Raw genomic sequence first — 144,179 nt, forward strand, 5'->3', positions numbered from 1 at the left:
ACAGGTCAGCTATTCGGACAAGTCGGACAAATTAGCTAACTAAGCCTACCCTAGTTATACTATTTTCCAGGTCAGTGTACCACCCCCCAATGTTGCAAGTGTAAGGAGAGAGGAGAGGTCATCACACCATACCAAAAATGAAACTTTTCTTGATGATATTAAAATTAACGTTTCCGCCCATAACTTTATTTTTCCATGCACTTTTATTCCACCGGGTAATGAATTTATCAATCAGTAACAGTAGCATTCAGTATTGTACAGTTAAGCTTCCTCTCCTGGGGTTGAAAGTTCACGCTCCCAGGCACATCTTCTCGCAGGTTTGGACATGGCTTCCATTCAATGCCAATGACTCTTGAGCTTTCGGAGTCTTGTGCACATGTTCAAAATGGGTGCAGTGGGGTTTCATCAGGCCCAAAATGTTACATGTGAAAAATAAAAGACAAACAGTTTTAGAACAAAGAATAAATGAATGTTCTGTATACCACTTATCACTACTCTATTCCCATTATTTTATTTTAACTATTGCATTAGAAATTAGGCAGAACAAACAGCTTAGCAAAAGCAGCTATGCAAGCTTCTTGCACATTAATAACACATAGCAGCTATCTTGGTTCTAGTGCGCAGAAGCAAAAGTTTCCCTCTAAGCGAAAGATACGTCATGTCACGTGAGTGTGACAGACGCATGCGCAGTAAGAAAACCCGCCTAGCAGCAGCCATTTTAGTGCAAGCGGATTATGGTAAGTAAAAGCACATAGACAAGCTTCCTCTAGATACCTAATATGTTGTGTAATGCAATATTAATACGACAAAACATGTTAGTTAGTACATTATGAGTTATTAGAGAGGGTTGAATACAAGCAAGTTGCTTTACATGCGCAACCTTGCTCCATCAATCCTCTCTTTGATGATATTTTATATCATCACTAATTAATGAAACAGATGCCAACTTTCACATTTCTCCCAGCTCAATTTCTTTAAACTTTCTGTTTTGTTTCTTTTCATTATTCATGTGAAAGTTTTTCATTTTCTTGTATATGTTTCCATTCAGTTCTTCTAACTCAAGTTCATCAATATTTATCTTTTCCCTCTCTCATTTACTGTGTATGTCTTTTTGTGCTTATGACATTTGCAACAAATCATTATCCCTAAGATCAGTAGGGCTATTCCCACCATTGGCATCAGTATTTTACCCACAAAACAAACTTTTCCCTATATTAGAAAGCCAACTACCTATAGAAGAGAGACCATCGGTAGGTCTCTTCCATTCACTATCAACCTCCAGTGGTTTAAGCTCTTTTTCCAAATTAGCAATATTTCTTACATACCTCTTAATTTCAACACTTTGTCAGGTATGTAAGTGCAACAATGTTGCGCTTCCAACATTCTACAGACTCCGCCCTCTTTAGCTAATAATGTATCAAGAGCAAATCGATTTTGTAAAACCATTGATCTGATCACAACCAATTCGGTATTGACCATTAAGAACCCTCAAGCAGTTTCAGTTGATAAGCGATTCACTACTATTGACAATTTGCAAATTCTTTGCGTATTCAGAGCCACTCCCACTGTAGGTATCAATGCACTAAATATATCACCTACTATTTCTCCAAAACTAGCTCTTTTGCTACATATTAATCCATTAGTTTCTTCATTGTTTCCAGTGATTTTGTTTACATGATATATCTCTGGGAATACTATTCCAAAATAACAGCTCCCATACCAATGATCCGGCAGTTTGTAATAAGCCTTGTTTCCGCATATAAAATACATTCCAGGAAACACAGGTTCAGTTCCATCTTTGAAACCCCAACCCCCAATTACCTTATAATTGTGTTCACATTCACTGAAACCAATGAATATATTGTTATAATAATTAGTTCTTTCCCTGTGGAGACAGAGTTTCCCTTTCTTTTTGAAATCCAGCAACATAGCAGCATGAGTCTTGCCATTTGGGGTGACCCCTATATTTTCAACCCTTTTAGGAATTGTATGGTTCTTATCATTTGCCTTTCTTTGGAAATTCTCTCTCCTTTTCTCAACCATATTAAAAAATATTTTCTCTTTTTCACATATTAAGCATGTTAAATTATTCTTGTGTGCCTCAGCTATATCTATTGTACCTATAGTTAGAAAGCATTCACCCATATAACGTGTTACATCACTCTTCGCATGTACAGGATTCAGGTTACTACGTGTAGGAAGTTCAGAAAATATCACATCTGAATTAGAATAGTAATACTGCAAAGGTCCTTTCTTATAGAATAAACTAGCTAAAATACTACATGAAATACCATATGTTAGGGGTAAATGATGATACGCAACCCCCTCAGGAACTGATGTAGGTAATTTCATACACACATAGGAATCTTCTGAGTGTCGTACATTTCAAACATTTTCCAAAACGCGGCAGGAGCCGCGAGGGCGCCTCTGTAAGGTGGAGCCGCGATCACTTCCAGACGCGGCAGGAGCCGCAAGGGTGCTCTTGCAACACAGCAGGAGCCGCGATCACTTCCAGACGTGGCAGGAGCCGCAAGGGTGCTCTTGCGACGCGGCAGGCAACGCGCGGCTGCTTGTGCAACGCGGCGGGCGCCGCAATTATTTCCAGACACGGCAGAAGCCGTGAGGGTGCTCTTGCGACGCGGCAGGAGCTGCGAACATCTCTAAAACGCAGCTGAAAGTACCTTTTCCCTCTCCCCCGCTCTTGTCCTCGGTGGGAGCCTGCCTGCTGCCTGCTGGCCGGTGTGGCTGGATGCTGCAAGAGCTCCCCAGAGCAGGAGACACCTGCGGAGGTGGGGTGCAGCAAGAGGTTTTTTTTGCAGTCATTTGCTAACGCCGAAAGACTCCCCCTCGGGGATGCACAGGGCCACTTACTTCCGGGAAAGCCGTGAGGTGGCACTACTGCAGACAAAAAACACTCACGGGCAGAAATATCTGACACCAGTCAATTTTCAGTGCAGCAGGAGCTGCTAAACTTTTTTCTGGTGCAATAAAAAATTCACAGGGGCAGTAGGAGCTGCGAGTTCTTTCTTCTGGTGCAGCAGGAGCTAGAGCTGGAAAAGCCTTGCATTTGGTGCTTTAAAAAAAGCTGTGGATTTTTTCTCCTGAAGCAGCGGGAGCAGTAGGAATAGTGCAGGAGTATTGCAGAGCAGTGTGATGAAGCTGCAGTGCAGTGCTAAGCAAATAAATGCCAAGTGAAGTAATTCTCCGGTGAGTCTAACTCAGCCACTCTCCAATTTAACCTTTATTCAAACTTAGTATATTGTATCGTTGGGAAGGTGGAATTCTCCATAGCCTTCCAGGTTGAGCTGGGTCGAGCCGGGTCTGAGCATTAGAACCAGGAACTGGGAACTGGGAGTCATCGCATAAACAAAAACACAAACACAAACATAAAAAATAACAAAATGGGGGTTTGAGCGCACCGCAAGATCTCCACGAAGTCAACTGCAAGTCAGTGCAAGCTTCAAATAACAAAACGATATAACGGAAAAAAAATCAAACAACAGCAGCACAGTATCATAAAGTATGAGGCCAGGATGTGTGCGAAGAGGAGTTACATCTACAAATAGTTCCAGCAAGTGGAAAAAGAAGCTGAAAGCACCTGCTGGCACCGTGGGCGAACCACGGGCAAAAACCAGACCAGCTACACAAATACCTGACGCCATATTTGAATTAACCCCAAACACTGATAAGTTAAACAACACAAACAAAAAAAACTGGGAAAAATGTTTAAAGTATCATCTTTTTCAGCCCAAAATAGATACGAAATTCTGATTTAAAAAAAATGCTGGTGACACTCTTCTTTGAGGTCCTACTCCCACAATGGGCCTTTTGACTCCCCTTCAGCCCCTTTACCAAATGGGAAGTAGAGAGGGTGAAGGAAATATATTTCAAAGCAGTGAGGCAGAAGCTACTGGCCTAAACAGTCCACTCATCTTATCAACAATTCAACGAAAAAACGAACTAATAACTGTACAGGTTCTAGGTAATTCAGCCCCCAGGAGATCTGAGACCATGGGAAATAAATGTAAAGAAGAAGCTACGGAACCAACAAGGGAGATGTACACAAAGATAAAGATTGGAGACAAATGGAAAGTAACTACTGAAAAAGGGCTTCAGAACCTCGAAGAAAAAGTCATTTCAATTACTCCTTCTCCTAAGAGCAAAGCGCAATACAAGGCCAAAGGGGGTAACTGTGTTATAACAGAGGTTCTAAATATTTATGAGTTAGACAGCTATGAAGAAAACCAACAGGCAATGGAAAGAACACATACGCCCACCAAGGAAAAAGAAGATACAAAAAAGATAGCAGGTGCACCCGAAACTCAAAATGAAAACGAGGACTTTAAATACAAAAAACTGTCTGCTGCATCACTAACTCAATACAATCTTGTGACACTCCACCTCAGCGAACGGAGAAAACTGGACGCGAGTGATAATCTGGATAATCTTTCAGACCTTGATAAGGAAGAATGGGAGGCACTCCTTGAAACCTACTCTCATGACAACGGTAGGAACAACACCATAACTGACACAAAGGCAGAGGAGCTAGTGGGCACATGCCCCAGGGTAGAGAAGAGGGGCCGCAAGCAAAAACAAATGCTCCTGGATGTCTAAAGAGTGTGCCCGAGAAACAATCTGAAAACACCCATCAGTCAGATAATGGGAATGCCTGGGCAAGTTTGCTAAAAACAGTGCACCTCCTGGTAGAGGCCCTGCAAAATGGACACCCAACTAACTTTAATGAACACCTTGGCAGTGCTTGTGGTTGCAATTGACAGCACGCTAGGTACACTGAACACCTCTCTGTAGAACATTCAGGATTATGATTTAGCCAACAGCCAAAGCTGCAGATACGGCGTGATTGTAGACAAACTAGCCACAGTCTCGACAATGTTGAACGATCTCTGCGTACAAGTAAAACAATGTTCAGTTAATAGTCGCTCTAACACGATAGTGGAACAGACCTCAATTAGAAACTATAAAGACATGACAACTTACCAACTTGCATCTATTAAGGGCGAGAATCAACCCACTATGACTAAACCAACACAAATCAATAGTAACAAAACGATCAGCAATAAAAACACATATGGAAACTAAAGTGCCAGAGACTTCAGGAGAGGAGAAAGGGGAAAACAAATTGAATGCAAAACAAATATGAGCACAAAAGCGTAAAGGTCGGAAACAAAAACAAATCTGTGCCAAAAATGGTTTAATACATCTCTTTGGGAAAACAACAACCGAGAGAGAGCTTGACCAAGAAAATCCATTGACACCAGAGACAACTAAAACTCAAGGATTTAATATGAAGGCGGTATTAAGTCACAATCCTACATTCAGGACCACAGAAGCTAGAGTGATGGGACAACTAGGAGAGGCAGTGGAGACAGACTCTACACAGCCACCCTCAGAAAGGAACAGCATCATAAAATGCAGCAAAAGCACTAAAACAGAAACTATGAGGAGAAGTCAGCCGCAAGACTAAAATCAGGTTGTCATGCCATCTGGGATTTCACAAAATCCAAATACTAATGGCCGTGTCTCTGGGGGGAGCAAAGCAAATTTGGGCAATCAACATATTATATGTACGGACTTAGCGATCATAAAGAGGGCCCACCACTTTAACCAGGTCATGGTCCACAGGGAAATGGAGAATACTAGTACTTGTCAACCTCGAAGTGAGGTCATGACAGACATACCAACTTCTACCTCTACAAACACACAGCACTGTCGGGGACAGCATCTTGTGGTACTCTCAGAGCCCAACAACATCAGCACGGAACTACATCAGAGAGAGCCAGCGAGTTGACTGATGGAAGCTAGAAAACAGGAACAATTAACAATAACAGTCGGGATTCCGAGAAAAACAGGAGAATGTCAGAATTACGCTGCCGCACAAACAATTAAGCAAGAAACTGACTCCAACGGCATAGACTGGGAGGAAACTAGTGCCCTTTTGTTTATACCAGAATACATCTCTAAGGGCAGGTATGACATCATGAACTGAGGCAACATACTCTGTCTACTATCCCACATACCATCCTTGACTGAAATCACGACAACTGACTTAGACTCGATCGAATTTATTAAATGCAAGGACTCCACGGCAGGGGAAAAAACGCGAGCTACATGGAGTTCATCTACTATCGCACAAAGAAAGAATATATCAAGAAAGGGACACTTTCAAGAGCTGGGGGATAAACATTACTCCACACATTAAGCCAGAATATCCTGAGGCTAAAATATACAGTGGAAAATGTGGTATCCGCTAATAGGTCCATCACATCGGTACTGAAAGGAGCCATGGGGCAAAGCAAAACAAATGGAGAAGTGTTCTTGGCAGAATCTGAAAGCCATCAAGACTCCACTACATCGCTGAAATGGGACTCTGGTATAAGATTGATCTCAAGAACAATAAACAACAAGAAAAAAGATTGACGATTTTCTGGAACAAAAAAAAGGCCAGACACTAAGGGGTCTTTACGGATATGCTCATGGAACGTGAACGGCCTAGCAAACAAACTATTGGATGCGGACTTCATAAACTATATCAGGGCTTTCGATATTGTGGCTCTACAAGAGACTTGGCTGAGCAAACCCCCACATATGCAAGGATTTCTGCGCGTCTACACAGGTGCACTAGCTGAGACAAAATATGGTCATCTTCAGGGGGGTCTGGCCATATATGTTGCTTTTCGGAATCAATCTTACTGTCCGCGAACTAGGTCCCACTTCATCAGCAGCTCTTGCTGTAAATATACTTTCTTCAGACTCAACACAAGAACGGATCTCAACATTACAATAATTAACGTTTATATTCAACCAAAACGTAAAAGCAAATTAATAAAAGAAATGTGCAACTTGGCGGAAACATATATTACAGAAGGACCAACAGCGGATCCTATTGTTATGGGCGATCTAAACTTAAATTTAATGGGATCCTCCGTGGGCGACGAAATGTCCATACAAAATACAATCTGGAATATCCCAATGCAAGGGAAGCCTCTTTCAAGTAAGCAATCAAAGGTGGGACAGTCAGCCCTGGAGGAATTGGAACGTCTAAACTTAAGAGCACTAAATGGCAGCTCAAGAGGAGATAATCCCCCCGTAGCAACACACTGCTCATCCAGAATGAACACTATACTAGATTACACTTTTGTCTCCCTTGAGTTGTTCACCAAATTACCCTATTTTATTTAGGTGACAAAGGAGACAGGGATCACCGGCCACAAGAAATCGAGCTCAGAACAACTGTTTACTTGTTCGAGCAGTGCCAGACCCTCATGGAGCAGACTATACTATTAACCTTAAGGGAATCAAATTTGGAACTGCCACACATTGCAGAATGCTGGGAATTGCTAAAGAAACCTTTGACCTGAGGGCCGGACCAGACGAGGTCAAGAAGTGGGAATGTTTCACGGACACCACGGCAGTCTATGCAACCAATATCAAGCCAAAAACCCAACAGAGACTCGGCGGTGTGAAATTGATATCGCAATCGGCTCTGAAAGCAATCAAGCATACCAAGAGAGCTATCTATCGCTCATTGAGACAGCTACAGTGTAACCCTCAAGATACAACACAACTAAATTCATTGTGAATGAAAAAGGCTCTGTTGAAAAAACTAAAAAGGGATGCTAACGAACATAGAGAACATTCTGTGGGCAAAACTACATGCTGATATTAAACAGAAAAACATCAAATATTTCGGAGGTAGTCTAGAAGAAATATCTTTGGTCTCACTTCCATGAAGACACAGAGTTAAGCACAAAGGGGGAAAACTCCTCGGGCGCATCTGATGGTCTTAACATCAGCACGGCGTATGCAGGAAACAATCAGATCACACCACGCAAAGCCAAAGATGACATCTTAATTGACGACTCACCAATAAATTGAACCAAGATCATTAAAAGGCAAATAGGCAAGGGAAGGAGGGAAGGGGCACCTGGCCCAAACGGAATACCACCGGTGCTCTACAAGCAAGAGTCAACGTTTTGGGCTGAAGCACTAGAACCACTGTTCAGGGAAATAAGGATGACAAACATCCTGCCAGAGTCCTGGAGAGGATCTATCATTGCACCAATTCACAAGACAGGGGATAGGTCAAAGCCTCAGAAGTATTGACTAGTGGCACTAATGGACAATGAGGCAAAATTCTTCGCTGGTATGCTACTGGAAGAGATCCAGGCTTGGGCAGAAGAAAATTCCGCCATCCCTATAAACCAGACCGGTTTTGCGAAAAATGTAGGGACAACCACAAATATAATAACGATGGCAATACTCTTTTGATAAGGCTGAAACGACAAGGAGCGCCCTGCATTTGTGCTTTATTGATTATAAAGCAGCCTTTGATTACGTAAATCGAAACCGACTGTGGTCCAAACTGCATAGCTGGGGGCTCCCCCAATCCCTTCTAAACCTGCTGATAAACCTGCATACCAACACCTTGGTCCAGATTAAGCTTGGTGATGGAACACACCTGTCGATACGCATTCCAATGGACAAAGGGCTTCAACAAGGTTGCGTTCTGGCACCTACACTCTTCAACCAGTTCATAGCTGACCTTGTACCGATATTAAATGCCTGTAACTCACATGCTCCAAAACTGGGAGCCATCTTATTGCCATGTCTCCTATACGCAGACGACATAGTCCTGATTAGTCAAACAAGAGTAGGCCTTCAACATCTTATAAACACTACACAGGACTATTCAAAAGCAAATGGTCTATCGATAAATCTTGACAAAACAAAAACCATTACAGTCAGTAAAAAAAGGGAAAAACCTACAGCATGGTTCTGAGGTAACACCTGAATAGAGAGCGTCATGGAATATAAATACCTGGGTGTAAAGATAGACAAAGGCGGTCAATTCCTTGCACAGAGAAACAGCATTAGGCATAAAGGCATTGCCCTGGCAATCTCCCTAAAAACTCTGAATTCCAAACTAACCGGTCCGTCGATTCTGCCCATAGTTGAGGTGACCCGTGCAAAGTTACTGCCAACAATCACTTACAGAAGTGAAGCCAGGAAAGGAAGAGACGCCAAACTACTGGACTCCACAGTAACAGCTACGTATAGGTTTATATTTGGGTTGCCTAAATACACCTCCCCCTCGCAAATTAGGCTTGAATTCGGCATACAGAAGCAATTCATTGCGAGACAAGCAGCATACATTATAGCGTGGGAAAAAATACGAAAAGTCGCTTCAGGGTCACTAAATGCGGAGTTATGGAAAGAGATAAACCGATACACTACCTCACCCGCAACGAGATATCTCAAAGATGTATTACACAAATTGGGACTGAACCAACTGTGGGAAACACCCACTAGTACCGGTGTACTTGAGAAACTAGTTTGGAAAACAGTCAAACACCTTTCGCGGCTGGAGGACAAAGCCTCATTCGCTGAAAGGTCTCACGGATGGATGACTTTGAATACCTACTGCCTACTGTGAGCAAGCAGCTCAGAAGTACTTTAACATGGGTTGTGCCAAGTATATAAAAATTTGCTTTATGAAGTTTAGACTTGGCCTGCTACCCTGTACTCAGCATTTCTCACCCTGGCTAAAAGAGAAGGTGGACCCTAGGTGCCGCTTATGCGGGTTAGCATCGGAAGATCTGCTGCACCTATTATGCTCCTGCAAACAACTCTCACAAGAACGGAAACAATTGCTGAAAGCTAAATTTAACCAGCGTGGAATTCGAACCAGGAGTCAGGCTGCCCTGGCTTGCTTTGCACCAAGTGATCCTCAACTAAACTGTGCCTTGGTAACATTTTTGACGGCATGTAAAAAGAAAATGCAGGAAATCAAATTTTTGGCAGATAACTAACTCATTAAATTCATTTTTGCATGTATATCCAATTAACATACCAAGGAACTATCGTGGTCAAAACAAATGTGACATGCACTGCTGGTCATAACACACCTAAAAACTGGACTTGCAACATTTGAATAATTATAGTACAGTCTTTTTAACAGAATTTTAACGTTTTTAGAACTAAGGAGTTTTCATAAGTAAAAACTGTTCTGTAATGAAATATTTTTGTATTGCATTGGTTTTAACGAACTATGCAAATAAAATAAACTTGAACTACACACATAGCAATCTTCTATTTCCATAGCTTCTACATTGTGTACTAATAGATTTGCAAATACATTTAAGTGAGTTCTGTTTTTAATTCTAGTATAATGTAATCCTTCCTCATCTGATGCTTCTAAATCTACCTTCTGTTGTTTAATGCTAAGTGCTTTTTCTTGTGTATCTATTCTTCTAGGTGTATCTATCGTTTCAAATCCATTAGTGTTATTCTTCATGTCTCTATCCATTATGTAAGGAATAGCTATTGTCAGTCCTAAACATACTGTGAGTACTATCACTATGCTACGTTTGCATATTCTACAACATGTTTTTAAACAGTTTCTTTTCGGTTTACCATTAACAGTTTGATCAGCCATTTCTGACTAACGAGACTTAACCCCTCTTTGTAGCTTTTACATAGTCTTTTAACCTGTGAAATTTATTAAGTGGGTCTCACTTCTCCGTCAGTCTAATCAGCAATTAATTTGTCATCACTTTCATCACTTATTTCTAAGTTCTTGAAATCTTCAAGAATGACGTAAGTCCATTCAGGTCCTCTGAATTTGTTATTCAGTCTTTTCAGTTGTGGACTTCTCCTTCTTGGTTGTACTGTAGATTGTTCAGCTTGACTTGTTATTTTATTTACTTGTTCTGGTTCTTCATTTATTGTCTTTAGATGAAATCTCAGTCTTTTGACAAACCTAGGCCACTTGTCTACTTTTCTGAGCCTTTTAGCTGGCACTGTGCTCTGGCCTACTTACAGTGCTCTCTTATTTTCATTCAGTTGTGGCACATCTATTTCAATGTTATCCTCTGTATCCCTCTCTGTCTGACTTGGTCCAGGTCTTATTTCAGTTTCTTTTGCCTGGTCACTAATCTGTTCTTGTTCAGGTGTTTGCTAAATTTGACTTTGATTTGATTCACCTTCTTCTTCCTGAACACATTTTTCTACTCCTATCTGGCCCTGCTCAAGCTCTTCGAACCCTTGATTTTCTTCTGCCTGAGCTTCCGCTGGAAGCTCAGGCAGACACTGGAGTTCTTGGTGAAGTTCGTTGTCTGGGTATCTTTATCTTTCCCTATCTGGTCCTCCTCAGAATTACTGTTAGATTGGATTTCTGTAATCTGAGTACGTTCTTCTAGACCTATCTCATCCTCACTATCACTCTGACTATCTATATAAGTCTGACTTCTGGTTCTCACGTATTCTGCAGGTATCTCAAATACTGGAATTCAATCATCTTGACTGGTGCTTGGTTGTTTCTCTTCAGCTACTTCAGGATCAATATCTTGAGACCCCTCAGCTGCACAACCTTCAGCTTCAGTTTCATCAGGTTCAGTCACTCTTTTTGTTCTGACTGGCATGGATCCAGTGTGGAACTCCTTCGCACTTTACAGCTGTGGTGGTAACCAAAATTGCTTGACATGGTTTTCCCCACCTTGGTGCAAGGCAAGATTTTGGAGTGTGTTTCTTTAACACTACCCAATCACCTGGGTTCATGTCATGTGCTGGAGTTGCTTGTCTGGCGACAGCATCTTCTCCAACCTGGTGAGAGATAGAACGCACTTGGTCAGCCAGTTCTTTGCAGTACTCCAGTACTAAATCATCAGATATGTTTATCAGCTTGTGTCCTGGCACCCATGCTTGCCTCATTGCTCTTCCCATTAGTATTTCATGAGGACTCAAGCCTGTGTTCCGGTCTGGAATACTTCTGAGTCCCATCAGAACAAGAGGTAAAGCATCTGGCCACTCTAATCGGGTAGATTCATACATCTTTCCCAATCTTGAGTTGATTGTGCCATTCAGTTGTTCTACCACTCCAGAAGCCTCTGGCCAGTATGCAGTATGCACAGTACAGCTTTTGCTTAACGTTGAATGCTTCACAGATTAGGCCAATTATTTCCTTATTAAAATGACAGCCTCGGTCTGATTCAATTGTTACTGGAAAACCGAACCTAGGTATGAGTTCTCTGAGTAGGAGTTTGGCTACAGTGATGCTATCATTCCTATGTGTGGGGTAAGCTTCCACCCATTTTGAGAACAAACAGACAATGACAAGAATATATTTTAGTCCTCGACAAGGGGGTAACTGGTTGAAATCATTCTGTAGTCTTATAAATGGGCCTTCTGCCTTTCCAATCTTTCCTGGCAACACTACAGTTTTCTTTCCAGGGTTCATTTGCTGGCAAACTAGACACCTCTGGCAAAGACTCTCTGCTACATTCCTGTACCTCGCATTGAACCAACTCTGTCTGAACAACCTGATCATGGCATCCGGCCCTAGGTGGGAATCTCCGTGGACCATCATAGCCATAGGAGCAAGCATACAGTCTGGTAACACAGGCCTACCATCAAGGTAAACAATGACACCATCTTCAACCCTTTTCTGACAACCTATTTTTCTCCACTCTTCCCTTTCTTTCGGTTCTGCTTCATTTTGCAAATCTCTCACTTGCTCCCAAGTTCTCACACCTTCAAGCAACATAAGTTGGCAGCTGTTTCCACATGCATCAATTTTCTTATTTACAGCCATTTTATATTTGGCACAATGTTGGGCCAATTGGTCAGAATATCTGTTATTAGCTGTCACTTTGTCATTTCCGGATTGGTGAGCAGCACACTTGACCACAGCCACTTCTTTTGGCAATTGAATTGCTTCCAGGAAATCTTTTACATAATGACCATTTTTAATAGGAGTACCTGAAGAAGTCAGAAACTCCCTTTGCATCCAGAGTTGGCCAAAGTTGTGCACAACCCTGTAACCATACTGGCTATCAGTGTAAATGGTTACTTTCCAATTTTTCCCAAATTTGCAGGCTTTCGTTAATACGACCAATTCCGCTACTTGTACAGACTTGACTCCAGGTAAATAGGATGCTTCAACTGGACCCCCCAATGTAAACACTGCAAAGGCAGCACTCGAACCTCCTTCCTCATGTCTCATACATGAGCCATCTACAAACAGCTCATATTCAGAATTAATTAATGGCTCTTCTCTTATGTCTGGATGCGGTTTTGTACTGTATTCAGTCAGGTCGATACAATCATGTTCGACTTCTCCCTTCACTTCTGCAAAGTGTGAATCAGGCAGCAGTGTTGCTTGGTTCAGAATATTACACCTGGCAATGGTTGCATTTCCTGCACCCACAATGATTCGCTCATACTTAGTCAGCTGATTAGGAGTTAGGTACTGAGTCTTGGTCCTTGTTAACAAAATCACAACTGCGTGTGGAACATACACTATCACTGGATGTCCCATAATAAAGGACTCACTTTGCTCAAGACTCATGCAGGTAGCAGCTACTGCTTTCAAGCATCCTGGCAATGCAGATGCCACTGGGTCTAGTGTGGAAGAAAAATATGCCACAGGACGTCTCATTAGACCGTGAGTTCGGGTCAGAACTGAAAGTACACAATTATCTTGTGTATCACAGAATAGTGCAAAATCTTTTGAATATTCAGGTATCCCTAATGCTGGAGCTGTACACAGACATTCTCGTAATTTCAAGAAAGCAGTCATGCTTTCGTCATCCCATTCTACCGGGTCTTTTGCTCTTTTCTTTGTCATTTGTATCAATGGTTTTGCTAGGACTGCAAATCCCACAATCCATTGCCTGCAGTAACCTACAACTCCTAGAAACATTCTCATCTCTTTCTGAGTTTGAGGTAGATTCATGTTTTTGATTATTCTGATTCTTTCTGAGGTAACCCTTCTGACACCTCTTTCTATCTTGCGCCCCAGATAGTTCACTGATGTGGTGCAAAATTGCAACTTTTCAGGTGACACTTTATGTCCTCCTTCACCTAAATGATTCAGTAAAGCAATGGTATCAACAACACAGTCATTTTGAGTTTTAGACGTCACCAATACGTCGCCTATATACTGAACCAGGATTGACTGTCCGGGCAGTACCAGAGATTCAAGGCACTTTTTCAATATCTGATTAAAGATCGATGGACTCTCTGTATACCCCTGAGGAACGCAGTTCCAAATGTACACGACTGTCGAATTCAAAAGAAAAAAGACATTTGCTATCTAGGTGTAATGGAATCGAGAAGAAAGTGTGACATAAATCTATTACGGTGAACCATACAGCTTCCCATGGTATCTGATACAGTATCACTGCAGTATTTGGCACAACTGGACAGCATGGGACAACAATCTTATACATTTTGCGGAGGTCCTGCACAACCCTGTACTTTCCACTCGGTTTCTTTATGACAATTATGGGCGAATTACATGGACTGCTCATTATTTCTTGTAAAATACCTGTTTCAACCAAACGCTTTACTTTTGCTGCAACACCTGCTTTTCTTTCTGGGCTCATTTTGTACTGTCGAATATTTGGGTAAACTGCACCTTCTTTTACTGTTAATTTTATCCGATCGACATTTGCCATTAATCCTACATCTTTTCCAGTAAAATCCCACACATTAGGATTTACAGTATGCTGAAATTCTTCTGGTAAGTCTTCTACAGTTAACTTTTTATTCTCTGTTTCTTGTTTTGCTAACATTAATTTATAAATTCTGTCTTCATCTGGGGTTTGAATTTCAACACCATTCGGGGTACAAAAGATGGTGCAATTCATTTTGCACAATAAATCTCTGCCTAACAGATTCACTGGGCTAGAATCGCAAATGACAAATGTGTGCATTTCTTTAAAATTACCTATTCTAACTTCCATTGGTTCTGAGACTGGGGTACTAATTTGTTTATTAGAAACGCCCACTACTTGGATCGCTTCTCCCGAGAGGGGTAGGTTTGGAACGTCTGCTGTTCTCACAGTAGAACGGGTAGCACCAGTGTCTAATAGAAAGGTGACATCATTTCCTTCAACCTTTCATTCAATGTATGGACCTGACTGATCTACTGGCAAGGAGGTGCCAAGTACGCACTCCTCATCCTCCCCTCTTAGGCACCGTCTGTATGTCTCCTTCTCGAAAAATGCGTCGCTCAACAGAAACTGTGATGTCACTGCGTCTCTATTACCACTTCTCTCCCAATTTGTGGTATCCACACTTTGCTGTGCTTTGCTGCTGAAATTTGGCATAGGTGCAAGGGGTAACTGGTTTTGTATTACCTGCTGCTGTTGCTTCCGTGGCACCTCATTCTGCGTCTGTGGATTCAAATCATTCGTTTGAACAGAGTTATTTGGCACAGCCTTACACTAATTTTTCCAGTGCCCCAATTTGCCGCACCTGTGACAAGGGAACTTCTTTTTGGCTTCCTCTCTATTGAATATCCCTGTTGGCATACCCCCATTACCATCACTTTGAGTCTGGGTATTGTTCATTTGACTTAACTGGAGTTCCTGTTGCTCTGCTAATTTTACTTGTGCCCACATTACCGAGCCTCTTCTTTTTTCTTTGCCCATCTAGTTTTCCATTTTTCTAGGTCACTCAATTTCTGCACTAATAACATAAGCTCCTTAATTTGTACTTTTCTACCTGACACATTCATATTTTCCAAGTCTTTGTCTGAAAATTCAGCTCGATATGGTTTCTGTAACACTTTAGATTTTCCAATGTCAATTCCCATATTAGCTGTCATATCCATTCATTTTTCATGAAACACTCTTGTATTTCAAGTAATGCTTTTGCATATAAACAACGACTCATCCTCACTGAATGTATTTAACCTGTCTAATCCCACATTTCCAGCTATCATTTCCTCTAATTGGACTCTTAATTTGAATATGTCCAATACCTTTAGCTGTGACTTTGGTTTCTCTATTTCTCATGACCATCTCTCTATTTCTTCTGGGGTTACTACTGTGGCACTTCTTGTACCTGAGGATGTCTCCATCTTTACCGCTCTAGAACTTATAGGAGGGATTTTCCTGACCGAGTCACTCACTGGTTCTCTTATAGGTAAATCCATCAGGGAAATCACTGACTCACATTCACTTGCTTGATCATCAATTATTAAGGGTTCTTTTCTAGGCTGTACTATAGGTGTAGTTAGTACGGTATTTTTAGGACTAGGTTGTTTATCTCCATACAGAGGAACAACTGGGCAAATAGTTACCGGAATTGTCAGGGCTTCAGGACTCGTATTCAATTGAGAAATTTTGTGAATTAACTCACTTCTTTGTTTATTTAATGCTTCTCATTCTCTTTCCTGAAGTACCTTTTCTATTGAAGTCTCATGTACCACTTGAGGAATCAGAGGTGGTTTCAGGAATGGAGCACTTGGATTAACTGTGCTTGGCTCCTCATTATAAGGTGGTGGATTTTTCATTATAAATCCTCCAAATAATCATCATCCAGTTCACCACTAATCATTAAATGTTTCGTTTTCTCAGTCCTTTTACTTCCTGTAGGATCTTCTAAAGTAAATACAGGATATAATCCTTCCCCTAACATGGAATGTCTCCATTGTTTCATTTTTTTGTCTCTTGTCTCTTTTGGAAATCGGGGATAAAATGTACTCCAATTCCTGTTACTTCTGGGTCTGTCTCCCTCAAAAGCCTCAGTTTCCCATTCCTCTAATGCCTCATATTGCTTTAATCTAGCTCTGGGATCTAATTCATTCATACGAGTTCTCAAATTGTACAAAACTCTGCCATTAAACGTACCATTTTATGGAAATGCTAAAACACCATCATCTTTTGTGTACTCCATCCAATTTTCTAACCACACACAAGTGTGATAGCCCCTTTCAACCATCATGTATGATGCAGGAGTATTTGGTGGTGGAATAATAATTCCTTCTTTTGTTTTAATTGCCTTATCTTTCTTGAAAAAGTTCTTCATTCTTTTAATGAATGACATTTTTCTTTTCTCTCCATACATGATATGAGGTCTTCCTCTTATATACTGTTCTTGTGCAAACCCTAGATATTTTCTATCGGGTCTACCTCCTACAATCGGACCTATATGCCACATATATTTTAAACCAAAAAATCTTTACGAGGACTCTCAATTTGTTTACAAAATTACTTACAATACCAGCGCGTCTTTTATTTTTCAGTGACCAATCAAAATTTTGAAATAGTTGCACGGCTTTTCTCGTGAGACTAGTTCTCACGCTCCTGTACTCACCCCTCCTTTACAATTACTATCTCAGCTACACACCCGCTGTTTCAGCCAATACCAGCGTGACTCTGAGTGACGTCAGCACAGCTCCGCAACTGATTCCATCCTTTGCAAGGTAATACGAAAGGTTAATTTCTTTCACTTTTAATGCAGATTTTATTATTCAACAACGTAAAAACATTCCCCACTGTGCCCGAGTGACTAATTCAAAGAAAAGATAATTTCACTCACTGCGAGTAAATCCCTTCCGCTTACTCTTCACACACTACAAGTAAATCCCGCCCGTCTACCCTTCACGCAAGCATTCGGGAACCTGCTACTCCTTCAGACTTATCCTCTCTAGGATATTTTAAGGCCAAAGTTCTACCAGCGAACCCGTTTGCTATCAATCAAGCTCAGAAGAACCTGCTACTCCTTCAGTGTGACCCTTTCTAGGTGACAACGCACAAAAAGTTTTGCTAGCGAACTCTTTGCTATCAATTATTCACACATTTATACAGAAAATTCCCTAAAATAGTGCTTCCGGTTCTACCTAACCATGCACTTACTTCCTACAGGCAAGTGACCTCACTGCAGTGTGGCTTCCATTTACCACCCGCTATTCTGCCCCCGGGGATTCCAGACAAAACATAAAACAGGTACGAACAAGTCTTGGTTAATACTTAAAATCAATACAAGTCAATATTTCTCAATACAGTTAATAGTCAAACTTAACTAACTACCAATCTTAACTAATCCCTAACCTTTTCTCTGCTACCAAAAGAAATACTGATAGAGCGCGCAGGTCACCCGACTCGGTTTTACCATACTCACCTGGGCCCATAAACAATATATGATGAGTTTTAATCAGGTAACCTGTGCACTTTCCTCTAATCAGTGATTTATATAAATACGTTTTTAGGACCTATACCATTGACTTACCAATCCTTGTCACCGGTACCTAAAAGTCCTAAAGGATTAGGGAGTTAGCAAGAAAATAGGTAGAAAAAAATAACATTTGCACTCATATAATAACCACAAACTCGGGAACGGTTTAAACTCTTTATCTAGAATTCTTTAAAAGTCATAATCCAAACATTTGTAACCAGAAAACTTTCGATCAGGAAAATAATGATTAGAATGAGAATATGCAAAGATTTTATAAAGCAGTCTTTACGCATTTGACATTAGGGTGGGAAGAGAGTAGGAAACAGTACAATGACATACCCACGTAGTACATTTACCTAGAATGGTGTGAAGAACTAACCCTGGCCACGGGTCAGTTAGGAGATAGAACCCCGAAAGTGCAAGTGCCAGCCATACAACAGGTGCCGACCTGAAATCAGGACAGGTACAGCCAAATTGGATCAGGAAAGGACCACCACAGGCTAAGACCGGCACCCACAGTTAAAGTTGCTACGCCGGCGCTACAACCCTCTCTGCAGCTAACAGCCTAACCCCGATTGGGTTATCAAATCTTCAGTCAGAGTGCTCCACCAGCACCCTTGCTCCCGAACCCCGATTGGGTTATCAAATCTTGTGACAGAGTGCTCCGCCAGCACCTCTGCTCTCGATCACCTATTTAGTGCGTTGTGTCAGTAACAGGTCAGCTATTCGGACAAGTTGGACAAATTAGCTAACTATGCCTACCCTAGTTATACTATTTTCCAGGTAAGTGTACCACCCCTCAATGTTGCAAGTGTAAGGATCCCCAATTTTGATTGGACAAGAAGAGAGGAGAGGTCATCACACCATACCAAAAATGAAACTTTTCTTGATGATATTAAAATTAACATTCCCGCCCATAACTTTATTTTCCCATGCACTTTTATTCCACCCGGCAATGAATGTATCAATCAGTAACAATAGCGTTCAGTATTGTACAGTCCAGCTTCCTCTCCTGGGGTTAAAAGTTCACGATCCCAGGCACGGTATACAGTCAAAATATCGAATCTTTAATTTCGACTTACACTTATATCGGTTTGCTAATATCGAAGGGACAGAATATCGATGTCCAGAATATCGATGGCCAGAATATCGACCCTAAGGTAAGTAATATCGAAATTACTTATATCGATAGCATATATATCGATGTAAGTAATATCGACATTACTTATATCGATAGCATATATATCGATGTAAGTAATTTCGATTTACTAATATGTGTTAGAAATTTTAGTTAAGTATTTAAATTAATTGTTATAATATGTGTTTAATATGTTTTTATAAATAAAAAATATATAAAAGTAAATAATATGTTTTACTACCAGAGCGGGTTGTGGGTTTTTAGGGGAATAGGGTGGGAAGTAATTTATTTGTAATTAAATAATTATTTTTTAATGATTAATTTATTTTGCAATTAAATATTAATTGGCAATGAATTATTTTAATTGATTAATTGATTAATTAATTGATAATTTATGTATATTTTTAAGTAAATTATATGTTTTACTACTGGAGCGGGTTGTGGGTTTATAGGGGAATAGGGTGGGAAGTAATTTATTTGTAATTAAATAATTATTTTTTAATGATTAATTTATTTTGCAATTAAATATTAATTGGCAATGAATTCTTTTAATTGATTAATTAATTGTTAATTTATGTATATTTTTAAGTAAATTATATGTTTTACTACTGGAGTGGGTTGTGGGTTTATAGGGGAATAGGGTGGGAAGTAATTTATTTGTAATTAAATAATTATTTTTTAATGATTAATTTATTTTGCAATTAAATATTAATTGGCAATGAATTATTTAAATTGATTAATTGATTAATTAATTGATAATTTATGTATATTTTTAAGTAAATTATATGTTTTACTACTGGAGCGGGTTGTGGGTTTATAGGGGAATAGGGTGGGAAGTAATTTAATTGTAATATTAATTAATTTTGGGTAAAGGAGTATTTTTAGGGTTCAGGGTCAGTTTTGGGTTTTTGGGTAAAGGGGTATTTTTAGGTTTCAGGGTCAGTTTTGTTTTTTTGGGTAAAGGGGTATTTTTAGGGTTCAGGGTCAGTTTTCAGTTTTTGGGTAAAGGGGTATTTTTAGGGTTCAGGGTCAGTTTTGGTTTTTTGGGTAAAGGGGTATTTTTAGGGTTCAGGGTCAGTTTTCAGTTTTTGGGTAAAGGGGTATTTTTAGGGTTCAGGGTCAGTTTTCAGTTTTTGGGTAAAGGGGTATTTTTAGGGTTCAGGGTCAGTTTTGTTTTTTTGGGTAAAGGGGTATTTTTAGGGTTCAGGGTCAGTTTTGAGTTTTTAGGTAAAGGGGTATTTTTAGGGTTCAGGGTCAGTTTTGTTTTTTGGGTAAAGGGGTATTTTTAGGGTTCAGGGTCAGTTTTCAGTTTTTGGGTAAAGGGGTATTTTTAGGGTTCAGGGTCAGTTTTGGTTTTTTGGGTAAAGGGGTATTTTTAGGGTTCAGGGTCAGTTTTCAGTTTTTGAGTAAAGGGGTATTTTTAGGGTTCAGGGTCAGTTTTCAGTTTTTGGGTAAAGGGGTATTTTTAGGGTTCAGGGTAAGCATGGGCGAATTTTGCGAATCTCGCGTTCGCGAATTTTGCGGATTTGCGAACTCGCAATCCGCAAAATCCGCGAATTCTCGCGAATTTGCGGATTTTTTTTTTTTGTGTTTGCGCGGGTTTCTGCCAGTTCGCGAGGGTTTTGTACACTTTCGCAAATTGCGAACTTACCTGTCGGGTCGCAAGTTTCGCGAACTTGTTGTTTCTACGTGTCCAGCCTGTTTGGGACACTCTTCTTCATCACTGCCACTCTCTGTCACCACTGCCACTCTCTGACTACTCATGCCACCCTCTGGCCCACCCATGCCACCCTCTGTTTCATCACCACACCCTCTGGTTGTCCAGTGTACATTATTTTCGGCAAAGCAAAGCACACCTTCCCTGCCTCAAGTGACCTGAATTAATTTGGGGCTGATTAATGTGTCACAGAATATTTTTTTAGCTGGCAGTGGCACCTGCTTCTTTAGTGCGCCCTGATTAGTGATCTTTTGCACTTGCTAAGTGCTTTCATTGTTGCAAAATTAGTTACAACACCTGCCCTGCCCCAACTGACAATAATGAATTAGGGGCTGATTAATGGATTTTAACTTCCAGCCTGGCTCCTGCTTGTCTCCCTTAGCTGTAATTCAGGACCTTTGTGGCATATGTGTAACTATTCTGAGGTTCAGAGCAGGGTCACATAATAGTTGCAACTGGCAACTGAACTCTGGAGGGGCCCCTCAGGAAGCTCTACAGGAAATGGCTACTAATGATGAGCCTGAACTTTTGAACCTGGTAAGTAGTTTCAGTTTTGCTAAAATCGTATTTCTGCAATTTAGCACTTATTCGCGGGGCGCGAAGTTGTACTGGGAAGCCGCGAACTCACGCGAACAGTGCGAGCAGTGCGAGCAAAATCCGCTGCTCGCGGATTTGCGGATTTTGCGGGAGATTCGCGAATCTCGCGGATTGCGAATTTCCCGAAAATCCGCAAAATCCGCGAGCGAAACGGATTTTCTGCCCATGCTTAGTTCAGGGTCAGTTTTCAGTTTTTGGGTAAAGGGGTATTTTTAGGGTTCAGGGTCAGTTTTCAGTTTTTGGGTAAAGGGGTATTTTTAGGGTTCAGGGTCAGTTTTCAGTTCTTGGGTAAAGGGGTATTTTTTGGGTTCAGGGTCAGTTTTCAGTTTTTGGGTAAAGGGGTATTTTTAGGGTTCAGGGTCAGTTTTCAGTTTTTGGGTAAAGGGGTATTTTTAGGGTTCAGGGTCAGTTTTCAGTTTTTGGGTAAAGGGGTATTTTTAGGGTTCAGGGTCAGTTTTCAGTTCTTGGGTAAAGGGGTATTTTTTGGGTTCAGGGTCAGTTTTCAGTTTTTGGGTAAAGGGGTATTTTTAGGGTTCAGGGTCAGTTTTGGGTTTTTGGGTAAAGGGGTATTTTTAGGGTTCAGGGTCAGTTTTCAGTTCTTGGGTAAAGGGATATTTTTTGGGTTCAGGGTCAGTTTTCCCTACTGTTGCACCCACTGGAGTCGGAATAGTAATTATTGTTAAGTAAGTATATATTATATATGATTTGTAAATATTATTTTTTTTATTAAATATGTGTTATTTTTTTTTACCATTATTAAATATATTTAAATATGTTTAAGTAATTTATAAGTATTATTTACAGTATTTTTTATGTTATTTTAAACCCCAAAAAAAACGATATATTTGACAACGATATTTTTAACATAGATATTATTTTTTCGATATTTTGGTACTTACCATGTTGTACATAGGGCGTCGATATTTTTGCAATCGATATAATTACGCCGATATTTGTGTAGGTCGAAATTCTGTCTGTCGAAATTCTGTCATAGATCCCCCAGGCACATCTTCTCGCAAGTTTGGACTTGGCTTCCATTCAATGCCAATGACTCTTGAGCTTTTGGAGTCTTGTGAGCATGTTCAAAATGGGTGCAGTGGGGTTTCATCAGGCCCGAAATGTTACATGTAAAAAACTAAAAGACAAACAGTTTTAGAACAAAGAATAAATGAATGTTCTGTATACCACTTATCACTATTCTATTCCCATTATTTTATTTTAACTATTGCATTAGAAATTAGGCAGAACGAACAGCTTAGCAAAAGCAGCTATGCAAGCCTCTTGCACGTTAATAACACATAGCAGCCATCTTAGTTCTAGTGCGCAGAAGCAAAAGTTTCCCTCCAAGCGAAAGATAAGTCATGTCACGTGAGTGTGACAGACGCATGCGCAGTAAGAAATCCCGCGTAGCAGCAGCCATTTTAGTGCAAGCGGATTATGGTTAGTAAAAGCACATAGACAAGCTTCCTCTAGATACCTAATATGTTGTGTAATGCAATATTAATAAGACAAAACATGTTAGTTAGTACATTATGAGTTATTAGAGATGGTTGAATACAAGCAAGTCGCTTTACATGTGCAACCTTGCTCCATCACCATCAGAGAAAACACTGTTCAGCCGCATAAACATACCAATTAAGCTTGTTTCATGTACATGTTTCACAGCTAACCGCTTCCTCAATTTCGGCATATCTCCCTGTACTATCAGCTTACATGAAAATAAATGCTAGGGTTTCACTTTTTAAAACAGTGGATATAAACGCATTTTAGGAAGGACTTAAGACATCAACACCTCATCCAGACCACCACCATCCATATGATCTCTAAATACAGTACTTAATAGACTGTCATTGCATTTCGAATCAACATATAAAGGACATTGAAGTATTAAACATGCAAAGCAGTATTTTTAATTGCAGTTACGTCCTTAGGCATGGTAAGATTCTAAGAGAATCAAGCCTGTTCTAAAAATACACCTGGATGAAGTGGTGTTGGGAACTCATCCCACATTTGTCCCTAAAGCTATATCTCAAGTCCCTTTAAAAACTATTACAGTTCAGTGGCCGTTTTTAATTGGTGAGCGTTTAAGACTCTCTGAAGCTTACCGGGAGAAATGGGCACTCATTAAGGGTAGGGCTTGGGTTGGGAATTTTGTCACCGCCGTAAAAAAAGTGCATTTCACTTCCTGTGATTTTATCAGGATTAGAGGCAATGGGATGCCACTTTCCATGATGTCACCTAGTTCCTGGGGCGTGGAGTCTGGCTCTCACCCTCCAAACTGATATAGATGGTTGAAAGGTAGGCATTATGCTCAATAGACAGAATAATGGCAGAAGGTGGGAACATACATTAAAACTTGGTCCAATGAATCCTTCTCAATCATGAAATCCTATGTGTTTCTGCTAGCACTGAGGGTTAGAGGCACAGTTACTGCCAGCCTTGGTTCTCGTAAGCAACGGCTATAAGTACAAAATGAATGCTTAAGCATCGCTTGCAGGTTTTTAAAATGCATAAATAAAAGGCATTGGCATTTATAATACCAATAGCTCAAACTCTCGCAAATGCGAGACCTATTGCATTGCAACTGCTTGTTTATGTAATTAACTGCTTTGTTCCTGCCACATTGACCTCTTCTAGAGTATGATTGAGGGACTTGTCAGTATCCTACAGAGAAGAAGGGTGCTTTTTCAATTATTTTGTTTCTTATGGTCTGGCTTGAGAGCACAAGCAATCACCAGGACAGTGGAATTGTCTCCACCCATATGTTGTGAGCCAAAAGTATGTGTTTGTATTGGGAAGAAATTATATGCTTCCACAAGAAACGTACTTGTCTTCCACACAGCTTTGATCATTTTGTTTAGTTTTCAAGCTGCCTGAGTTTGAATTTTAAGGGGCATGCACATGGTGCTATAATGATATTAAATGACCCTAGATAACTAGATCATTTATGCTACTGTTCTCTGGTAGCAACACATGTGGGAGGAGGGCAGTCATTATTTTACAGGAATATTTATTTCTGGTCTGACAGTGCAACTGTCACCTCACCTTTTAACGTATACCAATATTATTTTACAGTTCTTTGCTTCCACACAAATACATATTGTTTGTATGCTATTTGCTTGCAATGCTTCACATTACCTTACAGCATTCCTTCAAAGCCAGGCTTATTGGCATTGCCAATGCTTAGTTAGATTATAGTTGACAGCACAGCCATCTACAAGATGTATTACTAACAATATACAGCTTGGGCTTTTGGTCAGCTCCCCTAAAAATATGGCAGATTTGTATTGACACTTGGTCAATGTAAGAAATTAGGTTGTTGGCTAAGGAGGGTGTTAGCCCTCCTAAAGCAACAGCAGCAATCCCTGTCAGGGTGAACCACAAAAGTCACTAAATCAACCTGTACTTAACTCTCTGGTAGTTTACCACAAAAAAAGTCAGGCTTAACTTAGAGGCAATTTTTAAGCATTTATGCAGCGCACAAACATTAGTTAACACCCAATTGTTCTCCTTCTTAGAAGAGGCTAATATTCTACATCCAAGTCAATCAGACTTTAGGCATATGCATTCCACAGAAACATCACTTTTACACACCGATGAAACACTTAAATTCGCCTCAGGCCAAGGGAAAAATGCGGTGTTGATTCAATTGGATCTATCGGCTGCATTTGACACAGTCTCCCATGACTTCTTGGGAGACCGGCTAAAATCATATGGCATTTCTTACATGGCCCGTGCTTCGCTGAAATCCTTTCTATCTAATAGAAAACAAATAATCACCCTCGGCCACTATCAATTGGCAGAAAAACCCTTGCTCTCTGGGGTCCCACAGGGCTCTGCCTTAAGCCCAACATTGTTTAACATCTATATGGCTCCCGGTGCACAGACAGAATATCGAGTTTTAAATATCGACATATACAAATATCGAGTTGGAAATATTGGATACAGGAAAATCAACAGCAAGAATATGGTGGTCAAGAATATCGACTTTAAGGTAGGAAATATTGTTTTTGTAAATTTCGAAGTCAGTAATATCGTTTGCAAAAATATTTTTGTTTAAATATCGATGTTTAAATTAGTGTTATGTATTTTAGTATGTATTTTGAAAGTATGTGATCTATTGCTTTTGTTTTTTAATATATGTGTTACATTTTTAGTAGTGATTAATTTTATGTTAATTAAATTGAGCATTTAGTTCTGTAGCGGGTTGTGGGTTTATAGGGGAGTAGGGTGGGAAGTAACTTAATTGTAATAAATTAATTACATTTTATTACTTATTATTATTTATTTAATTTAGATTTTATAGTGTCAATTGTGGGAATACATTTTTTATTAATTAATTATGAATTGGTTGTTAATTTGTATTAATTATTTAATTGGTAATTATGTTACTTGTGTTATTTTTTTTAGGAGTAGGAGCGGGTTGTGGGTTTTTAGGGGAATAGGGTGGGAATTAATTTAATTATAATAAATTAATTACATGTTATTTCTTATATTTTTATTTAATTTAGATTTTATAGTATTAACTGTGGGAATTAATATATTATTAATTAATTATTAAGTGGTTGTTAATTTTTATTAATTAATTAATTGGTAATTATCTTTATTGTGTTAATTTTTTAGGAATGGGTTGTGGGTTTATAGGGGAATAGGGTGGGAAGTAATTTAATTATAATAAATTAATTACATGTTATTTCTTATAATATTTTTATTTAATTTAGATTTTATAGTATTAACTGTGGGAATTAATACATTATTAATTAATTATTAAGTGGTTAATTTTTATTGATTAATTAATTGGTAATTATGTTTATTGTGTTAATTTTTTAGGATTTGGGTTTATAGGGGAATAGGGTGGGAAGTAATATAATTATAATACATTATTTAATATTCCTTATATATTAGTATTGATTTAATTGAGATTTTATAGTATTAATCGTTGGAATTAATTTATTATTAATTAATTATTAATTATTATTAATTCATTGATAAATATGTTAATTGTATCATTTTTGTAGGAGCGGGATGTTTTTGTTTGGGGGAATAGTGTGGGAAGTAATTTAATTTTATTACATGTAATAATTTTTTTTATATATGAATATTTATTTAATTTATAATTTATAGTGTTAATTGTGGGATTAATTTGTTAATAATTTTTTATCAGCTGTTTGTTACTTAAAACAATGAATGAATTGGTAGTTAATTATGTTAATAAGGGGAAGTTACTTTTGATCTGTTTACAGGTAGGGAGGTAGAGGAGGTTATAAAGTGGGTGGCACCACGGAAAGCAGCAGGACCAGATGGGCTTCCTGGTGACCTCCTGCGTGCATATCCATCTGACTGGGGCATAGTAATCGCTGCCCTCCTAAATGACATCTTGAAGGGTGGCCCTGTACCGGATTCATGGAGAGGGGCGGTGGTCGTCCCCATTTATAAAAAGGGTTGTAGAAATAGCCCAGGGAACTATAGGCCAATAAGCCTGATCGATTCCACGCAAAAGGTGGCAGGAAAGGTAATTTTGGGAAGGATCCTCAACTGGGTGGAGGAAAATAGAGTGCTATCTGACTTCCAGGCTGGGTTCCATTCAGGAACGGGGACCATTGAGCAGGTTTTCAGATTAGCACTCTTAAACTGGAAAATCGTGGAACTAGGCAAGGGCAGTCTTTGCCTTTGACCTGGTCCCGAGGGAGGAACTTTGGAGGGTGCTTCAGGGATTGGGGCTGCCCCCATACATTCTATCCCTACTTATTAAACTCCACACCAGTAATTATGCCCAGGTCCGATGGGGAAAAAATGGGGAAACAACGGACAGGATACCGGTCTGTAGGGGAGTCAGACAGGGTTGCGTGCTAGCCCCCACACTCTTTTCATTGTACGTTAATGGTGTGGTTGAGCATCTCCAGCAAGAACCAGCGGACGCACCCTGTCTGGGGGGAGTAAAGATCCCTACTCTGCTGTTCGCAGATGATACTTTGCTTATTTCAAAAACTCCCCAGGGCCTACAGAAGCTATTGACCCGCTTCCAGGACTTTTGTGTATCCAGAGGTCTGGTTATCAACGTGGACAAAACGAAATATTTGATTTTGCACCCCCCAAGGAAATTAGGAAGTCCCCCTGTTTTGAACACCGTCCCCTTGGAGAAAGTCTCCGAATTTGACTACCTAGGGCTTCGCATAACGGACAACATGAACTGGTCCGCCCATATTGATAAGATGGTACTTAACCATAAAAAGGTAGGAGGTGCTCTGCTTAGGGAATTTTGAGCATCACCGAGGCAAGTGGTGAGTCCTGCAATTGAGATCTATAAGGCCAGAGGCATAACATCAGCTTTGTATGGGGCAGAGTTGTGGGGCCACTGCAACCTGGAGTCCCTATCTAAGGCTGAGGATACATTTTTGAAAGATCTCCTAGCCCTTCCATCGAGTACCCCGACAGTCCCGGTGCTCCTGGACGTTGGTTGTAAGAGTATCAAAGACCTGGCTCGCCTTCGACCACTGCTCCTTTGGTCCCGCATATGGAGGGTCCCGGAGCTAAAGTCCTATGCCGACGGCCTGGCAGAGGTAATGAACATGGGAGGCTGGGCCAAGATCAAGTGGCTGAGGGACACTAAAAATCTTTTGGGGGAGTTGGGCCTGGGGGACTGCTGGTCTTCAAAATCTGCTCCACCAAAGGCTGACCTCAAAAAACTTTACTGGGACTGGGTCTCTGGCAAACTCATCAGGAACCAACACCATTGTAATCTGCATCATTTTTGGAATTAAAGGATGTGGCTGTTTTCGAACCCTTTCTGGACTTAATCACCTTGCCAGCCGATAGGGCCTTGTATTTTAAACTCAGGGTAGGCACGCTTCCGATCGGGCCCTTTGTATCAAAATGGAATGGTGCTCATCGATCCCCCTTCTGTGCCTTTTGTCCTTCTAGGCCAGAAACGATAGCACATATATTTTTTGAGTGCCCGGACTATACTAAACCTAGGAGGCATTGGCTTAAACCTCTTTTTAAACGCCTGGGAATACGTAGGCACTTGGTTGCACTACGTATCTTATTGACTGATACCGCCCCTTTAATAGTTTGTGGTGTTTCTAAATTTTTAAAACATTCATGGTTGAATCGCTGCAAGAGACTGTCAGTTTCAATTTAATTCACTTTTAGTTAATTTATTTTGGGTCATTCCCATTTTATCTGTCTTAGTACTTAAATGTTGACATACATATCTCTGTTTTAAAAATGTGTTTTATTTGTATGTATGCTTTCAAGATATCTTGCATATCGAATAAAAGCTTTCAACAACATCAATTATGTTAATTGTGTAATTTTTTAGGAATGGGTGGTGTGGTTTATAGAGGAATAGGGTGAGAAGTAATTTATTTAAAATTAATTAATAATTCATTGTTAAATTATGGTAATTATTTAATTATAAATTAAATATGGCAATTGGGTAATTAATTTGAGATGTGAGTTGTGGGGTTTATGGGGTAAAGTGTGGGAAGTAAATTATTTTTAATTGATGAATACGTTGTTTATTGATAATAATTGAATAATGTAAAATTGGTTATGAAAATTGTGTAATGATTTTTGGGTGTGTGTTGTGGTATTTATTTGGGTAGCGGGTGGAAAGTATTTTAGGTTTTAATAATTAATAATTAGTTGCGCATTATTATTCATTCATTCATTGATAAATATTTATGGTAATCCTTTACTTTTATTTTGTTTGTGGATTTTGTTTTTATAGGGGTAATGTTTGGTGATTAAAATAACTTTTAACTTTTTTTATTTGTTTTTTGATTAATAATTTTTTTTATTTGATAATTAATTATGTTAATTATGGAGGTACACTTTTTTTTTAGAAATGTAGATGTGTGTTCTGAGTTGTGTGGTATTATAGAGTAGGAAATAAAAAATATTAATTTTATGTAACAATTGATGTTGTTGATTATAATTAATTTCTATAAAATATAGTTATTTGTTTGAAAAATATTTTTTAAGTTTTTATAAAATAATGTTTGCAGGTAATGTTTTAGATTTGTTTACCATTATATTATGTTTCTATCTATTGTAATTTTTTTATCATTTTATGTATGTTTTCTTTTTTAGTTTTTACATTTTTTTGTATTGTAGTTGATATTTTGTTTGTATGTAATTTTGTATTTATTTCCTAGGGTAATATTCATTTTTACCCCTATGCTATCCAACACTTTCCCTACTGTTGCACTCACTGGAGTGGGAATAGTAGATTTTACCCCTACGCTATCCAACATTTTACCTACTGTTGCACTCAATGGAGTGCAAAATGAAGTGTAAAATGCAAATTTAAAAATGATTAAATATTTTAATGCTTTAATTTATAATATAATATGTTTTTATTAGATTTTATGGCATAGGTGTATGTAAATACATATATATATATATATATATATATATATATATATATATATATATATATATATATATTTATTTGTAAATTTGTTTATATTTATAGCATTTTAAAATAAATAAAAATTATTAGTTTATTGTTTTGAAGTAAATACACATTTATATATTACTTTTTATATATGTATGTTTACATTTTACAAATTAAATGTATTTATTATATTTGTTAAAATGTGCTTTACATCTAAATATTATTTTTAAGTTAATTTTAATATTTAACTTAATTAACATATTTTTTTATATATATAGTTAAAAATGCGGCAGCTCGCCATGTTTTAAAACTACCTCGAGGGTCTTCAGCCTCAGCAGCCTTAAAATCTTTACTCTGGCTGCCCATACATAAAAAAATTATTTTCAAGATCCTGGCAATCACTTACTTAGCTTTTAGGTCATCAGGACCCTAGGGGCTCATTATGATGGCGGGCGGACATCAGTCTACCCACCATCATAGCGGTGTTGGAACCACCCGCCAGACGTGCGGCAGTCCCACCAGCCCAAGTAGGATGTGCCCGCCAGTATGGTGGGCACATCCTTGCCTTTTAACATTGTGGACAGTGCTGCTGAATGCAGCACTGTTCACAATGTTAAAATGCCACGATTTCCATGCACAATGTGGCAGGAACCACGTGGTGCCTGCCACCTTGTGCATGGAAATGTAGGGAGGTACCAAGGGTACCCCCAGTGCACCTACACCCTTCCCCAACACAGAGGGGGCCGGCAACGGGCCCCCAAACCCAATCCCCGCCATCCTTTCCATGGCGCCATGGAAAGGCCTCAATCAGGACACATACTAATATGGTGGACGGTGCCTGTTAGGCACTGCCACCATATTAGTGGCCCTTTCCTGCCCACCAGGCAATCGGTGCAATTGCCACCAGCGGTAAAGCAGTGGACGGACTTTGCGTCTGCCGCAATACCCACCTCATCCTAATTTGGCGGTGGGTAAATCTCATTGTGATGGCGGGAGTATCACCACCACCAGCCCCTTAGGGCCAGAATCAAACCATATGTGGCACAGCACCTCCTAAGATCCTCATCAGCAAATCTCCTCACGACACCCAGCTTCAATCTCATCTCTAAAGGGGGCACATCAATGGCAGTCCTAGAGACCAAAGCCTGCATCTTTTTACCCATCCATCTCCGGTTCTCCCAGACAGAATTTATTTTCAGGAAATCCCTGGAAAACTTGGATCTTCGGCGCCTTAGACACCTTAGTCATCTCCCTCATCTGAGCTGGTAGAATATCCCACTACTCTGCTCTTTTGTCTTATTTTCTCTTTCAGCACCATGATGCTCCCTGGAGTGATTGCTGCTCTCTATCTATAAATAAAAAATCCTATCCTAAATAGTAATAAAGTGAAAACACAACACAAGAAAAATCTCACACCAATTTAGAAAAATGTAGTAAATTTTAATAAATTATATCAAAATGATGAAAATCAGTCAGTAAAGACTGAGGTAAAAATAGTGCATAAAAGCACAAAGTTCCAACTGTGGTCGATTCGTATGCTGACTAACATCAAGAGAGCCAATAAAGCTAATCCGTGGTTCACTCACGAACTACGTCTAGCCAAATCCGCTTGTAAAAAACTTGAGCGGACATGGCGTATCAATTTTTGCCCAAAAACTAAAACCCTTTACAAAGAAGCGCAAAAAAACTATTATAGAATGATCCGAGCCTCCAAAGCATCCCACTATAACATTCGCATTATAGAAGCAGAGAATTCCTCGAAGGAGCTTTTTAAGATCTTTAAAGAAATCTCTGTAACCGCCTCTAACAATACTTCCCTTAATGATTCAGTTGATACTTGCAATAAGATCGCTAAGTATTTTTCCGGCAAGATCACTGACATCTATGCCAACTTTTCGGGCAACATAAAAACAGGACATGACTTTGCTGAGAGTGATGATGCCGCTCCCACAGATTTATGCCTGCGTAATTTCACGGTCCCTTCCCTGGAAATCTTTGTAAAAATCTGCCAAAGTATTAAATCTGGTTCCCCTCGGGATCCGGCTCCTCCCAAAATAATAGCTGCTAGTCTGGCTGTTTTGGAGCCCCACCTTAGGCACGTGCTACAAATTTCCTTTTCTACAGCCTGTCTGCCTGAAGACTGGAAAAAAGCAATCGTACTTCCAATAAAGAAAAAGCCCAATGTGAGTCAGGATACCCTAGACAATTTAAGACCTATATCTCTGCTACCTTACCTAGCCAAAGTCGCAGAGAAAATAGCAAATATTCAACTCATGGCCTATCTCGAATCCCAAAATGCTTTACACAGCTCTCAGTCTGGTTTTAGATCAGGCTATTCAACAGAGACAGCGCTCCTGAGAGCGACTGAAACTTTACGGGAAGGCGCAGATGAGGGTAAGACCATGGCACTCATTATGCTGGACCTCAGTGCTGCGTTTGACACTGTAGCACACTTCATCTTGCTACAGTGTCTAAACAAAGCTGGGGTCACCGGGAAGGCACTGGGCTGGCTGAAAGCTTTCCTAACCAACCGGAGCTTTCAGGTTCAGAGAGGCAATTTTTTCTCGGACAGCATAGCGTTAGAACAGGGGGTACCTCAGGGCTCTGCCCTGAGTCCCACCCTGTTCAACCTGTATATGGCCCCACTGGCAGGGGTGGTCCAATCGTACGGCGTAGAGCTAGTCTCTTACGCCGACGATACTCAACTGCTGATCTCCCTGTCCCAAGTTCCCTCCTTGGCTGCTGAAAATTTTAAAACCTGCATGAGCAATCTTGCAGATTGGATGACCCAACATTGCCTCAAACTTAACGGCTCGAAGACTGAGGTGTTGATAATTGGAGGCAAGGACACTAGCTGGACCAAGGAGTGGTGGCCATCCTGTCTGGGGCCTCTGCCTACTCCCGGCAGAGAAGCAAAGAATTTAGGTGTCTGGGTGGATACCAAACTCTCCTTTGACAGCCATGTAAATAAAATTGTAGGGAAGTGCTTTGGGGTCATGAAAACTCTCAACCGTACCCTGGACCTTCTCCCTTTGGAGGCCAGGCGTACCTTGACTCAGGCCCTAGTAACCTCTCGCATGGACTATGGCAATGTACTTCTTCTTGGTACTTCGGAAAAGAACATCAGGAGACTGCAGGTACTACAAAACTCGGCAGCACGGCTAGTATTGAGATTACCCAGAAGAGTTGCTTCTAAATCCACCTTGGCAACCCTTCATTGGCTGCCCATCAGGAAGAGAATTCTTTTTAAAGCCCTTCTTTTATGCTTTAGAATTATCTCTCACAGTGCACCGTCCTACTTGTCTGACCTAGCTGTCCCATACGAGCCTAACAGAGCACTTCGCTCGATGGGAAAGGGCCTCCTCATGATCCCCCGTATAAAAAAATTCAGAATGGGAGGTCGGTCTTTTCGTTCCCTGGCAGCAACCAAATGGAACACCCTTCCCATCAATATTAGGTTAGCAAAAAATGAAGCCACCTTCAGGAAACTTCTAAAAACGCACCTATTTGCCCTTTAGGCTCTTCCCCTCCTCTGATCTCTGACTCTATTCCTCAGCGCGGGGATACGCCGGGAGGCGTCACCATGCGCTCTACAAACCCCTTTATTATTATTATTATTATTATTTGGTCAGACTGACAGCAATGAATTACGAGCTGGATACAGGCACAAGGTTAGGGCTGCTCAGAATTGTACTTTACGTCCTTGATGTGGAGCATTGCGCAGAATAATAGTGATTCAAAGGTGCAATGCAGGGTGCTGCATCATGATGCGTTGCGCACCATAGGCTACAATGAGTGATATGCGGTTGTGTGTTACATTGCGTTGCGTCTGTTCCAAAGAGGTGCTGCGAGGCTAAGTCCACATCAAGTTGCATTGCATTGTATCTATGAGGAGGAGCTGCAAGGCTGGGTCAGGTCTGATGGGGACCACAGCAGGGCTGGCAGAGCATCATTATCCCCACTTCTAAATTCCCAGGACTGAAAGGTATCACCTGGGGGGATAGGACTCACAGCAGGAAGAGTCCAGTTGAAGGTGTCAAAATTAATGCATCCTTTTTGGTCCTTGGGGCTGTGATCAGGAGGCCAGACAGCTAGCCCTTGGAGTCACTCTGGTGGTCCTGGGTTCAAGGTGCAGGTCCAGTCCTTCTATCTCAGGCATCAGAGCAGCAGGACAGTAGAGCAATCTTCTTAGTCTTCCACAGGTCTGGAAGTGATCCAATATATATGCCTGGTACCCACTTTGAAGTGGGAGAAGCTTCTGGGGGTTCCCCCCATTATGGAGGTTTCTGGAATTTCCTGGCTCCCTGCCCTGTTCCAGTCTGTTGGAGACACAATAAGCTAGTGTGAAGCCCTTTGTGTGTGAGCTAAATCCAATACTTTTAAAGTGCATGTGTCGTGGGTGCCAGCTCCTTCTCTCTGATCAAGTCAGAGATGTCCCATCCTGCCAGCACTGAGACCTTCTATTGGGATGCTGTCTGGGAGGAATACACAAAGGCCAACTACCACCTACACTTAATCATGTGACCCAGGAACAGACTGCAGGCACCTTAGGGTGACCTATGCATGTAAAAAGAATGCTTAGACCTGGCAAAGGTTTAGTTTGCCAGGTTTAATTGGTAGTTTAAAACTGCACACACAGGCTGCAGTGGCAGGCCTGAGACATGTTTTGAATAGTTACTTAAGTGGGTGGCACGAGAAGAGCTGCAGGCCCACTAATAGCATTCCGTTTCCAGGCACTGGGTATATGGGACATCGCTCTACTAGGGACTTATGAGTTAATTAAATATGTCAGGTGTAAGCCAATTTTACTGGTTAGCAGTGGTAAAGTGCAGAGCCCGAAGGCGGACAAAAAGGAAATAGGGAGGGATGAAGGCAAAAAGTTTGGGGATGACCCTGCAGAGAGTTCCAGGTTTAACAGTCAATCTTATGTTAGATCAGCCCGAAGGAATAGTTATCTTTCATCATTAGATGAGTGGATGTTTGGTGCATTATTCATTACAGGTGTGCTTTGCAATGCACAAGGACTATTTTAGCTCTAAAATGTACACTCCAGCATTACACTTTTGGTCTCATTCAATCCATACGGTAATTCAGGCATGCCATAGATTAAACATTCTTTTACTGCTTCTGACATTTTTGAGTGCTTTTGTCATGAATCAATAGGAAACCTGGCATTAAAATGCCCTCCCAATTGCTTTTTGCATATCACATTTGACTGCCGTATGTGCCCCCAAAACTAAGGCCCAGAGGGGTAAGGGAGGACCGTTATGGGCCCCCAATGCCCCTTTCTGCCTGCATTTTCATGGCGGGTTCACCACCATGAAAGGGCCGGCGGAAAGGAACATCGTAATGCCTAGGGCGGTGCCTGTCAGGCACCATCACCATTGTAAGCAATACTCTGCCTCCGACGGGCTCCTTGAGCCGGTTCTATCCATGGCGGTCGGTCTTTCCGACTGCCACACATCCACCCTGATTGCGATGGTGGCAGTCCCACCATCATCACAATCAGACCCTCAGTTTGTTAATGGAGGCCTTCAAATACTTTTAATATTACAAGTGCTGATCCCCTTGGAGAGCCGGCCATAATGCACTATTTAATGAGAAATCTTGATCTCGGCTGATCTTATACTAGCTGGTTGCTATTATTGCTCTTCCAGCTAAATCGTGCTTCTTCAGATCAAACTCAAGCCGGATTGGAGCAGGTGAGGAGCATTGAGGCAGACTGAACACTGACCTGAAGGTGCTGGTCTTTGCTTTATCCAGTATTGCAGTGTCCAGCCCTCTAAAGGCCACACTGCCATATGCGATTGTTGGAAGCAGCTTGGCAGACATGAATGTTGAGAGAGGTTGAAAAAAACAGTTTTTTTGCCAAGGTTGTAAAGGCATAGATGAGTGCATCAACCGTCTTCACTATGTATTGTTTTTGCTGGCTGAAATTTCCACTGGAATCTAGGTACAACCCTAGGTATTTTTAGTCCATTACAGACTGTAGTTGTGTATAGTTCAGGAAAATCGAAGAATCCTGTCCCTGTTGCTTACCAATAGACATGCTTTTGTCACTTTCACCGCTAGATGGTTCATTCTAGCATTCTGTGCCCAGACATTGATTGATCTTTGTAGGCCCACTTTAGTTGAGCTAAATAGCACAATACCATCTGTGTACGATAGATTGTTGAGGGGAAGAGGTCTCATGTGTTGGGGTGCACGTTTCACAGAGGATCATAGATCAGCCATGAAAAGGTTAAGATTGTGTAGGGCTAGAACACATCCTTTCTTGAGACCTTGGTGAATTTGAGTCTTCCTGGAATTTCTAGTGCTCTCCCCAATTTTTACTTGGATCCAAGTTTCAGTATACAATAGTTAGATAGCTCATAGCAGGTTTCTGGGAGACCCCAGCTATTCAGCTTATTCCAAAGCAGCACTTGGTTTACTTCATGGAAAGCTGCTTTTTAAACAATAAAGCAGTAACTTGTCCCTGGCCCGCTTACATTGTTAAATCAACAAGGCGGTTACGAGAATGTTAGTTGTTGTGCTGATGCCTTTTCTTAAGCCGGTCCGGCTCAGTGGGATCACTCACTTTGTTGTTATTTGGCCAGTCAATTAGATCCACCAGTAAGAAGGATGCATAGGGTTAGGCTTCTGTATGCTGAAGGGCAATAAGCCTACAGTTGGCTGGGTTGCCCTATCACCTCCTTTGAACATTGGGCTTATTATAGACCCTTACCAACTCTGGGGTACAACACTGCTTAGCTGAGCCTCCTTGAACAGCGAGGCTGGGACCACTGACATAAACTCTATGTCTTCTTTGAATATGGCCTGTAGTAGACAACTGGGCCCTGGCGCATCTTCCCGACGGCCATTAAGAAGGACTTTTTTAAACTTCTGATGGTGAGTAAACGTTAAAGTCCTCTGAGGGCAGCAATTGCTTTATTCGTGAATTTGCCAACAACGGAGTGCTGGACTTTTTATCACAGATTAAGGATGCATAAATAATTGATGATTTTGGTGGGGGTTTGAGTCTAGAAAGTGAAAGTTTTATCGCAAAGGTCTTTAGAAAGAAGGCCACCTGTGATTGCTCTGAGATGTTTGAATTTTTTATCATTTTTCTTTTGTGCTGAGTTTGTTGATGGGCAGCTGCGGCCCGTGGAGGGTGTTTCGGTGGGACAGAGAGGCGGGTTGGGGGAGGGGCAGGGTGGGGGGTCCTAAAAACCGGAGTATGGATAATTGAAGGTAAGTAAACAATTTAATTAATGAAACGAATTTCGTAGCGCACCCTGCATCACATTTTGCGATGCAGGGCGCGCTACGAAATTCGTTTTAATAATTAAATTGTTTACTTACCTTCAATTATCCATACTCCAGTGTTTAGCAACCCCTCCCCCGCCCCGCCTCTCTGCCCCACCGAAACTCCCTCCACGGGCCGTGGCTGTTGATGGGTCCCCAAAATTTCCTTTGGTTGCTCTGCCTGGCATTGCATATCATCGCAGTCCAAAAGGCGTCTTTCATAGCATTCTTATTTTCCCACTGCCACTTTTTTAACTCTTTCTTTAGGAATTTAAAATGTTCCCAAAGAGGGCATTTGAAGGAGGCCCAGTTGAGTAAACTAACAACTTTCTTTTGTTCTCTTTGTAACTCAATACAAATAAGCGGGAGGCAGGGTTTTTTTCTTTACATTGGCAGTTGACCAAATGTTGTTCTTATCATGGCTGTTGATGAATAAACTTTCGTTAATAGGGCTGCACTGAAACTTAGCCAAGCCTCTAATAGGTGGACTGTACTGATGATACAGTGACTCATTAGGTCTCTGGCCAAAGATGCCAGGTGTGTTTTGGATTTGTTGGACCATTGTAAGCGCCTTAGGTTAATTGTATTAATCATGTCAATATCTGCTGGGGTCCTTGCATGAGTACATGGAGTTGTTCCTAACTTTAAAAGCTCGCATGAGTGGACACTGTCCGTTGTGTATATTATTTGAAAGCGTTGGACTAGTTGAATCAGAGGCTGAGAGATGATTGTACAATCAATAATTGATCGTGTATGGGACCATGATGGGTGCAATTTTATGTGGTGTCCTCTATAAATCTTCTGTTCAGGACTCTCAAGCCGAGGATTTGCAAGTTTATTACAAATTTTTCCCCAATGTGGTCTTGACGTTTGGAAGCTGAAATTGCTTGAGTGGGGACGTTTAAGAATATGTGTCAAGATTGAGGATGTCATCCTTGCTATGGTGTGAATTAGATTTAGGTTAAAATCTCCTGTCAGTATTATGTCTCACATTGGGTTGCTTTGCTTGTAGCTGATTATTGTAGATTATATTTTTTCTATAAGCGCTTTTTTCTTGACTGGGTTTAGGTGTGCATAAATGTCAAAAAGCAGGACCAGAGGTCACTTGTCTTGGTTCCAACTACTAAGTTTAATAGTTTGAAGGCCAGGGTCTATGGACCAGATGTACGACCATTGGCAATTGCGAGTCGCAAATTGCGCCAAATTGCGAGTTGCAGTTTGCGAGTCGCAATTGCCAATGTACAACAGTGTCTGATAGGCTGTTTGCAATTCTGAATGGGTTCACAAATTGCATGCCTCATGCATAATAATGAGGCTATCACAATTTGTGACAGCATTGGGAATGACTGGTACTCCCCGGGATGGTGGCCTGCTGGGGTCAGCAGATCTCATGTCTGAGACTGCTCTTGAAAAAAACAAAAAAACTTTTTTGTTTCATTTTTGAAGGGCAGGTAGTGGTTCCTGGGACCATGTGAACCCATTCCCATTCGTGAGGTGGTAAACAAGTGTTTTGCAAACGCAATTGCGGTCGCAAAACATTCTTACATAGGGTTCAGACTTGCTTCTAGGAATTGATGCCCTCGGAACACCTCTTCCTAATTGTGAGTCGCTAACCCTATTTTGAGAGTTGCTATTTAATGAGAGACTCGCCAAATAGGGTTAGTACATGTGCCACAGGTTTTTTGCATGCGCAAACGGGTCTGAAGCCCATTTGCGCATATAAAAATCCGTTGTACATCTGGCCCGAAATGTGGTATTTGTTCCGTATGGATACTTAGACAAAGTGGTATGTAGACAGTTGATACCCCCTTTGGGTCTCCTGTAACACTTGGATTTTGTGGCCATGAATTGGTGATGTATAAATCCTTCTACTAGGAGGTTTACCACTGACCATGTTGCTTGCAGCGCGATTATATCAATATTTGCCCAAATCTGTGGAGGCAGATAGTCTTTTTTAATTTTTTTTTAATTATTAGTCCTCATTTATATGATCTTTGTGCAATTGGCAACAGGGTCAGCTCTGAGTTGTGCACGGGGGAATACCCAGAGAGGCAAAAACTAGCCATGTCATAAATACCAGCAAGTTCCGACTAATTTATGTGAGCCAGGGGCTACCATAGAAAGAACTTGCTCGATCGTGTTTGTTTAAATCATTGGACTTCCCTCCCTGCCCTACCACCTAACCTTGTCCCATAATTCCCAATAGTTTGTACATTTACCATTCCCTCTCATTTCATCCAGCTTTCTGAATTTGTTCATTGTACTAACCCAATCGTCTACTTGAGGAAGTGATGGAAGAATCCAGTTTTTACACACCTCTCTTCTAGCCAATAACATAGACATAAATAGCAAGTGGTTCTGTTTTTTACTTAAATTAATATTAAATTCTGCGCTGTCTAAAAGGCCAAAAATGATAGTGAAAGAGCTTACATTGACGTTGAAATCTCAAGCTTTATCAACAATCTTACCAACTGCATGCCAGTAAACGTCAAGGTGAATGCATGTAAAAAATATGTGTATATCATTGGCCTTCATTTCTCCGCATTTGGAAAAAATTTTCATGATCTGTGTGTTCATTTTGGACAATTTTTCGGGTGTCCAAAACAACCTGTGCAAAGTAAAAAGATGGTTTTTCCTGAGAGGTGCAGAAACAATAATGTGCCATAAAAAGATACGTGCCAAAAATGTTGCACGTCTTTATCCGGAAAGATTTTCTTCCAAATGTCTTCCAGTGTATCAAAATCGGCCTCGTTTCCCTTGATCAAGTGCCAGTACCAGAGTGAAACTTCCTTTTGAATTGTTCTTTTTTGTAAGTTCTCCTCTAGCATGCTGCCCGAGTCCGGTATTATGTCTTGTCCTCTGGTCCAACAGGCCATTTGGTAATATTTTAATCTTGATAGTTCATTATTGTTTTTTTCCGCTAAGACGTCCCAGTCTCTAACCCCAGCGCCAACACCAACGACATCCGCCCCCCGCAAGACCTGTGCGACTTACTGGCTGCCTACTTCCATCGCAAGATCGCCGACATCCACAACAGCTTCAACACCTCAACCACCCCAACTATGGCAGAACCCACCCGAACACCACCTGCACCAACCAGCTGACCTCCTGATCCTGCGTCAACGACGACGAGAAACGCAAGATCATGAACTCCTTCCACTCAGGATCACCGTCCGACCCCTGCCCACACCACGTATTCAACAAAGCAGATGCAACCATCACACCCCAACTACGGAAGGTCATCAACATTTACTTCGACACAGCGACTTTCCCTGATAGCTGAAAGCACGCCGAAATCAACGTCCTACTCAAGAAGCCCAAGGCGGACCCCAAAGACCTCAAGAACTTCCGGACCATCTCCCTGCTCCCCTTCCCGGCGAAGGTCATCGAGAAAATCGCCAACATACAACTGACCCGCCACCTCAAGGACAACAATATCCTAGACCCATCCCAGTCCGGAATCAGACGAAACCACAGCACTGAGACAGCCCTCATCTCGCTACAGATGACATCAGACGCCAACTTGACAAAGGCGACACTTCTGCCCTCATTCTCCTGGACCTGTCAGCTGCCTTCGACATGGTCTGCCACCGCACACTAAGAACACGCCTCCAAGAATCCGGAGTCCAGAAGAAGGCCCTGGACTGAACCACGTCCTTCCTCTCCAGCAGAACCCACTGAGTCTGCCTCCCACCCTTCCACTCTGAAGCCACTGACATCATCTGCGGCGTACCCCAGGACTCATCCCTCAGCCTGACTCTGTTCAACATCTACATGGCCCCCCTCGCACAAGTGGCCCTCCAGCACAACCTGAACATCATCTCATACGCCGACGATACCCAGCACATCCTTTCCCTCACCAAGGACCCACACACCGCCAAAACCAACCTCCACGAGGGAATGAAGGCCATCGCCGAGTGGATGAGAAACAGCTGCCTGAAGATGAACTCAAACAAAATGGAGGTCCTCATTCTCCGCCCCACCCCCTCTGCGTGGGACGACTCCAGGTGGTCGTCCACCCTGGGAACAGCTCCAAAACCCACGGACCACGCACGCAACCTAGGATTCATCCTCAACTCCTCCATCTCCATGTCAAAACAGGTTACGCCATCTCCTCCACCTGCTACAACACCCTCCGGATGCTTCGCAGGATCTACAAGTGTATCCCGACCGAAGCAAGAAGAACAGTGACCCAAGCCCTCGTCAGCAGCAGGCTGGACTATGACAACGCACTCTACGCAGGAATCCCGGCCTAACACCTACGACTACAACGCATCCAAAAGCCTCCGCCCAGCTGATCTTCAACATCCCCCGCCGCAACCACACCTCCTCCCACCTGAGAGACCTGCACTGGCTCCCCGTCAACAAGAAGATCACCTTCAAGCTCCTCACCCACGCACACAAGGCTCTCCACAACACCGGACCGCCCTACCTGAACAATAGACTCAACTTCTACACCGCCACCCGCCAGCTCCGCTCTGCCAGCCTCTCCCTTGCCGCCATCCCGCACATCCAACGAACGACCTCCGGCGGCAGATCCTTCTCCTTCCTCGCCGCCAAGACCTAGAACACCCTCCCCACCCATCTACAGCAAACCCAACACCTGTTCACCTTCAGGAGGCTCCTCAAGACCTGGCTCTTCGAGCAGTAGCAGCATCCCCCCTCAGCGCCTTGAGACTCTCACAGGTAAGTAGTGCGCTTTATAAGTTCTTTGATTGATTGATTGATTGATTTAAGGATCCAGTTTTCCAGAAGATCCCCCCACCTTTCTATTCCTGCTTTTTTCAAAGGACATGCTAGGGCATCTTTCAGGCATTCTGGCGTACCCGGCGAGTTCCATATTGGGGCCAGAGGACTATAATACGAAAACCTCCACATTTTCCTTATCTCTGACCACATTTTATATGCTGATCTTTTTAAAGTATTTGGGATGGCCAAATTTATAAAGACAATGATCTTGATCGGTTACGGCTTTCCAGTAGGATGGATAGAATTCTCGGGCAAGAAGTAAAATCCTAATGTTTTTAAAATGAAAAGCTTTATAATACATGGCTAAGTCTGGACTGGCGATCCCCCCTACTTTTCTTTTGGCAAAGCTTTCTCCAGGCTATTCTTACCCCTTTAGATGCCCAAATAAAGGAGTTAATTTCACTCTGTATCTTTTGTATCCCCACAGAATTAAACTCCAAGGGGATTGCATTGAATAGGAATGAGAACTTTGGTCGGATAGCTAATCTGATAATGTTTGATCTCCCCAAGAATGTGAGTTGTAAACAACTCCATGATTTTAACAGTTTCCTCATTTCTTTGGTTTTAAAATCAAGATTGACTTGTGCCACCTCTTCAATGCTTCTTGGAACTTCAATCCCCAAATATTTGATTCTGTTTTTAGACTCAGTCAGGGGTAGCGTTATATTCCAATGCATAATTTCAGTTTTTTGGTGGTTAATTTGAAAGCCAGATAACCTCCCAAAGTCGGATAATAAGCAATTTATGCTTGCGTGCGAATCGTTTAAATTACTCGTGTAGATCATTAAATCATCAGTGTATAACGCCACTTTCAGAACCCAGTCCTTAAAACTAAAAGGAACAATTTCTTCAGTAAATCTTATCGTATTAGCTAAGGGTTCGATGTAAAGGTTAAACAGATGTGGCGAAAGTGGACAACCCTGCCTTGTACCTCTTCTGATCTGAAAGGCTTTTGAGACTCTTCCATTTACAAGTATTTTCCCTATCGGGGCTGAATATATGTTTGTAATTACCCTTGAAAAATTCCCCCCTAGGTCAAAATGGTGGATAACCTTCTGGAGGTATGACCAATCTACACGATCGAAGGCTTTTGCTGCGTCAAATGTAGAAAACGCAAGAGGGACTTTTTCCTGAACTGCAATATCTGTGGCACAAATCAGTTGGTGAGTCAGATTACTTAGCTGTCTCCCCCTCATAAAACCCTTCTGGCCTTGATGGATTAAGTTATTGGAAATAGACCCAAGTCTTTGTGCCAGAATTTGGGTGAATATTTTATAATCATTATTGAGGAGTGAGATGGGACTGTATGACTCACATTTATAGGGTTCTTTCCTGGGTTTTAATATAAAGCAAATAGTTGCTTCATTCCAAGTATTGGGGATCTGTGAACCATCAAGATAAATTGAGCTAAAGAGGTCTACTAATTTTGGGGCCAACTGTTCTTTCAATACTGAGTATATCTCAAAGGGAAATGCGTTGGTCCGGCCGCCTTCCTCTTTTCGAGCTCTTGATTACTTGCAAGACCTCTTCAGCTGTAATAGCTGCATTTACGAATTCTCTAGAATCAGCATCCAGTTTTGAAAGTTGTGATTTATTCAAATATGTGTCAATCAGGGAGGGTGGAGGGGAGAGATCTTCATATAAAAGCTTTAAAAAGTCAACAAAAGCCTCTTCTATATCCATCTTTTCTTTTACCTTTTGGTTCCCATTGGGCTTATAAACTACCAAGATCTTATTTCTATCGAACTCTGTTTTCAACTTCCATGCCAACAGTTTACCGCTATTTTCTCGAAATTCGTAGTTTGATAGAGAGCGGACCTGCCATCTCTTCCACACCCTGTCTTCCAAATATGAAGCTAAATCTTGTTTCCTTTTTAATATGTCTTCCCTTATTTTGTTTTGCTCATCTTCTTCAAAAACTATCCCCAGCCGCCCTTGCTTCTTTAGTATGTCAGTTTCTACCTGTGCTAATTTGTTTTTTTTCTCTTTATTCTTAAATGCTGCGAGGCTAATTAAGGCTCCTCTAAGAACTGGTTTAAATGCATCCCAAATTATGATCTTGGCGAGTTCCCCCTCTTTGTTATCTAAAAAGTAATTTAGTGTGGTATTTTTTTAGCTTATCTATTGTTTCTGGGTCCAATAAGAGGGTGCGATCTAAAATCCACCTTTTCTCACTCACTATGTCCTTAATAGTTAATTCAAGATATACTTGAGAATGGTCTGAAAGATGTGCTGGGGTATGAGACACCTTTTTAACATTAAAGCTCAAAGTCTTATCGATTAGGAAAAAATCAATTCTCGATGCATGTCCATACTTGTAGTTCCTATAGGTGAAGTTATTTATCATGTCACCTTTGACTCTCCAAATATCCACTGATCCCAAATCATCTTTAAGTCTATTTAACCATTCCCTCATTTTCAGAAGATTTGGGGCCCTACCAGGGGGATGCCTATCTTTTCTGGGATCCAGTAGAATATTAAAATCCTCACCTAATATGATTGGAAGAGATAAAGTTAACAATGTATCATAAAGAGATTGACGGGGTGCTGGGTCATCTGTGTTGTGACCATAGTACCCAACGATCGATAACGCAATGTCACCCAATCTTATGTTGGCTATGGCCCATCTACCCCCCAGGTCTACACTCTTCCCTGGTAATGTTATATTCGCTAATTTTTTTATAATAATGGCTACTCCTTTAGTATTAAAGGCTTGATTTGTGCAGACACTCTCACCAACCCATTTCTCTCTTTTTATGATTTCAGACCATTCTTCTTTAGTGAGTTTCTTGCAATATAAGAATGTCATACTTTTTTTACTTTAGATATTCAAAAATCTTTTGTCTCCTTGCTCTTAACCTTAACCCATTCACATTCCATGTTATTAGCTTTAAATTACTCATTTAGCCAGAGTTATGTCATACCGCTATTTGCCTTGACCCTGATTGTCATTAATCTATTTATCGGACTACTTTTTTGGGGGGGTTTTCCCTGATGCTCCCCACCCGAAGTCGTGTTTAATGTGCACAAAAATAAAATAAAAAACCCGGATCCCCTCCTACAATCCCAAACTCTATTTTTCCCGTCCTTATTGAGTCTACAGGGGTCTTTATGAACCCGTTGTATATCCTTCGGGAGTTATTCTCTAAAGTCTCAATTTTATCCCTTAGTTCCCTTACAGCTCGTGACAGGTTGCCCACCCCAATCTGAGAGTGATTCACTTCCTCCCTAGTCTCCACCAAGGCGGTCTCAACTGCCACAACTCTAACAACTAAAGCATTAACCTTTGATTCCAGTGCTTCGCAGGTGGCCTGAATTTTCTCCTGATTCCTTTCTGATTTTGCAAAGCTAAGCTTCATCTCCTTAAACAATGAACCCACTAGGTTGCTAACCCCTGCCTCCGATGTGGCCTCAAGAACAAGATGTTCTGTCTCCTTATAGTTTGAGCACTTTAGCTGTAACTTGTTTCCGGGTCTTTCAGGCGTCTCTTTGACTTCAGTGATTCCGATGTAGTTTTCCTCATTGAGTCTTGCATCAAAACCTGTATCTAAACTGGCAAGTGCCTGGTATCTATTAGGTGATTCCATTATTCCCGGTATTGTTCGTTTTGCGGATGTTGGAGATATTTGAGAGGGCCCGCTTACTTGTACAGTTCCTTCAATTGTACCTTCGCTCTCCATAGGCCTTTATGGCTCTCTTTCGGGCGTGGGCGCCTTGTGTCTAGTATCCTATCTAGAGGTTGAATTGTCCTGCACCTTAAAAAAGGAGAGTAGTGAAGGAGTAACTTTCAAGTTAGGCCCTCTCTTTAACTGCTCTTTTTTGGCCGTCTTGGCTGCTCTTGTTGATGTTACCGCTAAAGATGTTCCTTTATTTTTCTGGCCTCTTTATTTCTTATTTCGAAGTCTGCCTCTGCCACCAGCTTCAGCCTCAGTCACAAAATGCTCCCCTTCCAGGTGTACCACCCCTTGTTCCTGCTCTGATAGGATTTCTATTGGGAGCTCAATGCTAGTTAGAATGCCTGATGGAACAGAACCTTTGTTTGATCCCTTATTTGAGCGCTTGCTTCTTAAGTCGTGAACTAATTCCTTAGATTCCGCAGTGCTGGTCTCACATAACTCAGTGTCAGAGTCAATGCAGGCGTGAGGAAATGGGGCAATAGAAAAGTTGGAACTAGCTTAACTTGGGAGGACTCCCCCGGGGTCAGACAGTCTTGGAGCAATAATTTTGGCCCAGCTATATTCCAGTATGGAAAGTTTGGTGTTGTGTGCTCCACTCTTAAACCATTTGGACAGTAGGGTCACGGAAAGTGTGAGACATTTAATGCTGCAGGGATCCAGTCCCATCAGGAGCTCCAGAGGTTTTTTAGGAGATTTCTTTTGTCTTGACTCATCTGTGTGGGGCATGGAGGTCATTCTTGCACCCCATGCGATCAATAGAACTAGGTGCACTGTGGGGGGTGGGGATCTGTTTTGCCATAACAATGGGAATTGATATCTTTTTAGCAAAATGCCCCATCTTTCGAAAACCTTTGGGGAAAGACAAGAGCATTGATGCTATTCCTTCGGAGCTCCATGTTGTTAGTGTGCGTTCCGGTTGTGAAGGATAATTATTTGTTATAAATTCAATGGCTAACCGATAATTTGATATTATATCTTCTCATTCCGGAACTTTTCCAAGTAACCTTATAATGTTTCCTCTGTTGACAATATCCGAATGTCCTTGAGTTATGTATTCTGGTTTGAATATAAGTTTATTGTTCTTAATTTCCTCATTAGAGGAGTATTCCTGCAGGTGAGGGCATCTAATGGTATTTCTCATTTTTGGTGAGCAACTTTGGTTACCTACAACGTCATCTCTTTTCCCCGTTTCAACTTGTCCTATTCTACTTCCAAGGTAGGAAGTGCTGTTGGTGATACTTTGTCCCTTGACTGTACTGTAGCCTTAAATTAGATGAATCAATCTCTCCCATTAATTTCAATGGACATCATGTGGGGGTTCAGTGTATGAAGATTTTGTCCCGAGAGTCAAGTTTCCTTTTGATCGGGGGGGGGGGGGGTTTGGGTGGGAATGATAGATTTAATAAGCGGTTTTATTTGCCTTAGGTCATGGTTAGGTGAACTAGCTTGAGGGTTGACATTCTTTTTGCAGGATTCTCCAGCTATTTTGACCGTACATCCCTCCCCCCTGACCATTAGTTAATTTACCGGGGTATGAGTGGCACATGTTTTTGGAGCTTTTTAATTGTGTTGATTCATCAAAATGATCACAACTGTTTTGCGGTTGAATTCTCATGCATGTTTACTTGGATGTAACTGTTTTTATTCAACTGTGGTGTAATATATAGGCAATCATGTAAATCGAATCTCGAGATTCTTGTGGCATCCAAATGAGACTGCTGCATTAGCTTGGGCACTTTCTGTCTCTTCTGATTTATTTATCCCAGATGTAAACAACATTTTTTGGGTCGCTGCTTCTTTTGTCTGTTGTTTTTTTATTTCTCACCTTCCTTGCTTTTTTCTGCTGCCTTTTAGTTGGTCATAGGGAGGTGTGCACAGGTCAGTCACTGTTCTTACTTGCACTGGATAAGGAGGTGGTGGGTTGAATCCCATTTGGTCTGCGGTACTGACATATTTGGTTGATCAGGCGGGCCCTCAAGTACTTCTGATTCTATTTCCACCATTGTTGGGACCATTTTTGGAGTCCTAATTCAGGGTTGATTGGTCCTTAGAGCTGCTCTTTCCACTGTCAAAATGTTTGATAGGACTTCTGGAAGAGTGGACAATTTGTCTATTATTTCGCCTCATGCTCACTTTGTCGTAATTGACATGTAAACTGCTTGTGCACATTATATGATATTAAGGATGGTAAGGTTTCAGTTTTTTTTTTTATTTTTATTTTATTTATTGTGAAAAAGCACAGCACAATTGAAATGCAATCATTAGCCTACAACCCAGCACGGGCCGGCAGCAGGACTCCACTCCAGAACAAAAGACAAATCCCACGACACATTAATATCTCAGAGTCCAGTGTGAGAGTTCGTTGGAAGGCAGTCGGGAACAGGCCCCCTCCGCAGGCTAGTGTCTTCCGCAAAGTAGAGTGCAATTCAAACAAATCGGCAAAGCAAAACAGTTTTATCTTTTTTTCCCCCCCCTCCCCCCAACCAACCCCAACAGCCTAAACACCCCCCCCCCCTGCAACTGGTCCCTCATACGTGCTCTCCGATCCACCTGTGGGTATCTCTACCTCCTGTAGCAGTTAGTGTAGCCTACCGCCCTCCTCCCGTCCTATATGTGCATCCCCCCTGTTCTCACTACCAGTAGGATGTGGATATCCCTACTGCCTACAGTGCATCTGTTGTGTGGAGGGGCACTCTAGTCATGGGTGTCCGATGGCTCTGGCACGTCACTCCCTCTGTCTTCCCCCTCTCCCTCCCCCGGGACTTCCTCGTCAAGCTTGGAGGACAAGTAGATCTGGTACAGCCCCCAAAAGTTCTTGGGGCGACTCCCGGGCGGTAGGAGCTCACTGTAGGTGTCCGCCTGTGTGTTGCAGTATTTCATGTCGTTAACCCAACGCTTAAGTGTAGGCAAGGGTCCCCTCATCCAGCATAACGCGACCACCCTCTTCGCCAGTAACAGTCCCATGCTCACCAGTTTCCTAACCGCTACGGGGATCGATTTTGTGTACCCCAGTAGAGCCAGGGCTGGGTCCCTCGCAAGATCCAATTCCGCTATGGCGCTCAATTCAGCGAAGACACCGGCCCAGTATTTCTGGACTCCCGGGCATCCCCAGGCCAAGTGCAGGAAGTCCGCATCCCGGGCCCGACACCTCTCGCAGTGTGGGGTGTCGCGGAGACCGTATCTGTGGAGTCTCTCCGGTGTGTGGTACACCCTCTGTAAGAATTTAAAGTGCACCAACCGGTGCCTCCCGTTCAGGGAAACGCGCCTGGTGGCCGCACAGCAGTAGGCCCACATATCGTCATCGATGAGGGTGCCCAGGTCAGTCTGCCAGGCCAGTCGCGCCTTAGTGTAGAGCAGGGCCGTGTGCTCATGCCCTATCCTGTATAATCTCGTAGTCAGCTTCTTTGGGGACACGGTGTCAATGACATACACCAGTTCCGGGACCGCGGGGGGTTCCTCCATGTCTGGGCCCAGCAGCTCCTGCAGGGCGCTACGGACCCGATGGTACTGGAAGCGTTGGAGCAGTGTGGGGCGCTCCCTCCGATGCGAGATCTGTGCCCACGACTTCACCTGTCCATGCTCGAAGAGGTCCCCCAACGTAAGAGCGCCCAATTCGTGAAGGGCCCTATATACACCCGGTTCCGCCAAGGTCGGTAGCCAGAGCGCCCATTGCAGAGGCATGTTGGGAGCGTACATCAGCTCTTTGTTTTGCCTCTGCAGAATAGCATGCCATGCATGGTTGGTGGACTGGAGAGAGTCTAGCACGCCAACTCTGCGGTCACGCGGGCCACAGACGGTAGCCGGGAGCGGGGTAGGATCCGCAAACAGCCGCTCCAGTATCACATGGGGAATGTCACGGTTGCCATGTATCCAGGTGTGGAGGTGGGAGGCCTGCGCAATCCTGTAATATCGCTCCAGGTCGGGGGCAGCTAAGCCCCCCTGCTCATACGGCAACTGCAGTACCTTCCACTGTACCCTAGGTTGTTTTCCGGCCCACGCCAGTCGCACCAGGAGTTTGTTCAGGGTAGTAAAGAAGGCTTTCGAGAGGACAATCGGGAGATTATAGAACAGGAACAGAAACCTCGGGAGAACGACCATTTTCATTAAGGCAATCCTCCCCATAAGCGATAATGGGAGTTTAATCCAGAGCTCCACGTCGTCCGCAAGTTTGCTGTAAGCCACCCCATAGTTTTCACGCAGCATGACTTCCGGGTCCGTGTGGAGCATGATGCCCAGATACCGTATCGGTTCAGTGGACCACTGCAGCGGGTAGTCCATCTCGAAAGGGACCATGATTGGGGTCAGAGGGAAGGCAACTGATTTCGTCCAGTTCACCTTCAATCCGGAGAGCGCGCCGAACCGTACAACTTCCCTCAGCATCGACGCGAGGTTGTTGGCCGGGTCCCTGACATACAACAGGGAGTCGTCCGTGTATGTGGATATGCCTAGTTTGTAGGTGGGGTAGTTGATGGCTTCGTACGAGTGGTACTCCCGGATCGCACACGCCAGTGGCTCCGCCACAAGGGCGTAGAGCAGCGGGGAAAGGGGGCACCCCTGTCTCGTGCCCCTGGTGATGGAGAACGGTTCCGAGACTGCGTCCCCCAATCTGACTCTGGCCGTGGGTTCGTGATAGAGGGCGCCCAGTAGCTGGAGGAAAAGTGCCCCTAGCCCCAGTTTTTGCAGTACCTTGCGCATGAAGGGCCACTCGACAGAGTCAAAGGCCTTCTCCATGTCGAGAAAGACCGCAATGGCCTTGGTATCATGTCTAGTATGCTGCATGGCTCCCATGACCGTGCGGACATTGTAAGTGAGGTTCCTGTCCGGGATAAACCCAGCCTGCTCCGGGGCCACCAGCTCCGGCGCCACAAGCGCCAGCCTGGAAGCCAGCACTTTCGCGTAGAGCCTAGCGTCCACATTAAGAAGGGACAGTGGGCGGTACGAACCTGGCAGGTCGCCGGGCTTCCCAGGTTTGAGTATAGTTACGATCAGCGCCTCCCGCATGGAGAGTGGCATAGCGCCGTTCTCGCAGATTTCGTCAAAGAGAGTGGAGAGGTGGGGTAGCAATTTATCCCTATATGCCTTGTAAAAGGCCACCGTTAGACCATCTATCCCGGGGGCACTGTCCGCCCTCATGGTGGCCAGCGCATCTGATATCTCATCACAGTGTATGGGGGACATCAGGAATTCCCTCTGCCAATTCTCGAGGAACGGCATCTTGATATAATCGAGATAGTTGTCAATTTGGTCCTCCACTCCCGAGACTTTAGTGGAGTAGAGCTCCTCGTAGAAGCTCCTGAATTCCTCCAGAATGTGAGCCTCCTCCGTGAGTGTCTCCCCCCCCGAATCGCGTAGCACCGCAACAGTCTGTTTGCGCCTAGTGCCTTTCATGATCCTGGCAAGCAGAGCACCCGGGCGGTCCCCTTCGCCATACGCTCGCGCTGTCGCGTACTTCCCCAAATGACGCACTTCCCTGTCAGCTTCCTCGTGAAACTCACTCAACAGGTCCTGCAGGGTCCCGTCCCCAGGCAGGTCCGGGTTAAGCAGCTGACGGCGCTCGTAGTCCGCTATCTGCCCCTCCAGAAATTTCAGCCTGCTTCGAATTGCCTTCAGTACCCCTGAGTGTTTCGCCATGACCACCCCCCGCACGTACACCTTAAATGTCTCCCAAACCGTCCCAAAGCTATCCACTGACCCCAGATTGGTGTCGAAAAAGGTATCTATGTCCTCCCCCAGGTCGGCCCTGAAGGCCTCATCCAGCAGCGAGTAGGGTGGGAAGCGCCACGTGAATGGCGGGATTCTCCGTTGGGGAGTGCGCAGCGTCAACAGCACCGGTGAGTGGTCCGACAGCGTGCGGGGAAGCACACTGCAGCCCTTGACCATGTAGAGCAGGGAGTGCGAAGCCAACCAGTAGTCGATCCTGGTATGGATGTTGTGGAATGCTGAATAGTGCGTGTACCCCCCCTTGTCGCTATTCCTTTCCCTCCACACGTCCCCCAGGCCCAGTTTCAACATTTCTGCCTGCATACACTGCGCTGCCGCCGCCGGGCGCCTGGCAGGACCAGCAGACCTGTCCAGCTCAGGGCAGAAGGTGAAGTTGAAGTCCCCACCCCAGAGCATGTTACTAGCGGCCCATGCAGTACAGTGTTCCGCTACAGTAGTGTAAAAATCAGGGGAGTCATAGTTCGGGCCATAGACATTCATGACCAGTAGGTCGTGGCCCTTGCCCGTGCACTTGCTTACCAAAAACCTCCCCTCAGGGTCCGCCTTTACCAGAGCAAGGGATAACTTGGACTTTGGATTGACCCAGGTGAGGACCCCCCTGGCATGGGTGGTAAAGCCTGCGTGAGTGGAGTGACCCTGGAGCCCCCTGTGCATCAGCATCTTACTGGTGTTGGGCAGATGCGTTTCCTGCAGCAGCGCCAAGTCTATGTGGTGTCTCTGCAAGTAGTGTAACACCTTACGGAGTTTCCGGTGATCATTCAATCCCCTCACATTCCAGGTAAGTGCCCTGAGGGACTCTGTATCGTTCAGTGAGTCAGCCTGTGCTGTGTCAGCCATTTACTGTGAAGGAGGAGAACAATTGTAGTGCAGCGGCAAAGACCCCCCCAGCCGGTGGCGGCAGCCGCCCACCCATCCTATGGCACATAACTTCGTAGAGCACATGTCGGACCTTTCCCCAAACATCCCAAACTTCCCAGAACTCAGAACCCCCAGTACCCCCCACCGCCCACAGTCAACCAACCCCAACCTGGTGTGACCGAAATCCCTGCAATCACCTCCCCCTCCCATCATCAAACACCCCCAAGCAGTCTCAAGAAGAGCCGCACGCACTACAAGCGCCAGGGCAGAGGTAGCGCACTCAGTGTCTCACTTGACCAACGTCCGGTCGCTGCTTCTGCGCAATGTCAATTGGCCGCCCCATACGCCAGCGCCCCCCAGTGCTAGTGCGGCATGCAAGGAACATGAACCAAATCACACCCGCCGCCCCACCCCCCCCCCCCCCCCCAGACCTCATCGCCCTCTCCCTGTCGTAGAACATCATCAACACTTCCCCCGGGCAGACTAATAGAGTTACGGAGAGTGCCACCCACCATCCAACCCCGTGTGGTTCGCACAGATCTCACCCGTGATACCATGTCCAGAAGTCAGCACACTGCAGTGGAGAGCCCAGACCGGGCGCTGTCCGGGCCAAGAGGCCTTAAATATGGTAAGGCCTCACGCGGTCAGGACCTCGGGAGAGGCCACAGCGCACCCCCAGCCCGCTAGTCCTGCTCATCCAGATCCTCGGTGCCAGCACCCTCCGCCGCAGGCGCCGTCCGACTCTCCTTATGCTCCTTGGTCCACTGCTTCAGGGATTTTTGCAGCTCCTTTGGGTCGGTGAAAAAGTGCGAGCGGCCCTGCCTGTTGATGCGCAGACGTGCCGGATACAACATGGCATAGTCCAAGCCCAGGTCTCTGAGCTGCTGCTTATAGGGGACGAACCGTCGCCTCTCTTCCTGTACCTTGGAGGTAAAGTCAGGGTACAGTGAGATGAGCATTCCCTCATACTGCAACTCCCCCTTCTCTCGAGCGGCTCGGAGAGCAGCATCCCTGTCCCTGTAGTTGAGGAGTTTCGCTATTATCGGCCTAGGGTTCGCCCCAGGAGGGGGCCTCGGGCCCAGGGTGCGGTGGGCTCGCTCCACTACGAACATGGGAGAGAAGGTATCGTCCCCCAACAGAGTCTTAAGAAGTGTCTCAATAAAGAGCTCCATTTTCCCAGTCTGGGTCGACTCCGCCACGCCCGTGATGCGTATGTTGGACCGCCTGGAGCGAGCCTCTAAGTCCTCCGACTTTTCCTGTATCACCTGTAGCAGCCTCCCAAACTGTTTGCGGTCCGCGTCCCACGTCGTCTGCGCCTCCTCCGCCTCCGTAAGCCTGCGCTCCGCCATGTCCAGCCGCTCCGCATGCTTATCCACCCTCTCCGTCATGCGATCCATTCGATACGCCAAGGCGTCGATCTTGGCGCCTATGGCCGTCATGCCCTCCTGTAGGCCCTTCTCCATCGTGTTGAGCATGCCTCTGATTTCCGTGCACAGCGCGGAGTTCGAGTCCGCAGGTGCTCCCGGGGACTGGGCCGCAGGCGGCTCCGGCGCCTTCTGCCGCCTCTGGTCAAATGAGAGTTTTGTTTGCGTTTTATCGGGCTTACCCATCGCCGCTGCTGGAAGGGAGGCCAGAGTTCACTGATCCTATATAGTTAATGAAGCCTCAACGGGTCCACGCAGGAGCTAACTTCGTGCCCAGGTCAGCACCGGAGGCCGCACGCCCGGGCCGCTGTCGCTTGTGGGCCCGCGAGACCAGTAGCTCCGCAGGCCAGGGTGGGCGCTCGCCTCTTGTCCACCCCCTCCGGGCGCCGCAGTCGCAGAGCACCCCCAACCAGCCCGGGGGCGCGGCACGCTACGCTGTAAATCTCGTGGAGGGTGGCCTCCGGCCCAAAGCCGTTCGCCGCTTTGCAGTGCTCCCACCTCGTGTCCAGGCCGCCAGGCGGGGCCTCTCCGCAGCACGTAATGGCGTCCGTTGAATCGCCTCGTGTGTGGTCTCAGCAGGGCCGCCTCGCCGTCAGATCCACCACGGGCCCTCCGCACCCCCCCGGGGGCGGAGGTGGCACAGCAGGGATCCGCAGTGCCGCCGTGAATCACCGGAAGGGTAGCAGTTCCCGCCGGCCACTCCGCTCGCTCCACAGCGGGGCCTCCTCTCGTCGGGGCCGCACGTCGGGTGACGCAGCACGGCCTCAGTAGCCAGGGCAGAGCGGGGATCCCGGCCTGGTCCGCGGTTTCTCGGCCAGCGCCGATTCCGGGGGAACTCGGGCACACAGCTCCGGCAAAGTCGCACCGGAGGTCCGCTGGGGGCAGGGGAGGCAGTCCCCGTCGGAATCGCACCGATGTCGCCGCAGTGTCAGGATAATGGGCGGATAGTCTTCAGCGCTAGCGCGGAGCTCCGCACTTAAGCGTCCATCGCGAACGCCGGCTAGCTCCGCCCCCTAAGGTTTCAGTTTTTAATTGATGCCAGAGATATGTGTAGTCATCAGGTTCATTATGTCAATCTGTACATCGAAGTTTGTCTGACTGGAAGTTAAGAACTTCAGTTGACATTTGAAGTGTTTTTAATAGGGATTCCTACCACCATGGGTCGTTGTATTTGTTTATTTGTTTGAGATGTAGTTGTTTGAGATGTACTCCCCATTAATGAATACATGATTGAGGGGACACAAATGCTTTTCAGACCCTTTCTGAGAACCCTTTCTTCGCCTTGCAGGCACCCTTTTAGTGTGTTAGAGGATAATCTTGCTTTTGAGTGAGAGTTTAATATACTCTCCAAGAGTAAGCTTAAAACTGTATTTTTGGGCACCATTTTTATTGCATTCTTATACTATCTTTTGGAAGCGGAGAATATTGCAATTTAGTCTCTCTTGCTGTGTGCATAATTGTTTCTTCCATTTCTCCCTGGATCTTAGCTACATCAGTGTCCAAGAAGTGATCAGAGTTGTGGTGCTTCCAGAGCCTGGATCAGGTCCGTGTTGTCGGAGATTAGGCGAGCCCTTGAACTGTTCAAACCGGCATTGTCAGGGTTGTCAGAATTAATGTTTGATATAGCTGTCCCTATCTTGAAGAGGGAGATCAGCTCTGGTGATGCAAGGGGTAGATTGCAATCGATTTGAAGCATGAACTTGCACAGCTACTTGGAAAGTTTTATGATTGCATTTGGACTCAAGCAAAAGAAGGTTTGCAACAGGGGCAAATGCATTGCATTTTGTAGTGAGATTACATGCAGTACCGTCATTAAGGCAGGTTCTTTTGATGGTTGAACTGAATTAATTACCATTCCTTCATCTGGTTTTTGAGGGGTTATAGGGCAGGGAAGGCCAGGTTCTTCTTTCTATATTGCATAAACTGCAGTCATAGGGTCCTTTAAGAATAATAATTTTTGATTTGGCTTTATTTTCCCAAAATTGGACAATGTCGAAAAAGGTTATAGCATCGAATTTCCCACAAGTTTTTGGTGAATTGAATTTAATGATTCTCTTTGTTCTCGGACCTCGAAGATGGACGTTTACAAGATTTTTAAACTGGTTTGGAAGAGATTTTCCTGACTTCCTGTTAAAGCTGGTTGTTCCCCGCATTGTAGCTTTGAGCTTAATTATTTTTCATATGATTGAATTTAGTTATATAGGTTTTGAGTTGCATAGTGGTTTTCCACAGAAGAATTGGGAAATTTGTGGTTTTTGGTGAGTCGTCTACCTCCACCTTCTCAGTGGCCTACTGTATCCACAGAGGACCTGGTAAGTCCGGCTGTGGAAGCAAGAGCATGGTGATTGTGTTCCTGTCTTGGTGAGGATAGGTCACAGGAATGCACAGTTGAACTTATGAACCTATAAGTGTGTTTGACTTAGGTAAAGTGTTGATGTAAATGTGTGAATGTTTGCGTGAAGTTCCTGCGCGTGGGCAAGGATGAGCAGTACTGCTAAGGTGGGCTCCTTCTACAAGGGACAATCTGCTCATTGAGAGACCCCCTACCATAGCATGGCCACGGGCCCTTCTCTAGGTGGCCCTCTTTTATTTTTGGTTTGGTTGTCCTTCCATCAAGTCCGCCCGAACACGGAGCGGGACTAGCGCTGGACACTGAGTGTAATGCGTGGTGCTAGATGAGAGGAGGGAGCTTGCCTGACCGCAAGCCGCACTCCTACCTGTCCGGGCTACTTCTGCAAAGTGGGGCTCAATTGGCTCAGCAGATCCTGAACCCCTGTGATCCTCAAACAAGCGTCCAGTGATACAAACTCATGTTTAAGGTCCTTCTGCTGTATTCAGCAGCCAACTTTTAAAATTATAACAGCAGGTGGGCTGATGACACGAGACAGTCAAGCACTCAAGTAGACACTGGCGCAGGCTGAGGTGACACAAAAACTCATATGTGTTACAACTTACAACTCTGGATCCAATATGATTAAAAAAGTATCAACAAACACTAGCGGATACTCACATCCAAGAAACTTAATTTCGAAAAACCTTTTTTTTCCCTTAGTATACGAGACAGACTGCTACACAGTAATACCTGCTCCACCACTACTAATAGACAAACCACACTATGGGACTGTTGCGTGTTTATCTAGATTCCTGATCGATACTATGACCTTATGCCCCTATTCGGCTATAAATCCATTTATTCCCTATATTGGCATAACCGTTCAAGTGCGATTTTCTGAAAAGTCATCTCTGGCCTCACACGAACAGAGCCACATTCCAGCATAGTTCTCTCTGCCACTTCCTTTGCGACCAATTAGTGCAATGACAGAGCAGTAGTCACTATCTGATATTCCTAGATAACACTCCGAGTTCTTCAACAAGATAAAAACTCAGCAAACCTGGAAATCCCCGCTTGCTATGTTTTGATTAGTAATGGAACTCTAATGAGCAACTGATAACTATCACTTCCAAGTGACATCTTTAATTGACGTCTTATGTCCAGCAAACTTGCGTCAAACCCGGCACCTGTCAGGTATAAATATTACCAACGTTGCCTTAAGCAAAGCGAGCTACTGTTGCTGATGCCAGCTGCCTGCAAGACCCCGTGTTGGTAAATCTAGCACTCTGTCGCTGCAGCCTGCTGTCCCTGTGGTGGTGAAGCTACTGATACCATTATCGCTGCTAAAGCGCGAACTATGGTGCAGTACGCTTAGGAGCTGAACAGCCGTCCTCTGCGAAGACATCCAGCAGATTCCAGCTGCCCGCGGACGCTGTCCCCCCTCCTTCCTCGACGCGCTGAAGAGACCCGCTGCCTTTCTCCTGTAGAGAAATCCAGCTCCGGCGTTTCTGGTCTACCCTCGCGGGTGACTGGGATATCGAGAGAGACCCCTGAAGGAGATACCAATCCTCCATCATTCTATTCAGAGGTATGGTGTTGACTAAACCCTTAGACGAGAATTCTTGAAACAAACCTTGGCAAAACCAACTTAACTTAAAGCTACTTACTTACTCCCCTTCCACGTGTTAGGCTTAGGTCAGGCACACTGGGGTAGGCTTAGTTAGAAGCACCAGTTGAGTATTTTAGCCTAATGTATATATGACTGTATATATGTTTTATTACTTTTAAACCATTGTATGGCTAAGAAACCATATCAATGCTTTTACAGTTCTATTTCGCAATCCTTATCTTACTGTACGTACTTTTTATCATAACAATTCTTGCTATTGTGGCAATACATTTCTCTTGTACGAGAAGAAAGACTGTTCAATAAATGTTAACCTTTTATTGACAAACGCCCGTCTCTCTATTCTCTACATCTCGTGAAAGTAAACTCCATTAGACTGACTGAGTGAAATACATGTCTATTGTTTCACACGACCCTAGAGATTGACTCTTGATCTGAGGAGCAAAGTTGTCATGTTGCACGGTTGTTGGAAAGCTGAATCCCTTCTTGTCTGTGCCAAGGAAGCTGATCACTTCCTATGCAGAGAAGAAAGTTTCCAGTGACCTCTGAGCTAGTTGGTAACACAACCCAATTAAGTTTAGCATAGTCAGTGGAGGCCTGGAATATCCGCAGTTCCACGTCGATACTACTGTTTATGTTATTCCAATGCGCAGGGCCTAGTGGGAAACTAGGAACTACACTACATGGCGCCCAAACGTTTGGTAAGGCGATAAACTAACGCAAGACTTTTAGAGTAACTCAGTCGTGCATATTTCACACCCCTTTCTCCCGTAAATACTCCAATAGACGTCTGGAGTGGGTGAAAGGTTAAAATCCGCCCGAACTCAGTAGGAAGAGATTCCTATGTAAAGCTCTGGTTTATTCAACGTTGAAGGATACAGTGTTATAAAATATTGTGCACCTAATCTTTGTCTCCTTGGAGACCTACTCTGCAAAGCCTGCATTTCTAGAAAATGACAGACAGTGAAGAAGAAAGGGAAGCAGTTAGACTGGCAGCCCAACTAATAGAGGAAGACTCGAGTCTCCTACAGATTGACCCGGATGCTATCGACATCCCGGTCCACTTAAGAAGATCTATAACTTTAAAACTTATAGAAAACGGACTGACACCTCAAGGTGGTACAGTAATTTTCGTGATAGAGGCTCACGAGTATCGGCAGACAGAGGTATTCTATTCATGGATAAACTTTCCAGCGGTAAACGCTAGAACAAAAGAGTTTCACTATTACAAAATAGAGAAACCTCCGGAAGAGTACGCTCCTTTCGAGGAGATTGAAATTCCACTTAAATTTCAAGAGCACCTGCTCTGGTTTAATGGCGCCCTAAAACATACTGATCACATAACTAGGCTCGGTCCACTAGGTAGACCAGGAGCCACGTGGCCGGTTCTAGCCAGCTACACACCACATCCTGACATTGTAAAAATGTCTAGAGAAGAGCTGTTAGTACAGCTAAACACATTAATAAAAATACATAGGCAATTAGTCCAATATGTAATGCGGACTGCAACAGTCCAACCAGCTGTTAATACACCACAGCTGACCCCTCATCAGGGGAACACAAATAAAATTACACCGCAGAACATACAGTCATGTCTTGGTAAAACACCCGTAAAACGGGAACAAATTCCTTTCTGGTTAGCACAGAAAATCACTCAAATAGAGGCAGTATTTCCTGATACTACTCCTATAGAGAAACACAGAATCTTGACAATCTGCCTTCCTATGGAAATCGCACCACACGTGGAGGACTGCGACACTTGGGGTACAGTCTTTGCTTCCATTTACACAAAAACACACGGTGTTCCGTCTATGGCGGTAATACCAGAAGTGCTAAAACAGATTCAAAATGAATTCGGTCCAGAGCCCGCTTTAAATCTAGGTATGAAATTACTGAAAGACTTCAAGCAGGTCACGGCTATATTATTAGCCAACATAAAGGGAGAAGCAGCATCTGTGGCGATTCGCCAGAAGTTGAAGGAAACAGATATAAAGATCCTGTTGAGCTTGCAAAAATCATAGAAAAATGCTATGAAGAATTAGGTAGAGACAGCTTGGGTGGTAAACCGGTAAAGCCCCAACTGCTCGAAAATCCTGAAAAATTATTTATTAAAAATAATTTAAATACTCCTAAAAAGAGCTGGGATGGAAATAAACAATCCACTCCCAAGGAAAAAGTTTTCCAGTCCAGAGGAAGGTCTCCTCGACGGAGGGAAAGAACTCCGACTCGAGAACGCCAGTCTCCCCAGAGGGAGCCCTCTGAGAAAAGATATAACCTTAGAAATAGGGATAATCTGAAAAAACCTGATAGATATCAAAGTATTGATACACGTCCCTCTCGATCTCTTCCACAGAATTCGGAAAGAAGAGGACGGTCAGACCCAGGAGAGCACACAAAGTCCAAAGACAAGGAACCTGCTCAGAGTAAAAAATCTCAATGTCAGAAAAAGAAGGTAGCCAGTATTAGAGTAATCAACCATGCCGAGAATACTGAGGACACAGTTGAAAAACGGGGAGTGGGCATTGACAGTGTTGGACAGTGCAGCAGAAATCAGTATAGCGCGCAAGATCTTGATGAGTCATCTGGAGACAGTGGACACGAATGAATTCATTCAAGTTGAAACTGCCGACGCCAGACTTAGCGAGCCCCATAAAATATACGAAATAACATTGCGTATAGAGGGTGATAAGACTAGGAAAATTAAGGGTCTATTTTGGGATAAGCTCTCAAAAGGCTATGATATTCTGTTAGCTGAAAAAGATTGGCCCCCAGAGTTTGTCAGGGAGTGCCCTCGTGGCGAAGAAGTGATTATGCCTGCCTTCTCGAATCACATTCCGATTCACAAAAAATATACATATGCAAGGAAATGGGCAGTGGCCCAGGCACCTGCATTATATAAAAATCATGTAGGATGGGATGAGGATTCACCTCCTCACAAAATCCAATTGAAAAGTGAACCAACTGCCCAACGGCAGTCTCCCATAAAGCAAGAAGCTAAAAAACAAGTCAGGGAGATCTTAGATCAACTTGAGTACCAGGGGGTGATTGAAACATGCACCTCTCAAATGAACAATCCTTTGTTTCCTGTCTCCAAGCCAGACAATTCATATCGTCTAGTTTTGGACTACAGACACCTTAATACATGTTGCAAAACCTTTGCAGTACAAAACTCGCATAGTGCAGCCCTAATGAATAACATAGTTAGGAAAAAATATAAAACGACATTAGACATTTCTAATGGTTTCTTTTGTCAAAACATTGCTCCAGAAAGCAAATATTTGACCGCTTTCTCCGCATTTGGGTCGCAGAAAAATTCTGTCGACTCCCACAGGGGTTCAAGAACAGCCCAGGACTATTCTCAGCAAGGGTAACAGAGTTACTACAAATCTATGATGATGAAGCATTATCTTACGTAGATGATATTTATCTCACAGACGACGACTTGGATACTCACTTGAAAAGAGTGAACACCATTATACTTGGGTTCGCAGCAGAGGGTTACAAATTCAACTTTAAAAAGTCTCGAATTGCCCATCTGACAGTACTGTTTTTAGGGTACGAATTATCAAGTGAAGGGAAAAGCCTAGCGGACAACTTCTTAGAGAAGTGCGCTGTACTCCAAGCTCCAAAAACGCTGAAGAATTTACAATCCATTCTAGGTTTTCTGAATTTCGGAAGAACTTACATACTAAATTACGCAGAGAGGGTTAAACCTCTCTACGAACTAATTAAACCTGATTTTAAACAAATCAATTGGACTCAAAAACACACAGAAATTTTGAGATCACTGCAAACAGACATGTTAGCAAAAACTAAATTAGATACACGTGACAACACACATGATCTTGTAATCCGAGTCATCCCAGGAAGATGCGGATTCACGTACCTGACCTCTAATGAGGGAGAAAAGGTACCTATTTCAATTAAATCTCACTTGTACACACAAGCAGAAAAAGCATTCAGTCACACAGAAAGAACTGTGAAAGCAGTGCAAATCGCATTAGCAAATGAACGAGAACTAGCACACGGCAAAAGGATTAATATCCTCACAGCGGAATCCGCCTTCGAGGCGCTATTCAGCCCAGTAAACTTGCCTACAGTGTCACTGGATCCGAAATGGATACAGTGTTTAGATTCTCTAGGAGCGGAAGATGTGAAATACTATTTCGCCCCGCAATTCGAAGAACTGAATGATTTAGTATATGAAGAAGAATATCCTCTGCCAATCGAAATTCTGCCTCTCCCACAATACGCCTGTATAATCTATACAGATAGCTTTGTACAGCATTTCAACGTAGAGAGAAAATCCTACGATGCAGCATGTGCGATCATTAAAGGTCGTTGGCTGTGCGGTAAATTCAGACCGAAAGTAACAAAAATTGAATCTGTAAGAAACTGTTCGGTTCAAAGAACTGAAATCAGATCTTTAAAGATGGCGCTAGAAAATGCAGAACGTGAATTCCCGACACTTATAGTGTGCGATTCTCATTTTTGCGTCAACTCTTACAACAATAAACTGCAGAGTTGGATCGAAAACGACTACAAAGATGACACAGGTGCCACAATAAAGCATAAATTGCTCTGGAACGAGGTAGCTCTTTTACACAAAGAACTACAAAAGACTCACGTGATTCACGCACAGAGTCTTCGACGTGATGGCGTTCACGTTGCAGGGAATTCATTGGCTAATACAGCCACAGCGGAAGCAACTAACCCGGCTTCCGTAGCCACAAAAAAGCGTACAGATAAATACATAGACGGGGAAACCATGCTGGCAGTAAAAACGACCGTAAAAGGCGACTGTGCAGCACTACCCGTAAACTATCCACTCAATTATGCATACATAATCGATGCAAACTCCGTTCCTTTTGCTCGAATCCCTGGAGTGGGGGACAGAGTAATTCCAAACAGGAACAGGAGGGGCTTCCTCTTACTGGAAGCACACATGGGGTTGGGTCTGAGACACCAAACAATCAAAGCCTCTCTGAAAGAATTACAATCAGAGTACTGGTGGCCAGGAATGAGTATAGATATTCAATGTTTTGCTCAAAATTGTGAAAACTGCAACCGAGATCGCAGAAATGAACAGGCCAGTGTAGTTTCAGGATCCCTTCTAGACAGCATAAGGTGGTCTATCTGCGCAATCAAAGAAGAGAAGCGCGTCCCAGTGTACACCATTAAGACGAAAAGCACTTAAAAAATGAGGCCTCCAGCGCTCGGCTGACGCTAGAACGGTTATAAAAGATTTGCGAGTCTTTATCGGCACATACGCAATTACCACGTTCCATTCTGATCAGGGTCCTGCTTTTAGCTCTCGAGCTTATAAGGAGGCCATGGCTAGCATGGGAATTGGGTTGCGGTATTCTTGTCCGTCATACCCCGGAAGGGAACAGTGTGGTAGAAAGAAAAAACCGTGACATAAAGCAATCTATAACAGCGAAGGTATTAGGTTCAGGCGCTGGGTGGGTCAAACATTTAATAAGTGTCCAGACTAGTCTTAACAACATGCCAACAAATTCTCTAAAAGGTTTCAGCCCATACGAACTATTGTTCAGAATTAGAATGCGAGTTCAGGACCTCGATAGTCAGATGTCAGTGGTACAAGAAAAAACAACGCACTTTGATGTAAAGGATCGTTTGGCTGTTTTACAGGAACTGAATGAAACAAGAAAATCATTAAGCAACATAAAGTTAAAGCAACAGCCAAGTACCACTGACGAGGCACCGCCCGCAACAGCCCCAGCAAGGCCTGTCTGGATTCCAAAGATTGGGGATCTAGTCAGAGAAAAGATCGCGGTTAAGAAGGAATTTGGGCCTTCTTACAGAAAAGCAGTACCTGTCTTAGCAGTCACCGGAACAAGATCAGTTGTGCTACCGCCCCTTGCTGGTAAAAAGGAGAACAGAGTCGTGTCTATCGATCTGGTAAAACCACAAGCATGTAGCCAATAATCAACAGTAGGCCCAGTGGACTCCCAAGAAACAACAGAATACCCAAACTTGCAACAATCCAAGAGGTTCAAACTGAAAGACTAATCACATTCGATCAGCCTGCAGTGCACAATGAAGGACTATGCAATAATGCCATGGAACTCGTGCCTCTTGAAACACAGATTGAAACAGTTCGTCAAGAAACAACACCAGTCTACAATGATGTGGCATCAGAAAGTGCTACCGAGAGACAGATTGAAAAAACAATCCCATCAATTGACAGAACTGCCTCTGGTTATTTCATCAACTTCGGCAACTTCTCTGAAGATCAAAACGATCCCGAAGTGATGCCAGAAACTAAAAAGACTTTTAAAGAAAAAGAAACGGAACTCTTTCATCAACTGAAGGAAATCTACCTAATTTCCCCTTGGCTAGAGTTCTGGTTCGGTCTAGGTGTATTTTTCCTCCTGCTTTGGCTCATCATGGTACTGTGTTTGGGAAAATTCATTGAAGGAAAATATATTACAATGGACACAGCAAGTCAGAACATCAACCTAGTCCTGAAACCACACAGATCATCCCACGTGAAGAAAAGAGTACTGTCAACAGTAAATGTCACAGCAATTCCAATACCTGGTGGGGTAGTATGGGAGAAAACAGACTATGAGATATATGGTCCGGTCGAAATCCTGAAGTATCCTCATCAACTAAAGGTTTCCTTAAGTGACTTTGTGACACCTAGTACATTCTCTGATGATTGGGACTTTAACAGTATTAATGACATGATGTCTGATTTAGTAATGTCAGCTAGATTCACAGATCATGATTATTTACAAGGTTCATCTAGTTATGAGCAGTTATTCTTTTACACCCACTATGGGGATCATTACTTGCATAAATCTGCACAGCCTAGAAATGTTTTTATGTATAATCAATGGGAACATTGTTCTACACCACCTAAAAGCAGCTCTAAAGCATTTTTTGAGAAATTCAAATACTTCTCAGGGTTTAACACCAGTGATGCAGAAACGTTTTATTATAAACTGTTAGATAAAACAGGAATGAAAACAATGCTGACAAATTCTAAATTGATATATTCAGAAGCATTTTATGACAAAATGATGACATTTGGTTTTGATTATTGGAAAAATAATATTGAAACGAAAACAATTTGGGGTACAAAAGATTGGCAGGTGCAAGGCATTGAAGCACTATTTAGAACCTGCATGATACCAGAACAAATGTTATTTTTAAATGACACAATACACCAAACATCTTGTCTTGGCCTAGCTAAGATCAAAGACCTTAAAACACCGTCTATACCGAAGCCAATACCAGAAAATGCAACCGCTGATATTGAGTTAGACATGTCACAAATTTTACATTTCAACAGAACAAATCCTGATTGGAAAAAAGTGGTTAATCTGGCCTACAGACACAAATAGCTGTCAAGATAGATTCCTGAATAAAACACAGGGGTTAAAAATGACCAGATTAGACTCGAGATATTCCCAGAGACAACATCCAGGGATTATAACAACATACAGTGTAGGGAAACTCTGCCTTGAATGGCTAACTTCGTCCACACTGGCTGAAATTAAGCAACACTTGTCTTTACTAAAAGATGGTGCTGATTTGCGCGATTTCGTTCTTGGACCACGCAAACAGCGTCAAAAGCGTTTCATAGCGACCAGTATCTATGCTGCTTACAACGAGGCTTGGAAAGTAAAGCAAATTGAAACTGCTGAAAAAATACGAGAAATTGATCGTATTAATTTGGAGAAATCACTTTCTGTGGTAGACAATGGGTTAATGACTCTGTCTTCCAGAATATATTCGTTGGACAATATTGTATCCTCTGCCTTTGATGTAATAGACAGAGATTTGCTAATGTTACAACATGGCCAGTCTCAATTACGCTCTATTATAGAATTAGGCTGGACGCTGCAAAATCTTCGTTCAGGCTATGTGCCTTGGCGTTTAATCAACACGACGTCATTATTTTCCAGTTTTAACCTTACTGATAAACAGATCAGTTTGGCACAGAAAGGAGCAGACTATACAATCCTGAGCATCGAAAAACTTGAGAGATTACCATTGACAATGTCAGAGAGTCCTGTCATTGAATGGATAATACACGGAATTATCACAATTCCGATAACAACTTTCCGATTTAAAAAATGCCTTGAGTACATACCTACTGGCCAGTATGAACAATTGGGTAAAGGATATGTAAAATCCGAATGGAAATTACCATACACTCATTCTTGCTATAGTGACAGTGACAAAAATGTATTTCTTAGTGGTGAAAATTGTAAACATTCACTAAGCGGTATACTTTTGTGTCAGGGTATTAATTTACACGGAGCATGTGATGGAAATTCAAACAACCTTTCATGCCACCAGCTAGTCACACTTGCAACTCAGATAGAGCCCTTCTTTATGCAACTTTCGAACGGGAGTTACATTCTTAGAACGGATCACAGATGTTGTGGCCTCGTGCCAGGGAAAAGTTATCTAGTAGAAGTAACATCCATGGTCAAATGCTGTATGCAAGCATTGTTTCCGAGTGGGCCTGCAGACATAGTGACTCCCATCTGGCCTCGTCTGAATCTCTATTCTATACGAATTGATACATTAAGCAAAATGAAATCTGTACTTTTACAGACAACAGTGCCTATAACGTCATCTAAAGAGACGTATGATCTTCTAGTTGCAAGGACAGCTACTGAAGTTCATGACCTTTTATCAACAAATTGCCCCGTGCATTTCGTAGAAATGTTCAGCCAACTCCTTAACATGTCTAGTGCAACAAGCATCCCAGGCATATTTAAGACAGTCTTTACGGGACTGCTAACACCCTTCCAGGCAATTTTGGGAATCTTTCCTAATTTTGTGCACTCCATTTTTGGCGGCATACCATTATTTTTGGGACTCGTCGCAGGGATTCTATTTTTGACCCTCCTGCTTCGTTATGGCAAACCTCGGCTCAGACATAGCTCCCATGGGAATGGAAGAGACAATCCTAGCAATGCGCTACCGGGACAGGATAACTAACGTCCTTGGATTGGCCAGGCTGAGAGATCTAAACATGACCTGGTTCCTTTCATTCAGACCGATATGGCAAAATTGCATTTTACCTGTGCTACGGTGTATGCTTTGCGGCGATGAATGCGTGTTGGACATCTGTCTTTCACTTCCATCAGCAGTACCAATGGACGTCGATACTTTGCTCAGTCCAATAACGGCTCACGCATTGTGTTGTCCCCAGCGGCTACCAATCCTGATGACGGCATTCGTGGAGACTCCTGTACTACAGCCAAGTGGTAACAGTGGAGCGAGTGACAAAAGCAACATCATCCAGGTACAACGTTCTGTGAGCATTGCTGGTCCTGCCTTCGATGACAGCAATCATTCTCACACCTGCCAAGTTACAGCGCTATCTAATTTGGTTGAACTATCACCTGAATTTGTAGACCAATTCTTTGAGAGCCTGTCTGATACGATGTTCTCACCCGTACAGAAACAATAACTTTTAGAAGCTTTCCGACACACAGCGTTCCCATGAACTCTGAATTCGGCCTTCAGTTTTGATCAACAAAAACTGCCAAGAGCTTTGGAAATCTATTTTCTTTGAATTGGACAATTTTTTTTTAATATTGACCCTTTTTTGGCACAAACAATTCTTTGCTTAACGTAAAAACTATTCTTAGAGAACAGAAGCTTCACACTTCTATTTCTAAACACATCTAGAGACATAACAATATTACACCAGCCTCTAGCACACATGTTATTACAATGCATTTTTATGTGATGATTTATCTCGCCTTTCTTCTGTCAGAGATACTTCATGTGTAATTCCTTTTGCATAATCGTTCATTGATTTCATATGCAACAATTTTTTGAATGATTACTATGCTTTAAAAAACGTACAGTACCTAAATTCATGTATTACCAGTACGCCTATTTCGAATACATTTATGTATTTTGGGGTGGGCAATGTTACACATGCATCTAATTGCTTTAGTTTTAGTAATTTTGATGGACATTAACCCGTGGAGTGGGTGTTGCGTGTTTATCTAGATTCCTGATCGAAACTATGACCTTATGCCCCTATTCGGCTATAAATCCATTTATTCCCTATATTGGCATAACCGTTCAAGTGCGATTTTCTGAAAAGTCATCTCTGGCCTCACACGAACAGAGCCACATTCCAGCATAGTTCTCTCTGCCACTTCCTTTGCGACCAATTAGTGCAATGACAGAGCAGTAGTCACTATCTGATATTCCTAGATAACACTCCGAGTTCTTCAACAAGATAAAAACTCAGCAAACCTGGAAATCCCCGCTTGCTATGTTTTGATTAGTAATGGAACTCTAATGAGCAACTGATAACTATCACTTCCTAGTGACATCTTTAATTGACGTCTTATGTCCAGCAAACTTGCGTCAAACCTGGCACCTGTCAGGTATAAATATTACCAACGTTGCCTTAAGCAAAGCGAGCTACTGTTGCTGATGCCAGCTGCCTGCAAGACCCCGTGTTGGTAAATCTAGCACTCTGTCGCTGCAGCCTGCTGTCCCTGTGGTGGTGAAGCTACTGATACCATTATCGCTGCTAAAGCGCGAACTATGGTGCAGTACGCTTAGGAGCTGAACAGCCGTCCTCTGCGAAGACATCCAGCAGATTCCAGCTGCCCGCGGACGCTGTCCCCCCTCCTTCCTCGACGCGCTGAAGAGACCCGCTGCCTTTCTCCTGCAGAGAAATCCAGCTCCGGCGTTTCCGGTCTACCCTCGCGGGTGACTGGGATATCGAGAGAGACCCCTGAAGGAGATACCAATCCTCCATCATTCTATTCAGAGGTATGGTGTTGACTAAACCCTTAGACGAGAATTCTTGAAACAAACCTTGGCAAAACCAACTTAACTTAAAGCTACTTACTTACTCCCCTTCCACGTGTTAGGCTTAGGTCAGGCACACTGGGGTAGGCTTAGTTAGAAGCACCAGTTGAGTATTTTAGCCTAATGTATATATGACTGTATATATGTTTTATTACTTTTAAACCATTGTATGGCTAAGAAACCATATCAATGCTTTTACAATTCTATTTCGCAATCCTTATCTTACTGTACGTACTTTTTATAATAACAATTCTTGCTATTGTGGCAATACATTTCTCTTGTACGAGAAGAAAGACTGTTCAATAAATGTTAACCTTTTATTGACAAACGCCCGTCTCTCTATTCTCTACATCTCGTGAAAGTAAACTGCACTAGACTGACTGAGTGAAATACATGTCTATTGTTTCACACGACCCTAGAGATTGACTCTTGATCTGAGGAGCAAAGTTGTCATGTTGCACGGTTGTTGGAAAGCTGAATCCCTTCTTGTCTGTGCCAAGGAAGCTGATCACTTCCTATGCAGAGAAGAAAGTTTCCAGTGACCTCTGAGCTAGTTGGTAACACAACCCAATTAAGTTTAGCATAGTCAGTGGAGGCCTGGAATATCCGCAGTTCCACGTCGATACTACTGTTTATGTTATTCCAATGCGCAGGGCCTAGTGGGAAACTAGGAACTACACTACAGGACCTCCCACCAGTCACGGGCCATTTCCTGTATGGCAACTGTGCTGTATGCCCATTCACAACACATTCTACCAGCATTGACATAGGGCTTACAACTCTGGGGGAGCAAAGGTCCCACACCAACTGTAACAGCAATAATGTCATATATATGATCACCTGTCCCTGTGGTCTTAGATACATAGGCATGACCACACGAATAATAAAAACCAGGATCAGCGAACACAGAAGCACTATTCGCTGTAAGAAAACAATGAAAAAACTCACAACCCAATTTTTGGAATCAAATCAAACTGAAAATAATCTAAAATGGACATTCGTAGAAAAAACTATGGCACACAACAGAGTCCAAAACACACTTTTACTGAAGGAGCAGCGATGGGTACACCACTCACAACTTACAAAACACGTCTTAACGATGACATACCGTGGCATCATCAAAATAACCTCAACGGGTAGACGACTAATCTCCTTCCACTGATCAGAAATGTGTCTGTACATTTACCCTGACACAGTCAGACTAACCATGACTGTAACACCCCCATTTTTTTTTTGTAAATATCTTTTTATTGCAGCAAAGACAGATAAGCATACAGTACAGTTTATGCCATTCCCCTTGATGCTCAGTGTGTGCTCCGCTCCCACACCCCTGTATCACACAGCCATTCAGCTCGCACCCCGGAGGTCGAGCGGCAATGTCGCAGGTACATAAGAAACTGCGCTGGAGCATTCTGTGCATGGCTACAGCCACCAAGCGGATGGGAAACGGCAGCGCTGCTTTTCGGACCTAACACTCCCTCTCCCCTGTCCCAAGTCCAGTTTAAGCCAAGAGTTTCTGAACAACCTCCTTGAACATACCCCCCTCCCCTTCCCCTTAACCCCCTCAACTTTTCCTACCCTGCCTCCCCCGTCTAGGATTCCCCCCCCCAACTCTTCCTGCCCCTGCCCAGACCCCCCACCCCCCCAGGCGTGCCAGAGTATCACCTAACTGAGCTCTCAACCTTGCCACCAAGATCAGATCCGAAGCATGGCACCAGGATTCATCTGGAATCATCCGTAAATCATCTCGATGGAACGCAAGGGCAGTGTAATAGCAGAGCGGGTCTATGCCGCCCCCCGTCAGGCGGGCGTCCCTCTGGAGCCGGGCTATGCACCGGGGATTCCTCCTCCTCCACGTCCAGGAGCGTGAGATCTAGGACCAGCCCCTCCCACGCCCTGGCTCTCTCCAGTGCCATGTCATTGTCTATCCTGAGCGCAGCCCGCAGGCGAAGTTCACCCTCACATCTAGCCCATTTAAGCAGTTCAGCCTTCCAGCGCTCTACCACGGGGCCCCGGGACGCCTTCCACTGGGACGTAATGGCCCGCTTCGCCAGGAGAAGCCCCAAGTCCAGGAACTTGCTAGTGACCTTATTCTTTGATGTGTGTGGGAACCAGTGTAGTATACAATGTGCCATGGTGAGTTGCAGGTCCCTCTCCGTCACCTCCCTCAGAACCTCCACCACCTCCTCCCAAAAGGGCCCCAGCTCAGGACAGGACCAGAACATGTGTTGGAAGTCTGCGGGATCCGCCGGGCAGCGCGGACAGGACGCTGGGTGTGCCGGGAAGTACTTATGTAATTTATCAGGGGTCAGATACGCCCTATGTAGGACATAAAAGTGCACCAGCTGGAACCTTGCGTTGCGCGTGCCGTTCCGGGCCCCCTCTAGTATACCATTCCAGGCCTCCTCGGGGATCTCAGTCGCCAAGTCGGCCTCCCATTTCGTCTTCAAGGTCAGCAGCGGAGCGGTGGATTCCGAGACCATGCGTCGAGTCAGGCACGTGACCGCTTTGACCGTCCCTGCCATCATCACGACGTACTGACAGCCCAGGGACAATGGTGGCTCCGAAATACCCGCCCCCCAATGTTTGCGGATCGCCGCCGTTAAAGCCGCATGAAGGAGGAAGTCCCCACCCGCCAGCTCGAAGCGGTCCTGCAGGAGGTCGAAGGGCACCATCACCCCGTTTTCGTACAGATCACCCATGGATGACAGCCCCTGCTGGTCCCAGTCGTCTAGCCCGCGCCACGAGCCTCCGTGCGGAAGCGCCCCGCAGAGTCTAAGTGGGATCTCTGGTGCGTATGGAACCGTAACCCCGCATCTCCGGCGATATCAGTTCCAGCATTTCCGGGCCGTCGCAAACTCCTGAGTGAGGTGGAAATCCCCCATCGAAAGTCCCAGGACAATCCGGGACAACACCTGAACCGGACCCGCCGGTTCTCCCGCTCCGTCCTCCCCTCTCCTGGCCCGCGCCACCCATTGTGTCAGCCATTGCAGCTGCGCCGCCAAGTAGTAGAGCTCATAGTCCGGCACCGCTAGACCTCCGTCCGCCCTTGGGCGGAGAAGCGTGGCATGGGCCACCCTGCGCCTGCCCGCCCCCCACAGGAAGCCGATGACCATCGATCGCAGCCGCCGAAAGTAGCTCGCCGGGATCCAGATCGGGAGGGTCCCGAAGAAGTAAAGCAGCCGCGGGAGGGTTACCATCTTGAGCAACGCCACCCTGCCCATGAGTGACAATGGGAGCGTGCCCCAAAAGTCGAAATTCCCTCTAGTGTGCCTTATCGCCGTACCGATATTTCCCTCAAGGATATCGGCTCTGTCATGGAAGATCGAGGTGCCAAGGTATCGCAGGCTCCTCTCTTCCCAGGTCACTCCCTCTGTAGTTTGCGGGCATGCACTCCGTGGGCGGGCCGGGAATAGGTGGGACTTCTCCCAGTTCACTCGGAGGCCCGAGATTCTACCCAGCGATTGCAGGAGGGCCTTAGCTCCACGCAGGGAGTCCGCCGAGTCTGGCAGGAACATCAGCAGATCATCTGCGTATAGTGCGATGTGGTGTTCTTGGCCATAGACGTCCAGGCCCCGATACGCCTGCCCCAGCCGGGCCCGCGTCGCAAGTGGCTCGACGGCCATGGCAAACAGCAGGGGGGAAAGAGGGCAACCCTGACGGGTGCCCCTGCCCACTCCGCACATCTCAGAGATAACCCTCCCCGTCCTGACCCTCGCCGTCGCGTTCGTATAGAGCAGCCTCGTCCAATCTACGAAGCCTTCGCCAAGGCCCAGCGCTCGCAAAACATGGAAGAGATACGGCCATTCCAGGCTGTCGAAGGCCTTCTCCATGTCGACAGCAAACACCACTGCCTCGTCGCCGTCATAAGTGTCGGCCTCTAGTATGTGCAGGAGTCGCCGCACGTTAAGCGCCGTATTGCGGGCCGGGATGAAACCCGATTGGTCCGCATGTACCAGCATGGGCATGTGAGGGAGCAAACGCGTCGCCAAGATCTTGCTCAGAATCTTATAGTCCAGGTTGAGCATGGACAGTGGGCGATACGCTGATCTGTCCCATGGCTGCTTACCCGGCTTCAGTAGGGGGACTATCAGCGCCTCTCTCGTGGTCGCAGGGAGGCAGCCCAGACGCCTCGACTCGTTGTATACCCACGTCAGCCGGGGCGCTAGGAGATCCGCGTAGGTGAGGTAGAATTCCGTCGGGAATCCATCGGTGCCCGGCGTCTTATTTCTTGCCATGCTCTTGATGGCAACCCGCACCTCCCTCTCCTCGATCTTGTCCCCAAGTCGCTTTGCGATCCCCTCCTCCAGCACCGGTAGGTCAAGACCCTCCAGAAAGGCCCGAAACTCCTCCGCCGACGGGAGGACCCTGCTGCGGTAGAGCTCTGTGTAGTAGTCATAAAACAATGCGTTAATTCCCTGTTGATCAAACCTCGCCGCCCCCGCCTGGTCTCTGAGCTCAAGAATGACCGAGCTTCGGCGGGACGGGTTGGCCAGCCAGGCCAGGAGAGCCCCCGATTTGTCGCGTTCCGAGTGCGCTCGCGTGAGGTAGGCCTTGTAGTCAAAGCATCGGAGACGCTCCACTGTCGCCGCCACCGCCTCTCGCGCCCCTAGCAGAGCCTCGTGAGTGTCCGGCCGCTCAGGTCTCGCCCTCTCTAGCCTCCGTAGGGTCTCGTCCTCTTTCTCAATGTCTTCCAGTAGCGTTCTCCGCACTCCCGAAGCCGTTGCGATGCACTGGCCCCGAAGTACCGATTTGAAGGCGTCCCATTCCGTCGCGGCTGACCCCGCCGTGCCCGCGTTCTCCTGGAAATATGCCTCGATGCCCGAGGCAATCGTGGCACGGAAGAGCTGATCGTCCAGTGCCTCAGGGCGGAGTTTCCAAGCCGGGATCCTCGGGCGGATCTGCGACCAGCGCAGCCGCACGAGGAGCGGGTTGTGGTCTGAGATCGAGCGCGTGAGATACTCACTGTGGCACACCTCCACGTGCACGTCTTGCGAGCATAGGAAGGCGTCAATGCGGACATGTAGTTCGTGGAGAGCGGAGAAGAAAGAGTAGTCCCTGTCCGACGGGTGGTTAGCCCTCCAGGAGTCGACCAGTCCCCACCGGCGCTGCCAGGCCGAGCGCGCGAGTGCAAGTTTACCAGCTGGTGCGTTCGGAAGGGGGGGGTGGGATCTATCCAGGGTAACGTCTGCCACACTGTTAAAGTCGCCGCCCAGGAGCAAGGGCTCCACCAGAAACTGAGCTAGTTTGTTGGACAGTAGTGCGAGGAATGCAGGTTGGTCCACATTTGGGGCGTATATGCAACCCAGGTTAAGGTCCCTCCCGTCCAGCTTGCCACGCACCATTATGTATCTCCCCTCTGGGTCAATCACCTGTTGTGTGCATTGGTAGGGTATCCCCGCCCGTACCCAGATGGCCACCCCCCTAGCATAAGCGGAGTAACCGGTGTGAAAGACCTGCGCCGCTGCAGTGCCCTCCCTTCTTTATCCAGCAGATGGGTTTCCTGAAGGAAGGCAATGTGTATGCCCCGCCTGACCAGATAAGAGTGGATCTTATGACGCCTATGCATCGAGTGCTTCCCCCTTACGTTCCATGTGAGACATCTATAGCCTAAGTCGGATCCCATGGCGAAGTCTGCCAAGCCCCATCCACTCCACTCACTCTCCCGGCAACCCCCCCAGCACGCCTAGGTCCCCCCCCGTCCCCCCCCAACTTGCATATTCAAACTACCCCAACTCCCACACCCCCGGACAGACAACCAACGTGGAAACCCCATCCAAACTCAAGTATCAAAGAGCGTATCACTACATAATAGGGCTGGAGTGGCAGCGATGCCGGCTCCAGACAGGTCCGAAGCCCCCCGCCCCCGCCCCACTTCCCCTAACAACAATCAGGAGAGACCCCCCGACTCTCCCCGTCCCCATGGTGTCAGTGCGAAGTCTCGGGGGGCATCCGCATCCCACTGCATAGCGTCCAGAAGCGGTCCCCCCCCCCACCTGCATACACCATTATCTTACTTGCGTGGCCAAGGTCTCACGAACCGTCTCAGCCAAGGATACCTTCCGCTGTCTGGGGAGTCACCACCGGCAGGTCCGTCTCTGAAAGTTCGTGCCCACTGCTGGAGCCAGGGCTGGGAGTGCTGTCCTTCGACTGCTCCGACGCGCTGCTGGAGGGGCTGGCGTCCCCCTGGCTGATGGCCGCCACCGCCTGCACCGCCTTGGCTCGCTCCTGCTGCCAGCCCGCTGGGGAGCCAGATTGTCGCGTCGGTGTCGCTTCCGTGGAGTGTCTCCTGGGGGGGGTCTGCGGCGTGGGGCCTGTGCCCGGCTCCCCCCTCGCGTCCAACCAGCTCCAAGCTTCCTGTGGCGTCAGGAAAAAGTGAGTGCGTTCCCCATCGACCACCCGCAGCCGCGCCGGGAACAGCATAGCGTAGGGCAGTTGCAGCGATCTCAATTTCCGCTTGACCGCCAGGAAGGAGGCCCGCTGCTTCTGCACATCTCTGGTGAAGTCCGGAAAGACCATGACCCTGCTGTTGTCTATTCTCAGGTCCGGGATTTCCCTCACCCTCCGCAGTATATGGTCTCTGTCTCTGAAGTGCAGAAGCCGCAGTACAATCGGGCGCGGAGGCACCCCCGGTTTGGGGGGACGCGCAGGGACCCTGTGTGCGCGTTCAATGGCAAAGAACGGCGAGAGTCCCTCCGGGGCCACCTCGGATCGTAGCCAGCCCTCCAGGTAGGTGACCGCATCCCGCCCCTCTGTGTTCTCAGGGACCCCCACCAGGCGGAGGTTATTGCGCCGAGAGCGCCCTTCACTGTCCTCTGCGCGGAGCTCCAGGACCCGCACCTTCTGCGCCATTTCTGCCAGTGTCGTTTTTAGCTCCGCCACGTCCCCTGGCAAGCTTTTCAGGGCCACCTCTGAGGTCGCCACCCGCTCCTTCAGTTTCCTGTGGTCGTCCTTCAACAGGGTTAGGTCCGACCCAATGGTGTCCATACGCTTCTCAAGAGCCTCCCGTGACGCCACAATCGCCTGCATTATGTCCCCCAGGGAGGGATCCCGCGGGCGGGACGAGCTCCCGGCCCCTTCCCCCGGCGGGACGTCCTCGATGAGGTGTCCCGGGTCGTCCTGTCTCAGGGCCTCGAAGCCTTTCTTCTTGTTGTTGCCCCGTACCATCTTGGCGGGCAGTGATCGTCAAGCGCCCCTGCGGTGGTCGCCAACGTTCCCCCTCTTCGTCCTTGGTCCGCCTCAGGTCCGCCGTTCCCTCCGACCTCTGGGCCTGCGTTTCGTGGGGTCCAGTTCAAGGGCCAGTCTCCGCCGGCGTCGTGTGGCACCAGTGCCCCTGGTCCGGGCACCTAGAAGGCTCAGGCAGGGTATCCACCAATGAGTACCTGGTCCGCTGTGCTCGGGCGCCCCCGGCCAGGTAGGCACCTCTCCTCGCCCGGAACTTCAGTGACTCGTGGGGGTGGGGAGTCAGCACCTCGTCCCCTGTTCCCCCCTTCGTCCCCCTTGTGCGCGTGCTGCCAATCCCCAGTGGCACAGGCTCCCTGGCAAGACCGTCACCGGGATAACGGGACAGGTGCCCCTCGCAGGCCCAGGTCTCCACACGGTCTTCACAGCTCCGTGGACAGCCACCTAGCCCAGGCAGGCGCCTCGTGGGGGGGGGGAGGGTAGCCAGTCCCTCAATCCCCGCTCTCCTTGACGTCCACTGTCCTCGCGCACCCCCCAATGCCACCACTAGGAGGGCGGGTCGTGTGTTGCGCGCTGATCCAGCGGTCCACGCAGCTCCAAGGGCTCCGCTGTCGGCCGCCAATGCGGTCACTCGGTCTCCGCCGGCGCCATTTTAGGGTCAGGCAGGGCCGTCGTCTCCCGTCCTCCAGCTGCTCCCGCGAGTGCGCCAGCCAGTTCCCCTCACCTTTGCCCGGTCTCCGGGGGCCTTCGCCGGCCAGCGGTCAGCCGCCACCGCGTCAGGGGATTCTTCCTCGCCTCCTGAAGTCCGCCACCAGGCGCATCAGGGCAGGACGGCGGCCGCCATTTTGGGCGCTCTCCTCTCCGGGAGCCGCGCTCGAGTTGCAAAGTCCAGCGGGGGTGTACACAGGGGCCCCCAGTCCTCCAAACTCACCCTGCGTGCCCCCGTTGCCCTCCTATGTACTTTTGAGGGGTCGGGGTGCGAGTCGGGGTTCAGGATATGCGGTGGTGCGAGGCGGGCAGGGAGGAGCTCCGGAGTCCCGCTTCCACCTACATCGGCGCCTTAGCCACGCCCCTGACTGTAACACCCCCATGACAGAGACAACACGTAAAGGACACAACTTATTGAAAAATACACGACAATCCCCTTCCCCCCTCTACCGTTGTCACTAGAATTTTATGGTTACTCGCAATTAACCCCCCTCAGCAACTGAGAACAATGCCTACTACTCACAAACATGACCCTTCTCATGGGGAAGAACATTGTGATATAATATTTTATCCACCCCCACCCCTGACTTAGGAGCCAACTAGATGTAGCTTACTTTGTCCTTGGCTATCCTTTATATCATGGACGGTACCCACTCATTTCACAACTGAGTCTCATATATACAGAAGGAAATTATTTCTGAATGATAATCCCTTACTTAAATGTTTTCCAACGGGAACATATAGACACAGCAGCACACATCATATTGTCCGGCGAGCTGTGCAAAACAAAACTTGGTTGGTAACCACTCTTTCTACACACAGGAGGAAATACCTTACCCTAATTAATGAGAGACTATAACTTTAGTTCACCTTCTCCATCAGGAAGAAATAGACATATATGCACACATCAGTTTGCTTGGAGCATTGTAGAAAATAAAACTTTTTTCCTTCAAAACCTTCACTTTCGCGTTTGTGGTAGCAAAAAACAGAATGGTGTCCCCAATACCATCGGATTGGAAGAATGTGCACGTACAACCGACCACGTGGGTGTGTATGCTGTGCCAAGCCCCCTTCCTTAACCAAAGACCTGATGACACGTAGGAACGGTCGACGCAGAACGCATCTGACCACACCCTCTGCTCTCGGCCCCAAACCGAGTATTTCAGGAACACCGACCCACTCTCTCCCGAGGCAAGCAGGGGAATGGAGCATGGTAGGTCACCTAATGGGAACAGGCCTTTGACAAAGTAAGTCTTTTTTCTTTGTAACCGAAGCAATGGCAATTGATCATTACATACGGAGGTTCCCTTCCGCTGGGCTCCGTATTTTTGAACTGTTACAATCACGTACTGTGAGGGCTTCTTTCTTCCCTTTGCCTGCACAGTATGACTATAAGGTCTCCCCCTCCATGCCCCCTGTTGGGAGCTCATGCCCTGTCATACCGGGGTGAGTGCCTTAACTTTACCGCCTCTCACTATTACTCACCTTCCTACTTGCAAATTAAACAAATAACAAATAAGGGTAATGTTCTGCATGTGTGAGGTTGTGTGCGACACATAGTGGTAACATGCATATGCCATGAATGAAATAAATCTGCTGCCTGCATGATTGTCCATAAACTATATGGCAAAACCACAAATCCGTGAATGAATGTCACAGGTATCACCTTTTCTTTTCAGTGATCACCAGATAAACCCTCCTCCTGGTGTTCTAGATTACATGCCAGTCACTCTAACGATATTCACCCAGGGGAACAACAACAATGTAGCTTCATTGCAACTGGCAACTTTGTGGCACTTCTACACATAAGTCACACATTGTTCACTTATGTGCCTGCACGCTTTATTCCTCTTTTCTTTTTTTCAGGAAATACCTCAAAGAAAACAGCAGCAGATATTAGACTTGTCCCTTCAACATATAAAGTATTATAATTGTCACATGTTAATTACATGAAAACTTGGCGCTCACTTCTTTGGGGGAAGTGACCTCTTCGCATCCCACCCTGCCGAAAGCCAGGACCATAAAGAGGCCAGCATTAGGGCTGAAACATGATGGTGTTTAGCTAGAATCATAGGACCATTGCATCCTCCCACCCTACCATAGTATGTTTATCCCTTCCCTCCCCTCCACTAAAAAAGGATACTTTAGGAGTGGGGGAGGAATTTTATCTTAATGTTACACCCCCATTCCAAAATATCTTCATAAGTGCTCCCAGAAACATGGGCAAGCCCACCCTGACCTTTAGGAGCCAGGCTGAGCCCAATGATGAAGCATGTCACTATGAGAGTGAGTGAGTGAGGGCTATAATAACAAAAGGGTCTTCCTCCTTTCTCATTTCTCAACTAAGGAACATCACTGAACGATCCAGTGTAGCCAGATGTAGACTATTTTGGGCGCTCTGTGAGTTTCAGAACCCCCTCCTTATCATTAGTTGTTGTTTGTTTTCCCACCTTCCCCACTCCCCTTTAACGCATAGGGACCTTGATAGTTTTCAGGAAGGATCTCTTTCTACTTCATACAAATGAGGCTGAGGTGAGCCTGGTGTTAATGCTGGGCATTCGGGCGTTTGGAGGAGATGCCTTGTGGGAGGCTGGCTCCACAATCCATTACCTCACCGAAATACTGCTGCTCGCGAGTGTGGGTGGTGGACGGCACAGGACAGATTAGTGGGTGGGGCAGGGAGTGCAAGAGCGCAGGCGAGCAGAAGTGGCAACAGGAACCGGAATAGGTAGAATCAGGAGCAGTTGGGTTGGGTCGAGTCAGGTCGACAGTGACCCCCATCAGTGATGTTGGTGCCACTGTGACCCGGTTTACCGGTTACCACTTTACATGTGTACCGGTAGACACTCAGCTCCACCTCCCTTGGCAGCCTCTAAACACGACTCCACTCTGTTCTGCAGCACGACTGAACAGTCTATAGTCACTCCTAAGTGACATATCCATAGCACAGCAGACCACAAAGCTACAAAACCAATGCTACCAGTGCACCTGCCAGTAGAACCACCATTAATATCACCACCACCATCCCTATCCCAGCCACATATGCCACTACAGATACCACCATCACCATTAATAGCATAATTACATTGGCCAGCAATACCACCTACACCAGTACCAACGCCACCAACAACAGTAACATTAATTCCTTGAATACCGCCATCAATACCACAAATAATATAAGTTATTTTTGAAACTTTCATCATGATGAGTGTGAGCATGACCAAGTGCTTTTTGTACATCAGATCAGGTAGCCATCTCAAGTTTAGGGTGTGTTGTAGGGATCAGCAAATGGCAATTGGAGGTTTCTGGGGACAGGATTCCAATAAAGGGAGGATGTAAAAGAGAAAAATGTATGTCACGCTCTAAGGTGTGCGTAAGTGGGGGATCCCACTCATGGCCAAAGTAGGTAACCGAGCAGGCAGAGGGCCTTGAAGAAAGTGTGACTACAGGCACCGCCTCCCACTGGGATCAATGTTACGCTAAATTATTGTAACAAAATATTGTTGTTGGTGGTGGGAATCGTAAGTTATGAAGTCACCCTCACTTACGCACACCTTAGTGTGTGTGCCTACACAATACATGCTTTGGATCCTTTACAGCCCAGCTAGCACTGGCCCTGAAGAAAGTCTCCTGACACAGATTTGATTGGTTGAAACATATTGACCATTTCACCTTCTTGGAATGTGTGAGATCATTTTTTCTCTTTCATATCCACCCTTGACTTTAATCCTGCCTCAGGAAATCATCTCCATTAAAATTATTGTGATTTGACTAAGTATCTTGGAGGCAGTTTTAAGGTCCACACTCACTTAAATTCACCTATTCACCCTCAAACAAATCTAGCTCCACTGTAATCAGGTGTTGAAGCACACCTAGGAGGCATTCAGCTCCCTAGGTGGCAACCTGATGATGAAGCATGACACCAAGTAGGTTGGTGGGTAAGGGTAATGGATTTTCCTTAAGGGGACCACTTTTTGACCAACAGGATGCTGGTCTTTTGAGGCTGCATTGAGCTTGTTATTTTTGTAAGGTAGAAGTGCTTAGGGGAGACGGACGAGCCCTGTTGTTCCTTCCTCTCTCTCTCAATTTTGTTTAGAATCCCTAATACTATCCTCAAAAACAATAACATTTGCTCCAATAATTCTAACACCAATCGAATCTCTTGGGAAATGAAGTTCTAGCAGAAGACCTCTGACTGCGGGAGGTTCTTGGAGCCCACATCTTGACAGTCCTGGCCTGCCATAGGTAAGGATGACCCCTTCCAATAGCCACAATGCCACTGACAGTTTAGACCACCTAAGCAGATAGCGCCTTCCAGAAGAAGCCCCAATGGAGGACATTGCCAAAAGGAAAATAATTCCAAGGATGGTACTGAGGTTCACAAAGATAGGGGCAGTAGAAGTAAGAAACACTAATGACAGGAAGGCTACTAATTCCAACAAACTGGTCGCACAGGACTAAAGAAAGCTGGACCCCAAGAGCTGACAGGAGCGAGGAATCACACCAACAGGAGAGAGTAAGTATTGTTAGGGAAGGAAGGATGGGGATTTCCCCCGTTTATACCTAAAAAACAGAAAACTACCTCACTTCAATAGTGCTGTCATAATGGATTAGGAATCCTCCATTGAGAGAAGCTGAATGGCCACCATCTTGTTTTGGGCTGCATTTAAGTCAGAATCCTTCCTGGATGAATCTGGAAACAGGAAGGAACAGCATGATAGAGGTGCTGAAGGTGTTTTCTAGCCAGGCCCCCACTAGGAGAAGAGAACAGAAGACTACACTGGTGGCCCAGCCACCATAAGGGAACGCAGCTGTCCGCTGCTGATTGCAGGGCACAACACCATGCCCACCTTTCGAAGCTCCAGGTTTGTCAGGAAATTGCCTAAAAGAGCACTGAACTAGGACTGGGCCATGAGCAGTGGAAGAATCCTCCCAAGACCTTTCACTGGGTAGATTACTCTTCCAATGGATCAAGAACTGCAGTCTGTTTCTAAAGAAGCAGAAGTCAAACTTTCTTGAACCTCAAATTTAAAAATGCGGTGCAAAGGCTCCCTTAGATAAGGATTCAATTGAGGTGAATGAAAAACAGGGTGACATTTCAAGGAAAGGACAGCTGAGCCGTGAAGGCCTCTAGATTAATGAACTAAACAACCTTGAAAGGCCCATAAAACTGATGTTTACATTTATTCAGAGAAATATGAGCTGGCAGAAACTTAGAGGAAAGCAAAACCCTTTCCCCAATCCAATAAACTGGAGACTGAAGCAAATGGGCATCAGTGGATTTTGTCATCCTCTTCTTCGAGTCCTGCAGACTAAGAAAAATCTTACGTTTTACAGTTTGAAGATGAGTAAAGAAACTAACAGCTGTAGGAACAGAAATGAAGCCCTGCGCTCCCAACGAGAAAGATGAAGGGTGAAGGCCATAAAGACAAAAGAATGGCAAGATCTTGGTAGCCCTGTGAACAGCATGTTTGTAAGAGAACTCATCTAGATACATGAAGCTAGACCAGCCACTCTGAGTGAAATCACAAAAACATCTAAGATACTACTCCAGGCCTTAATTTTATTCTGGCTGTTAGTTTGGGGATGGAAGCCAGAGAACAAGGCAACCTCGATCTGAATGGATTTGCAAAAATATTTCCAATAACCGGAAACGTATTGTGGACTGCGATAGGAGACAACAATATGAGGTAGGCTATGAAGATGAAAGATTTCTTACATACAATTTTGTCCCACTGTTTTGTCAGAGGGATGTTTCTTTAGGGGAGTGAAGTAGGCAATTTTGGAAAAAGAATCGACCATTACCTTAATGACTCAGTTCCCTGCTGATGGAGGTAGTGCACCTATGAAGTCAGTAGAGACCGTATGTCAGGGTTCAGGTGAAACAGTTAGAGGATATAGCAAACATGAAGGCTGGGTGTGGGAAATCTTATTTTGAGCACAAATCGGGCAATAAGTGACATAAAGTTCAGTGTCCTTTCGAACAGATGACCACAACAATGATGAAGTATAAGCTCTAGAGTGGATATGGTTCCACTGTGACTTGCAATTGGGGATTCTTAACACATTTTTACAACTTCAAGTTATAAAACCTTGGAAGGAACAGTAAGGCCTTGGCCTTAAACAAGAACCTGTCTTGCTCTTCAATTTAGTCCTTTCATTGATGTCCAATCTTCTTTAGAGTATAACTGGACACCACTCTGTCTAGAAAAGATTGAGTCACTCTAAAAATATTTGTGGAGCCAGGATATTCTGATCAATGGTGGTCGGAGATTCCTAATATCTGCAAGAAGGAGCATCCACCAAAACATTGTTTGCGCCAGGAATATGGGTGATGATAAAATCATCTTGGTTGAAAAAGTAGGCCCAACGTGCCTGGCAGCTATTTCGTCACTGCATGTTTAGAAGATATTCAACATTTTGATGGTCTGTCCTGATTTCACAGGGTTCCATAGCTCCCATCAAAAATGTCTCCATTCAGAGCAATCCATTTTCATGGCTAACAGTTCTCATTCTAAAACTGAGTAATTCCTTTCAGAGTCAGGCAGGATGTGTGAGAGGTAGAAAATGGGCTGCACAAGTCTGTCATTTTCTCACAGTTGTAGCAGGACAGCTCTGACAGCTCGGTTTGAGGTGGCAGTTTCAGAAATGAATTTCTTGGTAGGACCTGAATGGTGCAAAATTGGGGTCCGAGTAAAGCTTGTTTTAGTTTAATAATGGCCTCCTCAACTTGAGTGTCCCACTTAAACCTGTGATAAAGCATTTCCTGTTTAAGGATTCGGGTTATATTACTGGTCAATGAGGAAAGATTTCCAATAAATTGCTGGTAAAAATTTGCATAGCCAAGTAAATACTGTGTTTCTTTGATGTTGGAATGTGTAGGCCACTCTAAAATGGCAGAAACCTTTCGGTGGCCCATAGAAATTCCAGTGTTGTTTAGGCTGAAACCTAAATATTCCTTTTCATGCTAATCAAAATCACATTTTACTAGCTTGCAAAATGACTGATTTTGACGTAGCCTATTGAGTACTTGACTGACATGTTGATAATGCAGAGATGGGTCACTAGAAAAAACTAAAATGTCATCCGGATATCCAACAGCAAATTAAGTATGTCAGCAAAAATATGATCCATGAAGCATTGAAAGATTGCTGGGACATTGCTCAATCTGAGTAAAATAACATGGTATTCAAAGTGTCCCAGAAGGGCTTTAAAAGCTGTCTTCCATTCATCTCCATCCTCGATTAGCAAACGATAATAGACCCAGAAACATCCAATTTGGTTCATATCATAGAGCCCCAAACATATTATAAAATATCTTTGATTGAAGGTAAGGGGGACTTATCATTGATGGTTATTTTGATTAAGCCTCTGAAGTTGATGCAGAGTATCAGTTTGTTAGATTTTTCGGGCACATAGAACATAGATATCCAAGCTGGTGAGGAGAATCAGGTGATGAGACCATTTTGAAGATTTTATTTCCGGTATTGTGTCAGGGCCTCCTTTTCCGATTTAGAGAGGGAGAAGATTCTCCTGAATGGAGTGCTGGCTCTAAAATCGATGGGAATGGCACAATCAAATTCTCTGTGAGGAGGTAACAACGCTTCCTTGGGTTTCTGAAATAGGTCTGCAAGTTCTTGATATTTCAGTGGGAAGGAATTTCTTGAAGGAGGTTGATGGTGCTAGTCTGCTATTAGGGTCTTTGAGGTTTCCTTAGAAGTCCAGTAATGTTCTATTGCATGCAAAATTGGCGACAGAACTTGGAAAACAAAGAGATGGCCCTGGTTTCACAGTTAATGTAAGGATTGTGTCGAACAAGGCAGAGAATTCCTGAAATCATTACATCGTTTGGAGAGGCAATAAGATTGGAGGAAACAGTCTCATGATGTTTTCACAAGGTCAACTTCAAAGGAATGGTTACCTGATTAACCGGTCTCAAGACCAACTGTATTCTATCGACTTTATGAACCTGTCCTGTAGGCTCTTTAGGAAGTTGGAATATATATATAACTCACTGGCTTTGCTTTCCAGAAGTGCCAGGACACTTTCAGGCTTTCTAGTAATTTTGAGTTACATAGGCAAAAGAAAAAGTGAGATTTGCCTCTCTTTTGACAAATACATCAAAGGGCTGAAAGATATTCATGCCCTCTCCTCTTTTACATTGAATACAATCTGGGTTTTCCAAAAGCCTTCTCTGGGTGAATAGCTTAAGCATGGATTAAAGGATCGGGTGACCCACATTACATCCATAACCCATGTTCCCTCAATGTTCTCTCTCCGTTTCTACAAGTGACCACCAGCTTGACCAATTTTCATAGCTTCATCACTAGATGACGTGGAAAATTCTTCTAGGTTTGCTTCAGCCCACTGGACTAACAATCGGGTGTTTCCTAGAGAGGATGAGGTTCAAGTTCTACGTCTCTCAGACTTAGGTTTATATAGACAATGCTTAATTGATAATGCATGACCCATCAATGTAGAGATTGTCCCAGCTCAGACAGACTAAACTAATTAATCCTTTACCTCTTCACTGAGGCCCTTGTGAAAAAGGGTAACAAGGGTCTATTCGACCTATGTGGTCTCAGCTACCAGCTGACCGAAGCAGTTGAATTAAGTCAAGACTTCTCTGTTTGCTTTCTGTATGTCACATGGGGCTTCTTCAGTGGAGAACATCAAGCTCCATGGTCTTTCTATGGTCTTTCGAGTTGTGAGGAAAGTAGAGGAGTTGGACAGGGAAAGATCTTCTGAGCCCAAAAAGCGCTGGACCAGACAGGGCACTAATAAGGTATCCTACTTTAGCTCTATCTTGAGAAAACTGTGCTGGACGAAAGGTGAACAACACCACCAGGGAGTCCAACCAACACTTTACAGCACCTAAGCAGATAATGCCTTCTAGAAGAAGCCCCAACAGAGGAAAAAGCTTGAAAGCAAACAAAACCTCCAGGGATGGTAGCAAGGCTCCACAGAGGTAGGGGCAATGGTTGAGAGAAACACTGATGATGGGAATGGCACCTAATTCTAACAAAGTGGTAGCACAGGACTGAAGAAAGCTAGACCCCAGAAGCTGACAGGAGCAAGGCAATACACCAACAGCAAAGAACAAATGTTTTGACGCAAGAAAGGATGGGAATTCACCCCTTTTATACCTAAAACACAGGAAATTACCTCTCCACAGTGGGGGCGCCATAATGGATTGTGAATCCTCAATAGAGAAAAGCTGAATGACTGCTGTCATGGTTTGGGCTGCCTTTGAACCCATTCTGGGAACAAGATGAAATAGCATGATGGAGGTGCCGAAGGCGTCCACTGGCCAGGCCCCAAATGGGAGAAGAGAACAAAAGGTTGTACCTGCGAGCCAGCCGCCTTAAGATAACACCATGAAGGAAACACTGCGGCATGCCGGTGCTTCTAGAACCCTGTACTCTATCATGCCGCATGTCCTGCCCACCCAAGCATGACTTCTGAGCCATAATCAGGCAAGAAATGGACCACAGTGAGGCGAGTGGCGCAACTACTCAAATGCCACAACCAACACACAAACCACCTCATATATGATCACCAACAGTACCAGACCACAGACACCACCAAATATCACTACCATCAATACCAACAATAACCAAACATACCAATGATACTATTACTACCGCCACTGATCCCTCCACCAATACTGTCATCGCCAATACCACCATCACTAAAACCACTCATGCCTCTACTAACACCAACATCAACATCAATGCCAATATCAGCAGTACCACTATCAATACAACAACAATCATAAACAATACCACCATATCCAATAAAACAGAACAATTACTACCATACTAATACCACCAAACCACATTAACAATACCATACTACCACCAATTTCACACCAATAGCACCAATACAAACCCATTACTTCCACCACCAATACAATACCACCAAATATAGTACCTATACCACCTCCAGTACTACTCACCTCACTGCAAGTAACACAGACTGTACCACTACCATCAAACCCACCATGTGTTTCACCACTATCACCATCAGTACCATCATCAGTAACTCCATACCACCAACACCACTTCCAATACTATCACCACCAAAATCACCACAAACAGACACCACCAATGTCACCATCAATACAACCAACACAACTAACACAACCAGCACCAGAAAAATAATACCATCATCACAATACCAAAACCAGAACAATCAGCATCAGCGAGCCAAGTACATACATGGTTAAGATTCTTCAAAATCCAAAACAATGTATTCCTTTTTAATGGGGACAGTTGCAAAGCATTTCAGGTTGGCATATTAAATTATACCATTGCATTGAATGGCAATTGTTAGACCTGATAGGTTCTAATTATAGACTTAGAATCATTCCTTCCCCCTCTACTGCTGCCCTGACAAAGATTCTATTGGTGAAGCAAGAGGAAAGTCCGTTGCCTTTTGCCCCTATACATGGGTGGGCTAGGACGTTGCTAGAGATGGAGTCACATTACAGTCTTTTGCTTCTGTCAGTGCACATTGGGAACTGACGCATTTCAAGGGGTTCTCACATAATGATGAAAGAAAAGGAGGGTTTGCAAAAAAAAGTAATTTTATAGGACCATGCTTGCAGTAAAGTGGAAGCCAGATTGGCTGCCATGTCTTTCTCTCTGGTTTCACGTTGGGCAATCCAGTCATTACTTGGTTATCTCTTTCTCGCTCCAGTTTTAGTTCAAAGTTTAATGCTTTGTGTTAAATTCTTTGAGATGCAAAGTCAGTGCACTGGTAAATACATCCAGGTCATGCATCTTTCACAAGGATTATTGGTGATAGTGTTTGGAGTAGGTGATATTTGTATGCAGAAGCTAAAATGAAAAACAGAGCAATACAGCATCCACCATTTGTCAGTGCTTTGAGACCCTTTGCTCGATGTAGCTAAAAAAGTCTTTCTTCAGTGCCATCCATACTTGAATTCAATCTCATCTCCCCAGCTAAACTATTCACTCATTGAGTCACGCAGCTCTGTCTCCTGTCTCCATCCCTTCAATGACAAGGCCACGTTCTAAAATGACAAGTGTTGCGAATCTCACCATATTTGCATTTTTTCTACATTTCTTGGGGGGTAAAACTCCTCCAAACTGCGATTGCAGTAGGCAGTCGCTCTCGCTATGTGCAGCATGGGGGCTGTTTCCACAATTTGCCAGGACTGCTTTAAATTCCAGTACTGCCTTGATTGTATCAGAGGACTCCCAAGGTAAGGTAAAATACCCTCCTGTGGGAAAAAACCTATGATTTAGATCTGATTGTGCACCTGATGAGCATTGCGTAAGCAACACAGAAGTCACCGTTCAAAACAACAGAGAATTGTTATGAAACCTTCGCCCTGTGCTACCCAGAAGTAGAAAGAACACATTTCTGGGAAAGAAATCGGATTGTTGGCAGACTAGTCCAGAGAGGTGGCATTCCAGAATGCTTGGCATTTTCTCCAGAGATGCCCAGCGCAGCACGTTTTCAATAACAATGCGTCAGTGTTTGATTGTAAGTGTTGTGGCTGTAAACATTCATAATTAAAATTTAATTAAAAAGGACCGATTTTCAGAGGACTTCCTTTGAAAGACCAATAACTAACTTATACACTGTAGGGTACGAATACATAAACCATGATGAAAAAAGTGAAAGCGCCTTGAATTGTTAATTCGGGCGTGGCATGCTCTCAATCAGTACATTCCAGTAACATTACAGGTTAAACACTAAATATAAAATTATAGGCCCTTTAAATTTAAATTATGCAGGAGTAATTTCCGAAATTGTACCTTTATGCCACGTAACTATGTCACTGTTCATGCAAAATTATAGAGCAGGATTGCAGGAACAACACAAGCAACTAGGACGCGAGATCCTGTTGTTCATGGCACTTTTGTTGTTGCACTATTTTTTAGCACACAATGGGGTATATTCACAAGAACGTGTGATAACTACCGCAAGAGTAGCGTAACACAACTTTCAACATTGCAGCCCATCGTGGGAAAATAACCCTGTGTCAACGTGGATTTCACAAAAATGCGGAAGCATGCAATAGTCATCAGATAACACGTCAAAAATGTGCGAGAAAATCAACACCACGCCGCAAAAATGCGAAGCGCGAACGCAAAATAAAACATGCAATGAGGCCAATTGCGGTACAAAAATCAGAGAATACCAGCCACAGGCCTGCAAACCCACGCGTCTGGTGGGAAAATTCACTATAATAGAAAAAAAGGAAGAAAAAAAACATTTCAAACTGCTTAGCACCATGGATGCACCCGGACCGAGTGCAGAGGACAAGCTGAACCCCACAAGCCCCACGGAGGACCAGCATGGAACCCCGTTTTCGGGGAAGGGCAAGGACAAGATGAAGAGGAAGACGGGGTTCAGTCCACAGGAAGACCGGATCATTGTCACGGAGGTCATAGAACACTACCAACAACTGTCCGCCACCTTCACTGCGGCGCTGGAAACCCAAACAGAAATATGGCAGGCCATCGTCAATAACGTCAATGCAGTCGTAGTGCCAACGAGGTCACTGGAGATGGTCAAGAGGTGCTGGCATGAAGTGCACAGCCAAACCAAGGAGAAGCTCTCCACCCACAGGAAGGCAGTAAGGGCGACTGGAGGTGGGAGTCCTGCGACACAGGAGTGATTGATGAGCTGGAGGAAATGGTGGCCACAGTCAGCAGTGTGGAGACAGTGGCAGGAAATGGGGGCCTGGACACAGCACGATATGACCTGACCCAACAGCAACAGGGTGAGTACCGACTAGGGATGGGGGGACGGGGGGAGATGAGCACAATGGCACACATGCACAATTATGTGTAGCACACTACACACCCACAATGACCCTTGATCATGGCACTGAGAGCCTTGGCACACAGAAATGCCAAGTAGACCCTCCCCCACAATGTGCACAAAGGGGCCCCCCTCCAGATCAATAATAACACAACCGACCCATGCACATGTGCTGAATCCAGCAAAGCACCGGCTCTGTGACCCACACTGACTATGCAAGTAACTCTGCATGCCCGATAGCATGGAGTGTTACCAAACCCATGAGATGGCCCACGAATCCACATGGAGATAGCCCAGTGCGGATCACATCCGTAAAGGAGCAGGTTACACTCCGACATGTCCACGTGCACACACAACCCATGCCATACAATACGCGCAGCAGACTAACAATGCACCAGGCCACAAAATCTGTCGAGAGCACATATGACCCAAATCAAAAACAAAACAGGCCCAGAAAAGCACACAATTCAAAGGCACTCTGCCTCAAAGGGAGAAGGCTACACGAAATCAGAGCTGCAGGGGCAACTCCCCCACAATGCAGCACACACACATAGCAATCACAGAACATCAGAAATGACGGCAATGATGCACAAAGTGCAACACCAGCACCATAGGACATGACTCACAGCGGTCTCGTATGTGCGTAGTAACTGCCCACTCAGATTAGGCATGACACTGTGTGATGACAATGCACGGGTACTACCACACATCCGTCATGTAGTCGAAAAACACACAAACTGCCATCAAATAGCTAGCTACCCCAAAACAGTTGCAATGTACATTGGCATGCAGTCTGAACGTAAATATCTGCAAATCTCCAACATACATGTACAACTCTGTTAAGCTGCTCTCCCCTTTAACAATGCAGAGGGACAAACAACATCTCCTGCACAGCAGACCAGACATATCTTCAGCGACGATGAAGAGGACCACCTGGTCATCTGCACCGACACCCTCCAACAGAACGTAGATAGCCTCCACACCCCATCCCCAGAAGCAGGGCAGGCCAGCTGCCCCGAGGTGAGCCCACCACCTACACAGACCACACAGCAGGAAACACACATCACCACAGCTGTCTCCCAGCACCCCCCAACCAATTCATGGACTTCCAACAACATATGTGGCGTTGCCAGGTGGAGTTGGCTGACGAGCTGCGGTTGGGCTTCGAACTTGTGGCAGCTAACTCAATGCCATACGTGGGTGTCTGAGTCCCATAAAGGCCACATACAGTCCCTATCAGACACCCCCTGTACGCACCCTGCTCCACCACAGACCTTGGCTGACCTTGCAGGGGCAATGAATCTAATACATGAACTGTGTGTTCAGACAGGCACCAGCGATCAGAGAACAGAGTTGGCACAGTTGCTGAGGTCAATGGAGACCATGGAGCTACTGCAGGCTGGAAGTCTGTCTGCCACGGCTAGACACCAGCAAGTAGTAACTGGGAACCTCAATGCCCTGCAGCACATCATCTTGCCATTGCTGCCACTGAGCTGGTCCCAGATAACTGCAGCAGGAACATCCACACACACAGCTCCGAGCCCTGATATGTCCGTGGAACACAGTGATGCTGCACCATCACCTTCACAGTCTGTTGTGTCAGTGGCACACAGTGATGCAGCCATCACCACGCCACACACACCGGACACAGAACCCGCATCATGGGAGTAAGAAGAGGATGGGAATTACTTTGTGAGGAAGGAGGCAGTAGCATCCATCACCACCATATGCCCTGTCCCTGCCTGGTTATGACCTATGCACCATGCCCTGGGAAACACCTCATACTGACCGGGTACACACGGGTACACTCTGCGACATGCACCCAGACCCCGACATGGACTGCCATTTCATCCCTGCTGGCCAATTACACAGCAATCCTGCTGTAGACTGCACTCTCCCACTTCCTAATCACTTCTCAATCCCCAAAGGACTGTGTTTGGCACCCACTGGGCTTCCATGTGATGTGGGCTTGGATGGCCATGTACAGCACCAGCTCCATCACTCACCTGAATGTGAATAAAACATTCTAAATCACACAGATGTGTCATTACTCTGTTCACTCACTTATGGAAGTATGGCCGGATGTAGGGACAAACATTGCACATGACGGTGCACCATGGTAACTTACATCTATGCACATGTCTATCCCTGAGACACATAGCAAATTGGATGACTGTGAAGGTGACTACTAGCTGTGTCCCCATTGCAAATCAACAATAATCTCACAACCCCCAAACTAGGCACATGTCCGTGTGTTGAATAGGGCTGTGGGTAGGACTGACCAAATCAGTAGCAGGCCAGGAGTGGTGGCCTTCATCCCATGTGACAAGAGAACAGCACGTTGCATACCCACTTACACACCTCTGTGTGGATACATTCTGTTATGATGTATGACATTGCTCCACATTGTCAGAGGTTGCACACCATACTCACATTGCTGAAGTCACGTAAGTGCACATGTCAGCCAGCACCTATCCCAAAACAATGTCTGGCTCACAGAGGTTGAACTTGCAAAAGGGACACACCACCATTGCACATGCATCAGTCAGTCCCTCCCTGTGTAGGGACGATGCTCATTGTGGCACACGAGTGGACAATCTAATCAATACACCTCACAGTTAGACACCAGTGGGGTGACCTAGACTTTATTGGCATGTGCGTCTCAGTACAGATGAGGCAACAGCCACAACAGGCAGGGACATGCTTAAGACACTTGCACGCAGCATGGGTACATGTTGAGGTTCATACATTGTTGTTGCGACAATGGACAAAAATCATCACGGATGGCAAGGCTCCCGGCCCACCTTGCCTTGCTGGATGAGTCGGGTGTTGTTTGGCATCTGCCGAGTGCCCAGTGTGAGGGGGCACGACTCACTGCCCATGGGATCTGCATAGTGCTCTGCCACCTGAGTGCGCCTATTGTCTGCTCTGCTGACAGTGCTCAGGTGAAAGGGTCCGACAGGTTCACATGTTGTGCCACAGTACTGTGTGTATGCTGTAGCTCAGCAGTGTGACCGAACTGGCAACGTTGCCAAATGAAGCTGTGTTGCTACGACCATGGACCTGCCTCACCTTCACTGGTGTGTGTACACACGCGTTGTTTCACGCACATGCATCCAGAGTTCAGACGATGGCAGACGTGTCCTCTGTTGTGGTGGGATATGTGATCAATCACCCCAATGCAACATGTTGTTGGGACCTGTGTAGTGGGTGACAATCAGATGAGACTGCAGGAACGTAGCTACTCATCCATGACTGCCTGCACAGCTTCATATGCAATGTGTTCCAACAGTACGTTGTTGTCTTGTTCAAGGAACACCAGGGTGATCCAATCCATTAACTGGCCTGGGCAGGTCTGCTCAGCCCACGCCGTTTCACCAATCCACCAGACAGCCCAATAGGGTAGCACCTCTATGTGGTCACTGCACATGAGGAATTGTTCAATCTACCATGCACAACTGCCAATACATACGCAGTATGTCAAGGCATCCCATGCACGGCTGTCTCTATGACACTCCTGTTTGTGATCCAACAGGGGCCGCAGACACAAGTCAGAGTCCAATTCATTTACAGTTGTGTTGGATAGGCAGACATTCATGGGACACTCGAATGTGCATGTTGGGCAGTGGAACCAGGGCTGGACGCAGGTGACGTAGGCAATGCGGAAGCTGAGCTGATAACTGATCCACTGCTCCCAGTAAAGGCAGCATGCGTGTACGGTACTGTTCCACGTGACGGGGGTTGTGCATGTGCCCGGTATGGCCTGCCATTGCTTTGGTGCAATACGTGGAACTGGCACTCTTCTGTACTGCGGCAGTTGTGTGGAGGATATGCCACAGCTCTGAGCAATGATTAGAATGTGTGTGCAACGTTGGGCTGAATACCTTGCTGTTTCCGTGACAGTCAAGGCTATCCCATGCAAGGGTACCTCAGGCAGCGGCTTTTGTGTGTGGGGTGTGGATTAGTCGGATGGTTCTTTTGTGCAATGCGTGGTGTGGGAGTCGTCCACATCTGCCATGGCATCTCTCTCAGGGTGTTCCAGGCACGATCAGGACCAAGGACAGAGGTGTAGGTGTCCTCCCGCCTTCTGCATTGGAACAATGGAGCTTTCATCCCTGAAGTTTGTCTGACTACTACTTGTGGTTTCGGAATATGATGTAGCTTTGAGGCTGAGATTGGGACACTGCCTTGGGCTCATGGCTTACGGATGGTGATACACACACATGTGGTGCCAGGTGCCCTACAACGCCTTGCGCTTTCCTTTGTTGGGCGCATGGCACGCCTTCTTCTGTTGGAGTTCGTCTTTCAGGCTATGTCCTACAGATTGTCCAGTGTGGACCCACTTGGACTCATCCGAATGGTTGTTTTGTCTTTTGTTTGTATGAGGTTTTGTGTTGGGGATTGCATTGTTGTATGACTGATTCTCCATTTTCTGGTGGTGCATGTATGATCGTTTTCCTGCTTGTGTGACCTCAGGCAACTTATTTGTTTTGTGATTCGTGGTTTTGATGTGCAGTTTCTTGGTCCAGGTTTGGGTTTCCGCGCCTCCTGGCAAGCTCTCACCCCTCACCCCAAACATTGTCCTTGGGGACTTCTTCCCTGGATCTTTGTCCACTGGGGCACTGTTTGAAGAACAAATATTTTTTATGCATGATGACCTCCTCTCTTCTAGTGGTGTTGACCATAGTCCCTCTGCAACTTGTCACCCGCCATCGCTCAGGTTCACATAGCAGCCAGAACTTGCTCCCTGGATGTCTGTCTTTCATTAGCACAGTGTACCCCACCTGATGATCGATGCTTTGGCACATCATCAGATGCTGCAGTCCAAGTTTCTTTGACACAATGTTCTAATGCCTGCTGGTTGTTGATTCCTTCCAGGACTCAACTTAGATGGTGGGGATGATGTCCTGCTAGACCCGACCCCAGCATGCATGGATAAGTGGTACTCCAGCAGTTGTGTGTGGGGTTTACCAATCAGTTTGTTCTGTGAAAGGTAGCCCATAGGCATACAGTGAAAGTGATAGCATCCTCAGTGTATTACCAGGGCCTCTCTCTCAATTTGGGAGCATCTCTGCTCTGTGCGACTTAGTGTCCAATTGGCGCATCCTACAGGGGCCCATTCTCCATTGTCCTGTTGTTGGAATAGTACTGCTCCCAGTCTTGTGTGGCTGGTATCCATGGCTACTTCTGTCTCCTTTCAGGATCAAAGTAAACAAGGGTAGTGTCCTCAGAGATTGAAGTTTTAGTGTTCTCCAGTGATCCCCATTTCCGGGTGTTTTGTCTTTTGTGAGTACCCTCAATGGCTGAGTGAGTGCCGTGAGATTTTTGAGGAATTGCCCACAGTAATTCACCATGTCGAGGAAGCTGCATACATCTGAGATACAGGAGGGGCTGGGCAATTCTTCACATCTCAACTTTCGATCCCTTACTCCTGCTACCCTTGAATCCGAGAATTGATATCCGACAAAGCATATTGAGTTCTGCATGAACTCGCACTTATCTTTGTGGAGGGGGAAACCATTGTCTCATAGCCTTCACAAAATAACCTGTTGGCCCTGGTGATGTTCTTCTAGGGATTTGGAATAGATCAGAATGGCGTCACTGACATTCAACACTCTTGGCAGCCCTGAGAGAACCTCATGTATCGCATTCTGGAAAAACTCCTCCATATCAGAGATTCTAAAAATTAAGCACTTGCAGCATTGCAGACCCAGGTGTGTGGCGAACGTAGTGATGTATCATGAGTCTGTGTGGAGAAGTATTTGGTGAAACCTGGAGCAGAGGTCCATCTTGGAAAACCGCCCTCCCTGCTCCGCTCAACTCACTCACGATTTCAGCCACTGTGGGGGTGACGCGTCTTTCGCTCTTAATTGCTACATTTGCAGTTGCATTTTGACGCACAGTCGGACCTCTCCTGACTGGTTTAGTTTACTGGTCACCACCACTGGCAATGCCTATGGAGTGGCTCCCTCGAAGTTTTCAATGATATTAGCACTCTCTAGTTTTCTGAGTTGTGCCTCAACCTTGAGCCTGACGTAGAAGGCTACTCTCCCGTGTCGCAGGGCTACCACCTGCGCAGTATGACCGATGTGGAGACTGACGTCTTTCACTTTTAGACATCCAATGTCGCCAAACAGGTTGTAAAATTCATAGAGGATATCTTCAAATTTAGTAGTATATAGCATAGTGCACCAGTTGCAGCTCTTCTGCCATCCAGCAGCTCAGCAGCATATAAGATCCCTTGGGCCATGTACACGGTGGCTATTACTTTGTGTTGATTGTGTTGAATGGGCTTTTGAATCATCCTTCGAGCGTCAGCAGCTCTTGTTGACCATAGGCATATACCCTTCACTTTGGCTGTCATCAGCTTCAGTGGGGGATGCATCTTTTTAAATGTGTCTTGGGATACAAGATTTATTGAGGCCCTGTGTCGATGATGTCGGACATGACAGTAGGGCCCACCTGAATCTTGCATTCGGCTAGTGTCAGGGTTTTTCGCTGTGACTGTTTGGCTAGCACGTAGTGCACCACCCTTTCCAGGTCATCATCTTTGGAGTCGTCAAGTGCGCCATCATCTTTGCTAGGCTGCTGCGGATCTCTGACTTGGTTGATGGTTTTTGTGGTGGCTCTTTGGTGGGCTTATTGTTGAAGGACATACCGCTCACAGCTCCACAGAATATCTGGCCTAGGTAAAAACCTGTGTAACATGTTGCGAACCCAATCACTTTGCAAAGGTATGCCCAGCTGCGGTCCGTGCAGGTAACAGTGGGGGGGCGGTAGGCTGCCTGGAGGGATTTCGAGGGACGATGCACAGGTAAAAAAAAATAATAACAATTTTCCTGATTAATGATGACATTAGCTTTAGCGATGGTATACAAATTACGAATCAAAGATATGATTTTAACAGAAACACTGGAGTGCCCCAAAGTAATAAACAATGTCTCCGAAACCACCAAGTCAAAAGCCTTTTCGGCATCCAATAATAAAACTAACGCAGAAATCCCTCGTGTCTCAAAATAATTCAGAGCTTCAATTAAATAATGAGTATTAGTAGCCAGCTGTCTGCCTGCGATAAACCCATTCTGATCTGGGTGGATCAATTCTGCTGTACATTGGTTAAAGCGCAATGATAGAAGTTTTGTTACTATTTTGTAGTCTGAGTTTAATAACGTTATTGGACTATAGGAATTTGGGTCCTTGCTGTCCTTCCCCTTTTTCAGGAAACTTACTACATTGCCTTGTCTGAAGGAGTCTGGTATTGTGCCTCCCTCTAACATGGAATTTATTAATATAAGAAAAAAATCAGCAAATGTACACAAAAAAACTTAAATAATTCCAAAGGAAACCCATCTGGGCCACAAGCCTTACCATTAAGAAGATCCTAATGACTCTCTCTAATTCCTCCATAGAGAATAGACTAGCCATGGATAGTTGTTCTGTTTCTGAGAGCGTAGGTAGTCTACTATTATGTAAAAAGGTTTCTAGCAGAGAGGAAACTACACTCTGATGCTGGCTATAAATGGATCCATAATGCTTATGCATTATATCCCCTATTTTAACCGGGTCATCTGTCTCTAAATGAGTGAGTGGACATTTTAAAGCTTTAATTAGGTTAGAGGCAGCATGTTCCCAAGCCTGTCAGGCCAGGAATCTGCCTGTGAAGTTCCTTTCTTCATATATCTTCTGACATTGTTGTCGAAAAACAGCTTCACTTTGAGCATAGTAATTAGCACTGAGATCCCGTTTGGCCTGATCTAGCTGATGTTGGTTAGCACTAGATGGATTATGAAGACTTTTAGTGCTTAGTACTTGTACTCTTTGCTCTAGGGTTTTCTTCTTAGTTCTGATTTCCTTTAAGCTAGCTGCATCCTTTCCGATGGTAATTCCACGGATAAAGGCCTTTAGAGAGTCCCAAACGATATTTAATGGAGCGGACTCATCATTTCGAGTAAGAAATTCTTTAATCTCTACCTTCATAGAATTAACCCATGCTTCATCACTCAGATACTGTTTATTAAAAACCCACCGTTTGGGAGTTTTTACAGAATTTTCGAAAAAATCTCTAAGATCAGCATTGTGTGATCAGAAAATCCATTATAGAGAAATCTCTGCTGACTAAAGTAAAGTTTTCTAGAGACCAAAAAGAAATCTACATGAGATGAGGACTTAAATCTACCTGACCAACACGTAAATTCTGCTTTATTTGGAAAGTTTAAATGCCATGGGTCATGGAGATCAAGAGTGACTATGTCGTTTTGGAGAACTTTCAAAGATTTTGGTTTTAGTTGTCTTCTTGTCTGAGAAGCGGAGTATAGAAAGAATATTAAAATCTCCCCCAATTATCACATTTCCTATAACAGTCAATAAGAATTGAAACAGCTCTTCATATATCATAAGTTATCTTCAACCAGCATGTAAAAACTTACAAAGGTTATAGGTCTCTGTCTATATTTAATTGTACATGTAACCCAACACCAGCACCCCAGGTGATCACTTTCAGAATTTATAACCTCTGCTTGAATGTTTTTGTTTAAAAAAAATAGATGTCCCTCTATGAGATACAGAGGGTGAGGTAAAACCTCGGTACGAAGCCCAGGCCCTATACATAGAGAAATCAGATAATTTTATGGATGGAAAATGAGTTTCTTGTAAAAGGATTACCGAGGGATTTTCTGTTTTAATCCACATCTCTATGGCCCACATTTTCTTATTATTATTTAAACCATTAACATTGAATGACACTACTTTCAATTGTTCCTTACTAGACATCCGGAAAGATTGACAACATTTGCAACAGATTCATTCTCTTAATAGAGTTTGTAAAACCTTGATCAAAAAATAACCAAACTGAAAAAATAAAGGACTTCATTTTTTCCTTGCTTTTGCTCCCTACCCACACCCTATGACCCTCCCCCCTCCATAGTGCTCCTAAACCCACCCCTGTGCCCCTTCCCCCTCAAAATGTGGTCCTTCCTTCCTCTCCCACGCCAGCCACACTTCCCTTCCCCTAGCAACCAGGTGTCCTGTTATTACACCCCAGTGATCCCTCTTTCGTCCCCCCAGCAATGCGCAAAAACCTTAGCATACTTTACCTCTAGTGATCCATTCAAACATTTAGTGAAAGATTGGATATTCCAAATTCTTAACATTTTGACATTTGAGCATATGGGCCAACTATCCATAGCCAAATTAAGAGAGCAAAGCTTAATCTTTAAACTCACCACGCCTATTTTAAAAACCCAAGGTTTTTAACTCTATTTTACTTCCTTACATTAACCCCTTATGGCCCTGGGACATTTCCTTCAATAATTCCTGAGCTTCATCTAAGTCCGAGAACATAAAGAATTTGCCTTTCACCAAAACTTTCAATTTGGATTGTTGGGCAATAGTGGCCTGAGCTCCATTAGCTTTGAACAGATGGAGAATTTTCACAAATTCTTTCCTCCTACGTGCCGCCGCTGCAGACATGTCCGAGAAAATACGACACTTAGGGGGTCATTAGGATGACGGGCGGACTTAGTCTGCCCGCCATCCTATCGGATAATGGGACCGGCTGCCATAAGGGCGGGGGTCCTGTGGGGGATATTAGGATGCGCCAGCCACATTGGCAGGCGCATACTGCATTTTTAACATTGTGTCGGGCGGTGCTCTCAGTACCGCTGCCACAATGCTAAAAATGCATGTGGTGCATTTGCATACACAAAGCGGCAGGCACCGTGCGGTGCCTGCCGCATTGTGTATGCAAATGCAGGAGGGTACCACAGGTACCCCCCATGTGCATCCCCCACCTCGCCTTCACCATGGGGGCCCACAGGGGGCCCCCAAAGTGAAGACCGCCTGCCTTTCTGTGGTGGCATTGCCGCCACAGAAAGGCATTCCCAAAAGCCCATACTAATATGGCTGGCGGTGTCTGATAGGCACTGCCACCATATTAAACCTTTTCCGCCTCGGTCGCAAGGCGACCGGCGCAGAAAAGCAGCGGACGGTCTTTCCGTCCGCTGCGGTCCCCCCGCCATAGTAATATGGCGGGGGGGAATGGCTGGCTGGCGGGTGGTGGGCAGACATGGATGTCGGGTGGATCGCCACCGCCCGCATGGCGGTGGCAATCCACCCGACATCCTAATGGGTCCCTTAGTTGTTTCATTAACTGCAAACTGTCTTTGCTGAATAGCCTTAGATAGTATTGTTTCTTTTATGCAAAATTCTGTGAAATTTAAAAAGTTAGGAAAAGGGTGGGCAGGTACCCGGTGCGCCCGAGTTATAGTCAAATCCCCTTCATACTCTGGAATGACTTTTTGTTTTATGAATGAGGTGACCCATTGAACTGTGTGGGAGCCCTCTAGCCCTTCAGGGACCCCTACTATTCGAAGGTTGGATCTCCGTGTATAATTTTCCAACCCATCCAGTTTATTTTCGAGCGCCCGCTTGCTTTTATTTTCCACCTTCACCTCTTCTTTAACCACCGTCATCTGGTCCTCAAGAATTGAAATCCGAGCCTCAGCTTCTTGAAGTCTAAGTGGAAAACTTGAAACTGCATCCTCAGTCTTCTCCAGTCGCAGATGAATAGAGGAGAGCTCAGCTCTGTGAGATCTTTTCAGCTCCCGAACCTCATCTAAAATTAGATTTAGCATTTCTTTTACTGCCATCTGGACCTCACTCGCTGACTCAGTATCCAGACTGAGGATGGGAATAAAAGGATCGACCGTACAGGGTGGCTGATTATCCATGCGGTCATCCATGGACAGTGGCGAAGCTGCCTTCTGTAAAGCCAATTAAGGTTGTATCTGGGATTTAGCCATCAGAGATTTTCAGGAACCGGGGGTATTAGAAATACCCTCCATCTGGTTGGAGACTTGTGCTGATTCGATGTTTCCTGGACAGGGTTCCTTTTGCGCAATCAGCAGCGACGATTCCTCATCTTGGTGGAGTATCAGCCCCGGCAGCGGTACAGTGTATGGTACGGGACCGGTTATGGCAGACTTTGCTCATGGTGAGACAGCCAATGGTTGACTAATCCCTGAGGTTTCCACAGTAGACTGTATAATTCGAGCAGGGCTTACAGGAGGTTGTAGACTTGTTTTTTTTTTAAAAGAGGGAAAATTGCTTTGACTCCTTAGTAGCTGTTTTTACTTTTTTAGGGCCGTTAGATCCAATATTATCCGGCTGTGACACCTCTGGACTGGCAGTATTTACGTTCATATCGTCCAGTGTCGTATTCGCTGAGACACTAGTCTGATTTAATGGTTCCGTGGAGGGTGAATCTTGTTCATCTGAGCTCTCAAATGAAGAATTGAGCCCGGGCAGCTTTTCAGAGGATTCCTTGCCCGCCATCCGAGCTACTTCTTTTGCCTCTTTGGCCTGAAGTCGGCGAGTTCTGGCTTTAATCCGAGTAGTCAACAATTTGCCCATTTTCTCTTGTATTCACTTCTGGTCAACTTCTCTTGCTCAATCTGTCCAGATGCCCAGACTTCTCCATGGGTATTTCTGCAAGGCAAAGTTTCTCTCCCGGCTCTTCTCACAGAGATGTAAATTGGAGTATTGTACAAGAAAATTCTTATGGGCACTAACAGAGGGCGCAGAACTTTTTTCCAACTGTTGTGATTTTGCATAAACTGTGCTAGCAGAGGCGCTATTCTCCTTTTGTAAGTCACAATTACAGCAGTACAGGAAGCGGTGATCGAGGAATAGCTTGAATCTTCCTTTGGCTGTTAATTCCAAAACCCCCACCTCGAGCTCACAGCTGTATCATTAAACAAGTATGAGGTACTGTCCCTCCTTACCTCCACAGAAGGTACCTTTCTGCACATGCTGTATAAATTGTTGCCCAAATCCAACCAAGTCCCATTCAGTTCCTTTCACCTTGTTAACTTTCCTCTTTTACCTCTTTTTTACTTTTCACTATTTCCAGGACGATTTGCAGCCACTCGCTCTTCAGTCTTTTCCCCCCTTTGTGTCTGCCATTGCCGCTGCCTACGATGAGGCCACCAAGTGAGGCGGAAGACTGGCTTTGGTCCGTTAACTCCCTCTATGCCGGCGCACTCCCCGTTCAGCCACGCTGCTCTGCTTCCACTAAGAATGCTGCCGAAAAGTGCTGCCTCGCCTTGCTCTCGTCCACCACGGGAGCCGCCTGGATTCCGTGGTTCAATCTTCACTGGCAGGCAGCGCTCGGATAAGGGAGCGATTTCCGCATAAAATCGTATAGAAATCCCCCGTAAAGAAATCCTTCACAGCGCCCCTACAGAGAGCTGCACGCCGACAGGTACCTCCAGTGCGCCATTGCAGGGGGGCGGAGTCAAGGATCACACCCGGCTACACGGAGGCATGGAACTCCATGCGCCGCCCGCCACCACAATGTCAATAAAAGTGACACTGTAGTGGCAATAGGGGCTGGTACATATGCCCCACAGTGTCCAGAAAAGAAGCGTCACATCTGTGAATACTCCAAGGCCCATCATTTTCTAACCCCCTGAGGTGCCAACAGCTGAACAAATTTGATCTCGAATAAAGAGAATCAAGGCCATAACCTGGGTAGGCGCCAAAATCAACATTTCCCAAGACTACACAAAGGACACAGTCACAAGAAGAAAAGGCTTCCTGGCCCTGCGCAGCAAGTTATAGGCAAAGTTTACCCCGCAATGATTTGCAGGACCAGCCCACTACAAACTCACCCTAAATAGCAAAACCCCATCTTCACCAAAGTGGCCCTCCTGGAAGAATTTGTCGCCAATAATTTATATTCAAAGATGGCCACATAATAAAGATGTAAATCTGCTTAAGCATAGCTATACACGGGAAAAGTTCTGAAACATTTAATCTTCTATACTAACCTCCAAGAACTAACAGTAGTCAAAGGTTACTAATTTTGTGCTTCCGGTTACAATAATGTATCTACTTTTTTTTTTTTTTTTAAGAATTTTATTTGACAAGCAAGTCGAGAAGATTAGCATATCCAAATACAGAATCAAAAAAAAAGTAAGATAAATCAAATTTAATTCGGTGCAGGTTCATATTATACAACACACGAACAAAAGTTAAAAAACAAAAAAGAAAAGTAGATCCCAATCCGGACAGATCATTAATAATTAATAAGCCATAAACAAAAAGAACATCCATGATCCAAATCATTACTAGCATTGCAGAAAATTCCCCCATATCTTGGCAAACTTTTTTTTTGCTTTAATTCCTCTATTCCTAGCAATAGTATCTTCCATAGTATAAATTTCAAGAACCAGTGTCCACCATTCAGTTATATGAGGAGGATTCTGAGAAATCCAAGCCCTAGCGATCACAAGTCTGGCACAAGCCAGTGTAATATTTAGCAGTTCTTTATAGATAGGGCTAACCGGGTATATGGACAATAGTACCGCGGCTGCATTGAGTGAGAAGTTAATTAGTTGATTTTGCGTTAAAATATTTTCTATATCCACCCAATATTTAGCTAGTGTTGGGCATGAGTATATCATATGTATGAGGTCTGCTGCCACCAGACCACATTTAGAACATTTAGTACGAGCATTATTAAAGTTATTTTGTGTCCATTTAGAAATTTTTTGTGGAGTGTAATACAGTTGACTAACCGTTCTGTACGATTGAAGTTTCAGGCTGGAAGACTGGACGGCTTTAGTGATGTTAACTAAGGCAGCAGAGATATTCTGAATTGTCACATTATATCCTGGGCTAACAGTCCATTTTAATGCCAGTCTAGGAGCTTCGTCAGAGCTATACTGACTGAGACACTTGTATCCCAAACTAATTAATGATTTTCTATGCACGGTATAAAAACAGGCCCATATATCTGAACTTGTTATTTCTATCAAATTCATTTTCCTTACTAAGTAGTCCCTAATTTGAATGTATTTGTATCTCATTTTTTCAGGCAGTTTATACAAAAGTTGCAATGTTTCAAATTGTAAGAGACCATCAATACCATACAGATCTCCTAAAGTCTGAATACCAAAGTTAGCCCATTCTCGACCAGTTTTATCTCTAAAAATATCTGGAAGCCCGGGATTGTCCCATATTGGCAGTTCATTATGAAAAAAAGAAGTGTTACACTTGGTCAACAGCTGTTTCCATATGAATACGGCGTCTCTCGCAGTCTTAAATCTTACACGTTTAAAGTAATTTGGGTCTTGAACTTTTGCCAGGAATTGTTTTGAATAACCACCAAGAATGAATTGGTGAAAAAAATATTGATTATTAGGGGCAAATAGGCTACGCAGCCGGCCTAAAAAAGAAGCGAGAAAATAAGCTCTGAAATCTGGGAAGTTCAAGCCTCCCTTTTCAAATGAGAGTTTTAATATTGTCATAGACCTTCTAGCCTTCTTATAGCCCCAAACGAAACTACTTAAAATGCCATCTAATTTTTTAAAGAATAAGTTATTAACGCGGCAAGGTATGGAGCGAAATAAATATAAGAACTTCGGTAAAATGTTCATCTTAATCAAATTCATACGGCCTATGAGGTTTAATGGGATCTTATGCCATTTTTTCAAAAGATTTGTAACTTCTTTTAATAGAGGATCGTAATTTAGGGAATTTATATGATCAATTTTAGATGATATCTTTACCCCTAGATATACTGCAGATTGACATAGTCCCTGCACAGGTACATTTGCCTGATAATTCATGATAACCTGTGTTTTATTTATATTTAATTTGTAACCTGAAATGATCCCGAAATTATTAGCTTCTATTGTGATCCCCATTAGTGCATCTGTTACATTGGTGGTATAGATAGCTAAGTCATCCGCATATGCGGTAATTTTTAGAGTTTTACCTTCATGCAAAATAGGGGCAATCTTAGTTTGAGCTTCCAGAGCATTAATGAATGGCTCCATGGAGAGAGCAAAAAGTAGGGGTGATAGCGGACATCCCTGCCGGGTCCCCCGCCGAATTGGAAAAGTAGAGGAAAGTGCCCCAGCATAGCTAATTTTAGCATTAGGATAGTTATATAATGCCTGAATACTTCTTAAAAAACGCCCTCTGAAGCCGAACTGTCGTAAAACTCCCCACAAATAGTCCCACCCCACTCGGTCGAACGCCTTCTCTGCGTCTAAAAGTATCATACCGAGTGGGGTGAGATTAGTTGTAGCCACATCAAAAGCGGTAATAGCCATGTTTACATGCATGGTGGTGTCCCTCCCAATAACAAGACCATGCTGCTGGTCATTTACCAACTGGGGCATAAGAGGGGCTAGTCGTATAGCTAAAAGTTTAGAATAAACTTTAGCATCAATGTTTATCAGAGATATAGGTCTATAAGACCCACACTCCACAGGAGGTTTATTTTTTTTTAAGAAGAACATAATTTTAGCTGTCTTCCAAGAGTCTGGCGCCTTCCCAGTAGCACCAATTGCATTAATGACCAGACAGAACAATGGTAGAATTTCATCTGCACAGATTTTGTATACCTCGATGGGAAGTGTATCCTCACCAGCCGCCTTGTTAGATGGAAGAGAGGTAACAGCAAAACGGAGCTCGGTTAATGTGACCTCTTGTTCTAATTGGTCAATACATGTCTGTTCCAAGTATATTGCTTCATGTAAGTTCTTCCTAATATAAGATTGTAACTGAGCTTCGGTGCCTCTACTCTCGGGGGTATATAGATTTTCGTAATATGAAACAAATTATCCCAAAATTTGTGCTGGTTGAGTATATAAAACGTTGTGGGGACCCTTAATATCTTTAACTAGGGTTGTTGCACGATCATCTGCAACTTTATAGGCCAATAGCTTCCCGACTCTATCTCCACATTCATATTGAGATAATTTATATTTGATAATTTTCTGAGTGTTTTTCTCCCTGAAAGAGCTTTTAAGAGTTGAGCGCTGAATTACAAGTTTAGTTTCTAATTGAATTATACTTTGCACATCCGTCGCATCAGCTCTCAGTTTGTCTTCTAGTTGTTTCTCAAGTGATAAAATATTAGCTAAGATAGCCTTAGTCTCTTTCTTGCGGATATCGTTTTGTTTAAATACATATTGCTGCGCAACTCCCCTAATTAAAGCTTTACAAGCGTCCCACACTGATAAGAGACTAGCAGTATTGATATTATTTTCAATAAATTCCTTAATATGTTCCTTTAACTTAGCTACAAACACTGAGTCTGTTAGCAAATATCTAGGGAATGTGAAGAGTTTAAGTTCAGGCATCCTTTGAATAATATTTAAGCATGGGCGAATTTTGCGAATCTCGCGTTCGCGAATTTTGCGGATTTGCGAACTCGCAATCCGCAAAATCCGCGAATTCTAGCGAATTTGCGGATTTTTTTTTTTGTGTTCGCAAGGATTTCTGCCAGTTCGCGAGGCTTTCGTACCAGTTCGCAATTGCGAATTTACATTTCGGCATGCAACGGTCGCGATTATGTTGTTTCTACGTCTGGTTCATCACCACAGGTTCCCAGCACCCTCTGTTTCCCCACTGCAACCCTCTGTTACATCAATGCCACCCTCTGGTTCATCATCACTGTAGATTATGGGGGGGAAAAGCAAGCACACCAGCCCTGCTTCAACTGACATGAATTAATTTGGGGTTAGTTTATTAATGTGTCACTGTTTTAAAATTCCAGTCTGGCACCTGCTTCCTTATCTGTAATTTTGCTTTCTGTTGCAGTGCATTTTTTTTCCCCAGGACCTTTGTCGCCTACTTGTAGCTATTCTATGAGCCTGCTGTGAGGGTCAGAGCAGGGTCATACAATTGTTGCAACCTGCAACTGAATTCTGGAGGGGCCCCAGTCAGGAAGCACTACAGGGAATTGTTACTAATGATGAGTTTGAACTCTTGCCCCTGCCGAGTGCTTTCAGTTTTGAAAAACTCGTTTTTCTGCAATTTCGCGGGATTCGCGGGGCGCGAACACGCGCGAGATCGGATTCGGAAGCCGCAAATTTGTGCGAATATGCAATTTGTTTTTTTGCGGCGTGTTAGTTGGCAAGGTTTTGTGCGTTTTTGCGAGCCGCTCGTAGCGCAAGGCGCGAAGTTACCCTCGCGGTCGTTCCAGGGCGCGGCCATCTTGTTTGCCTGACGTATTTCCCTTTCCGGGCGCGAAGTGTAATCTCGCAAAGTCTGCGGCTTGCCAGTACAGTTTTGCGCGTGTTCGCAAGGAAAATCTCGCGCGAACTTACCCGCGCGGTCGTGAACGGGCGCGGCCATCTTGTTTCTCATTCATTGCTATGGTTCTGGGCATGGTCTTTGTATCCTCTCTAAATCTATGCCATCCTTTGCTTGTTTGTAGTTTTTTTTGATCTATTTTACTTATTATCTATCCCTCTATTTTTCTAGCCCTATATTTTTGTGTTTACTGCTACTTTTGGTTAATTTTAAACTACTTTTTTAAACTCTTTTCTTTTCTTCTCTTCCCTATTCTATTTTCTTTATTCCTTTCCGCCCAGACCATGGTGAAGGGAGCCGGGAAGCATCCCGAGAAGGGGAAGGGTCCCCCACCCCGTGTCCGGCTCCCGTGCGGGCGTTTGAGGGGGGAGGAGGTCGTACCCAGGGAGATCTTTACCCCGGAGGAGGTGGGCTGACTCATTTTTTATGTTCAGCGCCGCCTCCCCAGGACCATCATGGGAGGCGGCAAGATCAGTGCCGGGTACGGGGTCCTGGAGCGCCGGAAACGGTGGGAGAAGGTGTGCCAGGCCATTTACCACCACTCTCGGGTCTGGCGCACCTACAACCAGGCCACCCACCGCTGGACGGATGTCCTGACCCGTGAGCGAGATCTGCTCGACCTCCTTGGCCTTGAGATCCCCGGGCTTGGTGAGTAGTAGTAGCTATTTCTTTACTACTATGTTTTCTCCTGCTGTGTTATTATATTGCAAATTTTTGTTTTTTACCAAGAGCAATAATGCTGCTCATTACATTGTAGGTAAATTATATTTCAAAATCTTCTGTGCATTTCAGGTACACTGCTCTCCTTCTTCTCAGTAGTGTTGCTACTATGCTTATTTGTTTTCGATTTTGTGTTCATTTCATTGGCCTGTGAAATTATGTATGAGTGTAGTTTAAAGAACTGCGTAATGCTACACACTAAGGTTCAGATTTTTAATTACCGGCGCATCCCTGCAAAGTAGCAGGGATGCGCCAGTAATTGTGCGTCACGCCACCATCACCCATGGTGCGCCGTATTTACAATGCGGCGCACCATGGGCCCAAAACGTCACCAAAGCGTTACGCATCTGTGCCGTAAAGGCGGCGCATTGCTGGAGTTGCGTCGCAACGATGCTGCAGCTCCATTAATGCTCTGGGGTGCCCTATCTCCCCAATGCTGCGTCAAGCCGTACGTCTGCTTCAAGCAGGCGCAGGGTTTGAGTCATGCATCATTGTCCTCAAAGTGACTGATTGAAATCTTGTAGATTTCCCTCAGCCACTTTTAGGATGCGTTCCTGCGCAGGAACGCCCTCCCTTGCGCCGGAACGCCCCCTATTGGTGCAGGGCTTTACAACGTGATGCATCTCCCATATGCGTCACGTTGTTAATATACGCCGCACCATTGCGCCTCTTTTGTGATGTCGCTGCGTCACAAAAGTCAACCAACAATGGAGCAAAAGAGCCGCAAGGGGCTTCTAAATCAGCCCCTACAGACTCAAGTCCAGTCCTTCCTTTGTACACATGGCGATAAGAAGAAATAGTGGTGGTGGATTAATAGTTTGAGTATTTTAATGACTGGTTAATGTAGTAGGAAACTTTAGTGTTGTCGCTGATCTTCAATCACGATGGACTTTGGCTGTCACTTCGCGTGCTGCGGACTGCTGCCTGCCAATCCTAGGCAAACCTTTTTAGTACTTTGTTTAGTGAGTTACATAAGGTAATTTCCAATTCGACGGTCCGCAAATCAAGCAATACTAAAGTAATAACGTAGTCGACCACATGAGATTGGTCAATAATATACCCCGTGGAGTAGTTGTCTATTTGCTATTTTGCAAAAATATTTTGTTAGTTCTTTTGAAATGTTTGATTTGGTTGACAAATATCATCCATGTTTTCTGTTTTTCTTTCTTTCATGTTGTACATCAGCTTCCCCCAGGGGCAAGAGGAGGACACAGGAGGAGGAGGAGGGTGCTGTTGACGATGCAGGCCAGGACCGGGCAGGAGAGGGCTCCTTTGCTGGCCCCAGTAAGTTTTAATTTTAATATAGAGTACTTATTTTTTCCTAGCGTTCCTCATTCGATTTTTTCTAAATCGTCTTTGATCTTCTTGTAGACAGGATCTAAATTCTTATCCTGCCTCGACTATGACTCCGTGTAGTATTACTAGATTATTATTATTAGTCTGTCTGTGTAGCTAACTAAGATTGCACATTTGGCATTTCCATTGGACTCCCATTCTAGTCAGCAATAGCTCTATGCACTGAGTGCAGTCCTCTGGGATTGTCCATAATGTCTTTTCAAGTATTCTAAATGTTTATGCTTTGACAATTGCCAACAATAAAAAGGTGAATGACCACCAAGAAAGAATAAGATACTACTTTACTTTTAGTTTGGATAGGAGGACAATCCATTCTACTACTGTTGCCTGGACAAATCTGCACAAACAGAACTATGGACACTAAAAAATGCATTGCTTAGCTTATCAATTATAATAGGTGCTGTTAGACTTTCCACATACCTCAGTGATAACAGACTTTGTAGTTGAACCCCCAATCTCCTTACTGACTAGATAGTGTGGCAGAGTCATTTAGCTCCCAAAGTCACCGATGGCAGAGGCACAGACTCATGCTTGCAAAACTTCCAAAACCTTTAGCTCATCCACTCTAGTCTGGAGGACCAAAAACCACAGAGTCTATTTGAGTTTAAAAGCTTTATTAAAAGTAAACACATTTATTGAAATCAAGTTTGTCATAAAAGTAAACGTTTAACTGGAAATGGAAAAGTGCTTAGTGCTGACGATTAATTGGACACATTTCTTGTGGTCGAGCCGAGCTCTCACCTGGTTTGAACTTGATCCTGCTCGTGTTCTTAGAAGTCAAGCTTCTGTCTGTTAGGAGAAAAAGTGGTGCGTGTTAAAAATAAAAAGCAAGCATTCATCAGTTGTGCCAAAAAGTGCAGCAAGACAACAGCCTTCCAAGGAAAAAGGGACATTTTTACTTTACAGTAGACAGTCACAAATTATTAAATTGTATACAGTTTTTTTCACATTTCTTTCATCCTCCTAGACCAAATATTATATAGTAGTGAGTGGTGTATTCTAACATTATTAAATGTACTTTGTAGGTGGAACATCTGGAGGCGGGGCCAGCGTCGTGGTGGTGGTGGCATTGGACGAGGAGGACAACTCTGGGGAGGAGGCGGTGCAAGTGCCGGACAAATCTGTGGGGGATGACACGGTGGTGGCGGGCAGAGGTAAGCTATACATTCCTTACTCATTTGAGATTGAAGACTGCAGAGTGTGCTTTCTGCACGGGTGTATTATATAAATAAACCAGGTAGTAGGCTCCTCTAAATGTACTTCGACTTATCTGTGAAGTTTTTGGCGAGAAGAATCCCAATCAGATCTGAGGTGAACTTGATGGAAGGGCTGAACGAAAAGCGAAAGAAGGGTGTAAGTAAGTGTGGAAGGACGAGAAATGTAATGATGACTGGCAAAGAAGAATGATATGTGATTGCTTGGTCCCCGAGGTGGCTGGGAAGGAAAGAATATGGTATGGTGCATGGCTGGGTGAATGATGAAGCAAGGATGGGTGTAAGGAGAACAGCCTGGGTGGGTGAAACAGAAACTGTATGTGTGCATATACTTTGAATGGATGGATGCCTGGATCATTCATGGTACTATCTGACTCTTAGATAGCATATGTGTATCTAGAGAGAGTAGACGGTCACTGGATGAACTAAGTGTTACTTTGAAGAGCATGTAACACTGCACCCGCACGTCCGTTCCAGTGTAGGAAAGGCAAGGAAAAGAAGTTGTAATTTTGTCCAAATACTACCATGAATAGTAGCAGTAGTTTGTATTGCAACTGCAAGCACAGCATATATCCGGTTATTACGGTGGACACTCCCTACCTCTCTTAATAACTTTAGTTTAGTAGTAGTACGTCATTCATGTGTGGGGGTATCACTGTTCACTCCATAATAAGCAAAGCACCTAAAGTCATCCCATATGTCATCAAATACATCCCATGTGAAGTGATAGATAATCAGATTATTTAGCTTCTTTATTTTCCTTTTCTAATACTCATTTGCACTGTAGGGTGAAAGCTAAATTAATTAAGCAGTAGCCCTTTTAACAGAGTATTCTCAGTGCCACCCGTAATAGAAAAGTAAGAGCTTCACCACCTGCATGTACTGGACCGGTACAGTAACGCAAGTCTGTCTCACTCACCATGGTGTGCGTCTGTTTTTCTCGGGTGCAAGTTCACTGCGCTGGCATTATGCCGGCTTGCATAAGATAACGTACCAATTTTCCTAAACAAGAGAGAAGAAGAGGAATAAGACTGGTGTACTGTCATAGTCGACTGTAATGGAAGTCCATAGTGCTTGTAGAATTTGTCCCTTAAACTCCTACTAATGTTAGAGCAAGGATGAAGAAGTCGGAGGTTACATAGAGACTGTCCTCAATATTTATGTACTGTGCTTTCAATTTGCTACTTGTACTGTGACAACTTTCTGCTCAATCATTTTGTGTTAATCTTAAGGAGCATTGGTTACAGACTATGTCTTTCTTTCTTCATGTAGTTGCTCCTTTCAAATCCAAGACACCATCAAGGAGGAAGGAGCTGGCTCGAATGGCCCGGCAACGGAGGCTGGATGCCACTGTCGCTGAATATTGGCGGCTGGTGGCCCTGGAGGAGGAGGAGACGCAGTCTGGTACAACAACAATGTCCACGGGGACAGCTGCATCCTCCTCCGTGCGGGCTGCCAGGCAGCGCAGTGCTCCAGCGGTACGGAGCTGGGCTACCAAAGCCCAACGCCAACGCCGAGCAGCAAAGACAGCAGCTGCCCCCCACAGGATTTGCAAGGCACACCGGCGCCGCTTATCCCTCAGACTGTCCTACCTGGAGCAGGAGGTCCTGAACTATAAGAACTTGGTGGAGGGCCTACGCTTCGAACTTGCCACCCTCCGCAAGGAGCATGATGCCCTGGCTGCTAAAGGCAACAGCACCCTGCCATAGTGTCCCTTGCCCCTTTTTTAGAGACTTTTGGGGGGTGGGAATTGGGAGTTGGGTTTTTTGGGGACTTTTGAAGGACAATCGTTGCGGTTAGGGAGGGTCTTGCGGGAGATTATTTTGTTAGGGCTATAAAAATATAATTTTTTAAACTTTATCTGACCATACCTGTTTTTTACAGCTTTTGAGTCTGGTGGGTGGGGGTTTAACAGTAAGTTTGTTTTCCTGAATAGTCCTGTGACTTTAGTAGTACTACCGTCAATCTCTCGTCTCTCCTAATACTCCATTATACTACCTCCAACCAAACGCCTATCTTACCTGTAATTTCTGTTTGCAAGTAGGGCTAGGCCCAGGGCTGGTTCCACGGGAAACAGCGAATAAGGTTGGCAATCCTGGGCGGATAAAATTTCCTCATAGCGGTGGTACTATTGGTGTGACACAGTGGCAGTTGCATGCCTATGAAAAAAAAGAAAATGAAATCTGGTTTGTCCTCCTGAGCAATACAACGGTACAATAGAGAATATAGCAGGTGACAGTACACTAGAACAGTGCCACATTGTAGCCTAACAAATGGTAAAGTATAACTACTAATTCGGTTGAAGTTCTTTGACATTAGCCATGGGTCTTTGTCAAGCAGAGTAAGAATATATCCTCGGATTTCTTCACCAGCCTGTTGGTATCACCTTATCCTCCCCAGCAAGTGTGTGGATTTATTGCTGTAATTTAGTCACACATCAATCAAAACCACACAGCCCGGGGGAAGAGGGTTAGGGTTTGAAAAATGGATGGGTACGGGGGTTTTTGGGAAAGGTTTTGTGAGACAAGAAAAAAAAGCACAGCATGGACAAACAATTGTGAACATAAACAAATCTTTTTTTACAAACCTATCCATCAATCTTTGAAAGTGCATGCACTCCTGCATGCATGTCAGTGAAAAGTCAGTAGTACTTTCGACAACTGTGGAAGAAAGAATGCGACAGTACAGGGCGTGTGTGGAAATATTGATAACTATATTCAACATAAGGTCTCTGTTGCCAGATACCTGAGAGCCTTGCTGGTCACTATAAATCCATTCACAACACTCAATGGGGTTGTTCTGGAAGGTGTAGTAGATAGAAAAGGAGAAATTGCTCTTTTTCTAGGTGTCCCCTCACTCACCAGGGTTGCCCCTTGGTGACATGCTTCATCATTGGGGCCATCCCAGTCCTCTACGGGCTGGGGCGTGCTGCGACTTGCGAATTACGTAGGAGCACTTACAAATGACTATGTGTGGTGCAGATGTGATAGTGGAGTGGACTAATTGATGTGTTAAAGGATCAATTTAGAAGCAGAGAGAGATCCAAGAAATGCAGTCACAGTCCTAGAAAAACACAATGGATACTGTATCTGTATGTTGTTGTAGTTGTCCTGTTGAATTTGGTAAGTAAGTTGCATGCAGAAAAAAATCCTCTTATTAGCGGCACTCCTCCATTGCAGCTGACGCTTCGTCCATCGATGTTGGTCACCACCAGAAGACACCCTGTAAAAAAAGCACAGCATGGACAAACAATTGAACATAAACAAATCTTTGGGTACAAACCTATCCATCAATCTTTGAAAGTGCATGCACTACTGCATGCATGTCAGTGAAAAGTCAGTAGTACTTTCGACAACTGTGGAAGAAAGAATGCGACAGTACAGGGCGTGTGTGGAATTATTGATAACTATATTCAACATAAGGTCTCTGTTGCCAGATACCTGAGAGCCTTGCTGGTCACTATAAATCCATTCACAACACTCAATGGGGTTGTTCTGAAAGGTGTATTAGATAGAAAAGGAGAAATTGCTCTTTTTCTAGGTGTCCCCTCACTCACCAGGGTTGCCCCTTGGTGACATGCTTCATCATTGGGGCCATCCCAGTCCTCTACGGGCTGGGGCGTGCTGCGACTTGCGAATTACGTAGGAGCACTTACAAATGACTATGTGTGGTGCAGATGTGATAGTGGAGTGGACTAAGTGATGTGTTAAGGGATCAATTTAGAAGCAGAGAGAGATCCAAGAAATGCAGTCACAGTCATAGAAAAACACAATGGATACTGTATCTGTATGTTGTTGTACTTGTCCTGTTGAATTTGGTAAGTAAGTTGCATGCAGAAAAAAAATCCTCTTATTAGCGGCACTCCTCCATTCCATCTCACGCTTCGTCCATCAATGTTGTTGACCAGAAGACGCCCTGTCCACTGCCTGCCTGGCGGATGCTGAATTGCGGCTCGCTAATGTGAAGCCTGACTCCATCCTTTTTTCCCCATTGCACAGACTGAAACCCGGCCTGTAATTATTCAACGAAAAACAGGAAGTGATATAATATTACAACACCACTGATAAATAAATATAAGGTATGTAGGCTGTGGAGTGCAAAAAGTCACACTTTGCTTTTCCTAGTAGACAGTACAATATTTTTGACAGTGCGTACTCTGTCTGAGTCACCTTTTGAAGGATAAATAAGTATGGGCAAATTAATGTAGCGGATCTTTCCCCTCAAGCTAGGTGTACTGTAAACTGTGTTTTAGAACAAAATTAGATCTTCCCAGCAGTGCTCCCACCAAGACCCTTACTAAAGCCAGTCGCAAAAATGTAGAAGACCCCCAATCAAATCGGAAAAAACGAGGCCTAGCAGAAAACTGGTGACAAAACGTACTTTGAAAGTAAAAGTAGGCCCAAATACCCCCTTACCCACCGTGGATTGCATTCAAAGCACTTGCAAGCAACCAAGTAAAAGTATCCATAGCCAGCATCGCTCCAAGACTCGAAAACCCCCCCACCCAAACACATGCAATAGAAATACTGCTAACCCTAACGAACCCTAAGTTAAGAGTAGTGGCAAAGGCTTTCTTTAACTATGCCAAATCCCCCCTTTCCCACCCAGGATTTTCTTCAAATGACTTGCAACCAAAATTACACATTCTCACGAGTGCTCTAAGACCCCAGAACTCAGTTGCAAAAATGTACAACACCCCGAAACACATGCAATCCTGCTGCTAGGGCTAACGAACCCTAAGTTACAAAAAGTGCCAAAAGGCTTTTCGGTGTGGATTTTGTCCCAACCACTTCCACCCGGTATTAGACCTTCCCAGGAATGGCCCAAGACCCGCCAACCCACCCGCCAAAAAGCATAACACCCCCAAACAGGCCAAAAGCAACATCTCCTACTTACAATATTTCTCGGCCTTCGGTCCAAACGCGCTGCGTAGCTAGGCCATAAGTCGGGGTTGCCACCACGGATTTCCTGAAAAGCAAATGCAATCAAGATAAGAGTGTCCCAGCAGTGCTGACAGACCCCGAAACTCACCCACAAACAGACGGAACCCCCCCTAAGAGCACCTCAAAGGCAAGCAAGTCAGCAAAAACACTAAAAAATGTGCGCCCCGGATTTGGTCCAAACCACTTTTATCCGGTATTAGAGCTTCCCAACAATGGCCCCAGAGCCGTCAACCCAAGATAAAACGAGTAGAAGACCCCCAAACAGCCAAAGAGCAAAAGTACAAAAATGGGGACTTAGTAATTTTTTCCCAAATTTCCCAAATCACTCCGCGCGCGCTCTGCAGCTAGGCCCTAACTCCCCTCTGCCACCATGGATTTGCTTCAGACCTCTTGCAATGTAAAGTATCCATAGCCAGCAGTGCTCCCAGACCCCGAAACCCACCCACAAACACCAGGAAGCCCCCCAAACCGGCCCCCGAAAACGCTACATTGAGCTAAATGTCAGAAATAGCACAAAAAAATCGGCCTGGATTTTGTCCCAACCACTTCCACCCGGTATTAGACCTTCCCAGGAATGGCCCAAGACCCGCCAACTCACCCGCCAAAAAGCATAACACCCCCAAACAGGCCAAAAGCAACATCTCCTACTTACAATATTTCTCGGCCTTCGGTCCAAACGCGCTGCGTAGCTAGGCCATAAGTCGGGGTTGCCACCACGGATTTCCTGAAAAGCAAATGCAATCAAGATTAGAGTGTCCCGGGGAGGAGCTTCGCTGGCAACCAAGATGGCCGCGTAAGCTCGGAGCTCCGAAGACCCTCTGATCCTCCGTATTGATCCTGTCAACTATCCTGTCCCACGGCGGTGGGAATCAGTTGCGGTGTTGATGCTGATGCGGCGCCCGTTTTCAGATTGAAGATCCGAGTTACACCGTCGGGAGGCCTGGTGACGACGACGCCATAGCTGCCTGGCATTGTTGGGGCGGTGACGGAGCCCCTGTGCGGTGGCATTCTGAGTGGGACTAACTGCTTTGCGAGGCCCGGCGGCCCTGCCGATCTCCCTGGAGGCTTGCTGTTCCCTGGGGACGGCGGAGGGACTTGTTGACTTCGATCAGGTGGAGGTGGTGTTATTGACTTGCCCCCTCTCGGATCGTACGATCCCCGTCGCCCAACATGGCGGGCAGAGGAGATCCAGACAAAGGGAAGCCTCCGAGGGTCAGCAGGAAACCCCTCCACTCGCAGTCCACCATCCCTGAACGATTTTCTCACTCTAGAGGTTCACCAGGTGCATCGGGCCATACCAAGGACCCGCAGCGGGACGTGTCCCCGGGAAGATACCGAACCCACCCTCCGGGACGTGATGGGAGCCATTGCTGGCGTGAAGGCCGAGATGCACAGCCAACATGAAGCGCTGTCCAGCAAGGTTGATACCCTCAAGATCGAGCTCAATCTCATCAGGGCCGACCTCGGGAAGACGAACGACAGGGTCAAGTCACTCGACATCAAGACGTCGAGTCTGAATACTGATATGTCGGACGTGCAGACCGAGGTTCGGGACTTGAAGGCCGCTAATTTGATGCTTGAGCGCCGGCTTGATGATTTTGAGGGACGGGCACGGCGCCAGAACGTCCGCATTACAGGTGTGCCGGAGGGAGCGGAGGAGGACGCGGCGGATTTGTTTGTGGAGGAACTGGTGGTGAAGCACTTGGCGCCCGGAGGCCAGAGTAAATTCTTTTCGGTCGAGAGAGCTCATAGACTGCCTGGTGGCCAACCGAAGTCAGGTGCGTCCCCGCGCCCCATCATTGCCAGACTGTTCAATTACAGGGACCGAGACGCAATCCTACAAGCGTCGAGAAGTGGCGGTCCGCTGCGGTTTCAGAATGCTGATGTGAATTTCTTCCCCGACTTCACTCAGGCTGTACAGAAACGCCGGCAAAGTTTTATGGGAGTGAAACGAAGACTGAGGGAGATGGGGTTGAGGTACTCCATGCTCTACCCAGCGAAACTGCAAATAGAACATGGTGATCGGACGCTGTTCTTTGATTTGCCAGATGCTGCGGGGGACTGGTTGGACACTTTGCCTCAGCGTCAGACTACTCCGGAGGATCTGTCGGAAGGGGCGTCGGGCGGCCCAGGTTCCCAGGAATGAACTTTAACATGTTGGTCTTCTTTCTGCGAGGGGCTCTGCGGATGGCATCGTTCATTGACTCTTGTTTCTTTTTTATTTTTCCTGTTTTTTCAACTTGGAGGGTAACGGGGGGTGATAGGATGTCTCCTTTCTCCTCTGGGGGCTTTTTGTAGGTTAGTTTAAACGGGGCTACAGGCACACTGCTAGTTGGGGGGGCTTTTAGTCTAATGCAGGGGTGCAGGGTGGGGGGCAGTTGGGTTGTGTGTTCTTCTTTTGCTCTTCCTTTCTTACTTTTCTCATGGCGAGGCTACTACTGTCTTGAGTACACCGTATTGGTGGCTGCTTTCTGGGGAGGATGGCTGGGACGGGGCATCTTTGATGATGGGGGGTAAGATTTTGAATGTACTTAGTTGGAACGTGAATGGGTTGGGGGATCGTATTAAACGTGGTGTTGTATTACAAATGTTTAAACGTTGTGTTCCCGATGTTATCCTCCTGCAAGAAACTCATCTCGTTGGCAATACTTGTAGGGCTCTGAATAGAAAGGGGTTCAAAATGGTGGCCCATTCCGGGTTCTCCTCGGGATCCCGAGGGGTGGGGATAATGGTGCGCATGTCTCTTCCCCTGGAGGTGGAGTCCACAGTTGTTGATGATAGGGGCCGCTATGTTGCCGTGGTGAGCAGATGGGAGGGGCGCACCCTGGTTTTGGTTTCTGTTTATGTCCCCCCGGGGTTGCAAGCGACTACCTTCCAGGATCTTGGAGGCGCCATTTTGGGCCTCCCGGAGGGGCTGTTGATACTGGGCGGGGACCTTAACTCTGTGGTTTCGGGCACCTTGGATCGTTTTCCGTCCAGAGATCTACGCAGCGCACAAGCATGGCTCCCGGACTTTATGAGCACCATGGGCCTTATTGATTGTTGGCGACTTTTACATCCCGCCCAACGGCAGTACACTTTCCATTCGGGGGCCCACGGTAGTCTTTCTCGAATTGATTACATTTTGACACCCGCGGTTCAGGCACAGACCGTCTCTGGGGCTCGCCTCATGGCCAGGGGTATATCGGATCACTCTCCAGTTTGGGTGTCCTTTGACTTTGGCATCGCGTCGGCGACCAGGGTGGCGCCGGTCAATCCCTGGTATTTCCGCAACCCCAAGACTCGAGACCTCCTTGCTAAAGCTATCGACCTGTACTTCACGGAGAATACAGGTACGGTAACGTCGGCCCTTTCCCTCTGGGAGGCCTTTAAGACTGTCCTTAGATGAGAGGCTTTCTCCTTGATAGCTGAGGTGCGCAGACGAAGGGATGAAGACATGGTACGGTTGGAGTCGGATATTGCAGAACTGAACTCCCAGTTGGCGCTGGGACCGACACCCGAACTGTTACATGATCTCTCCCTGAAGCAGTCGGAATATAGAGCCACTGCCACTGACGCTGCCAAGGCGATGGGCAGGGAACAGCAAGGGAGGATTTATGACGCCGGAGACAAGGCGGGTAAACTACTTGCCTGGCTGGACAAGAAGGAGCTGGCTTCCCGTGTGGTGCCTGAGATCCTAGTTGACGATGGTCTGGTTGTTACCGATCCCACTGCTATTGCCGCGGCGTTTGCCGACTACTTTGAGACGGTTTATACATCAGTCTCCGCTCTGACTGAATCGGACTCGGCCTCCTTCTTAGAGGGGATTGAGCTCCCTTGCCTGTCTGATACTGAGCACGATGACATGGACCGGGGCATCACGGTTGACGAGGTGGCATTAGCGATACGGTCCTTGCGCTCCGGGAAAGCTCCTGGTCCCAATGGTCTCCCGGTGGAGCTGTATAAAATCAAAGCAGACACTATTGCCGCGCCCCTGAGGAACATGTTCTTGGAAGCCCGAGACGCTGGTGAACTTCCAATGGATCAACGCCTGGCTACCATTGTGGTCATCCATAAGGAGGGGCAGCCTAGGGACCTTTGTAGGTCGTATCGCCCTATTTCTTTGCTGAATGCCGAGCCCAAAATCCTGGCTAAGTTGCTGGCCAATCGGCTCGTGGGTGTGATCGCGGACTTGGTCCACCCAGACCAGTCCGGTTTCATACCTCACCGTAACACTGCCCTTAACCTTAGGAGACTCCACGCTGTCATGGCGCGGGCGCGCATGCTCTGCCAGCCAACAGTCCTGGCTTCTCTGGACGCGACAATGGCGTTTGACTCGCTTGAATGGAACTACCTCTGGGCGGTGCTGTCTAAGTTTGGGTTCGGCCCTGACTTCATCAGTTGGGTTTGGCTTCTCTATTCCTCCCCGATGGCCAACATAACGGTCAATGGCCGCATGTCAGCTTCCTTTGCCTTGCGCAGGGGCACCAGACAGGGCTGCCCGTTATCACCGCTCCTCTTTGCCCTTGCGCTGGAGCCACTTGCTGCTTAGATCCGCACTCACCCTGATATTAATGGGATCAAGTGGTCACCGGGGTTTGAAGATCGTGTCTCGCTGTACGCGGACGACATTCTTCTCTACCTCACCTCCCCCTGTCGGTCTTTGATTGTGGTATTTGATGTACTGGATACCTTTGGTGGCTACTCAGGCCTGGTTATTAACTGGTCCAAGTCCTACCTCTACGTGCTCCGCGGGGACACTCCACGTCTCCCTAGGGGCTGTGCGATACAGGTCTCGCAACAGGGCTTCAAGTACCTGGGCATCTATATTTCAACGGATGCCAGGGCACGGTACGCGAACAACTTGCTCCCTCCTCTGGTACGCCTTCGGCGGGACGTGGAGGGTTGGAAAAGATTGCCGCTGTCCTTGTTGGGCCGAGCGGCGTTGTTCAAAATGATGTCCCTGCCGAGATTTTTGTATGCGCTTCAAAACACGCAGGACCCAGTACCTTCTAAATACTTCAGAGATATCGAAGGCTTACAGCGTACCCTTTTGTGGGACGGAGGGCCGCGCATTGCCGTAGTCAAACTGACCATTCCGTGGTATGACGGCGGTATTGCCCTGCCCGACGTGCGCCGGTATTACTGGGCTTCTCAACTGGCAGCTATCAATCATGGCTTCTACGGACCGGTGGCTAATCCGGGGTATGCCATGGATCGATGGCTCATGAACGACGGGATGTACTACAGAGCGCTATATTCTAGATCTCTGGACCGGAAATTGACTGGTCCCACCAGGACCGCGGTGCACTTGTGGAGGGCGGTTACGAAGACTCTGGGGTGGAAGGGTAGGCTCACCATGGCTACTCCCCTTTACGACTCAGACTTGCTGGGGAACTTGTGGCACTCAAAAGGATTTGATCGGTGGGACCTCATCGGTATTTCCAAAGTGGCGGATGTGATGGCCAGGGGAGAAATTAAATCGTTTGCTGCTCTACAGGCGGAATTTCAACTGGGGGCCACGGAGTACTTCCGATACGCACAGTTGAGGCATGCCCTTACGTCCTCCTTGCCTGTAGGTGAAAAAGTCCCTGAATCATCCCCGCTGGAGGACAGGGTGCTGGACGGCCATAGGCCGGACAGCGCCATCTCCCTGACCTACAAAAAAAGTATCAATGTTCGGACGGACCTGCTGGTGAAAGTACGAGACCTCTGGATGAATGATGGGATTGAGATGGATGACGAGGACTGGCAGTCTGCGGTTTCCTCCCCTAAGGAAGTAGCTATTTCGGCCAGACTGCGCTTGGTTCAGCTGAAAGTACTCCACAGGGTGTATGTCACTGGCCCCAGGTTGATTCGTATGGGACTTTCCCAGGACGGCCTTTGTAGAAGGGGATGTGGTGCGCTGGCCACTTTCATGCATACCCTTTGGGAGTGCCAAGCCATAGCCTCTTATTGGGAGAGAGTGCATGCGGTTATGCGTGTTGTGACTGGTGTGGATTTGCCTGCGGAAGCTAGACGATGCTTGCTGAATGTGTGGGGTCCGACTGACTACAATAACGCTCAAACCCGCTGGGTCACCCTGGGGAATATGGTGGCCAAGAGGGACATTGCCCAGAGATGGGGTGCTCCGACCCCCCCCACTGTGAGTCTTTGGAAAACCAATATGGACTGGTGCATGCTGCGGGAGAAGACTGTCTACTTAGCCCAGGGTAAGCCCAAGATGTGGGGGCTGGTCTGGGGGGCCTGGAATTTGTATAGAGGTGACATTTGTGTGCCCCCGGAGATAGTCCAACCGGAAATTCGTCTCTCACCATAGCTAATCCCTTCACCCAGGTTTTCACGTGACGTAATCCTGTCTCTTGTTCCCCGTACACATGTGTGCTTCTTTGATATGGTTATTTCATGATGCGGATGTTCCCGCCTCTCCCCCTGGACATGTGCCTTACCGCTCTTCTATGCTTCTCTGCCTTGCCATCTTTCTCCCTTTCTTCCCCCTCTTTCTCCCCTTTTCCTTCTTTATCCTTGTCCCTTTTCGGTTTTCACCTTGTTCATTGAGTTCACTTTTATAATATATAAAATTAAACTTGACTGCTCCATTTACTGTTTTGTGCACACTTCCATGTTGCTTTATAATGCTGCCTAGCCTCCGGGATGTACGGCTGAACAGCGGTGTACTTTGAATGACAAATAAAGGTTTAAAAAAAAAAAGATTAGAGTGTCCCAGCAGTGCTGACAGACCCCGAAACTCACCCACAAACAGACGGAACCCCCCCTAAGAGCACCTCAAAGGCAAGCAAGTCAGCAAAAACACTAAAAAATGTGCGCCTCGGATTTGGTCCAAACCACTTTTAGAGCTTCCCAGCAATGGCCCCAGAGCCGTCAATTCACCTGCAAAGAGGTAGAACAACACCCCCACAAGTGCTGAGTCTTTCTTCATTGGGCGTAAACCAGCCCTCTGCTTTGATGGAAATAGGAGTCTGGAGGAGGAGGATAGAGGAGCATGTTCTTCTGAACTTGTGAACCCGAGGAATGCAGACTGCGGCACCTTCAAATCAATTAGCAAACAAGTGAAGACAGTTCTGCTGATGGGCTTGTTTTTGTGATTATCTGATTAAAGTTTGAATTATATTAACTGTGCACAACAAAGAAAGACAGACACACAGGAATAAAAGTGAATAAGGACGAAAAAGAAAGTTATTGATTCGTTGTCTCATTTTCAGGGCTCGGTATCACGGTCCAGGAATAAGAATAAGGCTTCGTCATCATACTCTGCGAATTCAGGCAGGGTGAGCTCAGTGTCACCTGACAGAGTAGAAATTCCCTCATCTATGTTGCTGGCCACCTCGTCTTCATCCGGCGCGCTTTCTCGTACTCTGAAATCTGGTGGTATGAGGTGCTGATTCCTCTTGATCATTGTTAACCTCTCCACATTTTTGGGCGAGAGGCGGCTCCGTTTGGAAGTTACAATGCCACCAGCAGCACTGAAAACACGTTCAGAAGACACGCTTGTGAGTGGGCAAGACAAGTAGTTTAAAGCCAGGTTGGTGAGCTGTGGCCACAATTCTTTTTTCCCATGCCAATACGCCAATGGGTCAGCATTAACATAGACCTCTGTTGAGTCATTCAGATAGTCCTTCACCATCGACTCAAGGTCCTCATCCAAGGTTCCTCCACTTTGCTTAGCTGTTGCTGTGCCTGTGACCTTTTGAGAACCAAACCCAAGCCGAGCTAGCCAATCCTCTTCAGCCTCCAATGTTTCTGTTGTGTCTGGTGCAGATGATCCGGTTGCCGGTGTCTTTAACGGCTGAGAGGTCACTTGTGCCACAGCCACAGGTGCAGAAGTGGATTGTTTTGACTGGGGATGGCCTGCTGATGCTGATGTACTGCCTTTTCCTTCAATTTTCTGCCGTTCTCTTTCAAACCTCTTGGCTGACAAGGCTAGCCAACGTTTGTACTTTGGAACATGTTCATCATCAAAAGGAAAGAATGCTTGGCCTACCAGCGCCTTTTTGTAGCGTGGATCCAGAATAGTAGACAGTGGAGAAGTGTGGCTCAGGGGTTAGAGGCGGCAGACCCGGAATCTGAGATCGGTCCTGGACCAGGGTTCAATTCCCCGCCCCGGCGGGTCTTGGGCTAAAAATTCCACGGACTCGATAATTCTCGTCCCGGTGCCTCCTCGACTCACGGGTTCACACTCTGCGACTCTGGGCAATAGCTTGCTTAATCTCCACAACGGCCCCTCACGGCGGGATGCCTGACTTTCACCCTGTGGACACCCTGTCGGGACTTCTCACAGGGGAATACCAGGACGGGTTCCCTAGGCAAGCGCCAGGATGCCCTTTGTGGTGACAGGTTGCGCTATATAAGTATACCTACATTTACATTTACACATTTACAGACCAAATGTAATGCTGTTCTGAGTGGATCATTTTAAGACGTTCATCACCTTGTAGGAGCTCTAATAATTTCTCAGCCAGAACAAAAGAGTCTTGGTTTTTTACATCTTTTTCAAACACAGAACACACCTCCTTCAGTTGGTGCTCCAGCATGTACAACAATGGGATAGCTTTTCCCAAATTACAGTCCTCCTTGCTGACTGCACGCGTGAAGAACTCAAAAGGACGAAGCATGCGTGTCAGGCTTTTAACTATGTTCCATTGCGCCGCACCCATCCTCAGGTCCTCCTTCTGAGCTGTACCCTCTGTTAAGAAATAGTGATCGAGTACCGTATACTGCTCATACGGACGCTCAAGCATGTAGAAGGTTGAGTTCCAACGTGTTACCACCTCCTGGATGAGTGCTTTCACTGGCATTTGACGTTGATATAGCAGGCTCCTCAGCTGCTTCCGGGCCTTAAAAGAATGGCTGAAATGGTTGCACATTTTTGGGCAGGTGTCCAATACTCTGTACGCTGCACTGTCTTTATTACCCAAGAATTTTTGGACAACCAGGTTTATACAGTGCGCCAAACACGGCACTCTGAAATACTCACCCAGCCTCATGGCCTTAACTATATTGGCGCCATTGTCCGTGGAAACATAACCAACCTGGCGTTTTTTTGGGGACAGCCAGTTAAGGACCTTTGTGTTAAAGACATCCAAAATGTTTTCTGCTGTGTGACGTTTCTCCAAACCAAACATGGCTAGTGTTGCATGTTTCCGAGCAGCTTTAAAAACAATGTCCGGGTCAACACCTGTGTTTAGCTTTGCTTTAGCCCCTGAAAAAGAGACCCAGTGTACAGTGATGCACATGTAATCAGCGCCTGCGCCACTGGTCCACATGTCTATTGTCAGATGTATAGTGTGAACAGCACTCTTCTGCAAAGCTGCCCCAATCACCTCCAGAACATCTTCATGTAGTGCTGGAACCGCAACTCGGGCAAAATAGAACCGGCTGGGAACCTTCCATTTAGGGCAGAGCGCTGCCACTAATTCTAGAAAACCAATCCCTTCTACAAAAGAAAAAGGGAGAAGGTCCAGAGCTAGAATTTTAGCCAGCTTAGTGTTATACATACGCGTCAGTGGGTGGTTGCGTTCATATTGCGCTTCTGTAAACAACATCTTTTTAATGTTGCCCTGGACCAAGGATTTACGGGATGATGATGATGATATCTTCGACCCAGTTACGCTCGCTGATGAACTTTTTCGCATTGGTGTCTCACTCTCTCCCACACTCTTAGTGTGGCTCACATGTGGTGTGCTGCTGACAGGGGTACTGGGTGTAAGTGAAGTGTTTGACACGTCTTCTTCCTCCTTGTCATCATCAGATGAAACATCAACGTTTTCATTTCGTGCAATCCGGGCTTCCTTGATCGCCTGTAGGTGCGCAAACCATTGGACAGCGTGCTGTCTCTCAAGATGACCTCTCTGGCCTCCGGTACCATAGTTGGTACCAAACTTACAACGACTAACTCGAAGCTTACAAATGCTACAAATGGCTATGTTTTCCTTTTTTGGGCAAACACTAAAGAAGTCCCAAACTGCAGACTTGAAATGTCTTTGGGGGCCAGAGGAGGCGGCGATACTGGTGGTGGTGGTCCTGCTGCTAATGCCAGATGAAGTGGAGGATGTTGATTGCCGAACTTCAGTACGTTTTGCACTTTCACCACCACTAATTGAGGTCGAGGTGGATGGAGGTCCCTTCTTGCGAGGAAGAAATATGGAAGCGGTAGGTGTTGGTGTACTAGTTAACTCCAAATCCAATGATTGTTGTGTTTCCATTGACTCCTCGTCGACATCATCATCACGCTCAGCAGCTTCTCGGGATAGGGTCAAAATGTCTCTTTGCTGCATGCCCGCTGGGGCTGCAGTGACCATTATGATGACTGGATCGTCGTCGTGAAGGGCTTCATCAGCAGCAGTATGCGTCACTTCTTGTTGAGCCTCATCACACTCCATAGCTATGAGTTTTTCGACGACCTTCCTTTTACGCTGAGGTATCTTTGTCAGATCATGGTGTGCCTCACTCTCAGACAGCCTTGGTGGTTCCCAATCTTCATCCCGATCATCAGAAGGAGGTGTGCTTGAAGAAGATGTAGACCTCACCCTTGATCTCTTCCTTGCTAGGGGTGTGGAAGACAATGAATGATCATCAGGAGGAGTGGCTTCCTCAAATGATACCTCGCCTTGATTGTCGATTTCCTGATGTGCCCCTACGTCGGGAGGAACAACTATTGTGGGCACTTGTGACCCTCCATGCACCTCTGCTTGCGCATCTCCTTGCGCTGCCTCTCCTTCCACATGTACTTGGGCTTGTACTTGCACATGGTGTTGTTGTTGCGGCTGTGGTTGTTCAACACTCGTCAGATGAGTTACAACAACCTGTGTTGATTCAGGGACATTGCTGCTACTTTCTTGCGATGAGCCAACATCACTGGTCGATGGTGATTGGAGAAGTACACTGACTGCCTCTAAAGCACTCAAGGGCTTTGACTTAAGTTGGCGTGGTGGTGGAGGCACTGAACCCAATGGAGCGGGGGTGCTGATCCCAGCTTGGTCCCCAGCAGATCCTGCTGCTGCTGCAGGCGTACTTTTTTTTTTGCTCCCAAAAAACGCGGCGGGCGGCACACCAGCCTCCTTGGTAACTTGCTTCTTCTGCTCCTTACTAGCAACTTTCTTGCTAGAGGAGCTACGGAGACCTTTTTTTGGGGCCATCTTCTTCAGAGCAGGTCAGACAGCAGGCCGCAGTTGCACGAATTGTAGAGTTGTCTGAGGCCAGACGTGACGTCGCGTGACGTCATGCTGCACACACACACCGCTGCAGGACTTCTTCCTGGCACTGGTGGTTCTCTTGAGTCTTGTGCACCTAAAAGCAATGGAAGACAGAGGAACATCAGTTCAGTTATACACCCCCAAAAAATCGGAAAAAAAACCTGAAAAATCAGCACAATCCCATTCCATCCATGCCCTCCATGATGTTTAAATTCAAGACACCCCACAGAAAGACTAGGCCCATGCAAGACTCACTACCCCTGGGCATAAAGGTTGAAAAGTAGGCAAAATGGTTGCATGCCTAACAACAATGCCTGCATTCAAAATGGCCACTTGCCTCCCAGCACATGGCCAGGGCCTTTAGCAGCACTCAAAATGGCCCCCAGCCACATGGCCTGTCCCTCCCCATGAACACCCCCGAAAAATCGAAAAACACTGAAAAATCAGCACAATCCCATTCCATCCATGCCCTCCATGATGTTTAAGTTCAAGGCACCCCACAGAAAGACTAGGCCCATGCAAGACCCAATACCCCTGGTGAAAAGGCCACAAGTACAGCCCCAAAAAACGAAAATCACTGAAAAATCAGCACAATCCCATTCCATCCATGCCCTCCATGATGTTTAAATTCAAGACACCCCACAGAAAGACTAGGCCCATGCAAGACTCACTACCCCTGGGCATAAAGGTTGAAAAGTAGGCAAAATGGTTGCAGGCCTAACACAATGCATGCATTCAAAATGGCCACTTGTCTCCCAGCACATGGCCAGGGCCTGTAGCAGCACTCAAAATGGCCCCCAGCCACATGGCCTGTCCCTCCCCATGAACACCCCCAAAAATAAAAAAACACTGAAAAATCAGCACAATCCCATTCCATCCATGCCCTCCATGATGTTTAAGTTCAAGACACCCCACAGAAAGACTATGCCCATGCTAGACTCAATACCCCTGGTGAAAAGGCCACAAGTACAGCCCCAAAAAACGAAAATCACTGAAAAATCAGCACAATCCCATTCCATCCATGCCCTCCATGATGTTTAAATTCAAGACACCCCACAGAAAGACTAGGCCCATGCAAGACTCACTACCCCTGGGCATAAAGGTTGAAAAGTAGGCAAAATGGTTGCAGGCCTAACAACAATGCCTGCATTCAAAATGGCCACTTGCCTCCCAGCACATGGCCAGGGCCTGTAGCAGCACTCAAAATGGCCCCCAGCCACATGGCCTGTCCCTCCCCATGAACACCCCCGAAAAATCGAAAAACACTGAAAAATCAGCACAATCCCATTCCATCCATGCCCTCCATGATGTTTAAGTTCAAGACACCCCACAGAAAGACTAGGCCCATGCAAGACTCAATACCCCTGGTGAAAAGGCCACAAGTACAGCCCCAAAAAACGAAAATCACTGAAAAATCAGCACAATCCCATTCCATCCATGCCCTCCATGATGTTTAAGTTCAAGACACCCCACAGAAAGACTAGGCCCATGCTAGACTCAATACCCCTGGTGAAAAGGCCACAAGTACAGCCCCAAAAAACGAAAATCACTGAAAAATCAGCACAATCCCATTCCATCCATGCCCTCCATGATGTTTAAATTCAAGACACCCCACAGAAAGACTAGGCCCATGCAAGACTCACTACCCCTGGGCCTAAAGGTTGAAAAGTAGGCAAAATGGTTGCAGGCCTAACAACAATGCCTGCATTCAAAATGGCCACTTGCCTCCCAGCACATGGCCAGGGCCTGTAGCAGCACTCAAAATGGCCCCCAGCCACATGGCCTGTCCCTCCCCATGAACACCCCCAAAAATCGAAAAACACTGAAAAATCAGCACAATCCCATTCCATCCATGCCCTCCATGATGCTTAAGTTCAAGACACCCCACAGAAAGACTAGGCCCATGCAAGACTCAATACCCCTGGTGAAAAGGCCACAAGTACAGCCCCAAAAAACGAAAATCACTGAAAAATCAGCACAATCCCATTCCATCCATGCCCTCCATGATGTTTAAATTCAAGACACCCCACAGAAAGACTCAGTCCACCCACCACTGAGTACCCCTGGGCAAAAGGCCCCAAAACAGCTCAAAAATCGAAAATTCCAAAATTGTAGTTGCAGCAACTGTAATGCCCCAAACAAACTTACTTGTGAAATTTCTAATCCAAATGTGATCCAAAGAAAGTCAAAAAGGCCTCAAATCCAAATAACCAGCGGCATCCACAAAAAGTAATCCTTCCAGCTCCAGATCCAAATGAAAAGTGACCAGGAGATGGACAAAGCACTGGGAGGAGACTGCTGGACAGGAACAGGAAGTTAAAGACTGTGGGGCACTTCCTTCCTCCCACCCCCCCCTCCCCAAAATGGACTCCTCGCAAAAAAAGTGCAGGCAAATGTCAACCTGAGGAGTTATTCAGATAAAAATCATCATTTCCAGAAGGTTTATGCTGCTTGCTGGTGGATTTCTTGTGCAGAATTGCAAATTTAATATTTTCGCGAATGCGAGATTGTTGCTGCTCGCCGCATCTCCAAGCTTGCAATTGCGAAGTCCCGCGATACGTGATCACGGCGTACTCGCGTTGACAAACTCTCGCTGTGCAAGTTGGCAAGCCGCGATTACGTAATCGCGCTCGCCAAATTCTCGCGGGATCCCGCAGCAAGATCCAAAATGGCGCAGCACTCGCAAAATATCGAGAAAAACAACTCGGCAAACGCTGATGAACGCCGCGCGCCGCAAAAATTGTATCACCCAGAAAAAAAATCCGCTGCGTGCGAATTTAGCGGATTTTGCGGGAAATCCGCGAATCTCGCGGATTGCGAATTTCCCGAAAATCCGCAAAATCCGCGAGCGGAGCGGATTTTACGCCCATACTTAATAATATTAAATATAAGAAGCATGGGGCTATGATCAGATGAGATCCTTGGGAAGATCTTCATGTATCCTGTATCAATAATTTCATCCGAAGCCCAAGCCAGATCTATTCGTGAACACCGTTTATGAGGTGAGGAGTAATAAGTATATCCGGGTATTTCAGGAAACAGGTTTCTCCATATGTCTTTAACATTGTGTATCCTTGCTAGTTCTAAGATTGCCGCCCTAGTTTTGCGCATACGTCGAAAAATACCTCTTTTTGTAACATCCTGATCATAATCCAGCACACAATTAAAATCCCCCATCAAAATAAGTTCTCCCTCCCATGCGAGCAGTTCCATATTCAACCAATCAAAAATAAAAGGGTCATCGGTGTTAGGCCCATAAATGGCACAAAAAACATATTTACAATTTTCCATCTTCAAATGAGTAATTGCCCAGCGACCCCCACTATCTGCCATAGATCTAATCACTTCTACAGATAATTGTCGTTTTTTCAAAATAGCTACACCTCGTATAGGAGCATTTAATGTAGTACAAATTAGCGTCTCATATCCCAAATGTCCCAATAGCTTCTTGTCCTTAAAACAAATATGCGTTTCGGTTAACAAAACCAAATGTGGATCATATATTTTCAATTCTTCATATATCAAATTTCTTTTATTTTTATTATTCAAGCCTGAAACATTCCAGGCTAAACATCTAAAACGCAACATGCGGAAAAATTACTAAATCATAATAAACTGCACCTTTCCTTGAATTTAAACTCATTATTAATCTATAAGATACTACGTCAATCACCCTTGAACTTGTCTTGTCCTTTTCTGTTTTTTCCTCCCACCCTTTCCCCCAGTGTCCTATCCCTTCCCCCCACTCACCCTCTACCCCTGACCCCCAACCCTTAAAGCACCCCCTCCCCGTGTCTACCCGGAAGCTTACCCCTATCTTCTGCTGCCGCTCTAAGGGCAGCCAGTCAGAAAGATCGCCCCGAGAGCCCCTTCTCTCCGTATTAACCTCGTGCCAATCAGGCATCCAAAATCACAAGCAAAAAGAAAGTGCCCCAGTAAATTTACAATAAGCCTTGCTATCCTAGATTTCTTTCCTTTCCATTTTTTAACTGTTTCTAATCTCTCCCCCCTCTCTCTTATCCTCCTTTTCTTCCTTTTCTTAAACCGGCTGTTTTTAAACATTAGAATTCATTTTAGCAAGTAATTGCTCCGCCTCCTTTACGTCATTAAAAAAGTAGGTATGACCAGATTTCATGACTTTGAGACGGGCAGGTTCTTGGAGGAAGACTGTGGCACCCTTGGATTTAAAAGAATCAATCAGTTTACGCAGCCCCCATCGTTTCTCCATAGTTATCTTACTAAAGTCCGATTTAACAAAAAAAGTTATATTGTCCAGTGTCACAGGAGTGTTAGGTCTAGCCTTTATTGAGACTGCTTGTCTTAGCAAATAGTTGCCGAAGTAGATCATAATTGGGCGTGGATATTTGCTTTCCTTGTTTTTTAGTGTTATAGGTAATCTATGCACCCGCTGCAGTTGAGAGTCCCAATCCCAATCGGACCGATCAGGAAATGCCCGTTCAAATAATTTGACCAAATAGGCCCTGACATCTGAGCCTTCTGATCCCTCGGGTATACCAAAAAGTCTCAAATTCTGTCGCCTCTGTCTGTTTTCCAATTCTTCCACTTTATTCTGTAGGGACCCAATCAATTCATTGTGTTGATCTGCTTGAACAGTAGTAGTAGCGAGAGTTTCCTCCACTTCGACAACCCTCTGTTGTAATCCATCAATCTCTTTCGTTACCCCGTTCAGTTTATTAGTGACTTCCTGCAAACTAAGTTGCATCTTGGTGTTATCTTCCCTTAATTGAAGAAAATGTGTTTGAGTCTCTTGATGGTGTATCGTTAAAGTTTTTAAAATTAGATCCAAGGAAGAAGATTCAGGGATTGTATTAGGAGGGTAAGAAGATATTGCAGATTGCAAAGGGGGGACCTTGCCTCCAAGAGTAGTACTACCCTGTGATCTGTCCCTGATATTGGATTGAGAATAATCAATAGATGGGCAAGTTTCGTCGGTAGTTGCCATTGAAGATACCTCAGATGACTCTAAATTTAGATCTTGATCATGATCTATCAAACCCCCATCTTTTATAGGAGAATTTTGCTGATTTTTCAAGATACCCACTTCTGTGGGAATAGTTCCTGAAAAACGCAAAACGGTATTTTTGATAGCCCCTCACGGTTGCATCCACTTAAGCAAAGGTGTTTGGTCTCTAATGGATTTCTCTACTATAGATATTGGTACAGATGTCGAGGGTAGCATTATAGATTTCAGTTTTCTCCCCACTTTCTTTGCTTTGGTTTTTTTTCCTCCCCGCTTCTTAGAGCCCGAGGGGTTGTTGTCTTTAGCTTCGAGTATGGCATATTCGTGCTTTTCGAGCCCTCCTTCTTCTTCGAAAATCTCCTCATACTCGTTCTCATCGTTAGAGTCATTATCCAATATATCTTCTGGCACCATGGCACATTCTCCAACTGCTCTCGGTCTGCCTAGACTCTGATCTAACACTGTTGGATGTGCTGGTACTGGCTCTGATGCTGGTGTTGGCAAGGAAATACTGTTATTTTCAGTTGTTGTATCCCTTGGAGCGGGAACCGCTGCCTCTGTCCCCTCAAATATAAGTTCCTTAATTGAACCAGTATCAGTGTCTTTTTCAAATTGATTAACATGAATTGGTACATAGGACTGTGGGGATGAAAATGGAGGAGCAGCGTTTATATTGGATTCTTCAAGCTCTTCCTCTAGGTTTCTATCCTGTTCTACCAATGTTCCATTTCCCCGCCCGGTCCCCCCCAATGTTTCGGTCTGTACCAGAGCCACTTCGGCCTCTGCGCCTGGATCTGGATAATGTATTTACACCAGCACTAATTCGACATCAGCGTAAGCCCACATTCTTCTACAGTAAGTGCAATGCTTCTGACTCCGATCAGCCATGCAAATGCCAATACTTGGACTACCTAACCTAACCACTAACTTTCGGCTAGTGCTATAGTCAAAACGTATGTACACATGCCCTGACATGTGATATCTTCTTAACCTGAACAATACTGTAACTGTACGGTAAAGATTTTTTTTACCTCACAGTTTTAGTGCAATATTCATAAGTATTATCTTTATGCACCGTGCTGTTGTGCATAGACAAACTCTGCGAAAGGTAAACTTCCAGAAACATTTATACACATTTTTGTCACTTAGAATAACTTTTCAAAATGTACAATTTCAATTTCAGTGAACTATTCTTAATACATTTTCAAGCCAGAGTCGGCTAACTTACAGTGAGAAATTGCTGTGTGTTGAAAATATCTTAAAATGCAGATAAAACTTCGCACAAGTGAAGGTGAACTGGAAACCTATGCAACGTCAGCACATGATGAAAACTGAGAATTTGACAAATCTTTGTCGTGAAAAAAAACTTTGGAAACTGCTAGTCTACATACCTATAGTCGTGGAAAAAGACCAAAACTTGATACATTAATAGATCTCGAGTAGTCAAGTCATTTGTTTTTGCTTTTTTTCATACCATCAGTAGATTAGGGGTTTTCATCTTTGCAGTGTTCTTTTCTTTGGATAGTGGGCCTTCCAACGCTTCTTGCATTTCAATTCACTTGCACGCAGATCTGTGCCACGATATTTGGGAACCAAGCAAAATTACATTTTACTATTTGAGTGCACCATTTTACCTATCGGCCACACCGTTTTGAAGTCAAATATTGTAATCTGATGTCTTCTTTTGTCCTTTAATGGCGGGGCACTATGGTTGTGCAAAAGCACATAGCAATATCCCTGTTACTTCATAAATTTGACATGCTATTATTAATTTTTGCTCAGTTATCCTTCGACGTTTAAATGAATGTGCTGCGTGCCTGGTTGTACTGGCCTCTCTTGCGAACTTCCATCCATTACTTAAACCTGTGATGTCTTCCACAAGAGTACAGTGGTCTTCAAACTTTGTAATGCCACGCCCCTCTCACCCCCCCTCTTGTGCTAAAAAAATCATGATAAACATATTTTCTCACAATTATTATATAGCATTGCCAGCTCTGAGCATATTTAAGAAGTAGAATATCACAGTTATGTTTAGTTATTGTTTAAAAAAATACAAATACAAACTTGCCAACATTCATTTGGCAGTCAAGTCACTCTAAATGTGGAAAATTATCCAGTGTATCCTTTAGCAGAAATAGAGTGGGGGAAATGTGAAGGTTGCTTGGAGCTCTTCTCCCCTAAACTTTGATGCTTACTCTCAGCTAGGACATGAGTGCGAAAAGACATTGCACAGTGGCTCTGTTACCGAGGAGCAAATGCTCCTGCCGGCCAGAACCTCCCCCAGATCAATTCAAAGAATACTACTTCCCTTGGCAAGAGTACATTCCTGCTCTTGTTCAGTGTAGTGGTGGATTGTCAAAAAAAAATGGTGAACTTCAACAAACACTGACATTTATGGTGTTTACAAATTTCCCGGAGCATTCTCGCAGTGAGATCCTCACTTCCTGCCCAAGTGAGCAGATGTACTCACATGCTAAATATTAAAATAATAGTAATTCTTGAAATAGCCTCTTTTGAGTAGCACTTCATAACACAACTTTGCCTTTAGTGCAGTGAATAACAAATGTTACTATACCACATTTATCGTACTTAATTTACTGACCTAGGAAGGATGGAAGGCTGAGCCTACATTGTTGTGAATACATTGTTTTACGAGTGTAAAAAGGGGAAATATTTTTACATGTGTAAATAGATATATTCTGAAGCCCACACATGGATTCATACTCTGTAAAACTGGGTACAGTACATCATGATGTATTAACAACGGACCCGGTAATACAGTAATTTGCGAACCAACATTTACTGAATGCATTTTGCTAACTGCCCTATGTACTATTTTTATTTTATTTATTTATTTATATTTAATTTTATAGAGCGCACAGCTACCCGGAGGTTTCCCGTCGCTAAACCAGCAAGGAGGTGTACAGTCGCATAGATTATTGATCGAAAGGCCAAGTTTTTACATCTCTTCGGAACTTTAGATAGTTGGGTTCAATCCGAATAGACAAAGGGAGAGAGTTCCACAGGGATGGTGCCAGAAAAGCAAAAGATCGACCACCCATTCTGGCTCTCTTCGTCCTAGGGATCTGAAGTTTATGTTGACTGGATGAACGAAGAGTGCGGGAGGGAAGGTACGGATGAATTAGAGATCTCAAATACTGAGGGGCCTTGCCAGTGTTAATTTTATGTATAAGACAGAGAGCCTTGAATTTACAGCGACTGTCAATGCATAGCCAATGAAGGCTACGACGGTGCAGGGATGTGGAGGATTTGTAAGGTAATTTACACAATAGACGGACTGCCATGTTCTGGACCGTTTGTAATTTACGGATTACCTCTTTGCCCGCTCCTAGAAAGAGAGCATTACCATAGTCCAGGCGAGATGTTATTAACGCCTGGACTACGGTTTTCTGGGTGTCCAAAGGAAGCATCCAGGTGATTTTCCTCAACCATTTTAGGATGGTTATACAATGGAAGAGACTCTCACGGCATGTTGTCTCATGAACAGCTGGTCATCAAATATTATTCCCAGGTTACGGGCTGTTTTCGAAGGGTTAGGAGGGGTGCGCATTTGAACAGGCCAGTGAGAGAGTCCCCATAAGGCAGGATTGTTGCCAAATAGGAGAAGTTCAGTTTTCCCTCTGTTCAATTTTAGCTTGTTGTCCTGCATCCAAGAGGCAATATTGTTGAGACCATGACAGAGGGAGGATGTAGTGGAGTGATGACTGGTGGAGAGAGAGAAGATGATCTGTGTGTCATCTGCATATGAAAATATGGAGAGCCCTGCTTGCTCCGCAATAGCAGCCAAGGATCTGACATATAAATTAAAAAGGAGGGGGCTCAAGATGGAACCTTGTGGAACACCATAGGCAGATGTATGAATTTTGGACGCAGAGGTGGCCGAAAAGACTTGAAACGTCCGATCGGACAGGAAGCTGATGAGCCATTCAAGGGCGGAATGAGTAATGCCAGACGTCTTTAGAATGTTAATCAGAATGGGGTGGGAGACCATATCAAATGCGGCACTTAAATCTAATAGAATAAGTGCCACAGTCTCCCCTCTGTCCACCAGATGACGAATGGTTTCAGAGACTCCCAGAAGAGTGGATTCCGTAGAAAAGCCAGAGTGAAAACCAGATTGTGAAGGGTGTAAGATATTGTGAGATTCAATATAGCTGGTAAGTTGTTTGTTTTATATGCTTTTCCAGAATCTTAGAGTAGACTGGAAGAAGCGAAATTGGACGGAAGTTGGCCGGGTTATTTGGATCAGCATTGGCCTTTTTCAGCAACGGTACGACCATTGCATGTTTCCATGAGTTGGGGACCTTGGCCTCCCTGAGAGATGTATTCAGTAATTCCATGATGAGCTTTAGAGAAGAAGGGTCTAGGGTGAGCAAAATTTGAGGAGGGAAGGGATCCAGAGGGGAACCGGATTTGATACTTTTCACTATGTCATGTAATGTGGAAGGGGTCAAGGGGTCCCAGGCAGTAATCTCCGCTACTGCCGACTGAAGGACATCTGAGGTAGTAGATGTAGTAGGTTCAGAGACTAAGGGAACGTTAGAGGGGCCAAAGTCAGCATATATACTCTCGATTTTAGAAACAAAAAAATCTGTTAAGGAGTCACATTGTGCTTTATCTAGGTATGGGGCCTTGGGTTGACTAGTGGCACCAGAAATTTCCAGCACTACCTTAGACAAGGCTTTAGGACGATTTTGAGCATTTAAGATAGATGAGTTAACATATTCAGTTCTGGCTGTCTTGCAGAGGGTATGGTATTTTGTTGAAGCAGCTTTATACTGTAGTTTAGCCTGTGGATCGTACTCAGAGCGCCACTTCAGCTCAAGATGTTTACAGCTGTTTTTTTCTTTTTTTAGATGGTCATTGAACCATGGCGCAGGGGGGTGATGTATATTAAATGTCTGCTTTCGAAGTGGAAGACAAATGTCTGCAGCAGACGTAAGCCAGCGATGAATAACGTCCACTTGATCAGTGCTACTGACCTCAGTAAGGAGCATAGAGTCTGACAAAACAGAATTAAATTTATTGGAATCCAATTTCTTCCAATTGCAGGTCATTCTGGGTTTAGGAGCAGTTGCTAAGTGGTTGAGAGATTGGTCAAACAAAATAGAGAATTCTACCACAAAGTGGTCAGACCCCGGGACAGGTAAGGGGAGCTTGCATGATACTGCATCCAGATTAGATAGAATAGGGTCAAACAAATTGCCCGCCTTATGAGTAGGGCCTGAATTGTGTAGGGTAATATTCATGGCCGCTAGATCAGACAGTAAGTTAGTACTGATAGGGCAGGTTGTATCATTAAAATGAATGTTAAGATCACCGACAATAAGAAAGTTGGTCGCCGTCAATAGTAGAGGAGCTAAACATTCTGAAAGAGATGAAGCCCAGGAAGTGGCAGGGCCAGGGGGGCGGTAAATCAAGGCGCCTGTAAGTGTGAGATTGGGGGATAAAAGTATCTTAAACAGCCCAGCCTCACAGTTAGGAATCACAATATCCTCCCATTTACACGAGAGTGTTCTTTTAAAAATAATGGCTATTCCCCCCCTCCTTACCCTTTCTGTTACTACCCGTGTAGGTGTAATTATCTGGAAGGGCGGCTGCAATATCAGGACCAGAGTGGTCCGTCAGCCAAGTCTCCGTGAGGAATAAGGCATCGGGTTGGAAGGAACAGAGAAGATCGAAAATGTCTCTGCTGTGCTTAGGGAGGGACCTGCAGTTTAAACTGATAAAGTTAAAAGACTAAGAGGGGAGTTTCAGAATCGATTTGCATAAAAAATTAGATGCCGAGATGTCTAGTGTTGATGGAAGCGCAGAGAGGAACAGCGAACAATCCGGACAGGTCAGGGGCGTATGCAGTGGGCACAGAGGAGTATCAAAAGAGCATTGGGGTGGCCTGAGGGACAGGAGAGTATTTTTAGAATAGGTTAGCCTAGAATTTGCGCACGTTGGGGCATAAGGACTGGCCCTGGGCCGCATACAGTCGCGGATGGGCGCAGACGGTCAGGACTCTGGCACGACTCCGGCGCGCCATCGTCGCGCCCGCTGCGCGCGTCCGCGGCGCATCACCGAACACATCGGTTAAAATAGGGAGGCGGCAGTAGGATGACTAGAACGCACACCCCCGCTTCCGCCGGAAGTGAATAGGGATAGTAAGACCTCCCTCCACACCACGAGCTCGGCTCGGGGAGGAACGGGGAGTGGTAGAGCAGAGAATAAGGTGACTGTCAGCAATCAACACACACAAATTCTGAAAGCATGCAGATTTAAAAACACACCAGTGCAGGCACCCGAAGATGTGCCCCCTTGCTCTCTCACAGCAGCGTCACACACCCCGGAGCCACTATGCACAAGATTAACTATTTACAATTACAATTAAGATAGCGTGGTTCGAGCACCTAAATCGTGCCCCCCACGAATTGTTTACGCAGCGTGGTGCGAGCACATAGATCGTGCCCCCCGCAAACAAGTCGTTAAATGTGGCGCAATAACACAGCAGTGCACGTACCCTTGTTAGTAGGTCCACAAAATACTGAATTGTAGTGGGGCACAATCCAACTTACCTCATGAATGTTAATGAGGTAGCTCGCACATTCGAATCCACTACGATTAAAGCCATCATAGCAATGGTAGCCTGCTGGGGTCAACAGACCACCATGTCTGTGTAAACACAAACACACCAACGGCGGACACTCAGAACCACACCTACCAGGTAGTTCCTTATAAATCACAGTTTGGGAGCTCATCATTCACAATATGAGATGTTGAAATGTTACTGCTGCTTTGCTGAGACAGATGAAGATCAGAAACTAAATGGTGCACCCACGAATTGGTCAATCTACAGTTTCATATATTTTCAAATTATTTTTTATTGAATTTCGAAGTTTTCCCATAAAAGTAGTCGAGACAACAGCCAGCGTGTTTTATTCAAGAACATTGAACTTCCTCAGGGCTGTAAATAATACATAAAGGACATACATAAACACACAAATATAACCAAAATGAACAAACTACATATAACATAAATTAAATTTTAATAAGACAAATAATTAAAAATGGCAGTCCTAGCATTAGGACCCCATAATTGATTGATATAAACAGAATCATATTAGTGAGTGTATGCAAGACATCCCAAGAAAAATTGTTCCTGATAAGCTGCATCTTCCACATCTCAAACCATTCATATGACCTTTGGCTGAATATATGAAGCAGCCCATCCTGAGTGTAACAATATATAACAAAATGAAAAAGAAGAGAGTCTATATTCAGTAGATATAATGCTCTAAGTTAATTGACATTGTTAATTGATTCAAGTTGCACTATTTATCAATATGGAGCCAACATACCTTATGGTTGTAAGTAGTTTCAATATCAGGGTTTGAAAGGATTTCCTATGTTCAATATGTACACTTAGATAATGCAAGACAGTAGTCATCAATATTGCAAAGGGGTGACAGTGTTCCCCACTGTTGACATCTAGGGGGATTGAATTCAAATGTTGAGTTCTCATTCACTGTCAGCTGTTACAGATCATTGTATAGTAACTTGTTATCATCCACATTTAATTACGCCTTGATAGAAATCATAGCTCAATCAAGAGGCAAGTACATCATGAATCCTAACAGATTCAAATAGCGAGGTACAGCAACCTTCAAAATCTCAGTGGTTCACCTCACAATCAATAAGCACCTATCGCATCAGCATCGCCCACATCCTTGTTCCGTGCCAGATGTATATATCATCATCACAATATCACACTCCGCATATCGAAAGGGTTAGAGGGAGTTGGGAAGTATATGACTGCTGCCTATTTCATTTACTGTACCCTATAAAAACAGGAATGTATGGGGTCATGCGGCTCTAACACCACAGTAGGCATAGTCATAACCACACATTCCAGATGCCACATGCTTCAGAAACCTCATGAATCCCTCCATCCCGGTGCACAAGTGCTGTCATGCATAGTGTGTAGATAACGTTCAAGGAAGGGGGAGTGAATAACTGTCCCCTTCTCCATTTGTTATGCCCAATGAAAACGGGGCACAAATGAACTCCGACCTCATCTGAGTTTCAATGGCTCTTGCATCCCGACAACCATAATCATGACCGCATATTGCAAAAGTCATAAACTTCAAGAACCTTGTGATGCCCAATGGTCCATGTATAAGTTATCACAATGCCCGTGTGTCACTCCCCAGAGTACAATTAATCCACATGGACAGCTGACTGCAATCCACTGAACTCATCAATAATGTAAAATTACCCAAATTTTCTCAAAGTATCTCTTCCATGCTAGTATTCCAAGTACCACCATTCGATCATATACAAATACCTTACCCCATGAAAGGACTCTCCCATGAGAATATTGCAAAGCAGGCACCATATGTACCACGTGTACATGCTCCCGGTTCTGATCAATCCACATGAAACCCTGGCCACTTTTTGCCTACACCACAAAAATATCACCTCGAGCTAACCCAAAATTCAATATCTTCACAATTTGAGTGCATCCTATAGCCGTCATGCACACAATCTATGTATGCATGCATCTGCATGGATCCTTAAGGCATCCTATTGTCTCTCACATCCTCCAACCCCGTCAAAGTCCAAAGTGTATCCCCATCTCACCAGAATCCGTATCTGCCTGTCTCCTCTCACATTGTTGATGTGTAAAAAACATTTTGTACAGATTCCGGGCACTTTTCAGCACAGCAAGTGATCACTAGCAATGTAACCCACCTGTGTGGTAAAGCTCATAAAGGGTGTCATAGTGAAGTTATTACCTCCCTCTCTTAAGAGAACAGATATTATGTACAGCGTGGCATATTGGAGTGCATCCCATCAACATATAACCCTCGGTGCCTTATAGCAAAGTCAATCGAAAAGTTTGATTATCCAATTGGGGGGACCCCCAAACATATCATATTTGGCCGGCCTGCATTCCGCTGTCCGAACATGATTCCATTAACATTATTCGTCACAGAATCAGGAGCGCGTTGAAAATGTACAACCTTCTGCCAATGGATAGCGCATGTGGTTCCTTAAACTTAGGAGCCAGTTCGAATAACCCCACATGATTAAAACCTGGGGCAAAAGAGGTGGTGACTACAAAATCTCCTTGCTTTTACTGTGCAAATCAAGCCCTAAAAACAAAATTGATGACATGATCAGTACACAAGGGTGACAATCCATTCATCCTATTTCAGAAATAACCATTCTTCATTCTTATTTGGGCCTCAATAGTGTTAACAATCATAATTCCAGTTATCCATCATAAATAAAACCGTGATAGTAAAATATGTTACCTGCAGCAACATCTTTGATTCAACAGTATCTACCTATCATTTGTGCCCAGTAGAGATTCCAATTAATACTAAATAAACAATGAATGAGACAATAACAATGATGATGCCCCTACTGTAGTACCTTAGTCACATGTACAAAGTATAACGGTTGTGCATTCCAGCCAGGACATATGAATAGTGTCAAATAGTTTTGCTTTCACCGCGTAGGGATCCTATTCACGGGGAAATTAACCAAATTTCATAATTGATATTCAGTGCTACCATTTTACCCCTGCAAAAGTCTTATTAATCAGATAAACAATCACTTTTACTGTATAAGATCTCCATTCCCCAATATTAAATGGTCCACATATTTTCCAAAGGAAAACTCAAAAGGAGTCGATCTGGTCATCATTTCCAAACACTATTGGGGAAAGGAGTCTCTTTTAATCATAATAACATCGAATTGCAAAGTATTTTCTTTGAGGCCCCATGAAGATTACACATATTCCTACATTCACACAAATCAAAATAACAGTGGATTCAATAAGAATTTGTATAACCCACAAGGGAGACACCTTTCAATAAACATAATTTGCCTTACAGACCTAACCAAAACATTAGGTGCACTTTATACTACTCTTCCTCACATACATACTGACACCAAATATTCAAAGTTGGCCTTCCTCGGGTATCATTCCAAGAAATGATGGAGCTCGTTGTCTGTGCTGTATCCCAAGTGTGTTCTTTTGAGGTGACAGATCCACTTGGCCTCAGTCTGCCTCAGCAGTAAATACCTATCTCCTCCCCAAGCATTTTACATGATATGATCAATTCCAAGAAATCAGAAACTTGAATTATTTAGATGATCCCTCCTGTAATTATAGGTCATGGGATATCTGCTATCCCCATGTTTAAGGGCTCTGCAGTGTTCTTGTATGTGTAACTTAAGGCCCCTGGATGTACTGCCAATATAAATCACATACACTACAAACCAAGTGTTATAGTTTATAAAGTATCTTCTGTTGTGTACAAGAGCTGTGTTGTAACTGCAGCTTTTATTTTATACATACCATATGGGCACATATTACAGCTGTTACATGTATAAAAGCCTGATGGTTTTGTTTCTGGATTCCTTTTTATTTCATCTAGTAGTCCAAGAATTTGTAACAGGAGATGCCAATGTGTAACCAGAATCCTAAAGATGTTGCTACTGTGCATGGTATATTTTGCAAGAAGTACCAATTTCTTCTGTCCTTGGCTTGATTTATTTCCTTTGATCTCCAAGGTGGAGTTCCTTGTTACCGACTAAATCTTACTTTCTGCCATAGTTATGTCATTGCCATCATATCCTTAGTTTAAAAAAAGCCTTTTTGTCTCCACAATGTTTACCCTAAAGTTGAAATCCTCACTGCAATTTCACTTGACGTGGACCATTTTGCCATATGGAATGTTAATAACAGAATGTGTATGAGCACTTGAAGCATGCAGGATGATATTTTATGCCATTTTCTTCCTGAACATGATGCTTTGAATCACCCATTCTCTTACATAGAACTGTAGGTCCAAAGAGTCCATTTTGTTTCTGTCATGGCACATAGTCAATCGCACATTACAGGGGTTGTTGTTAAGATAAGCAAAATATTCCTCCAGTTTCTCAAGCGACCCTGTCCATAGGCAAATCATATCAACAATATACATCCCCCAAAAGACTATATATTCAGTCCAGCCCTGAGAAAGTTCAATATTATTGACCGAAACACGTTGGCTGTTGTCTTGGCTGCTTTTATGGAAAAACTTTGAGATACAATAAAGAATAATTTGAAAATATATTGAATTGTGGATTGACCATTTCTTGGGTGCACCATTTTGTTTAAGACCACAATGTCTGTTATTGCTTAAAAATAAAGCAAATTTTTTTAGGTTGGAGCCTACTAGACAGCACAGCTGTCTGGGTGCTAAAGACTACTTGGGGACATTCTGAAAACTGACCTAAGAATGCATTCCACCCATTGCATACCAATGGCTTTGTGGTTTGTTGCTCACATTTGCTTGCATTCGATTTTCTGTCTCAATTTGTTTTAGGCTGCCCAGCATGTCTTTGTCCCTTCTGTGGAGCATAGCCTGTTTACTGTATTCTCCCATGAGTATTTACATTCTGTAAACAGGCCTTTACATTTTATATTTATCTTGTCACATTTGCTGTGCATCCAAAGAAACTGGCCAAATGTCAGGCACTGTCTTCAGAGGGAGCTTAGTGTTTATTTTTCTTTCCTCTTTACTCCACTCAATGACACCTCACTTTCAGCACTTTACTCCACTCTATGAATCTTTACTCTACTTTACTCTACATCACTCCACGGGCCTCCACTCTACATTCCTCCACTCTATGTCACTCCACTCTATGACACTCTACACCACTCCATACTATTCCACTCTACAACACTCTACTCCATCTATGCTACTCTATGTTACTGTGCTCTAAACCACCCTACACTTCATGCCACTCAGCTGTAGGCCACTCTGTTCCACTCTAAGCCACTTAACTCTACACCACTCTACTGCACTGTATACCCCTCTACTGTATGCCACATCATTCTATAACTCTACTCTATTCTGGGCCCCTCTACTCTACTCCTCTCAATGACACACCACTCTATGACACTTTACTCCACTTTACGCTACACCACTCCATGGCACTCCACTCTACACCGCTCCACTCTGTATCTCTCCACTCTATGACACCACACCCCTCCATGCCAATCCACTCTATGACACTATACTCAACTCAACGCCACTTTATGCCATTCTGCTCTACGGCACTCTACACCACTGTTCACCACTCTATGCCATTAAACTCTAGGCCACTCTATTCCAGTCTATGCCACTTAACTCCATGCCACTCCCCTCCACTGTGCACCACTCCACTGCATGCCGCTCCAATCTATGACTCTACTCTACTCTATGCCCCTCCACTCTAAACCACTCCAGTCTATGGCACTCCACTCTATGACACTTCACTCAGTGACTCCCCACTCTACAACACTTTACTTCACTACATGCCCCACCACTCCATGCCCCTCTACTCTATGACAGTCCATGCCCCTCTACTCCACTTTACACCACTCTGAGAGACTATATGCCTCTCTGTGCCACTCTACACCACTCCACTTTACGCCACTCCATCCAACTCAATGCCACTCTATGCCACTGTATGCCACTTAAATGTAGAACACTCTACACCACTCCACTTCACCCACTCTGTGCCACTCTAGGCCACACCACTCTACCCAACTTTACTCCACTCTACAACACTCCATTCCACCCCACTCTATGAAGCTTTACCCCACTTCACACCCCATGACTCTATACCCCTCCACTCTATGCCAATCCACTCTATAAGACTCCACACTCTACTCTACAACACTCCACTCTGTGACACTTTACCCCCACCCCTTGCCTTCCGTTCCACTCTTTACCACCCTACTCCATTCCTCTCTATGCCACTTTAAACTAAACACCACTCTAGGCCACTCTACACCACTCTATGGCACTCTAAGGCACTCTACCAGACTCTATGCCACTCTAATCCACTCTATGCCCCTCCACTATACACCACTAAACACCACTCTATGACACTCACGTCACTACAAGCGACTCTACTCTTCACCGCTCTACGCTACTCCACCCTATTCCACTATTCTTTACTTGACTCTATGCTACTATAATCTAATCTATGCTGCTCTAATCCACTCCATGCCACTCTACACAACAACCCTCCACTCTATGGCACACTATGTCACTCAACTCGACTCCACTCTATAACACCATGCGCAACTTTATTCTATGACATTCTACTCCACTCTATGAGGCTCAACTATACCCCACTCTATACCATTCTACCCACTCAATGACATTCCACTCTATGCCACTCTACTTTATGGCATTCTACTCTATCCCCCTCCACTCTACTCAACTCTACGACACTCTAACACTTTACACAACTCTACGCCATTCCATTCTGACACTCTACACCACTCTAATCTACACCACTCTACTCTACATCACTCTACACTACTCCTCTCTATGCTAATCCACTCTACATGACTCCACTCTACGTCACTCCACTCTACGCCACTCCCTCCACTTTAAAATACTCTATGATACTTTATTTCAATCCAAGCTATGCACTTTACTCCACTCTACTCTAAGCCAGCCTATGGCACTCAACTCTGCACTCTATAACACTCTACTCCACTGCATACCACTCCACTCTGTGGAACTCTACTCCACTCTATGCCACTCTGCTCAACGACACTCTACACCACTCT

This window comes from Lissotriton vulgaris, chromosome 2_1, assembly GCF_964263255.1.
Source record: "Lissotriton vulgaris chromosome 2_1, aLisVul1.2, whole genome shotgun sequence".
Taxonomy (NCBI): domain Eukaryota; kingdom Metazoa; phylum Chordata; class Amphibia; order Caudata; family Salamandridae; genus Lissotriton; species Lissotriton vulgaris.